This window comes from Sarcophilus harrisii, chromosome 5 (genome assembly GCF_902635505.1).
Source record: "Sarcophilus harrisii chromosome 5, mSarHar1.11, whole genome shotgun sequence".
Lineage (NCBI taxonomy): Eukaryota > Metazoa > Chordata > Mammalia > Dasyuromorphia > Dasyuridae > Sarcophilus > Sarcophilus harrisii.
Window position 1 is genome coordinate 53219372 of NC_045430.1, and position 144179 is coordinate 53363550.

General features: G+C 35.9%; 1 protein-coding gene across 1 annotated transcript; it reads left to right on the forward strand.

The window, feature by feature from the left end:
* Positions 1 to 57009: 57009 nt before the first annotated feature.
* E2F7 (E2F transcription factor 7) lies at positions 57010 to 103556 on the forward strand. Its single transcript, XM_031941021.1, has 13 exons — positions 57010 to 57300; positions 57879 to 57971; positions 62967 to 63242; positions 74627 to 74795; positions 81205 to 81492; positions 83680 to 83838; positions 86994 to 87131; positions 90810 to 90995; positions 91395 to 91467; positions 92588 to 93083; positions 94704 to 94962; positions 100488 to 100885; positions 102722 to 103556. The coding sequence occupies exons 1-13, from the start codon at positions 57199 to 57201 to the stop codon at positions 102890 to 102892; spliced, it is 2808 nt and encodes a 935-aa protein (XP_031796881.1). The 5' UTR covers positions 57010 to 57198; the 3' UTR covers positions 102893 to 103556.
* Positions 103557 to 144179: the final 40623 nt, after the last annotated feature.

Consider the following 144179-nt stretch of genomic DNA (forward strand, 5'->3'; position numbering starts at 1 on the left):
CAATAACATTTTGACCCTGAAATCACAAATATGGAATATTTTACATGTGCAGCCAGAGCTAAAGGGACCTGGGGATATGTTTCCTAATTCCATTAGAAATGTGCAATTCAGTAACAGCAGAAGGCATTATGCCAACAGTCAGTCAGTGACCCACTGTGATGGTAATTGTTTGAATTACAGAAATGGCCAAAATGCCTAGCCATTTCCCAACTTTGTTGAAAATTCCAGTGGAATTCTTCATTATAATCATCATAAGCTGTCAACTTATTTGTCAGACACAGCCACATACATACATACAACCTCTATAACTTGGTTGAGTTCATACCAAATTTTAGTCATCATTATTGCTTTAGTTTAGTTTAGTTATATTTGATTTTATTTTCAATTAGTAAACATTTCTTTTTTCTTACTCTCAATTACACCTCAAATGGAAAAAGAACATCTTTCTTTATGGCCTTTTATTTCCCCAACTAGATAGACATTTCTGCAAGAACAATCCCACTGTGCTATATATCTTCTGGTGACACACTTTGAGAGTTCCCATTCTGGAGTTTGTACCTTAAGGATTTAAAGTGTCCAAGAAATTTGCTGAGAATTATGGAAAATATTTGATAAATGACCACATTATTGCATTAAAATAATCTATTTTATTTCTTATGGGTATATCTATGGTACATTCAAGAATTAGTTTCCTTTCATATTTGATAGGAATATGGGGTTTTCTAATATGCATATGAAAAGTAAACTCTTACATTTTTTTCATTTCTAGATAATGAATATTGGAAGATTTGCTGAAGATCAAAGGGCATAAGGGCCTTTTCAGGGTAGATGACTCCTGATATAATGGATAAAACTTGAATCAGGATAACTTGGGAGTGAAATCCAGATCAGGCACATATTAGCTGTGACCCAGAGCAGAGCTTTAAAGACAAAGGAAGGATGCTGGATTTGAAGTGAAGAAAAGATGAAGTTGAATTGTGTTACAGACACTTACTGGCTGTGTCACCCTGCATACATTGTATCACCTCTCTCATCTGTGAAATCTCATTTGTATCTCACCTTCTCCATCTGTAAAATGGGAGTAATAATAGCATCTGCCTTTTAGTATTTTTATGAGAATTAAATAAAATAATCATGCTCTGTAAATTTTAAAGCACTATATAAATGCATGCTTTCAGAGTACAATTTCCAAAGTTGTAGGGATAAGACTTTCAAGAAAATGATCTCTGGGTTTGTCTACCATACGTGTCAGATTTTCCAAGATAGTTCTAATTTCAGGAAAAAACAAGTGAATTTTTACTGAGATTTTTGCCAAAGGAACATCCTCTGTCAGCATGAGTTTTCATATTTAATTCAGGGGTGGAGAGGAATCATCACAAAAAGCAAAAGATTTATTGAACAGAAGAGCTCTCCAATATAAGCAACCAAAATAAAAGTGAAGCATTTTTTTTAGAGAATTAGTCCTAGTATTTGGAAGACTATTCAATTAGCTTATTTTAATGTGCCATATATTTTAGTCCTACTTTTGTGCTATAAGACAGATCATGCCATTAGGTACAGAAGAGCATAAAACTGGAGCAATGAAAAAATGAAATGAATCAGTCAATCAAAGAGTCCTATATCTATCATATACTGGTTATATGATCATGAATAGGTCACTTAACCTAACAATAACCTGGGCAGCCTTCTAAGATTATAATATTTCAGACCAGTTGTTAAGTTGTTTTGATAGATGGATTTTCCATATTGGCAGTTCCTTATACTGAAAAATAAATGAACAAGTGAATGAGTGAATGAATAAACAAGAATTCATTAAGTACTTACATCATCCCAGCATCATGCTCAGTACTAAGAAAATAAACAAGCAAGATAATCCCTGACTTCAAAACACTTTTATTCTAATAGATAAAGATAACACGTGTAAAGGGCTAAAACTCTGAGTAGGTGCACTGGAATCAGACAACGGAGAACTTAAAGCTAATTACTTATTGGACAATACTCTATTAGCATATGCTTGGAAAATGACCCTTCCCACTATTCTGTGCTGGCTCGATCTTATGGTGTATACAGAGAATTGCAGGAGGGATTAGGTGGTAGAGTAAGACAAGCCAGCGTCACTTTGGCTGTGGACAAGGAGGAGAGAGGAAGTTGTGGAGTTTTTGTCCATTTCCTTTGCTTCTCCCCCTAAAGACCAAGGACTTTTGCTGATTCTAAGGCATTCAGGGTGCTAACCTGGACTTCACAAGCATAAAAGGAAATTGAGAGGAAAAAATGAGGAAATGGGGGTAGGGTTGTACTGAGAAGTCATAGTTATGTATTTAAAAAGAAAAAAAGTAGAGTTATGTCTCACTTGGTAGTCCACCTAAGAGAGGAATGAAAAGAGAGTTTAGCACAATACCAGAGTAAGAGCATAAATTTTGAATCATGGAACCCCAGTTTGGATCCTGACTGGCACTTGCTACCTAAATGGTATTAGCCAAGTCACTTGATTCTTCTGGGTCTCAGGGAAGTCTCATCTGCTTAAATTTATATATCCTGTGAATCTATAATCTTCATCTGATAGGTCGAGTGTCCCCTTCCCCAGAAAAGTCTGAGCTAATCTTCAGGCCTACATGAAATTATGGCTACGTTTTTCTTCCCAAAAGATATCTAATCTGAATATCTTTTAGACTAGTCCGATTCACTCCAGACAAAAAGAAAAGCCTTTGAAAATCTTTTAGAAACTAAAGGACATTTCTTAAACAAGAGTAATAATGGTTTCAAAGCTGTTTTTGACCACAAAATCATCCATGCTAAGAAGTGCTCCATTTATTTGTGAAAGAATAAAAAAATACATCACCAATTAGTGTCTTATTGATGAAAAAGCTATTAAACAGGCATTAATAAACCAATAGTTCTAATCATGGACAGATAGTGACTAATTCATTCCCTGTTAAATGTATACAGAGAAAGAATTGGAGAAAGCAGAGATCACTTCTTATAAAAGAATAAGAGATGTGTTTTATTTCCTTTCATATATCAAAACTGATTATATATAACTGTCTCATTGATCATTTTTACTTTTAAAAAATACTCTAGCTTCTTTTGTAAGGGTAAGGAAAATAGCTATTAAATGCTTCAATCATTTTGACATGCCAATAATTCTGAGATGGCATTTTTGGCATGAAATACAGAAGTCCATTAATCTTTGGCATGGAATGCATGGACTTGAGTATTAGAAACAAAATGAAAGATTTTTTTCAGTTATAAAATGTATATTCTTTTCTTTTTTCTTCATTCAACTGAAAAAAAAAAAGAATATAGAATCCTTGGATCATATTAGCATCGTTAAGTAAAATAAACTCACACATTAGCCATATCAAAAATGTGAATTAGTTCACCTCTCTGTCATAAGGTGGCATACTACTGTTCATTACCAACTCTCTGGCATTCTGATTAATCAGGATTATTGTTATTTTAAAAACATATTGCTTTGATCATTCATATAAGTCTTTCCAAGTTTTTCTGCAATTACCTCTTTCTTCATTTTTTGCAACTCAAAAAAATTACATTTGTGTACATATATTTTATTGAAGAGGAAAAGAAGGTTAAATGGCTTTCCCAAGTCACATAGATAATATGTGATAGAATCAGATTTCGTCTTATTGGTTTCCCTTTTCTTAAAGTAGGACCTTGGGAAGGGTAGTTAAGTGGTACAATAGACAATTATTGCTATGTGACCCTTGGCAAGTCATGAAACCCTAACTGCTTCACAAAGAAATAGCTAAGTAAATAAATAAATAAATGATATAGTAGCCCAGGTTTTAAACATTTACATTGGCCATTGAAAAGACACCAGACATTTTTTAGTTCTTTGGCCAGGGACCATCTTATCTAGGTAATTAAAGATGGCTCTGATCATAAATACATTTTAAGAGTATTACATCTCCATGAAAAACATGGGACAGGCATCTCAGTTATAGAGCCTTCACTTAGTTTCATTTACTTTTTTGAAAATTAATTATTAAAACCTTTAATGAAGCTATAATTCTGTTTTGTATTTACTTAGCACTTTTCATTTTGGAGGACAGAGAACACTCTATAAGTTTCTGAGATAAATTCTGCCTTTAGATACATGTATTGGGCTCTGCCTGGAGCCAGCCAGAGGCACATAGATCATGTGCTTCAGACAGAGTAAGCAACACAGAAATAAATGAGTTCCAAACTCAGGGTTCTTAAAAGGCCAAGTTTAGGAACCATTACTACATTATAGGTTAAAAAAAAATCATTGTTGATGGGAAAGAATATTAAGATTTTATTCATGTTATGAGCAAGTCAGAGTCATATATTACAGTAATTTCCATTTAGGCAGATCTAATTCTTTCCTATAGCTGACAATGATACAAGAGCCTCTGGGTCCTGAAAAGCAGTCTGTTTTGTACACATGGATTTCTGTATGCCTAGTAGCCACAGCTCTGAATTTGAATTTGGATGGGAAATGAGGCAGAAAACATTATCCCTATATAGGGAATTTAAGTAGGCAGAGTACAATTAATCTCAGTGAAGGTTGGCAAGGGTGTGGAGATGAACTTTTCTCTCATTTAAATGTCCAAAATGTTTTTGGGAAATATTTTTTTACCCAATGGCTAATGAATTCCATTAATATAGGTACAGTACAAGATTGGAAATCAGGAAATATAATCTTAATCTGCTGTTCACTTCCAGGTTGATCTTGGTGGGGGGGAAATTGCTTAATTTCCCTTGTTTATTTTTTAAGGCACAAAGAGGAAGTTAAAAAAAGTTTTAATGCAATCTTATTTTCTTATAGTATAATTACTTCTCTATATTTCTTTTATCTTCTTTCTCCCTTCTTCCCTCAAAAAAAGGTCCTTTTGTGGTAAGTCTGGATGGATAGGTGGCACCATAGTGCATAGAGTGCTACATGTCAGGAAGATTCATCTTCTTAGGGTCAAATCTGGCCCTAGACTTTCCAGCTGTGTGATTCTGGATAAATAATTTAACACTGTTTACCTCAATTTCCTTATCTGTAAGATGATCTGGGAAAGGAAATAACAAATCACTCTAATATCTCTGCAAAGAAACCTTTCATTGGGATCAGGAAGAGTCAGACATGACTGGAAATAACTGAAGAAAGAGAAATATTTAACAAAATAAATTTTAAAATACTATAAAACATAGAAAACATTACATTTTAAAATTCTGTCAATATGGAGCTACAAGCATTCTTATATATGAATTATTTGAGTTCTATACCACTGCTGTAAGTTAACTCTTTAATAGTATAAGTTATAGTGAAAGTGCTACCTATAGAGAGGGTTTTCTCATTGGAATTTCCCTGTACCAGTGAAATCACAGATCTAGGCCCAATTCCCTATCATCAGTTTTGAAAGATGGATTAACTAGATGTTTCTAATTTTACATTTCTTCAGTGTTTTGTTCATAAAGCAAAGCATATGGAAATAAAAGTAACATCCTGTTTCTGCCATATTCTTTCTATGTGACTTTGGGCAAGGTCATTTAGTTTCCTCAGCTCACCATTTTTTCATTTGTAAAGTGAAGGTCTGGGGAAATAGAAAGCATCCTGGATTTGACACTAAAGGGTTTCACTTCAAATTTTGACTCATCTGTGTGACATTTAATCTTTGGGCCTCATCTATAAAAATAAATGACCTTTTAAGGTCTCTGCCTACTCTAAATCAATGATCCTATGACTCGATTATCTCTGAGGTCCTTTTTGGATAAAAATCTATGATTCAAATACCTATAATTAAGATATTTAATGTAGCAACAATCCCTGTACAATAACAATGTTGTGGCTGTAGAATGTGGAATGAAAGTATTTAGTGACAAAAGGTTAAAATTTATTTGGTTATTTAATGAGTCCTTATAACAATGCAAATCGTTTGATAGAAACAGGCGCTATCCCAATGTCTTTTTAAAAATCTTTGATGGATAACTATACATTTGGAAAATCGAATAAATGTAAAAAAAAATCAGCAATAGAAAAGAACAGAAAGTTAATGTTTCATTGAATGCATATTCTTCATTAAGCAGAAGAGATCTGTAAGATAAATGATACTGGCTCTTTATGAAGAAATGATTGTTGCACGTAGGAAACTGTGTTGGCAAACTGCAGCTGACTTTTTAATTTAAAGATATTAAAATTTATTGTATCATTCTGACTGCTTCCCAAACTATGCCATATGCAAGAATCTGAATTAAAACTCTCACATTTTGGTGACATCATTCAACATGAAATGGTTCTTAACAGAAGCATTTGATCATTTTATATCTTCTTCCCTCTCTCCTCCCTCGCTCCCTTCCTTCCTTCCTTCCTCCCTTCTCTCCCTCCCTCCCTTATCTCCTCCCTCCCTCCATCCCTTTCTTCCCTCCCTTCTTCCCTCCCTCCCTCCCTCCTTCCTTCCCTGCCTTCATTCTTCCCTCCCTTTCTCCCTTCCTTCCTCCCTCCCTCCTTTCCTCCGTCCCTTCCTCCATCCTTTCCTCATCCCTTCCTCCCTTCCTTCCTTCCTCCCTCCTTTTCTCCCTCCGTCCTTCCCTCCCTCCCTCCTTTCCTCCATCCTTCTCTCTCTCCCTCCCTCCTTTCTCACTCCCTTCCTCCTTCCTTCCTTCCTTTTCCCTCCCTCCCTTCCTTCCTTCTTCCCTCCCTCCCTCCCTCCCTTCCTTCCTTCCTTCTTTCCTTTCTTTTTTTGTTTCATTTTCTTTCCATCAACAATGATTTTTTTAACCTATAATGTAGTAATGGTTCCTAAACTTGGCCTTTTAAGAACCCTGAGTTTGGAACTCATTTATTTCTGTGTTGCTTACTCTGTCTGAAGCACATGATCTATGTGCCTCTGGCTGGCTCCAGGCAGAGCCCAATACATGTATCTAAAGGCAGAATTTATCTCAGAAGCTTATAGAGTGTTCTCTGTTCTCCAAAATGAAAAGTGCTAAGTAAATACAAAACAGAATTATAGCTTCATTAAAGGTTTTAATAATTAATTTTCAAAAAAGTAAATGAAACTAAGTGAAGGCTCTATAACTGAGATGCCTGTCCCATGTTTTTCATGGAGATGTAATACTCTTAAAATGTATTTATGATCAGAGCCATCTTTAATTACCTAGATAAGATGGTCCCTGGCCAAAGAACTAAAAAATGTCTGGTGTCTTTTCAATGGCCAATGTAAATGTTTAAAACCTGGGCTACTATATCATTTATTTATTTATTTACTTAGCTATTTCTTTGTGAAGCAGTTAGGGTTTCATGACTTGCCAAGGGTCACATAGCCATAAGTATCTATTGTACCACTTAACTGCCCTTCCCAAGGTCCTACTTTAAGAAAAGGGAAACCAATAAGATAAAATCTGATTCTATCACATATTGTCTATGTGACTTGGGAAAGCCATTTAACCTCCTTTTCTTCTTCAATATAATATATGTACACAAATGTAATTTTTTTGAGTTACAAAAAAAATGGTAATGAACAGTAGTATGCCACCTTATGACAGAGAGGTGAACTAATTCACATTTTTGATATGGCTAATGTGTGAGTTTATTTTACTTAACGATGCTAATATGATCCACGGATTCTATATTCCTCTTTTTTTTCAGTTGGATGAAGAAAAAAATATACATTTTATAACTGAAAAAAATTCATTCAAATGAAGGCCTGAATAAGATATTTGAACAAAGGTCCCTTGCAATTTTAAAATATTGAATTTTATATTCTTTTCATAGTCATTAAAACTCAAATGGATTTTGGTCTCATTGTTAAGTAAACATGGATGCTAATGTGATGTTTTCCTATTACATAGGTCAAACATATAGCAATAGAATCAGCAATAATAACATTTGCATTATCGTTTACAGATTACAAAATACTTCCACATATAATGTCTCCTTTAAATTTTATAACTCCATGAGGTAAGTATTCACATATTCAAATGGGTCCATGATGGTCACAATGTTGTTGCTAATGATAAGGCTCAACTCATGTGAGTTATTCATCCTGTGTGAATTTTGTCCTTGTCTTCCCTGAGAACACTCCAGCGAAGATGCAACTTAGTAGAGGTTTTCTTCGCTGTCTCTCAGATTTGGAAGGATACCAGTAGAACAAAAGGGCTATCCACTTGTTATCCCTCACTCTAGCCATGCGACCAAGCTCTCCTTTTTCAATCATATTTCCATAATAACATTGTTATTCTTGTTCTTCAAAATTTCTTATTTGTGGCATGCTACAGCCTTGTTAACTCTCATCATAAGGTTCTTCATTGCCCTCTGTGGGATATTTGCTTTCATTTCATCAAAGATGACTGAACTCTATGTCTTACAACTGCATGACATCACCAGAAGAGTATTGACATTAGAAATTAATTGACTTTAGAAAATTGACATTCATTTCTGTGAGATTTTCAATTTCCTAAGGGAAATATAATACATCTTACTCCTTTTTAATTCTGGGTCCAGCTTACTATCTGTTCTTTCTAAAATTAAATTGTTGAACAAGCTTTCTAGTAAAGGTTCTTAATGTTCAGTCCATGAACTTGTTTTTGTTCTATTAATATTTTGGTAATGATATTTCAATAATGAGCAGGAAGCTCTCAGTAAAATATAGAAATATTTCCATGAACTCATGCAATGTGAAATGTACTGTGTACAAAGTAATAGCAATACTGGAAAGTGACTAGCTGTGAATTGTTGTGATACAGGACAATCTCTTCATGTGAGAGGATGATAATGATACAAGGAGACGGAGAGGCAATTGCATTGTCTGATCTCTCCACTGAGAGGCAGTTGTGTTCTCTGACCTCTCCCCTCTTCCCTCTTGTCTTCATTTTATCTAATTCCCAATCCACAAGGAACATCTGCATCAAAGGCTGCTTTGCAACTCCTTTAAGTGTTATGATTCACAGTTGTGGAGGCTCTTGGAGAATTGACCTGCCCCTTCACTTAGGCATGGTCCTTAACAGTGAATGATTTTGGTATTCTCAGCAATACAACGATCCAAGACAACCCTGAAGGACTTATAATGAAAAATGCTATCCATACCCAGAGAAAGAGCCGAAGCATACTTTTTTTAACTTTACTTTTCTTGATTTGGAACAAAATCTATGTTTTCTTTCACAACATGACTTTGTGGAAATGTTTTGCATAAATTTTCATGTCAGTGGAGGTAAGAAAGGAGGAAAGGAAAGAATCTGGAACTCAAAGTTTTAGAAACAAATGTTAAAATTTGTTTTACATGTAGCTGGGGAAAATAAAATATTAAATAATGATAATTACATTTCAATATAATTAGTTTCTTTTGGAACACTATATATTTTATTTTATGCACTTAAAAATTTTATTCTGAAAAGGGATCCATTGACTTTATTAGACTACCAAAGAAATTTACAACACAAAAAAAAAATGGTTTAGAGTTTCTGACATTCTTCATCCAGTGGATTTTTCCTGTGTAGAGAGTCAAGTGATTACCTATCTTTTCAAGAAAACTCTGCATCACTTGGACCTATGCCCAAAGGACTATCAAACTATGTATACCTTTTGATCCAGCAGTGTTTCACTGGGCCTGTACCCCAAAGAGATCAAAAAGGAGGACCCCACATGTGCAAAAATGTTTGTGGCAGCCCTTTTTGTAGTGGCAAGAAACTGGAAACTGAATAGATGCCGATTAGTTGGAGAATGGCTGAATAAGTTATAGCATATGTTATGGAAAATTATTGTTCTGTAAAAAATGATCAACAAGATGATGTCAGAGAGACCTGGAGAGACTTACATGAACTAATGCAGAGTGAAGTAAGTAGATCCAACAGAATATTGTACACAGCTACAGCAAGATTATAAGATGATAAATTCTGATAGATGTGTCTCTTTTCAACAATAAGATGAATCAGGCCATTTCCAATGGTCTTATGATGAAGAAAACTATCTGCATCCAGAAAAAGAATTATGGGGACTGTGTGGGTTACAACATAGTATTTTCACTCTTTGTTGTTTGCATTTTGTTTTCTTTCTTATTATTTTCCTTTTTGATCTGATTTTTCTTGTGTAGCATAATAATTGTGGAAATATGTATAGAAGAATTACACATGTTTAACATATATTGGATTACTTGCTATCTCAGGGAGGGGGTAAGGGGGGGAAGGAAAAATCATGAACACAAGGTTTTGCAAGGATGAATGTTGAAAATCATCTGTGCATATGTTTTGAAAATAAAAAACTTTAATAATTTAAAAAATCTTTAAAAAAAAAAAAAAAAAGAATGCTCTGCTTACAGGGATTAAAGTAAATAACCAAAAAAAAGTCATTGCAAAAGAGAAGCATCTGGAAGATGTCACCATCCATAGGGAATCTCTCTTCAAGGTGGACTTAAGTCGGTTTCCTTTATATCAGTGATATGGACTGGAAAGTAATATATATTAATCCTTATATTAGTAATATATATAATCCTTATATATTAATCCATGATAAGATGATCATTGACCACAGCTATCTCTGTCATGTTATATCTTTCAAAGAATTTCAAATGATTTTGATATATAAATTGGACTTGTATTCATCCTTTAGGGCAGCACTTTGCCCTACCAACTCAAATGCTTTTTAAGTTATGTAACTTCTCTCAGCTCAGTTTCTTCATGGATCAAATGGGACTAATTATAGCATCTCTCTCATAGAATTGCTGTGAGAGGATCAAATGAGACAATATTTGCAAAATGTTTCACAAATTTTAAAGTATTACATAAATGTAAGTTATCACCATATTTTAATATTTATTTTTGTCACATACTGAGTTCCAAGTTACCTCCCTCCTTTCCTGCCCACTAGACAAGGTCAACATGTATGAACCACAGAATACATACTTTTTATATATCTGTTTTTTCTCTGGAGATGGATATCATCTTCTTTTATAAATCCTTTATAGTTAGTATAGATTAAAATAAATGCATACAACATAAAATGCATTGGAGTATATACTTGCCAAGACAAATTCAGGAATTATAGAATAATAATTATAAAATGCTTATTATACAAAAAGTCAGAATAGGTTAGTCAATATTGCTTTTACAGTATACAATGTTCTCTTGATTATGCTCATTTCACTCTTCATTATTTGTAATGAAGGTTTTTCATGGTTTTTTAAAAATCAACTTGCTTTTCATTTGTTATTGCACAGTAGTATTCCATCATAAACATATACCACAATTTATTCAGCTATTCTCCAACTGATAAGCACCCCTCCAGTTTCAAGTTCTTTACCACCACAAAAACAACTTCCATAAGTATTTCAGAATATATAACTTCTTTTTCCCTGATAATCTTGGAAAACATCTTGGTGGTATTGATAGGTCAAAATGTATATACAATTTTATAACGCTTTGGGTTGTAATGGTAAAATCCCTTCATAATTCCACAAACAGTGGATTAGTGTTCCAATCTTTCCACATCTACTCCAATGTCTGTCATTTTCCCCTTCAATAATTTTAGCCAGACTGATAGGTATAAGAAGTCATCTCAAAGAGAACATTTGCATTTCTCTAATCAATAATTATTTTTTCATATGGTTATGTGTGGCTTGGATTTCTTCTTCAAAAAAACTGCCTGTTCCTACTTGGACCATTTAACAGTTAGGGAATGACTCACATTCTCCTAAATTTGACTCAGTTCTCTAACTATTTGAAATATGAGATCTTTATCCAAGAAATTTCCTATAAAAGTTTTTTTCCCAGTTTTCTCCTAAGCTTGGCTACATTGTTTTTATTTGTATAATTTTTTTAATTAAATGTCATCAAAATTATCCATTTTACATTCTACAATGCTCTCTATCTTTTGTTTATTCATAAATTCTTCACTTCCCCACAAATCTAATAGATAATATATTGCATGTTCTTCTAATTTATTTATGATATCTCCTTTTATATGCCAAGGCCATGTATCCATTTTAACTTTATTTGACATTAGTAAAATATAGAAGATAAAGGTTACTTCAGTCATTTATTGCTATGCATTGTATATCCTAATCAACCACTCTATTTCTTATCAAGTACCAGATAGATATGACAATTAACACTTCACAATACAGTTTAAGATCTGGTACTGATAGACCTCCTTCCTTTACTGGTTTTTTTATTAATTCCTTTGTTATTGTTGTCCTTTTGTTCTTCCAATTGATTTTTGCTATTTTTTTAGATAGAATTGTCATTATTATTATGTATTTACTTGACCCACCCATGAACAATTAATATTTTTCCAATTATTTAAATATTAATTTTGTATAATAAGTTTATATTATTAATCAATTATGTAACTTGTTTTCCTTGTATTGAAACAGCCCTGCATTTCTGTTATAAATCCTACTTGGTCACCATGTATAATCTTTGCCATGGATTATTATGGTCTCTTAGCTAGTATTTCATTTAGCATTTTTGCATCAATATTCATTAGTGAATTCATTAGTGAAATTCTTCCTCTGTTTTTCAAAACAGAGGAACTTCTTGGTTTAAGTATCAACATCATAGTTGTTTCATAAAAAGCATTTGGTAGGATTCTTTTGTCTATTATTCTAACTAACTTATTTAATATTAGAATCAAATAATCTTTAAATGTCTGATAGAATTCACTTGTAAATCCATCTCCCACTCATGCTTTTTTTTTCCTTTTTAAGTTTATTTTATGTTAAAAAGCAGAATTTTAAAAAAAGAAAAATAAAAAATAACATTGTAGTTATTAGTAGAAAAAATTATATTCGTGTGTCCATATTTTCTTTACTTTCTTGTAAACTGTTCTTTTGTTCTCTGCTGTGCACCTTTACTTTATTCTTAATTTTCCCCTTTCATTCCTCCCACCCATATCCCAGCAGGCAATAGTTAAGAAAGTATATATTTATGTATTAAAATGTAGCTATATACATATACACACACATATTCCTTCCCCACCTCCCATATATATACTCATATCTTTCGTATGCCTGCTAACTCCTTGCTTTAACTCTTTAACTTGCCTTGCTATGGATCCCTCTCTTGTCTTCTTCCCTCACCCTTTGCTTCCCTTATTTCTTTATAGATTTTGAAGGATGCTATACCCTTTGTGGCATATTTGTAGTGTTGTCTATTTTTTTCTTTTAAATTTATTGTATTAAAAAATAGAAAAATAGAAAAGGAATACAAAACAAAATAACACAAAACAGAACACTATCATGTACCACCCAGCAGAAAAGCAGGGAGGAATCAAAATATATAATAATAAATTACCAATTCAAGAAAGTATGTACATATATATATATATATATATATACACACACACATATATTAGTAGAAAAAAGTATATTCATGAATCTCCATATTTTCTTTACTTCATTATAAATTATTCTTTTGTTTTCTGCAGGCACCATTCTTACTTTCTTCTTTTTCCCCTTTTCATCTCCTCCATCACCCCCAAGCAGGCTATGGTTAAGAAAGGATATATTTATGTATACATATGTATATATACATATATATATATATATATATACATACACACACACATACAATACACATATCTTTCCTATGCCTGCTGAGTCTTTGCTTTAATTCTGCTCCTTGCCTTGCTTAATCTCATCCTACCCATAAATCCCTACATTGTCTTCTTCCCTCATCTTTTGCTTCCCCATCTGCCCATCCTTCCCTACTTATTTATTTCTTTATAGATTTTGGAGGGTGCTATATCCTTCATGGTATATATGTAATGTTGTCTATTTAACCCACTCCCAGTTTGAATGGGTTTTCAGAACTATGAGCCCTCCTCCTTCCTCTAATGTCTTTCTCTATGTCTATTCTTTCTCTGTACCTCATTTGTAAATTATCATTTTTACCTTAACTCTGCCCCAAACTCTCTTTTGAGCTACCTTATTGTTGATGTCAATCTTAAACATATGGTATACATTTCCTATGTAAAAAAAAAAAACATAAACAATTTGTCCATGTGGAGTTTCTTGAAACTGATCTTTAATATTGACTCTTATATGTTAAATTTTCTATAAAGTTTGGGTTTGATTGATAGAAAGTTCTGAAAATCTGCAAGTTCATTTAATGTCTATTTTTTCCTCATTCAATATTGTAGATAATTTTGCTGGATATGAAATTCTTGGCTTTAGGTCTAGTCAATGGATATAATTCTAGGACTTGGGGTCTTCTATTATGGCTGCTGATAAATCCTGTATAATTCTAATTATTACTCCAGCATATTTGAATTGTTTTTTTTTCTTTTTTTCTTGCAAATTTTTCTTATTGATCTGGAGTTTAGAAATTTGGCAACAATATTCCTATATGTTTTCCACAAAGGATCTTATTGAGGTGGTGATTGGTGGATTTTTTCTATTTCTACTTTCCCCTCATGTTCTATCACTTCAGGACAATTTTCTTGGATTATTTCTGGCTTTATTGTGTCAATGTTCTTTTTTTGGTTACAACTTTCAGGCAGTCCAATTATACTTATATTTTCTCTTCTTGATCTGTTCTCCAGATGTGTTGTTTTTCTTATGAGATGTTTCACATTCTGATCTATTTTTTCATTCTTTAGAATCTGTTTTGTTATTTCTTAGTCTCTCATAGTTTCACTGGCTTCCCCCTTCCCTTCGCTCAACCTAATTTTCAAAGAATTATTTTCATCTCTGAGACGCTGTATCTCCTTTTTTAGTTGATTAACTTTTTTTCATAATGTGTTTTTCTTGTTTTGTTTTTTGTTTTGTTTTTCTCAATATCTCTCATTTGATTTTTAAATTCTTTTTTGAGTTGTTCTATAAATTCTCTCTGGGAAGGTAGCCATTTCACATTACTCTTTGGAGTAAAAGAAGCTCTTTTTACTTCAGTGTCCTTTAAAGATGAACCCTAGTCTTCCCTGTTTCCATAATAATTTCTAATGGTTGGGTTCTTTCTTCTTTGCCAGCTCATTTATTTTTTTTAAATAATCTTTAAGATTAAATTATTTAGTTTCTAATTTTTATCTGTGTTTCTATGGTCCTTTATTAAATGTAATTTTTCTTGTATTATGACCTAAAAAGAATGCACTTAATATTTCTGGGTTTTTGCATTTCATATCTTTCATAATCTCTCATAATATTCTACTCATCTCATTGAGCTTTTTTCCTTTATAAATTTGGAGGGTCTAGCATTTGGTGCATACATGTTAAGAATTAATGTTACTATCTATGGTATTTTTTAATGCAATGTAATTTCCCTACTTATGTTTCTTAATTTAATCTATTTTAGTTTTAACATTGTCTAAAATTATGATTGTTACCCCTGCTTTTTTTGTACTTCAGTTAATGCCATTTATTTTTATTCTATGTATGTCTCTCATTTTTTAATGTGTTTCTTCTAACCAACATATTGTCAGGTTCTGACTTTGATCTGTTCTGCTATCCATTTCCATTTTATGGTTTGATTCATCCCATTTATATTTAAAGTTATAATTACCAATTCCTTTCTAATTTTTCCCACTGTTCATCATTCTATCTCTCTTTTTATCCTATTCTTCCTCAGTAGTCTAGTTTTTATTTCTGACCACTGCCTCCCTAATTTATACACCCTTTAAAAATCCTTCTCTTATCTCCTTGACCTTCTAGTTTTCTAGCTATTAAGGCCAATTAAATGAACATGTCATTCCCTCTTTAACCCAGTTCAGATGAGAATAATTTTCCTACACTTCCCACTTCCCACTCTACTCTTCCCTCCATGGTAAGAATTCTTCCATTCATACTTCTTCTGTAATATAAATATTGTTATTAATGAGATTCAAGCTTCATTTTCCATGTAAAGCAATGGTATAGTACATCCTGGGCTGGTAAGCAAGGGTTGCCATGGGATTGTTCTTTCCTTTCACTTGCCTCCTCTCTTGTGTGGGTTGGAATAATTTCTCACCTCCTTACCTCTTCTTTTCTGTAGAATAGTTTTCCTAACAAACTTGCCATGATGCAATGGGAAGTAATAGAAATGGGGAATGTCTGAGAACCATCCTCTTTCATATCAGTCCCTGTCTGTTATAATCAACCTGAAGCCAAAGATGATGATTCATGTACCAAGAAAACTTCTGTGTTTTAGGAAGTCATAATATTATGATTAAATAAGTCTCTTTCTATAGCAATTCCCCAAGCCAGAAAAATTTTTCAATTCCCCCAGCCAGAAAAATTTTCTGATATAATATGTACAACATTTGATAAATCTATTTCTCTCTCACTACCCACCTTAGTATACTCCCCTTTTGTCCCTCTTTATTGTATTTGTGTAATGAATACATTAGTTAGTAATGCAATGAACTGGTTCACCAAAAAGTCTTGCTAAAAAAAAAGAGAAGGAAGGAAGGAAGGAAGGAAGGAAGGAAGGAAGGAAGGAAGGAAGGAAGGAAGGAAGGAAGGAAGGAAGGAAGGAAGGAAGGAAAGAAGGAAGGAAGGAAGGAAGGAAAGAAGGAAGGAAGGAAGGAAGGAAGGAAGGAAGGAAGGAAGGAAAAAGGAAGGAAGGAAGGAAGGAAAGGAGGGAGGGAAGGAGGGAAAGGAGGGAGGGAGGGAGGGAGGAAAAAAGAAAGAAAGAAAGAAAGAAAGAAAGAAAGAAAGAAAGAAAGAAAGAAAGAAAGAAAGAAAGAAAGAAAGAAAAAATAAAAAAGAAAGAAAGAAAGAAAGAAATTTTTAAGAAATGGAAATTCAGGGAACAAGCACATCTCTTCCAGAAAAGGAAAAGGGGGGGGGGGAATGGGGGATCAGCATCTTTGGGTCTGGCAGTTGGAGTGAGCTCAGCAAAAAGCAGATATGCCTAAACATGTCTCTTTAGCCTGGAGTCTATTGTTGCTGATCTCATAGCACTGTTCCCACTTCTCATCTCCAACCTTCTATTTTCTCAGTCTCCCACTTCAGAGTTTGTTGGACCAGATCCCAAGATATTCTCTCACACAAGGTTTGTGATATACACACCTCTCCCATCTTACCCTCTCAAAATGGGCTGAATTAGCTTGCCAGTCAAAGTCTGTTTCTAATCAGTCACAGTCAGAACAGCTCCATGGGACAGACTGGGTGATTTCTGTCCTAACCAACAAGCATCCATATCTCCTTGGCAATCCAAAAGGATACTACACATGTGCATGATCATCTTCACTTCCTTCACATATCCGGTGAATTGATCCCCTGAATAACCTAACATTTGTCCCATATGCAGCACAGATAACTTCCCTGAATACTTGGTCTAATAACTTTTCTGTCTTTGTTCATTTACACATCTAAGACTCTTATGTTGGATTCCAAGTGTGATGACTCTAAATCTCTATGATAATGAAAAGTTTGTTATAAAAATTGCAGAATTTTTCCATGTATCTTCTGTTTGTTGTCCTGTTTTTATCCTTAAAAGTTTTCAAATGATTTTTCTTTGTCTCTTATGAAGATCTCTTTAGTTTTGTTTTACCCTCCAACACTTTTCTCTGCTTTATGAGGTAATACTGTTTATGATTTTCAGTCATCCTTCTTTTTACTACTTCATCAGTCAGAAGCTAAGTTCTTAAACTGGCAAATTAAGTAGTCTATATATTAAAACTCTTTTATTAAAGAGGAAGTTCAGACAGGTGAAGGACTGAACTTAGGGTCACTCATCTACCAGCTGCCAGGACAAGGACTGGTCTAAAGATCTTTTAAATCCAACTTTAAATCTCTTTCCACTATAGTGATTACCTAATCACTTCTACACTTTGTATGAGAATTTTATCTGATTTATTTTCTTTTTGCTTTTCTGAATGTAGCTTTATAGAAAGTTTTGGTGTTTGCCTTAGGGAATTTTTTTCATTTTTCAAAATGTTCATATTTATATAATGTATATAAGTGCAAATGTATTTAAAGTTTGCAAAAATATATTTCTTATTTAAGCTTCATCATAATCCTAGAAGGTAGACAACACAAATATTATTATTCCCCTTTTACAGATACAGAAACTGAAGCTAAGTGATTGGATTACCATCCTAAATTGTCTAAATGCTAGTTTTGAAGGTTCCAGGATATTTTTTCCTCTAAAAAGAGGTCCTTAATCTCAAAAACTTGAAAATTCTGTACTAAACCTAATCCCAACAAATTTGCTGTGTGACTTTAGATCTATAATATAACTTACCATTGTCTAATACTTTTTTCATTGAAAATGTTTGTTAATTGATCAGAATAGGATCCAAGCAAGTTCTTAAATCTATACCTATATACATGAAACAGAGGAAGAGGAATTACCCCTCCCTCCAAAAAAAAGTTGGTCCAAGGAGGAAGTTCATATGCCCAAAAGGTTATAAAATTGTGATCCAGTGGTCTCACAACTGGGTCTGTATGGTTGAAGACCACAAAACAGGGAAAAGGACTCAAATGTGCAAAAAAAAAAATGTTTGTAGCAACTCTTTTGTAGGTGCAAGGAACTGCCCATCAATTGGGGAATGACTGAATAAATTATTTCTTATGAATGAAATGGAATATTATTGTTCTATAAGAAATGATGATCAGGCTGATTTCAAAAAAGCCTAGAGAGATTTACATGTGCTGATTATGAGTGAAGTGAAAAGAACCAGAAGAACATTGTACACAATAACAATAAGATTATGTGATGATCAGATATGATAGATTTAGCTCTTCTGAGCAATACAATGATGTAAGACAATTCCAAAAGATTTGGGATGGAAAATGTCATGCACATATGGAGAGAGTACTATGGACACTGAATGCAGATTGAAGCATTGGATTTTTACCATTTTTGTTTATTTGTTTGGTTCTTCTTTCTATATTTTTTTCCTTTTTGCTCTCATTTTCTTGCACAACATGACAAATATGTGGAAATGTTTTTAAAAATTGTACATATATAATTTTTATCAAATTGCTTGTTGTCTTGGGGAAGAAGGGAGTAAGGGAGAGAGGGAGAAAAAATTAGAAGTCAAAATCTTACAAAAATGAATGCTGAAAACAATCTTTACATATATTTAAAAAAACAATACTATTGAGGATAAAAAGGAGGAAGTTCATTACATCATAAATAGTTTTCCTTGAAATGTTGTTTTGTAATTTTTCAGATTATTACTTAAACTATATAGACACTGATTGAAATAAATTCCTAATTATTATGATGTTGAAATAATTTCATATAGAAATAGTTAAAGACATCAAATATATTTAATGTAGAGACAAGAAGTGTTGAAGAAACAAATAGCTATCTTTTAATATTTCAAGGGCTATCTCATCAAATTAGACTTTTCTTCCTCACTACAGAGGGATGACTTAAAAACAATGGTTAGATGTTTCAGAAAGGAGTATTTTTATCTACTGTAAAGAAAAACTTCCTAACAATTAAATTTATCTAAAAATGCAGTGGAGACAGAAGCAGCTACCCCAAAGAAAGAACACTAGGAAATGAATGTAAACTGCTTGCATTTTTGTTCTTCTTCCCAGGTTATTTATACCTTCTAAATCCAATTCTCCCTGAGCAACAAGAAAACTGTTCAGTTCTGCACACATATATTGTATCCAAGATCTACTGTAATCTATTTAACATGTATAGGACTGCTTGCCATCTTGGGGAGAGGGTGGAGGGAGGGAGGGAGGGGAAAAATCGGAACAGAAGTGAGTGCAAGGGATAATGTTGTAAAAAAAATTACCCTGGCATGGGTTCTGTCAATAAAAAGTTATTTAATAAAAATAAATAAATAAAAATTAAAATAAAAATGCAGTGGAGATGACTTCCAGCCAAGATGGGGACTTCTGGCCGAGATGGCTGAGAGGATGCACACAGCTGTGTAAGCTCCACGTTTTCTCTCAGAATTCAATTCATAACAAGCCTCTGGATTAATACTTGAATGAAAAAAAAAAAAAAAAAAAACCACATATAGTTTCCAAGAGAAGAAATCCTTGCTATTCGCCAGGAAAGGTCTGTTTTTGCTCGAGGGCTGGGATGGTTTCAGATCTGGGGCAGGCTGAGGGTAGGCAGTGGCAGCAAGAGCACTGCAGGCAGCTCACAGCTGAGCAGACTGGAGGGAGGTGGGGTGTGATCTCAGCGATCTCTGTGGGGAGAGCTTAGCTATAGGATTGGATACTTTGCCCTGGAAGCAAGCCAGTAGACAAGCAGAGAAGCTAAAAACACAGTGGGGGAAGAATACAACCCGGAACAGCTGTAGTCTCTTGGGACCTGGCCACCCCTCCCCCACAGTGTCTCAGCAAACTCTCAGAGTCTCAGAGCACAGGCGCAGCACTGCCATCGCTGACCTATTAGTGCCTCGCTGCTGCCCACCCCCCCCTCCCCCCCCAGTCTGTAGAGTAAACTCAGTAATACCACCCACCCCAAAAAAGAAAGCAGATTCCTTTTGGGTTTTTTTTTCTTTTTTTCTTTGCTAGTTTGTCTTTGATTCTTCTCTGATAAAATGAGCAAAAAATGTAAATGGATCTTAACCATTGACAGCTTCTATACGGATAGATAGCAGACTCTAAACCCTGAGGAGACCAAAAAGACTGTCCCGGTGAATTTTGGAGGAGATTATCTTTCTCAGCACAGATGAATTCTTTTTTTTTTAATTTTATTTAATAGCCTTTTTATTTAAGGTTATATGTATGGGTAACTTTATAATTAATTGCCAAACTTATTGTTCCAATTTTCACCTTTACCCCCATCCCCCAGATGGCAGATGAATAATGTTAAATAAAAATATAAATTAGATAAAATTAACATGACCAAACCTTATTTTCCAAAAAAGAATGACTTGAAAATTTAAATTAGCTTGTAAGGAAATAAAATGCAGTGGATAAATATGGGGATTAAATTCAATGTAATGGTTTTTAGTCATTTACCAGAGTTCTTTCTGGGTGTAGTTTTAGTTCATTATGCTCCATTGGAAATGATTTGTTGATCCTTTATTGAGGATGGGGTCCAAGAACGGCCATCATATGTATTGTTGTGAGGTATATAATGATCTCCTGGTCCTGCTCATTTCACTCAGCATCAGTTCTTGTAAGTCTCTCCAGGCCTTTCTGAAATCATTCTGTTGGTCATCTCTTACAGAACAATAATATTTCATAATATTCATATATCACAATTTATTCAGCCATTCTCCAACTGATGGGCATCCACTCAGTTTCCAGTTTCTAGCCACTACAAAGAGGGCTACCACAAACATTCAGCACAGATGAATCTCAAGAAATTAAAAAGGCTCTCACAAGAGAGCTGGAAGATAAAATAGGAAAAGGAGAGAGAGGCTTGGCAAGAGAGTCTGGAGAAGTCATCCCACTCATTTAAAGACAGAATGGATAAAGAAATCAAATCGTTAAAAAATAGAATTAGTGAACAGAAAATAGCTCTCTAAAAATAAAATTGGTGAAATGGGAAAAAAATTACATAGAACAAAACAACTCACTTAAAAACTCAATTGGACAATTAGAAAACAACATAAAAAAGTGAGTGAAGAAAATACTTCTTTGAAAATCAGAATCGAACAAATGGAATTGAATGACTTGAGGAGACAACAAGAATCAGTCAAGCAAAACCAAAAAAAATCAAACAACGGGAAAAAATATCAAATACCTTCTTGGGAAAACAACAGACCTGGAAAATAGATCTAGGAGAGACAATCTGAGAATTATTGGACTCCCAAAAAAATATGATGAAAAAAAGAGCCTGGACACTATTTTCCAGGAAATTATCAAAAAGAACTGCCCAAAAGTCATAGAAACAGAGGGTAAAATAGACATTGAAAGAATTCATCAATCACCTACTGAAAGGGATCCTAAAATCAAAACCCCAAGAAATATAGTGACCAAATGCCAGAACCCTCAGATGAAGGAAAAAATACTGCAAGTGGCTAGAAAAAAACCAATTCAAATATAGAGGAGCCACAATAAGGATTACCCAGGATCTAGTGGCGTCCACATTAAAAGATTGAAGGGCCTGGAATATGATATTCCAAAAAGCTAAGGAACTCGGTATGCAACCAAAAATGAGCATCTTTTTCCAGGGAAGAAGATGGACATTCAATGAAATAAGCAAATTTCACCTATTTTTGATGAAAAAACCAGAACTTAAAAAGTTTGATCTCCAAATATAGAACTCAAGAGAAACCTAAAAATGTAAAAAGAAATCTTGGGAACTATATTTCTGCTATAAAGATGTATAAAGAATAAACATATACCTTGTTCTAGAAACTAGAGGTAGAAAGGACATTGTACCAGAAAAAGGGTAAAGTGAGGGTACTACATCTCACAAAGAGGCAAAGGAAACCTATTATATCTGAGAGAAAGAATGGAGGGGGATGAACATAGTGGGCATCTTACTGCCATCAGAATTGGCTTAAAGAGAAAAATTTTAGATATATACAATTTATGGTGAAACTTCTCCCACCTCATTGAAAAGTGGGAAGGGAAAAGTGAAAAGGGAAGGAATAAGTTAAGCAGAAGGAAATACAGAAACTGTGAGGAAAAGGAGTAAGATGGGGGAGGAACTCTAAGGTGAGGGGAGGGATACTAAAAAGGGAAGGGCTGTGAGAAGGCCAAGAAAGCTCAAGTTTATACTGAAGAGGTAAGGAGGAAAGAAGGGAGAAAAGCATAAACAGGGTAAAAGATGGCAAATAATACAGAATTGGTAATTTTAACCATAAATGTGAACAGGGTAAACTCCCCCATAAAAAGGAAGCAGTTAGCAGAATGGATTAAAAGCCAGAATCCCACAATATGTTGTTTACAGGAAACACACCTGAAGCTGGGAGATACATATGGAGTAAAGATAAAAGGTTGGAGCAGAATCTACCATCCTTCAGGTGAAGTCAAAAGTAGGGTAGCCCATCCTGATCTCAGATCAAGCAAAAGCAAAAATTGATCTAATTAAAAGAGATAAGGAAAGGCAATATATCTTGCTAAAGGGCAGCATAGATAATGAAGGATTATCAACATTAAACATATATGCACCAAGTGGTGTAGCATCTAAATTTAAAAGAGAAATTAAGAGAGCTGCAAGAAGAAATAGATAGCAAAACTATAATAGGGAGATCCTCAACCTTGCACCTCAGAATTAGATAACTCAAACCACAAAATAAATAAGAAAGAAGTCAAAGAGGTAAATAGGATACTAGAAAAGTTAGATATGATAGATCTCTAGAGAAAACTGAATGGAGACAGAAAGGAGAACACATTCTTTTCAGCAGTTCATGGAACTTATACAAAAATTGACCATATATTAGGACATAAAAATCTCAAACTCAAATGCAGTAAGGCAGAAATAGTAAATGCATCCTTTTCAGACCACAATGCAATGAAAATTACATTCAACAAAAAGCCAGGGAAATAAAACAAAAAATAATTAGAAACTAAAAATCTCTTACTAAAGAATGATTGGGTGGAAATAGTAAATCCAGACATAATATAATTTCACCCAAGAAATGAAATAATGAGACATCATACCAAATGTGTGGGATGCAGCAAAGCTAATAAGGGGAAATTTTAATCTCTAGAGGCCTACTTGTATAAAAGAGAAAGAGAAGGTCAATGAATTGGGCTTGCAACTAAAAATGCTAGAAAAGAAACAAATTAAAAACCCCCAATCAAACACTAAACTTGAAATTCTAAAAATAAAAGGAGAGATCAATAAAACTGAAAGTAAAAAAACTATTGAATTAATTAATAAACTAAGAGCTGGTTCTATGAAAACCAACAAATAGACAAACCTTAGTAAATCTGATTTAAAAAAGGAAAGAGGAAAATCAAATTGTTAGTCTTAAAAATGAAAAGGGAGAACTCACCACTAACAAAGAGGAAATTAGAGGAATAATTAGGAATTACCTTGCCCAACTTTATGCCAATAAATTCGACAACTTAAATGAAATGGAAGAATACCGTCAAAAATATAGCTTGCCCAGATTAACAGAGAAAGAAGTAAATATCCTAAACAGTCCCATCTTAGAAAAAGAAAGAAAAAAAAAAAAAAACAAGCTATTAACCAGCTCCCTAAGAAAAAATCTCCAGGATCAGATGATTTACATGTGAATTCCACCAAACATTTAAAGAACAATTAACTCCAATGCTGTATAAACTATTTGAAAAAAATAGAGATTGAAGGAGTCCTACCAAATTCCTTTTATGACACAAACATGGTACTGATACCTAAACCAGGTAGGCTGAAAACAGAGAAAGAAAATTATAGGCCAATCTCCCTAATAAATATTGATGCTAAAATCTTAAATAAAATATTAGCAAAAAGATTACAGAAAAATCATCCCCAGGAGAATACACTATGACCAAGTAGGATTTATACCAGAAATGCAGGGCTGGTTCAATATTAGAAAAACAATTAGCATAATTGACTATATCATTAACCAAACTAATAAAAACCATATGATCATCTCAATAGATCCATTTTGTCATGATTTAGGCATAAAGAACGAGATTATAAATAAATTAGAGGAACATAGGATAGTTTATTTCTCTTATGGAGGAGGAAGAAATTTGTGATCAAAGATGAACTAGAGACCATTATTGATCAAAAAATAGAAAATTTTGATTACATCAAATTAAAAAGCCTTTGTACAAACAAAACTAATGCAAACAAGATTAGAAGGGAAGCAATGAACTGGGAAAACATCTTCACATTTAAAGGTTGTGATAAAGGCCTCATTTCTAAAATATATAGAGAATTGACTAATTTATAAGAAATCATGCCATTCTCCAATTGATAAATGGTCAAAGGATATGAACAATTTTCATATGATGAAACTGAAACTATTTCCACTCATATGAAAGAGTGTTCCAAATCACTATTGATCAGAGAAATGCAAATTAAGACAACTCTGAGATACCACTACACACCTGTCAGATTGGCTAGAATGACAGGGAAAGATAATGCGGAATGTTGGAGGGGATGTGGGAAAACTGGGACACTGATAGATACATTGTTGATGGAGTTGTGAACAAATCCAACCATTCTGGAGAGCAATCTGGAATTATGCCAAAAAAATTATCAAAGTGTGCATACCCTTTGATCCAGCAGTGCTACTACTGGGCTTATACCCCCAAAGAGATACTAAAGAAAGGAAAGGGATCTGTATGTGCCAAATGTTTGTGGCAGCCCTATTTGTAGTGTCTAGAAACTGGAAAATGAATGTATGCCCATCAATTGGAGAATGGTTGGGTAAATTGTGGTAAATGAATGTTATGGAATATTATTGTTCTGTAAGAAATGACCAGCAAGATGAATACAGAGAGGCTTGGAGAGACTTACATGAACTAATGTGTCGTGTTCTTCTTTTTCTATAATATATGATGGTTCTCTGGGAGCAGGTTTCTTGGGGAGCTTTTCTGGAGGCAGCCTTATTTTCAGTTCAAAGTAATAATCACCTCACAACATAGCCAGCTTATAAAATCCAAATGTTTATTTTCTCCTTCCAAGTCTTGTCTCTTTCCTTGGGCCTGATTAGCTTTCTTAGAGGCCTATCTCCTTCCTTGGTTCCAAGAGCTCTTGCAGCTTTGTCCTTATCCTCCAGCTCCCTCTGAATCTTGGTTCTGAATCTTCACAACTGTTGTTTCCACTCACTCCCGGCTCTCAATCTCCCAGAATGTGGGAGATTGGCCCTGAGAGCTTCTTACTTATAGGCTATACACTGAGTACACACCAATCTTTATATCATTGAGAAATCATTACTTGTAGGATTAAATCAATTCTAAACTAGATTTAAACATTGTTTCCTCAATTCCACTTATTACCTTGTTTCAAGTTCCAGCCCATAACATCTCCTTGTAGGATCAGATTAATCATACTGAACCATGCTAACTTAGATAATTATTGTCTCTATCAATTCTAAAGACTTAACACTTTGTAAGGATTCCAATGCTGATGCTAAGTGAAATGAGCAGAACCAGGAGATCATTATATACTTCAACAACGATACCGTATGAGGATGTATTCTGATCGAAGTGGATTTCTTCGACAAAGAGAAGATCTAGCACAGTTTCAATTGATCAAGGATGGACAGAAGCAGCTACACCCAAAGAAAGAACACTGGGAAATGAATGCAAACTGCTTGCATTTTTGTTTTTCTTCCCGGGTTATTTATACCTTCTGAATCCAATTCTCCCTGAGCAACAAGAGAAATGTTCGGTTCTGCACACATATATTGTATCTAAGATATACTGTAACCTCTTTAACATGTATAGGACTGCTTGCCATCTGGGGGAGGAGGTGGAGGGAAGGAGGGGAAAAATCAGAACACTAGTGTTGTAAAAAAAAATTACCCTGGCATGGGTTCTGTCAATAAAAAGTTATTTAAAAAGAAAAAAGATATCCCAGCACACACACCATTACCATTACCACTAGCATGAGCAGCAGACAGCAATGGTTATTTGTTCACTTTCACTTAAAGGGGAAAAAAATGGACTCAGCATTTATTCCACTTTGAGTTGTTTATATAAAATATTTAAAAATCTGTAAAAATCCTTTCTCATATACATTGGTGGAAATGGGGAAAGACTCCTTTTAATCCTCCCAATTCAGGCAGAAAGGGTCTGTTTGTTCTGTTCCTTTCTTTTTTTATATATAACGTGTCAGCCATTGAACTCTCCATTCACAAATAACAATGCATACACACCAGAGCTATTATGATTAATCAAATTTTTATCTAAATTAAGTTGACATTAATAATAATTAAACAGAAATTATAAATGTAACTTTAAGGAACAGAGACAAACTTTGAAATGAGAACTAGTGAGCTCTCTGGGATGGAAAAGAAAGGACCAAGGAGACAATGTGTCATAATGATCCTTCTTGACACACTCGAGCAACCACAGTCTCTCCTCTAAGTCAACCAACTGAAGAAAATCAATGTGAAGGAAGAGTTAACACTATATGATGGAATAAGGATCTAAAGATCCAAAGAAATCTCAACAGACTTGAATTTCAGAAAGGATCTAATAAAATTAAATTTAATAGACATAAATGTAAAGTCTTATACTTGAATCTATGAATCAACTTCCCAAATAAAAATGTGATATGCCTAGACAATGGGATTTTATGAGGTTTTGTTAGGGGGGTTTTATTAGAGAAGAAGAATATCTGTAGGGGTCATTAAGTTCAATAAATCAGTCAGTGGTCTAACAGCCAAAATGCCATAGAGGATCAAAAGTTCTCCACTAAAAATTTCCATCCAAGTTAACATCAATCTCTTAATAACTATTTTGACGTTCAGCAATTCCAATAGTTCTAAATCCACCTAAATATTTCATTGTCTAGCCACCATCTTCTTAAACATGGTTCGTAGTCTCTCTCTTTTACCTTCTTGTAGCTAGACATAATCAGTATCTACTTCCTCTTGTGTGATGAGGAAGGGGGTTCAGACTGATTCACTATGAAGAGAGCAGACAGAGCTCCCCACAGAGCAAAGTCTTGTGAGCTTCTTACTATTGACTGCACCTGGAAGGGGAAGGAAGAGAAGATGAGTGGAAATTCTAGTTATTTAAGTTCTTTGATGTTATTTCATAAGGTTTTTATCTTGTGTGATGTGTTTGCCTTCTTATCTTGTGAATTCAGCTTCAATTGCACTCTAACACATCATTCATTTTTCTGAAGGCTGAAGGCTGCTGATTGTTTGCTAGATGTAACTTCTCAGACATTTTGCTAGTCACATGACTATCAGTCTCTCTATGATCTTACAGAGAACGTTAATAATGACTCAGAAATCACATAGACCTTTGGGATGCTATTCTTCTGGACTCATTGACTTGAACTCACCTAAAGAAGCTACAAGTTCTCTTACTAACTTCCTATTATCTCCCATAGGCTTCAACTGTTAGACATATTTGTTCTCTTTCCAATTCAAAGACCAAAAGACTATAAATTTAGTATAGAAGGAACCTTGGAGCAGGAGTCTCATCCCATCAATTTACAACTGATATAATTGGGAACCAGAGGGCCTAAGTGATCCTCATAGGGTCACACTGCTAGCATTTGAACCTATGCCTCCCTTACTTCAACTTTAACTCCTTGGTTCAAAAAAAAAAGGCAAAATATTTCTCTTCTTCTTTACAAGTCTTTCCATGGGTTTATTTATTAGCTCTAATTTTTCTCCATTGACAGTGATAGTTGTCCTATCCACACCAAACCCCAGTCTTATCCCTTATTTCATCTTTTTCCCTGCTCCTAATATAACTAAAAAGAAAAAAAAAAGTTTTGATGTTATTAGCTTTAGATATTAAGAAATTTTTTTACTCCAAACACTGTTCTTTCAGTACCATGATAAAATTTTGTAATCATACTTCACCTACCTTTGCTTTTATATTTGGGACATTTTTTTTTAATTTCTTCATGCAGCTTCCCTTTTTTCTTCCCATCAGAATGGTTTTCCCTTGTGCATACAGAATTTCAGTTTCAAGAGTCTCCCATCTTTCCTGGGGTTCCCATAGAATTTTAGAATATGTAATGGTACCATAAGAATTGTTTTTTGAACATTTGATAGAAATCTCTTGTACTATCTGGTTCTTTATGACTTATTCATTTATTTTTCTGATTGGATTATTTTAGTACTTTATTTCTTTTTCTATTAACATGGGAAATTTATATTTTTTTAAATATTCATCTATTTAATTTAGTTGTCAAATTTATTGGAACATAATTGGGCAAAAGAATTCTTTAAAAAAAGAATTTTAGAACATGGGATCTTATCTTTTTTTTGAAACTTTAGAAATCTTCCCTCTTGTTATCTAGGATTTATGTCAACCTGTGCCTATTTCTTCTCAACTTTATCACAAATTATAAGATGGAAAAGGCACTCCCATGAAAAATTTTCATCATTTATATCCTAGCATCTAGTTCCTCCTTGATCAAAATCTTGCTTAGAATAATGTTCTCTTTCTTAATTCTATTTTTGAATGATAAAATGATATACTGCTTTTGGCAGAATATTCCAGTATATGTCTAGATACAATGCCATATCTATGATTTGTTTTCTGAGCTCTTCCCCTATTTCATCTCTCTGTCCAGGTAAAACATAGTTGGTGAACAAGATGCTCATAATTGGAGGAGCATCTGTTATGGGCCAGAACTCTGATCCCTATTCCTATCTCTATCTTCCCCAAAGAGCTGATGTAATTGAAATGCTTTACAAATTTTAAAGGACTCTAGAAGCATGAGTTACTATTAAACCCAGAGTAATCCACAAATCCCTGTTGGCCTAAATAAAGGTTCTTATTTGGGCCTGCCTGATATTCCAATCATAAAGCTAGGTAAACAGTAATTTAGATCATATTAATGTTTGATACAAAAAGTTTGAATATATCAAGTGGATTCTCACTAAGGTCATTCCTCAGTCTGATATCGTTTAACATTTCCATTAATGATTTAGGTGGTAGAATAGACAGTAGATTCAAGTTGGATGAAGTAGCTTCTACCTTGGAGAACTGGAATGAAATTTCCAAGGGACCTTGGAAAAGAACATTTAAAAAATCAATTTATCACTGCAAAGTGCTAACCTCATAATATCATATTACCAAATTTGAATCTACCATACTAAAACATAAAGTTTAATAGTTGGAAAATTAAGACCTATATATAGTTCAAATAATATTAAAAGATTAATAATCCAAAAAGGAAATAAATTGACCTTTACTTTATTTTAGCATCATCTTGCAAAATATACTTTAGGGAAAAAATTCATGTATAGAATTAAGTGAAACCAGTGATCCTAATTCACAACATACAGAAGTCAGTGAACATAATAATATAGCATTCAATAAGTCTAAAGATCCCAGTTACTAAGTTACTGGAAAAGCTGGGAAAGCAGTCTGGTAGAAAATAGTTATAAACCAACATCTCACACCACATAGTAAGATACCCAAATGGATGCATGGTTTAGAACAAAAAAAAAAAAAAAAAAAAAAGTAACTTGAAATGAGAGGAAAAACTTGAGGAGAATAAATATGACAGATTTCAGAAAGTTGGAGTGATATTCTCTCATTATCCCAAATATAGCTAACTAGCAATTAATCTAAAATGACCTAGAACTTTTCATGACCTACAAGTTCAGGATGAGTCAACAATGGCTCTTAAAAAAAAAAAAAAAAAGCTAATGGCATTTTAGAAAAGAGCTAGAGTGTCCAGAATTAAGGAAATGATAATCCCATTTTACACTATTCTGTTAAGAGCATCAGAGTATAGCATTCAGTTCTGGGTGCCACATTTTAGAAAGGATATTGATAAACTAAAAAGTATCTGAAAGAGATGATAGATAGATAGATAGATAGACAGACAGACAGACAGACAGATGAAGGGAGGGAGGGAGGAAGAGAGAGAGAGAGAGAGAGAGAGAGAGAGAGAGAGAGAAAGAGAGAGAGAGAGACTGTAGTTGCTGTTGTAACTGTTGTTGTCCTTCATTCTTGAAGAGGACCATCTAGGTCCAATGACAAAATACAGTTCAGGATGACTAGAGATGGCCCCAGATACAGGGACACTAAGACAAGCTAGACAAGAGTCCGTTCTCAAGGCACTTACATTCTAATTCAGAAAGACAATAAATAAAGGATTGCTGGAAATATCTAGGTAAGGGACCTGAATGTGCCTATGTAGAACCATAGTTCTCCTTTATAGAATTTAACTTTCTTGAAATGTAAGAGGGAACTGCTAAGACTCTTGCAAAGCAATAGCCCCCTATTTTTCTGAAATGCAAAAACATTAACTAATGATTCCTTTCACAAAAAGAAAAAAAAATAGAAAACAAATGAACGGGTCGTTTTTCTACATTTGATCCCAGAAATTTCTGCACAACTTAAATGCTGAAAAATATAATTAGATAATGCTTTTGTGTACTTCTAGCCTTTACCTCCATCATTTTGTTGAGCAAAATGTTGTTTTGTCTTTGAAACAGGAAATCTCTACTCTCCCCCTACATCTTTATCTGCACAGTAATAAAATACAATGATTGACTGGGGGTTTGTTTTTTGGTTTTTTTTTTTGTTTTGTTTTTTTACCAATAAGTTTATTACATTTCAAAGGCTTAAAAGCAAAATTGAATTTTCAGGAAAAGAACAACACTCTGAAATTCCAGTATCCCCGGCTGCCTCCTTCTAAAATGGGTAGAAGCAAAAAGGGGAAGTAAATGAATAACCTAGACATTAGTTGGCTCCCAGAAAGAGGGGGAGGGGAGGGAACTTGATAGTTTCTAAAGTCTCTTCCAGCTTTAAATCTATGATCCTATGAGTCAGAAGACCATTTTTGCTATCTGGGATAAACCTTTGCTGTCAGATCACATGGCCTCACTCATTCATCATTCCTCTCTCTTCTTTGCCCCACCCCCACCTCCGACCCCACTAACAAAGAAAATTTTCTTCAGGGGTAGAGTCAAGGGCAGTGACTAAGGAGCAGAAATTGCTGAATGGGTGGGCTAGAGCGCAATGTCTACATTCCAAAAGTGGGGTTAAAAGATAAGAGTATTTTTCCCCCGTTTGATTTCACTCTGTCTCAAATCCACGCAGGTACAAATGCTACATGTGAAAGATCTCTGATTTTGTCAGCATGAGACTCTCACTTTCTGGAAGTTCCATCCAGCAGCCCAGAACCTAATTCATTTGTGATTTAGATGGCATATCCTAAGAGTGTTTTTTGAAATGCAGAGGTTGATTTGCCCAGAGTCATACAGCTAGTAAGTATTGAAATAAAATTTGTACTCAGGTTGTCCTGATTACGCGTCCTCATTCTCTTCAGTATTCCAGGGGTTCCTAACCTGATGTCTCTGAATTTGGGGGAAGAGGACGTTGTTTGTTTTTCTAAATATTTGGATAATTATTTCAATATTAAAGCTTACAAATATACTAGGACTTTTTAACAACTTTAACAAAAGTTTTAACAACTTTTAACAAGACTAGCAACAACTTGCTAGTCTTGGGTATTTCATACATTTAAAAACATTATTCTTTAAGGCATCCATAGGTTTAAACAGATTGCCAAGGGGGTCCATAATAAAAAATGTTCAGAATCCCTGTTAGGCCATGCTTAATAAAATAAAAATAGATCCTGACTCAACTGAGAATGCAATTCCTCTCTTCTAGAAAAGAAAAAGAGGTTTAGGGGTGGGGGGGGATTCTATTGCTATCTCCCAGAATATATAGTGAAATGAAAACGCAGCTTGTCTAACCAACAAATAAAAATTAAATCACCAAATTAAAGATCCAACTACAGATGCTTTTAAAAGTACTGAAAATAAACAACACTGACATCAGACATCCTAAATTGACCCTATCTCAAAATCAGATGGACTTTGCTATGAGGCTATTGGGTAATAGGGACCATTTATATCTTGATTAGAGTTTTCTGACAATGTCTCCTTTATACAGTCAGCTGTGTTTAAAAGAAAAAGAAAAACCTCTTGTATACAGCAAAGCTGCCTGTGTTTGCAGCTGCATGACAAAAATATCTTAGCACACAGTTTCTATTTGTCCTGGCCTGGCTGGAAGTAAACACTGCTGACCCTAGGCACAGCTAAAAGACCTGAAAAGTTTGTCTCATATAATAATACCAAAGTCTTCTGGTTGAGGACTAATTTTGCACCCTCTCCTGGGAATCTCAGAGCTCCAAATAGCAACCCACCCCACCTTTGTTGGTTCCTGAAGGTCTGGTAAGTGGTGTGGCGGGTCTATAGGACATTTCTTAATCCCAGACAAGAATCAGGATCTGCAATTTTCAGGCTTATGAGAATAATCAGCGACCCTTGGAGGTCTGGATTCAAATGACCCAAGGCTTGGCTCGTTACCTCAGAGAAATTGCTATAAACTCTGACTCACTCCTGGCCCAAAGGACTCAGGCCAGACAGTATTGATCCACCTAAAAAGATAACAAGCATCAGATTACTAGAAATTCTAAAGACCTGTTCCTCTCTAAGTTTAAAATCTCCAAGGTCAGACAAGTAAAATTAGAATGATAACAAAACAGATACTCTCAAGTTATTTGTGCACAAGTAACTACGCAGACGACCATTTTAGTGAAAGAAGTGACCTGGTCTAGTGGGGAAAATGATGTATTTTGAGTGAAAAGACTGGCTTCTGCTATTTCTTTTCAATATGGAATGGGTCACATTTTCCTCATCCATAAAATAAAGGAGTTGGACTAAATTATCTCTCAGTTTTCTTTTTAACTCTAAAACCATGTCATGTGATGATCTAAACAGACCAGTCCATTGAGACGATGGGTTGAACTGATTTTTTTATAATTGTTTTCCCACCAAATACTTTGGAAGAGGCGGTTTTGATATTTTTCTAGTTTTTTGGTTTGGTGGCTGGGGGATTTTTTTCTATTGCTACCACATGGGGGAAAAATTGAGTTAAGCAGCATTGAAAACAATGAGAAAATGTTCAAATTCTATTTTAAAGATGAAAAAACAAATCATATATCATGGACAACATAGGATCAAGGAAAATTAGGTTACAGAAAACAATGTAAAAAAGTGCCTTGGGTTGAGGGGAAATGTTAGTTAGTCTTCTTACTCTGACCCACAGAAATGGAGGAGAAATTAAACTTTTTCCAATTGTAACTCCTTTTCACCCAAGAAATTTTTATGTGACTATCAAATATGAGGCAAAGTGTTTTTGGCAACATTCATGCATGTATAATGCAAAGTATGCATGTTGTATATTCAGAACCAAATCTGCAGTGAAGTTATGCAATGAAATATGAGCAAGCACTATCAGAAACACCTTGGACTCATTTGATTTTGAATTAATTTTTGGTCATTTCAATTCTCAAATTCAGTTACATAACTCTACATAACCTCGCAACCCACAGTGTAAAAAGCTTTGGTAAAGAGAATTCTCTCTTTACCTCTCTTTACCAAGAGGAATCTCTCTCAAGCAATAGTTTGAACAAGACCAACAGTTCATGTGCAATTGATAACTATAACCTATGGCTCACTACTTCCCAAAGCTCTGGAACAGCATGGACAGGGTCTGCTCAGAAGAATACCCAAAAAGGGTCATTTATCTCAGTGTGATAATCCCCTTCAGGAGTTATTCCAGCAAATTGCCAAAATAAACTCATGTCTGGATTCTCATATTCAAGATAATAATATGAATACCAGGTTAGCCTTTATTTTACTCCATAGAAAAGATAAAAGAAATGAAGGACTCATAACTTAGTCAATAGATGTGGAAAAAGCATACTGCAATCCAAATAGGCCAAGAAGCGCTATAAAAAAGGAAGTTAACATTTATTATGCAATTACCACTGCCAAGCACTGTATTAAGTACTAAGAATGGAGAAAAATGTTGTTCTAATCCAAAAGTTTCCCAAGTTCATGAAGTTGCTTCTTAAATATTTTTGGTAATTGTTTAAGTTTCAGTTAACTATAATATGTTACTTTCTGGCTCCTTCGGATGCTATCTTCCCCCTCAGGATCTAGGAGAGTCTAGGGGATGGAATGTTTGGCATGGAGGGAACTCTCTTCTCTACTGATATTGGCCTGAATTCCTACTCACCAAGTTTCTCCTACTGTTAGGTGGCAATGACTAGTAGTCCCCACCATAAACATTAATTAATTTTTACAAAAGAAAATTTACTTTGAAGTTTTAATAAGAATAAACTTCCCTCAGGATTTTAAGTTCATTTTCTCCCTTATAGTATCTCACAGTCTCTGGGAGGGAGTAGAATCAAAACTTATCTCAATTTCTTCATGGCAATGGTCCTACTGAGTTCACAAAGATGTGGCATTGCTGACAAATCAATCTTTGTTTCAGCTACCACTGGACTGTGGCCTCAAAGGGTCTTAGAATTTGGATAGGTGGTGCAGTAGGTAGAACACTGTGCCTGGAATTAGAGAGACCTTAATTCACTTAATCTCTGTCTGCCTCAGCTTCCTCAAATGTAAAATGGGGATAATAATAGCACCTACCTTTCAGAGTTGCTGTGAAAATCCAATGAAATGATATGTATAAAGTGCCTAGGCACTTAATAAATGTTTGTTTCTTGCCTTCCTTCCTTCCTCCCAAAAGTCACTTCTAAAAATCACTCTCAGCAGCTCAGGGCATTATTGCTACATTACCCATAAATCTGAATTCTAAAATTCCAAAATGCCATTTCAACCTCTGAACTGGACAGTATCTATTGTCTTGAGTTCTACTCCCTTCTCTGTGAATAAAAGTCTCTAATTTTCCTCCAAAATCCAAGTAGTTGAAGATGACAGACAGACCTTTTTGAATGCTTCTGCTGTCAGTGCTTCTGCAAACTTCAAAGTACCTCCCTTTTACCACAAAACCAATCAGAAATACTAGAACATTCATATATGTGCACAGTCCCTTCAAGGCCCTTCTATTTCATGTCCTCATGTTTTCATAAACAATAAATAGGTTCCCCAGCTCCTCCATATAGGAACATCTAAAGACACCCTATATGTGGGCCAGAACTCTCTTATATGTATTTCAGGATAATTGGTTTTCTTTGTAATCCTATGCATTTTATTTAGTTCATTTAAAAACATCATTCTGAGGTAGCCATTGATTTTACCAAACTGCCAAAGGGATCTATGACACACAGAAAAGGTTGTAACCCCCTGTCTTCCCCTCAAATAGCTCGCATTCTAATGGAGAAAACAACATATAATAACTGGGTATATACAAGATATAAATAGAGTGAATGCAAAGTAATCTCAAAGGGAAGACATTACAAGCAGAGTTAACAGAGAAAGGAGGCCAGGGGAGATTAAAAAAAAAAAAAAGAGGTGAGGGGGGAGAACATTCTGGGAACAGAGAACTACCAAGTCCTAAATGTACCAAGTCAGGAGATGGAATGAGTAAGGAATAGCAAACAGGGCAATAAAGTTAAATAATAGAATATATTGAGGGAATAAAATGTTAAAAAAAAAAATAGAAAGATAGGAAGGGATCAGATTGTGAAGAGCTTTAAATGCCAAACAGAAATGTCAAACAGAAATTTGATACTGGAAGTAATAGCAAGACACTGGAGCTCCTTGAGTATGGAAGTGACATGTTCAGATTTCAGTCATTTCCACTCTTTGGGATTCCATTTGGGGTTTTCTTGACAAAGATAGTAGAGTGGTTTGTCACTTTCTTTCAAGCTCATTTTACAGATGAGGAAATTGAAACAAACAGGATAAAGTGACTTGTCCACAGTCACACAACTAAAAAGTATCTAAGGTCACATTTGAACTCAGAAAGATGAATCTTTCTGATTCCAGGCCCAGAGTTCTATCCACTGTGCCACTACATTTTAGGAAAATTAACTTAGCAGATAAATGAATTAGGGAAAATTGGACTAGGGAGAAACTTGAGGTAAAAAGACCAATTAGAAGGATATTTTGGTAGTCCAGATCTGAAACTAACAAGAAAATGAAGATTTTAGTGGTGGGACAATCTGGTAGAAAATATTGAAAGCTTTAAAAACAATAATGCATATAGAGAGCTTGATCTGGGCAAAGAGAAGAACCACTTCATCAGAGAAAAGAATAAAGGAGGAGTTAGTAGAGGAAGATATCTTAATAATGTAAACATAGGAATGGCTAGAAGGTGTCATATATGAAAGACTGCAAGGACAAAAATGACAAAATTGGTCTCAGATTATATATGCAAAGTAATCTCAAAGGGAAGACATTACAAGCAGAGTTAACAGAGAAAGCTAGTGAAAGATATATAGTGAAGAATATAGGATGACACTGAAGCTACAAGTCTGGGTGACTAGAGATGATGGAGGTGCCTTTGAGTGAAGTTGAGAAAAAAGAGTCTGATGTTGTAAAGATACCAAGTTCCGTTTGACAGAAATCTGCAAAAAAGATAATCATTGATCTCATGGGAGATCCTGGGAACTAATCTAATCACCAAATAAGATAATATAAAGGAAGAAGAGATGAGAAACCAAGATGGAGCCTTGGAAAACAACTACTCTTAGTGGACAGAACACAGAGATCCACCAAAGGAAACCAAGTGGTTTCCTCACCAAATGGTCAGAGAAGTTGACGATAAATGAAGAGAGAACAGTATCATTAAAACTTAAGAAGAGAAGGTATCCAGGAGAGAATGGGGGGATAGTGATTCATGTTCCCCTCTTCACACCTACTTCTTTCAGCAGTGACAAAGATATTAGATAAGTTCAGAGAATGAAGACTGAGAAAAGGTCAGTAGATTTTGCAATTAAGAAATCACTGATAACCTTGGGAGGTCATTTTCAGCAGAATGTGAAGGTGGAAGTCAAATTGCAGAAGATTTAGAAGAGTAATAAGTGCAGGCACTTTGTGTAGTCAGTTTTTACAAAGAGTTTAAACAAAAAAGGGAAGAAGATATATGATGATAGGTATAGAGAATGGTAAGACCAAATGAGGGTTTAAAAAATTGGTTTTAGGCAACAGAGAATAAAGCAGTCAATAGGGAGAGATTGAAGATTAAAAAGAAAATGAAGATTTTAGTGGTGAGACAATCTGGTTGAAAATATTGGATAGTATAAGAACAATGGTACATAAAGAGGGCTTAGTCTGGGCAAAAAGAAGAGCCACTTTTTCATCAGAGACAGGAGTGAAGGAGGAGTGAACAAAGATATCTGAATGATGTGAGATAGAGAAAAGAAGTTCTTGGTGAATGGCCTCAATTTTTTCAATAAAAAATTAGGGAACATCTTCAGCTAAGAAGGTAGGAAGAAGGGTATTATAGGAGGCTTGAGAAGAGTCCAAAAAAGTTTGAATAGAACAAAAATACATTTAGATTCCATTAGCTTCCCTCAGAAGTGAACTAAATTGGGCTTATAATCAGGAAAAGGTAAATCCTCTTTCTGATCTGATAAAAAGAAAGAGGAGGAAGAGAAGAAAGAGGAGGAGGAAGAAGAGGAGGAGGAGGAGAAAAAGAAGAAGAAGAAGACATTGAAAAAAAGAAAAAATAGAAGGAATATACACACAGAATAGGGTACAGAAATACAATCCACTCAACAGAGAATGAACAGAGGATGAATGAAGGAGAAGAAGAAAAAGAAAAGAAGAAGAAGTTGAAAAAGAGAAAAAATAGAAGGAAGCACATATACACACAGAATAGGGTACAGAAATACAATTCACTCAACAGAGAAATGAAAAGGAGAGGAGGGAGAAGTACAGAGAGGATATATTAAGTAAGGAATTAAGTTTAAATAAAACAAAATTTAAAGATACAAAAATATTTATAACTCTTTTAAAATAGCAAAGAATAGGATTCTGAGGAGTGCCCATAAATTGGGAAATGGATGACTAAGTTATAATATGTAAATATGATGATATACTAGTGTGAAGGTTTTCCTGGGGGCAGCCTTAGTATCAGTTGAAATAAATAATTATTCCAAAATCACAGCCAGCTGGTAAAAATGCAAACGTTTATTTCTCCTTCCAAATTAGCCCGGTTAGTACCCTTTGATCCAGCAGTGTTACTACTGGGATTATATCCCAAAGAGATTATAAAGAAGGGAAAGGGACCTGTATGTGCACGAATGTTTGTGGCAGCCCTTTTTGTAGTGGCTAGAAACTGGAAACTGAATGGATGTCCATCAGTTGGAGAATGGCTGAATAAATTGTGGTATATGAAAATTATGGAATATTACTGTTCTGTAAGAAATGACCAACAGGATGATTTCAGAAAGGCCTGGAGCGACTTACATGAACTGATGCTGAGTGAAATGAGCAGGACCAGGAGATCATTATATACTTCTACAACAATACTAGATGATGACCAGTTCTGATGGATCAGGCCATCCTCAGCAACGAGATCAACCAAATCATTTCTAATGGAGCAGTAATGAACTGAACTAGCTATACCCAGAAAAAGAACTCTGGGAGATGACTAAAACCATTACATTGAATTCTAATCCCTATAGTTATGCACACCTGCATTTTTGATTTCCTTCACAAGCTAATTGTACAATAACTCAGAGTCTGATTCTTTTTGTACAGCAAAATAATGTTTTGGTCATGTATACTTATTGTGTATCTAAGTTATATTTTAATATATTTTAACATCTACTGGTCATCCTGACATTTAGGGAGGGGTGGGGGTAAGAGGTGAAAATTGGAACAAGAGGTTTGGCAATTGTTAATGCTGTAAAGTTACCTATGTATATATCCTGTAAATAAAAGGCTATTAAATAAAAAAAAAAAAAAAAAAATTAGCCCGGTTAGTTGAGGCCTATCTCTCTGCCTGGCTCCAAGAGATCTTGCAGCTTTGTCCTTGGCTTCTGCCTCTGCTTTCTTCAGCCTCCAGCCAGCACCAAGTTGGAAGATGCAATGAATCTCTCTGTACCTCCAATCAGTTCCACCAGAAGAAGTAAGATCCAAGCTTCAAAAGCTCCCTATATTTATGTGATCTCCCAAAGGTTAACTCCACCTTCTGGAGGTAGAGGGATTCTGGGTTGTCTCCCAGAGTGCTCTCTGGTCCTAAGAATTTCAAGGGAGGTGTGAATTCAGACTAAGCCCTACACGTGTGAACTCCACTGAGTACTTAGATACTTATGAGCTCTCTAAAGGTGTGAACACAAGCATTGTTTCCATCAGTTGTACTTAGTACCTAGTTCAAGTTCTGGTCCAAAATAACTCTTTCTAAGATCAAATCAACTCCAATGGCTTAACACTTTGTAAAGATTCCAACATACTAGCATGCTGAACTTTCATCAGCATGATAACCAATCAAAATTCAAGAGGATTAAACGTGCTATCCATCTCCTGTTAGAGAGGTGAAGGATGCAGAATGCAGAATCAGATTAATATATATTTAGGGTATGGTCAGTTTGAACAGTTCTTATTTGCAATGAGTTTTATTCTTCTTGAAATTTCAATTGGAAAGAGGGTCTAGATAAGAATGTCTTACTTCTAAGATCCTGTATTTAAGCAAAATAAAATGAAAGTTTCGTTTTGTGTAGTGGTGCTTTCAAGTTTTTACATCTTGTGGATCTGTTCTCTGTATAATTGACAAAATGACATTATTCCTAAAGTAAAGATCAGACCAGGCCACCCCCTGCACAAAAATCTTCAATGCCTTTCTATTGCCTCTAGGCTAAAAAAAAAAAAAAAAGTAAACTTCAACTATCATTTAAACCCTCTTACATTCTGTCTTGCATACATACTATGGTACTCCAACACACATATCCATATGCACTCAAATTAGCTCATTTCCCATGACCTAATTCTCTACTATCCACCTTTCCAGAGCCACACAAAGAGGTGGTCACACTCTTGATCTTGGTTTACCCACAAGTCCTATACTTGTTCATGAATGCTGAAATTCTTTTATCTGACCACATAATCTGTTGTCATTCTCCTCTCCTTATGCCTTGCAATTCTGAATCTTGTTCTGTGGCCTCACTACAACCTCCAGTCCCTCAACCGCTCAGTTCTTTACCTGGCCATCACCCTTGTACTGGCTATGCTCTCCTCCTTTCTCCCACCTTGACTTCTTGATGAACCAGTTCAACTCGCTCTAAGGGTCCTTACCCCTTTATCCTATTGGAGATCTTGCCTCACCAATTCCTCAGATAATTTCCACTATTCACTCTCTTTGATTCTACTTCATTTACTTGCTACTGAACAAAACTAGAGACAAATCACAAAACCATGCTGAATGGGGCCATCATAAATTTATGTTACTTAATTTGAACTGAGCCCTCACTTCAAAAAAGCAACATTTTATACCTCCCTAATCAATTCACTACCCCACTTCACAGTGGTTTTTCCAAATATTTCTTTGATCCTCAGATCTCCACCTTACTCTTCAAAGAGAGCTCCCTCTTCTCTACTTCTCTTCTCACAGGTCATTTCCCTCCATATATTCTACTTTCCAGTAACACTAGCCCCCTTGCTGTTCCTCACACAAAACACTCTATTACCTGACTAGCTATTTTCACTGGCTATCCCCCATATCTGGAACTTTCTCCCTCCTCATCTTCATTTTCCTTGGCTTCTTTTAAGTCTCATTAGACCTTCTCTAAGTCTATCTTAATTATAATGCCTTCTCTCTGTGACTATCTCCATTTTATCCTATCTATAATTTATTTGTATATATGAATTTGCATTTTGTCTCTACATTAGACTGTCTTCTTAAGAGTAGGACTGTCTTTTGCCTTTGTTCTCCCCACCAATTTAGCACATATGCTTGGCACAAAATAAGCACTTATTCAGCTAGTTGATTTAACTTGCTTTCCCTTCTTTGTTATGCTGTATTCGGTTCACACACTTATACATATAGAGTTACAAGAAAACTTAAAGGTGAAAGATTATAGGATCACAGCTCTAGAACTCAAAGGGACTTAATCTCTTTATTTTAGAGATGAGGGCACTGATAGCTAGAGATGTTTAGTGGCTTTCCTAAGATTTCACAGAGAACTTTTATTGTGGTTGTTCAGTCATTTTAATCATGTCTGACTTTGAATGATTTGCCATTTTCTTTTCTAGCAAATTTTATAGATGAGGAAACTGAGGCAAACAGAGTTAAGAGACTTGCCCAGTCACATAAGTAGTAAGTGTCTGAGGCTGGACTTTACCTCATGTCTTCCTCACTCCAGGCCAATGTTCTATTTACTGTATCACATAGTAAATGGCTTAGCCATTTATATATGTGTATGTTATATATCGCAGTAGTAACTAAACTTCTTGGGCAAATTTTGTCTGTATGGTACCTAGCATAAAGCTTTAGGATATGAAATATGTTGGTTGAATTAAATTGAATTGAATATAGGGTCCATCTTTCTGAGTCCTTCCCCTCCCCCAAAAAATTACAAACTATTAGGCACTGAGGGTTGTTAGATGACAATGGAGTTTGAACTAGGTATAAATTCTAGCTTCCACATTTACTAATTCTGAATCTCAAAAATGCCATTTATCTTTTCTAAGATTAATCAATTGATTAATTAATTAGCAATGCTCATGATAGCTATTACAAATCTTTTGATCTCTCTTCCAGCCTCCTGTACTACTTACTCTCACAATTTTTATCAAAAGGTCTCATGTCCTAAGTAAAAAGAAAATTTTGCCTTCTCTCTCTCATGTCCAATCTCTCCTTATCTGCTAGTTCTTCCACCATTTCTAACAGGCTTCCTTTATCCTTTTTTTTTTTTTTTTTAATTAAAGCTATTTATTTTCAAAACATGGATAATTTTCAGCATTAACCCTTGCAAACCCTTGTTTTCCATCCCCCTTCTTCCCACCTCCTCTGCTAAATGGCAAGTAATCCAATATATGTTAAACATGGTAAAAACATGTTAAATATAACATATGCATACATATTCATACAATTAATTATCAGGCTGCACAAGATCAAATCAGATCAAAATCAGATCAGAAAATCAGAAATCAGATCAAAAAAGAAAAAAATGAGAAAAAATAAAATACAAGCAAACAACAACAAAAAGAGTGAGAATGCTATGTTGTGAACCACACTCAGTTCCCACAGTCTTCTCTCTGGGTATAGATGGCTCTCTTCAACACAAGATTATTGGAATTGGCCTGAATCATCACATTGTTGAAAAGAGCTATATCCATCAGAACTGATCATTGTATAATCTTCTTATTGCTGTGTACAGTGATTTCCTGGTTCTGTTCATTTCACTTAGCATCAGTTCATATAAGTTTCTCCAGGACTCTCTGAATTCATCCTGCTGAGTGGTTTTTATAGAACAAAACTATTCCATTGTAAAGAGCTGAAACTCTTAAAAGGTATGCTTGAATCAGACAACCGAGCACTTAAGGCTAATTATCTGTTGGACAATGATTCTATTAGCATATGTGTGGAAAAATTGCCCTTTTCACTGTTCCATGCTGGCTCTATGTTTGGTCTATACAGATAATCATAGGAAGGATTAAAGGGGGCATGAGACAAGTCAGAGTCACTTTTTTGATAGGATGAGAAGGAGAAAGGTTGGTGGCAAGCCTGTGGCAATTTGTCTGTCTACTTCACTTCTCCCCTTAAAGACCAAGGACTTTTACTTATCCTGACTTTGGCTGTTCTTGAGGCCTCCAGGGAGCTAGCCCATTTTGGTGCCCAACATGTGAACCAAGGACTCTAATTTCACTGAAGAAGTCCCAGGTGACCAGGAAATAGGATAAGTATTTTAATAGACAAACAGGGAATTTACTTTGTTAAGAGCTAAACTTGTAACTAATTTTCTAGCTGAAATGGGGAAGATATTAGGAAAAGATTCTCCCCCACCCCAAAGGAGATCTACAGGAAGCATACTCAGACTGATAAAGAGACAGGGTTTGATTGTAACTTGGGAGCAGACTGATGGACTGGTGGATACATTAGAATGTACATCCTCTTGGTTCTTCAAGGAAGAAGAAATAGAGGCAGATAATTGGAAAATAGTAGGAGATCGACTATGTGAATATTATAATGATAATTGTCCTGATTCAGTTTTCAAGGAAACATTCTATATGTACAGCTTAATACAATTGGCCTTAAAGAATCCCACAAGTTATAGAAAAAAGAAAAATTTTATGAACAGCCAGATGAGGAAGTGTGAGGGAAAAGAAAACAAAGGACAGATTAATGGCAATATCGCCAGAGGGCATGAGGACTTAAGTGAACTTGAAGGGTGTGGTGATTCTTACTCTTACAGCCCACATACATCAGAGCAGGCTCTTGACACCCTCCTCCCCCACCCCCCATCAACTTTACCTTCCTGGGTGGAGGGAGGAGGAGCAGTGGGAGGGGCAGTGATATCACCAGTATTTCCTCCCCAGCAACCATTCCCTCCTATGACTAGATTGCAAAAGGCACTACTTAAAGCTACAGAGGAAGGGCAAAATACAGCTGATATGAGAATAGAAATGTATCCTGTAACTCAACCATTTAACTCTTCAGGTGAAGAAAGTAGAAGATACATTTCTTTTGATCTAGAAATCATCAAAGACCTGAAAATGGCTTGCACTCTTTATGGGGCTACATCAGATTATGTTAAGATGCTATTACAGAATTTGGCTTATGAAATCTTAACCCCTAGTGACTGGAAATCTATAGCAAGGACATGCTTAGAACCTAGGCAAAACTTGTTGTGGCTTTCTGAATATAGTGAGCTCTATAGGATACAAGTCTAATGAAATAGTCAAAGTGGAGTCAATACTTCAATCACCTATGACCAACTAACAGGTGTAGGTTCTTGTGCAGACACTTCAATACAGATTAATTACCCCATAGCAGCTATGAGCAAATTGCTTTTGCTGCGATCAAAGCATGGGTTTTTATCCCAGGTAAACAGGACAAAGGAGAGGCCTTCACAAAAATAGCACAAGGGCCAAAAGAACCCTTTGCTGATTTGGCTGGGATGTTTGCAGACAGCTGTCATATGAACTATTGGTGAAAATGCAGCAACAAAAATTATGATGAGGCAACTTGCTAAAGAAGATGCTTACGAGGTTTGTAGAAAAATTATACTAGGACTACACAAGGATGCTTCTTTAGAGGAGATCATAAGACATTGTGTCACAGTAGGCACAAATACCTTTTATAGCCAGGCTATAATGCAGACTTCCCAAAATCCAAACATGGGAAGACAGGGTCCCTTTTGGCAAGGGACTTCCAGAGAGACTTGTCAATGCTTTCAATGTGGTAAAGTAGGGCAACTGAAAGCTGAATGTTGGCATAGAGACAGAGTGAGAAAATAGGGTGAGAGAACAAGACCCAAAACCCCGTGTCCAAAATGCAATAGAGGCTTCCATTGGGCATCAGAATGTAGACTGATTCAAGGAAATGAGATGAAGGGCCCAGCCCCAGGGCCCAAAACAAAAAATATTTGGGGCATGATGGCAACCAATATTACACCCAGAGAGAATTTAGAACATGACCAATCAGCCAGGAAGCAACCTGATGGGAGAAAGGGATTACAACTGGGGAGAATAAAGTTGTATGCCGCTGGGACTACTGAGATAATCCCTGGAGAAGTGAAATCTGTTCCTCCCCAGCCTATGGATCACTTGCCTCCAGGCACAGTAGTCTTGACCAGTTCACCTCCTGAGAATACTTATAAAACAGTGTTGAATGAATATGTATGGATATACACTGATGTGGAAAACTGGAGAATGTGGAGATAATATCCCAGTCACTAATACAGGTAGACAATGTGTGACTTATCAACCAGAAGAAGTGGTAGCATCAGGTTTACTAATACAGACTCCTAATAGGCAATCTGGTGATAGTTGCCCAGATTCTGACTCCAATCAACACAATACAGGAATATTCTGGACAGCAGCAGTTACAGCTGACCAACCTATACTTACTATCTATATAAATGGCATATCATTAGAAGGATTGGTAAACACAGGTGCAGATGATATAGTCACTAGAAGTGCCAACTGGCCCAGTCACTGACCAAAGATTAAGGCAGACACGTAAATGTGTGGCGTAGGAGGATCAATAGTAGCTGAAGTTAGTGCTACTCCTATGAGATGGACTTTTGAAGGCAAAACAGGAGTTCTTACTCCTTTTATAGTTGAAAAATCCCCATCAACCTATGGGGAAGAGACATTTTACAACAATTAGGATTAAAAATGAGTACTTCAGTTTTTTAGGCAAGGCTGCTGTTGAAGGCCTGCCAACATTCTCACCTGTTCCTATTCAATGAAAAACTGATACACCAGTGTGGATAGAACAGTGACCCTTAGCCAAAGATAAAATTCAGGCCTTATTAAACATAGTATAGGAGCAACTTGAGCAAGGATATTTATAACTTTCTCTAAGTCCTTGGAATTCCCCAGTATTTGTTATAAGAAAGAAATCTGGAAAATGGAGGATATTGATTGACTTAAGAAAAGTAAATGAATAGATGAAAACTATGGGAACTCTTCAGCCTGGACTTCCATCTCCTACTCAGTTGCCCAGAAAATGGCCTCTTTGGGTTATAAGGATTGTTTCTATTCTATCCCTCTAGATAAGGAGGATATGAAAAGATTTGCCTTTTTAGTGCCCAGCATTAACTTAGCTGAGCCTTATAAAAGATATGAAAGGACAGTTTTGCCACAGGGAATGAAAAACAGCCCTAGTATGTGTCAAATGTATGATGCTGTTGCTCTTAACCCAGTAAGAAAAGCATTTCCAAAAGTTATGTTATTACATTACATGGATGATATATTGGGATATGCACCTGAGGGACAAATGTTAAAAGCATGTCTACAAAAGGCCATGGAAACACTAAGGAACTACAAATTGCATATAGCGCCAGAAAAAAATTCAAAAAAATGCTCCTGTTCAATATTTAGGATATGAAGTATACCCTAAGGTGCTTACAGTACAAAAACTGCCCTTAAGAAAGAGAAGCTAAACACCTTAAATGACTTTCAGAAAATAATAGGAGATATCCAATGGATGCGTCCAGTATTAGACTTCACTACCTATCAATTGCAACAGTTATATGACATTTTAAGGGGAGACAGTGCTTTAAAATCACCATGCCAGCTTATAAAAGAAGTTCAAGAGGCTTTGAGAGAAGTTGAACTGGCTTTATCCAATGTGGTTGAAAGAGTCACTCAAAAACCCTTGGAAATATCAGTTTTTGCTACAAAAGAGGTACCCACAGCAGTCCTTTGTTTCTAGTAAGACTCTTCAGCCCAGAAACCCGCTAACAATATCTAGTTTGACTCCCCACTTCCCTTTGGTTGTTTTTCATCTCCCTTCCTGAGAAGTCAGGGTGGGGTGTGATCACCTCCTTTTTTGTGTTTTCACCTCCTTTCCTGAGAAGTCAGGAAGGGTGTGATCACATCCTTTTTTGAGGTTCTCACCTCCCTGAGAAGTCAGGGATGGCATGACCACCTGTGTTCCAAAACAAAAGAAAGTGGGAGATGTAAAGGGCTGAAATTCTTAAAAGGTGTGCTTGAATCAGACAACCGAGCACTTAAGCCTAATTACCTATTGACCAATAATTCTATTAGCATATGTTTGGAAAAATGGCCCTTCTCACTGTTCCTTGCTGGCTCGATATTTGTTGTATACAGATAATCATAAGAAGGATTAGAGGGTGGGGTGAGACAAGCCAGACTCACTTTTTGGCAGGACGAGGAGGAGAAAGATTGGTGGCAAGTCTGTGGCAGTTTGTCTCCTTCACTTCTCCCCCTAAAGACCAAGGACTTTTACTTATCCTAACTCTGGCTGTTCTTGAGGCTTCCAGGGAGCTAGCCTGGACTTTACATTCCATAACATTCAAATACCATAACTTATTCAGCCATTCTCCAATTCATGGGTATCCACTCAGTTTCCAATTTCTAGCCACTACAAAAAGGACTGCCACAGATATTGTTGCACATGTGGATCCTTTCCCTCCTTTAAGATCTCTTTGGGAAGATACCAAAGAAGGGAAAGGGACTTGTATGTGCCAAAATGTCTGTGGCAGCCCTGTTTGTAGTGGCTAGAAACTGGAAAATGAATGGATGCCCATCAATTGGAGAATGGTTGGGTAAATTGTGGTATATGAATGTTATGGAATATTATTGTTCTGTAAGAAATGATCAGCAGGATGAATACAGAGAGGCTTGGAGAGACTTACATGAACTGATGCTAAGTGAAATGAGCAGAACCAGATCATTATATACTTCAACAACAATACTGTTTGAAGATGTATTCTGATGGAAGTGAATTTCTTTGACAAAGAAAAGAGCTAACTCAGTTTCAGTTCATCAATGATGGACAGAAGCAACTACACCTAAACAAAAAACACTGGGAAATGAATGAAAAAAAAACTGTTTGCATTTTTGTTTTTCTTCCCAAGTTATTTTTATCTTCTAAATCCAATTCACCCTGTACAACAACAGAACTGTTTGGTTCTGCACACATATATTGTATCTAGGATATACTATGACATACTTAACATATATAGGACAGCTTGCCATCTAGGGGAGAGGATGGAGGGAGAGTGGGGAAAAATAGGAACAGAAGTGAGTGCAAGGGATAATATTGTAAAAAATTACGCTGGCATGGGTTCTGTCAATAAAGTTATTATAATAAATTTAAAAAAAGAATATCTCTTTGGGAGATAAGCCCAGTAGAAACACTGCTGGATCAAAGGATAATCCTTTAGGCATAGTTTCAAATTGCTCTCCAGAATAATTGGATCAGTTCACAATTCCACCAACAATATATTAGTATCCCAGTTTTTCCATATCCCTTCTAACATTCATCATTATCTTTTCCTGTCAATTTGAGAGATATGTAGTGGTACCTCAAGTTGTCTTAATTTGCGTTTCTTTGAGTAATAGTGATTTAGAGCACTTTTTCATTTACTAGAAAAGGTTTCAATTTCTTCATCTGAAAATTATCTGTTCATATCCTTTGGCCATTTATCAATTGGAGAATGGCTTGAATTTTTATAAATTTGAGTCAATTAGGCCTCCTTTATTCTTTTCTTTTTAATAATTATAACTTTTTATTGACAGAACCCATGCCAGGAAGAACCCAAGAAGAAAAACAAAATTGTAAACAGTTTACATTCATTTCCCAGTCTTCTTTCTTTGGGTGTAGCTGCTTCTGTCCATCATTGATCAATTGGAACTGAGTTAGATCTTCTCTTTGTTGAAGAAATCCACTTCCATCAGAATCCATCCTCATACAGTATTGTTGTTGAAGTATATAATGATCTCCTGGTTCTGCTCATTTCACTTAGTATCAGTGTTGGAATCCTTACAAAGTGTTAAGTCTTTAGAATTGATAGAGACAATAATTATCTAATTTAGGATGGTTCAGTATGATTAATCTGATCCTACAAGGAGATGTTATGGGCTGGAACTTGAAACAAGGTAATAAGTGGAATTGAGGAAACAATGTTTAAATCTAGTTTAGAATTGATTTAATCCTACAACTAATGATTTCTCAATGATATAAAGATTGGTGTGTACTCAGTGTATAGCCTATAAGTAAGAAGCTCTCAGGGCCAATCTCCCACATTCTGGGAGATTGAGAGCTGGGAGTGAGTGGAAACAACAGTTGTGAAGATTCAGAACCAAGATTCAGAGGGAGCTGGAGGACAAGGACAAAGCTGCAAGAGCTCTTGGTATCAAGGAAGGAGATAGGCCTCTAAGAAAGCTAATCAGGCCCAAGGAAAGAGGCAAGACTTGGAAGGAGAAAATAAACGTTTGGATTTTATAAGCTGGCTGTATTATGAGGTGATTATTACTTTGAACTGAAACTAAGGCTGCCTCCAGAAAAGCTCCCCAAGAAACCTGCTCCCAGAGAACCATCATATATTATAGAAAAAGAAGAACACCACACATAAGTTCATGTAGGTCTCTCCAAGCCTCTCTGTATTCATCCTGCTGGTCATTTCTTACAGAACAATAATATTCCATAACATTCATATACCACAATTTACCCAACCATTCTCCAATTGATGGGCATCCATTCATTTTCCAGTTTCTAGCCACTACAAACAGGGCTGCCACAAACATTTTGGCACATACAGGTCCCTTTCCCTTCTTTAGTATCTCTTTGGGGTATAAGCCCAGTAGTAGCACTGCTGGATCAAAGGGTATGCACACTTTGATAATTTTTTGGACATAATTCCAGATTGCTCTCCAGAATGGTTGGATTTGTTCACAACTCCATCAACAATGTATCAGTGTCTCAGTTTTCCTGCATCCCCTCCAATATTCATCATTATTTTTTCCTGTCATCTTAGCCAATCTGACAGGTGTGTAGTGGTATCTCAGAGTTGTCTTAATTTGCATTTCTCTGATCAATAGTGATTTGGAACACTCTTTCATATGAGTGGAAATAGTTTCAATTTCATCATCTGAAAATTGTTCATATCCTTTGACCATTTATCAATTGGAGAATGGCTTGATTTCTTATAAATTAGAGTCAATTCTCTATATATTTTGGAAATAAGGCCTTTATCAGAACCTTTAACTGTGAAGATGTTTTCCCAGTTTGTTGCTTCCCTTCTAATCTTGTTTGCATTAGTTTTGTTTGTACAAAGGCTTTTTAATTTGATGTAATCAAAATTTTCTATTTTGTGATCAATAATGGTCTCTAGTTCATCTTTGGTCACAAATTTCTTCCTCCTCCATAAGAGAGATAAATTATCCTATGTTCCTCTAATTTATTTATAATCTCCTTCTTTATGCCTAAATCATGGACCCATTTTGATCTAATCTTGGTATACGGTGTTAAATGTGGGTCCATGCCTAATTTCTGCTATACTAATTTCCAGTTATCCCAGCAGTTTTTGTCAAATAATGAATTCTTATCTCAAAATTTAGCATCTTTGGGTTTGTTAAACATTAGACTGCTATAGTTGACTATTTTGTCTTGTGAACCTAACCTATTCCACTGATCAACTAATCTATTTCTTAGCCAATACCAAATGGTTTTGGTGACTGCTGCTTTATAATATAGTTTTAGATCAGGTACAGCTAGGCCACCTTCATTTGATTTTTTTTTTTCACTAATTCCCTTGAGATTCTGGATCTTTTGTTCTTCCATATGAACTTTGTTGTTATTTTTTCTAGACCATTAAAATATTTTCTTGGAAGTCTGATTGGTATAGCAGGCCTCCTTTATTCTTAAAAAAAAATAATTCCTTGACCATGAAGTCTTCTCAAGCACAGTATAACCACCTTTTACAACCAGATTCCAAGAAAAAAGAAAGTTTCCTACAAATTAGATCTAAAGTCACTAGACTGGGAATATCCCTTATTCAGTTAGGCGCTGTTACTTGTCATATTCTTTCAAAGAGGTCAAAGACAGAGAAGAATGACCCATATACATAACAATATTTAAAGCATCGCTTCTTGTTGTCGTAAAGAACTGGAACCTAAAGTGATGCTAGTGATTTGGGGAATAGCCATGCAAATTATAGTTCAGGAAGGTAAGGGAATATTGTACCTTTAGAAATGATGACAGTGATACATTCAAAGAAAGCTGTAAACACTTATATGATTTACATAGTGATAATATTAATAGGAAGCATTTATGGAGTACTTTAAGGGACAGTTAGGTGGCCCACGGAATAAAGCACTACACCTGAGTTCAAATCTGACCTTAGACACTTATTAGCTCTGTGACAAGTCATTTAAACCTGTTTACCTTAGTTTCCCTATCTATAAAATAATTTAGAAAAAGAAATGGCAAACCACTCCTATTATCCTTACCAGAAAACTACAAATGGGGCCACAAAGAGTTAGATAGAACTTGCCAGGCATTTTACTATCCATTATCTCATTTGATCATTTCAACAACCCTGTAAGAAAGATGATATTATTAATTCTTTTACAGATTTGAAAAAAAACAAAACCTTGAGATACAATAGTTTAATAATTTGCCCAGGCTTATAGGGCTAGTAAGTTTCTGAGATTGGATTTGAATTCATGTCTTTCTAACTCCAAGTGGTGCTCCAGCTATTATTATAACCAGCTACCTACAACAATTGAGATCACATAAAGGAAAATTGAAAGACTTCAGAAATCTGCCAATGAATATAGTGGCCAACCATGAGTTCAGAAGAGGTCTCAGACTCCACATTCTTGGGCTTTGAACAAATCAGTACAAATCAGACATAACCAGTGTGGAAAAAATGATTTTGCTTATCTATTCATATTTGTTACAAGAGAAGGCTTTTATTTGGGGGCAGGGTAGGGAGGTAAAGGAAGGAAAGAAGGAAGGAAAGAAGGAAGGAAGGAAGGAAGGAAGGAAGGAAGGAAGGAAGGAAGGAAGGAAGGAAGGAAGGAAGGAAGGAAGGAAGCGTCCATGAAACTTTCTTTTAATACACAGAAGAAAGCAGAAGAAAGTTCAGAAGGGGAAACAGACAAGAAGGAGGCAGCTTTGTTGCTATTTTGTTAAATTTAATATATACTTTTTTTAAAACTATGTAACAGAAGTTGAAAGCATAATATATAATCCTCTTCTTGTTTCTTTTTGTATGTTGAATAGTTATTGTTTGCTGTTTCTTAAATGCATTAGACATAAGAGATATTGATGGATATGGACAAAAATATAAAGATAAAAAAATATAAAAAGTGAGTTGCATTTGTAATCTGGCCTCAGACTTCATCACATGACTAAAATAGCTTTCTTCAGGTTACTACTGACCTCACAACTTCTAAATCTAATACTTAGTTCTCAAACTTCTTGATCTCCTGACAGTTTTCACCATTAAAGATTCCTCTTCCTAAGTACTTTCTCTTACCTACTGTAGTGACACATTATTCCATCTGTGTCACTGTGTGACTCAGTATCCCTTTCCAGACTTCATAGCTAGAACTCTCAAGCAACAAAGAAATGGATTCAAATCCTGCCTCATACAAATATTAGCTATGCCACTAGACAAGTCATTTAGCCCCTCTAAGACTGTCCACTCATCTGTGAAATGATATTAACAAAACCATTTAAGCTCACAGAATTGAGAGAAAGTTTCTACCAAAACAAGCTACCTCTAAGCCCAAAGGGCTATCAAACTGTGCATACCCTTTAATCTAGCAATGTCTCTATTGGTCTGTATCCCAAAAAGATCATAAAAAAGGAAAAAGGACCCGCATGTACAAAAAATTTTGTAGCATCCCTTTTTGTAGTAGCAAGAAATTGGAAACTGAGTGGATGCCCAGCAATTGGAGAATGGCTGACTAAGTTATGGTATATGAATGTTATGGAATAGTATGTTCTATAAGAAACAGCAGGATGATTTCACAAAGGCCTGGAGATGCTTACATGAACTGATGCTAAGTGAAGTCAGTAGAACCAAGAGAACATTGTACACAGCAACAACAAGATAATACAATGATCAATTCTGATGGATGTGTCTCTATAAACAAAATTCGCGCCAAAGATGTTGAAGACCTCCTACAGATAATGAAGTCCTCTAGATAATACTGTTTGTGAATGATGATATTCTAATAACACTAAGTCACAGGATATGGTAGAGTCTCCTAAAATGAGGCCTATGCTTACTCAAAAAAAAAGGATTTAGTCTAACTCTATATTCAGGGAAACCAAGGAGATAAAAAATACCTATTGTCAAAAATAATTTTCACTAAAATGACAATTAGAAAAATAATAGAGAAGCCCAGCTCTCCCTAGGAATACCCCAACAAGGTTCTGGAAGGATTATAAGAGTCTAAAACTTAGCGAAAATCTAGAAACACAATATAGGCCCTTCTATTAGGAAATGGCTGACTAAACTACAATATTCAAATGTAATGAAATATCATTATACTATTAAAAAATGACTAGAGGGATAAAGACAGAAAAACCTGGAGAGATTTATATGAGCTAAGGCAGAATGGAATGCGCAAAATCAGGAAAGCAATTTAGCATGAGTACAACATTGCAAAGGAAAACACACTTTTGAAAGATTTAAGAACTCTGATCAATGCTGTGAACAATCATGACTTTGCAAGGGGGGTAGTGAATCATGTTTCCCATCTATTTATAGAGAAGAGATGGACTGAATAAGTACAAAATGAAACATTCATTTTCAGATACTACCAATAGCCCTGAAGTATCAGAAGTATCTTCCATGTATATGCTTCTGCCAGTGATGTGCTAGAACCAGCTCATAGCAATTTAGGTGAGCTAATTATTAAATCTTCATTGTGAGCATCACAGAAATTGGCAAATATTAGAAATCAGGGTTTGATTTATTGTTACATTGTTTTCTAAACTTAAGAATGTTATATTGAAAATGTTAATAATGCAGATAAAAATTATGTGTGTTATGGTTACTTTTTTAGAGAGCTAGTTGTTAAAACATGTACCAATGTATCTCTGGTTCTATACAAACATTCTGACCACATTCTCTTTTCATATATCCATTCTTATGTGTATCCCAGCTGCATGTTTCCTATATCATAATCTTCCATATGTTCCCTGGCCACATGTTTTCTATATTAGTGTTCCTCCTTATATATGTTCCCTACATATATGTCCATTCTAGAGTTTCCACTGATAACATGCATATATTTATGGGATAATATGCCATGGTCTTATAGTAAAAAATATTTTATTGATAATTTTCTTATTATGTTATTTCATTAAGAGCTTTTGTATTGAATTAATCGAAGCAGATAGTTAGCACAGCAGAAAGAATACCAAACTTGTTTTAAAAAAAAAACAAACCTGAGTTTAAATCTTCCTCATCTACTAGTTGGGTGGTCCTAGCTAAGTCACTTAACCTCTGTTTGCCTCAGTTGTGCTCCAAAGTCCCTTTTAGTTCTAAATCCGTGATCCTCAATTAGGCAACGTGGAATACTGGATAGAGAGTTGATTGAAGCCAAGAGAGCTTTTCTAGAAGACCCAATCACCAATCTCTGAAACATAAGAACTGTTTTTCCTATGAGGCAACTCTTTTCTCTGTGTAAGGTCTGGTGACCTTAGTAGTTTCCATGGATTTAACTATCACCTCTATTCAGATACCTTCCCTTGAGTCCCAGGCCTACATTACCAAGTGACTTAAACCTTTTCTGATAGAGTCTGATTCTTTTTGTACAGCAAAATAATGTTTTGGTCATGTATACTTATTGTGTATCTAAGTTATATTTTAATATATTTAACATCTACTGGTCATCCTGCCATTTAGGGGAGGGGGTGGGGGTGGGGTAAGAGGTGAAAAATTGGAACAAGAGGTTTGGCAATTGTTAATGCTGTAAAGTTACCCATGTATATATCCTGTAAATTAAAGGCTATTAAATAAAAAAAATTAAAAAAAAAAAAAAAAAAAAAAACCTTTTCTGATAGATATGCTATAGGTTTCTCAAATTCAACACATCAATACAGAACTCATTTTCTTCACCCTCTTATAAACTTGTCTTTTTCCCTTGAGGTCAACAGCATACTTCCAGTTAACCAGGTTCATTACCTCTCAGGTTCAATTCTACTCTCCCTCATAGTCTATTGCCATATTATCTATTCTACTTCCACGATATCTCTTGCATCAGTTCCCTTTCCTGAACTCACACCAAAGTCATCCTACTATAGGTACTCATCAGCTCTTCTATGATAATATCTTCCTAATAGCTTCCTCTTCTTTGCACTTCTCTTTTCTCTAACACATCCCCCAAAATAATGTTCCTAAAACTGGCGCAAAACTCCTGTATTGGATCCTTCACAATCTGGCTTTTCTACTTTTCCAGATATATCATTCTCTATCTACCTTCTTACTGTTCTTCACACTGGACTCAGTCATGCCTAGAATGAAAAGTCTTCACACCTCTGTATCTTAGCATTCCTACCATCCTTCAAAGCTCAGCACAATTGGTCTATGTCTTTCTATAAAGACTTTCCTGATCACTTCCCCTATCCTCACAATCACTGGAATGGAGTACTTATTAATTTATTAATCATTTAATAAGTACCAAGCACTGTGCAGAGAGTTGGAGATAAATATAAAATAGCAAGATGGGTCTTGCTCTTAAGTTCATGTTTTGATTAGGGTAGAAAATATATATAGAAGGTTTCATATTTGTGTAGCAATCCTGTAGGACCTGAACCAGATTAAAATGTGATTGGAAAATGTTTAACAAAAAAAAAAAAAAAATACAATATAATGTTCATTTGTGTTTTGCTAAGTCAATAAGCTGTCCACGGGGATCAGTTTCTACTTAACCGGCTAAGGACTCTGGCAAAGCAGTAGAGAGAAAAGGGGAGAGGGAGGAGGTTAAGTATACACGCAGACAACATAGAGCCATAGTCGGAAACTGGGAAAGAGTATAGGGAATGAAAGAGAAAGTCCTCTGTGAAGGAAGCCTGCTTTTTTAGCTCCTTAAGACTAGGGTCTTTTGGCCCCAAGGTTGGTCTGGGATTAGAATGAGGGAAGGGATGATTTCCCCCAGTCATCTTTTATTTACTTCATCTACTTTTATATCTCCCTCTTTTCGAGTATGTTGTTTTCCAATAGAATGTAAGCATGATGAAGGCAAGGATTTTCTAACACCACAGTTCCTGTTACATTGTAGGTTCTTAATTAATACTTATTATTATTTATATATTTATTATTAAAAATAATTAAGTATTAATTGACTTGTTTATTGTTATTAATTATATATAATCATATATTATATATAATTATTAAACAATTAATTGTTTACTTTTCAAGTAGGTTACATGGTTTGTATCTTTTTTAAGCTTTCTTTTCCTTTGAATCTTATTAACCTAACAGAGGAGGATCATATATCCCTTCAGTGGAAATACAGTACTAAGTCAGGAACCCTCTTCTATCCGCCAGGCTGCGCACCCCCATCCCTCTCTCATGAAATAGTGGCAGGCCCTAATGTGAACCAACTCCTCAGTGATGTTGCAGAAAAAAAACGACTCGCACGTCCATGTTTTGGAAGAGAAATGAGGATTTGGGAACGTAAGCATCTCAGAAAACATACCAGGAGCGTCTTTTTTAATTGTGGCCAGCCATGCGAGTTTTACAAAACTCGTTTCACAGGTACAGGGGCTGGGGGCGGCGCTTAGAAGCGCAGAAACTAAACACGTCCCGCGAGTGGGGCGGCGCAGCAGGACCGCCCTCCCGCCCCGCAACTTCTCCGCGGGTATCCCCCTAACCGCCTCGCCATCTGCTCCCAGCGCAAGGCGGAAGCCTGGGGTTCGCGTCATCGCCAGCCGGCCCGGGCCGTGCCCGAACAAGCCCGAAAGCCTCGGCTTCCAAGCAGGTGGTTGTTCGCTGGGAGGAGACCCGCCCTTAGCATCCCGGGGACAGCGGATCGTTTTTCGCGACTCCATCTGCTCCGCCGCCCACTAATTGGCCGGCCCAGAGCCGCCTTTTATGCGCGACAAAGAGGCCCCCGGCCGCGGCTCGCCCTCCCGCCCCTCCCCGCCTCCCGCCCCTCGGGCGCTACGCGCCGCGGCCGGGCCGGGCTCCGGCTGAAATAGCCTCCTCAGTCCCCGCCTCCTCCCGCCGCGGCGGCCTGACGTCCCGCAGGTACCCGGGGGGGAGGGGAGCGCTTTGCAACAATTGGGCGGGTCCGAAGCCGGGACGCGCGGAGCGAAGCGCCAACATGCCGAGGGGGCGGCGCACCGGGAGGCTCGGGATTGGCGGGCTCTCCCGCGGGGCTCCCCCTCCGGCCGCCGCCCATTGGCTGGAACCTCACATTCCGTCTCAAGGCGCCAGAACCCGGGGCTTTAGCGGGGCAGGGGCAGGTCCGCGCTCCAGTCGGGACCGGGACATCCAGGCCGCCGGGCGCTTCCTGAGGGCAGAGGCCGGCGCGAGCTGCCCGGGGGCTTCGCCGAGATAAGCAGAGCCCGCGTCTGGGGGAGGGGGAGCAGGAAGGGGAAAGGCTCCTGCGCTCGCGCCCCTCCGCCCATGGTCAAGTTCGATGCGCGTCCCCAGACCGCCGCGCCGCTGAGCAGCCCCGCTTCCCGCGCCCCGGCGTTGGCGGAGGAAGCCTCTTTCGGAGGGAGGGCGGTAAGGAAGGTCGGGGGCGTTGCTGGGGTCCCCGGGGCTGGGGGGCGCAGAGCAGCCTCCCCCACGCCGGAACTCCCTGATTGAGGGGACTTGGTCACTGCTGGCCCTGCGCTCCCCGTGATTCGGGGAGGGGACCCCCAGATCTCATCTTGGATCTCATCTTTGGAAAGGCTCGTCTCCAGAACCCCGAAAGACATCGAGGTCCGAGAGGAAGGCGCTCGGCAGTTTTGTGATACGCGGCAGTACTTTGCGCCAAAATTAACTGACCTGGGAGACCCTGGGACTTTCTGACACATTTGCCACCCCTTTTCTCCCCCATCCCCACCCCTGGCCGGGGTCTGCTACCGCTTTTTCCTTCCAGTGGCTCCAATTTGTTTCCCTCGAGCGTTTTCCAAGATTTTGAGCGCTCAAAATTAAGACGTTTGCACAAGCAGACCGGAGGGGGAGGTGGGTTAATGAGGGGAGGAAGGGGGGGGGGAGGTCATGGAAATGCCGGAAAGGGAAGAATGCTTGCAAAAAGAATATAATTCTTTCCTCAAATTTTAAAATCTCTTTTCTTGCACAATTGCAACTTACAGATGGAGGTCAACTGTTTAACACTGCAAGACCTAATCAGCCCCAGGCAGCCTAGGCTAGAATTTGTGATTGAAGATGGGGAAAATGCACAAAAGGTAAGTGCAAAAATATTTGAAGCTTAATAATAACTGCCTTTAACACCGCCTGGTTTCAGCAAATCTAGGCTGAGCCGATTAACTCACTTCCTAAGTAACTTTGGACAAGTCACTTTACATTTCTGAAACCCGGGTTTCCATGTCTTTTAAAATGAGGAGACTAGACTCGATTAACCTGTAAGGTTCTTTCTAGCTCTTTTTATCATTCTGTGGTGTGACTTGTGTTTCAGGTAAATCCAACTTGATTTTAGTATTTTTCAGAAGGTCAACATCAGTAAATTCCTGACAAATGAGGAAGCCCACGTGCTATAGAATACAATGTCAGTGTTCTCTGAAATTTATAGTCGGTTTTTAAAGCAAAGGCTATCAATCACTACTTTTTCCACCATCATTGAATATTTAAGAACATGTATTATCGAGCTAGACTGATCCAAGGAGCAAATACAGGTCATTGCATTTCTAATAAGGGAGCCAAAGTATACTTTAGCCCAGCCAATTCATTTTATAGATGAGGAAACTGAGACACCATGAGGTTAAGTGTCATGATGATTATATTAATTATATTAATAATATTATTAAGTCACATACATAATAATCATCAGAGGTGACATTTGAACTTAGATAACTGTATTGTATTATGCTGAAATGCTGTTTCAGTTGCAACCAAGTAAATTAAATCTCACTGGTGTTTGAATAATTGAAATGTAAACTACTTTGATAACAATCAGGAAGTACATCTCAAACAAACATTTTTCACACTTTTTTTACATTTCTTACCTGTGGTGATATGGGTACTGTCAATAAAAGAATATAAGATAATATAAGATAAGGAATTTTTACAGTTGTGATAATAGATTTGCACTGAACCAGCTGTATACATGTATTTAGGAAGACCCAGGTTCAAATATCACCTCAGGCATAAACTCTATTACTCTGGATAACAGCTTTTTTCAGAGCCTCAGTTTCCTGAACTCTTAATGCTGGATAAGATGTTTTATATGTGTAAGATGCTTTGCAAACTTTAAATATCTATATAAATGTGAACTATTGCTATTTTTTATTATGTAACCGGCTGGACCTAATGGTGCTTTGTATATCTATGCAGCAAGATAATAATGCTGATTGCTCCTTAGGGTTAATAGAATCCATGATATTGGTCTAAAATAGCACTGATCTCTGGCCAGTAACTGCCCTAATAGCTAGCAATTATAAAGCATTGTAAAGCTTGCAGAACACTTTACAAATAGCATCTCCTTGGAACTTCATAACAACTATGAAAAGTAGGTGTTTTTATTATCCCCATTTTACAGATGAAGAAACTGAGGCAGGCTTAAATGAGTTGCCCAGGGTCATACAGCTAAATAACTGAGAAAGAATTTGAACTCAAGTGTTCTGACACCAAGTTCAGTCCTCTTTTCACTGTCTCTGATCAACCATAGATGCTATAAGCCATGAATTATAATATCTTGATAATTTGCTGTACATTTTAGGCAGAGACAAGCAAACAGTCTTAGTTCATAGGATTTTTATAATAAGAAGCAGCTTAGAAGTCATCTTAAAAGGCATCTAAACTTTGTTGGCACTTAATCATATTTTAAAAACTGAATTTTAATATAGGCCCACTTCTTTAACTGTGATTAAGTTCACTTAGCTTCTCCTGGTTTATTTGATCTTATATTTAGATTCAGCAATAATAATGAAACTGACTTGATAGGTTTTTAAGTGGAATTGCTCATAAGCACTTTCTCCTTCAATTGACAGGTATGGTGCCCATGCCCATGTAAGAGAAGCATGGAATTAGGAGTAGAATGCTGGTCTTTGACTCAGGAAAACTTTGGTTTGGACCTTCTTTCAACACTTCCTCACTGTATATCTATGAGCTAGTCACTTAACCTGAGTCTCAGTTTCTTCATATGTAAAATGAGAAAACTGGACTTTGGCTTCTAAAGTCTCTTCCAGATTGAAACATGCTCTTGGAAAGACTTGAATTTGAATCAGTTGGGTCCAATTAGCTTTCAGTTTTCTTATTTGTAAAATCAGGGAATTAAACCAGATTTCTTGTTAAGGTCCTTTCCAATGACTGATCTTGTGACTAAAATAGGGTTTTAGGGGTTTTTAAGAGTAGCACATGATATTCTGCTATTATTTTGAAGTTTATAAGATGATAATTTTTTTTTTTTTTTTGCCTGTCATACTACTTGTCTAATTTTTGTAAAGAAAAAAGATAATTAGAATACACTATATTTACATAAGGCTTTAAAGTTGACTGCCTTTTCACATTTATTATCTCATATTCTCTTCCAAACATCTCTGGGAAGGAGAACAAGTATTCTCATTAAACTGTATTCTCATAAAAGAGCAGGCTTAAAAAAGAGGCTTAGTCATACCACAAATCTGGCACTTGACCAAGTCTATTGTTTTTTTAAGGGCATATTCTTTTTTCAAAAAAAGAAAATATCTCAAAATTTTATTCCTTAAGAGAGCATTATTTCTTATAACCTAAGCTATATGTGGAAGAAATGAAATAGAAGAAAATGTTACAAGTCCTTACTTTAAAGATAGCTAAGTAAGATATTGATAACCAGTCTCTTCTCCAAGCTTTACACAACTGCCAAAATATACTCCTAAAAAGTATCTGATCATTCTGCACCCCCTGCTCAAAAAATTTCAATAGCTTTCAGGCATCTCTAAATTAAAATATAAATTTCAGTGTTTTAGAAGGAAGGATATGATCATTAAGTGCCAACTAAGAGCTTAGCACTTTATAATTACTGTCTCATTGATCCTCCCAACCACTCTGGAAAGTTGGTGCTACTGTCCCCATTTGACAGATGAGGAAAATTGAGGCAGACAGTGAGTTGTCTAAGCTCACACAGCTAGTATCTGAAGTTACATTTAGATTCTAGTTTTTCACCAGAACGTCAAAGCACAGTCTGACTCTAATCTATTTTTCTAGATTCATTCACAAACTACATTCAGCCAAAGCAGCTGGTTGCTTATATTCCATGTCCCACCCTTTGCTGTTGCCCTCCAAGTTCTTTGTCCTGCCTGGAATCCTTCCTCCCCTCATCTCTAACTCTCAAAATCTGTAGCTCCTTTCCAAGGTCAGTTCAAATGTATCCTCCTCTAGGAGATCTTTACTTATTCTAGTTATTAGTACTCTACCTTCCACTGAAATTACTTTGTATATATTTTTCTATCCACTTAACTTCGTAATTGTTCTATCCTCCCCCAACACAATAAGTCAACTCTGAGATCAGAGGTCGTTTAGGTTTCTGTCTTTGTATCCTACTTCTGGACAAGGCCCAACTTTGTTTAATTAAACAATAAAACAATAAAAAAACAGATTTCCAAAAACTGGAAAGGATCTGTTATCTCCTATAAGTCTCAGTACTCAGGAGTTTTGTTTTCTTTCTTAGGGTCAGTGGTTTTGGTTTTTTGGGTTTTTTGGTCAAATAATTAGGGAAAAAATATTTCTCACTATATCCAGCCTTGATAAAGATTTCTCCTCACTAGTGCCATGTCAAATTGAACATGCATATTTTAACCAGCCAATCAGTAAGCATTTTGTTAAGTGTCTATCATGTGCCAGATACTGTGCTAAATGGTAAGCATGCAAAGAGGTAAAAGACAGCCCGAGCCCTCAAGGAAGTCACAATTTAATGTAGGAAATAATGTGTGAAAATGCCAGAAAATAGAATGCATGAGTTGGGATTATTTACCCTCAAGAAGAAAGGAATGAGGGATGAGTTAATAATTAGATTTAAGCCAAAATATCATGAAGAGAGAAAATAATCAGGTTAAAATTAGGCTAAGAAAAGCAGCATGGAGTAGTGGTTAGAGCATCATATAAAGTAAGAAAGACCTGGGTTCAAATTCTAATGCATTTCGACTGTGTAATTTTAGAAAAGTCACTTGACTCTCAGTACTCCAAACAACCCTTGAGGCTTCTAAGTTGCAGAACAAATATCGATGTGTAATGGAAGATGTTTTTTCCCCTTGAATTTCGCAATCTCAGTATTTTGGTTTGGGGCTTTAAAGAAAAAAAAAAAATGACAAAACATTTGTTTAATGGATGCCTGCAAAGCACATGCTAGGTGCCTTGGACATCAGTAAAAAAACAAAACCCAAGATGATGCCTGCTCACAAGGAACTCACCTTCTAGTAGAGTAGAGATTTTTAATCTGGAATTCAGGGCCCCCTTGATAGATTTCAGGGAGTCTGTGAACTGGGATTAGAAAAAAATTTCATCGTTATTTTTACAAATCTGTAGTTAAAATTAAGCATTTCTTTTCACTTTTGAATATTTTAAATGTTATTCGTCAATACAAGGGAAGCTCCAAGATGTATGATTTTATATTCCAAGTATTCACGAGTGCTAATGGAATCACTGCTGAGTGAACAGACCCAAACCCAAGGATTTGAAAACCCAAATTTCAAGTTTTCTGGACAACAGAATATTATTCTAAAAATGCATCTAGGATTTATTAGACTGCCAGAGGCCCATGACATTTAAAAAAAAAAAGATGAAGAACCCCCATAATAAAAGGTGACAAAATATATAAAGTGGTTTCAGCTACAGGTTTGATGGAAAGACTAAGCGGGCCTTAGGATACAGCAGCAAAACAGACACATGATTCAAAGGAGTCATCCACAATGACTTTATTTCCATGTCCTTCTGCCTCCTGTCCTATTATAATCATCTGACAGTATCAAATACAGTGAAGGGTTCCTTCATACATTGAAATCCCATGAAAATCAAATTAAGTAAGAATCAGAAGAAGCCTCTGGTTGGGCAGAATTTTTCACCTGATCTAATGTTTAAGTCCCATTAACCTCTCTCACTAAATTTTTGTTTAATTTGTTTGACCTGTGGGATGGTTTTTTTTCTTCAGGCCTATGTTAATGATGGAAATCTTAAATGACCTGTTTATGATTTCAGCTGATGAACTGTTCTCATTTGGCCCATCATTAAACAATCTTTCTCTTTAATAGGAAAATATATTTGTTGATCGATCGAGGATGACTCCAAAGACACCAATGAGAAGTGAGCCAATTGATTTATCAAAGCAAAAAACCTGCACACCCGAAAGAAATCCAATTACACCAGTTAAGCTTGCCGACAGACCTCAGTCAGAACCCTGGACTCCTACAGCTAATCTGAAGATGCTCATTAGTGCTGCTAGTCCTGACATGAGAGACAGAGAAAAGAAGAAGGAGCTGTTCAGACCAATTGAAAACAAGAATGATGCATTCTCAGACTCACTACAGGTAATAACAGCTGCTATTTACTCAGTGCTTTAAGGTTTGCAAAGTACTTTACCAATTATTTCATCCTCACAGCAACCCTGGGAAGTAAATGCTATTTTATCCCCATTTTTATATATAGGGAAATTGAGTCAGATAGTGGTTAAGTGATTTGCCCAGGATCACATAGATAGTAAGTGGGTTTAAAAGAGATTGCGAAAAAGTTAGGATAAAGCATTTATCCTAAATTTAAAAGGTAATCATAAACAATAAGCTGCTACTATGTGCCTCAATGACTTAGAGATCACTTGGTTACAGGCTTAAAGATCTAGAGTCCACTCCTCATTTTATTGGTGTGCAGTCAATTTCAGTTGTGTCCAACTCTTCATAACTTCATTTGAGGTTTTCTTGGCAAAGATACTTTATCATTTTGTCATTTCCTTCTCCAGCTCATTTGATAGATGAGCTGAGTGACTTGCCCAAGGTCACACAGCAAGGTCTAAGGCTGGGTTTGAACTCAAGAAGATGAGTCTTCCTGAGAGCCTGGTGCTCCCTTTATCGTGCCACCTAACTAAGGATGGGGGGGGCGGGAGGGGCCTTCCCTCAGAGGTAAAATGACTTGTCTGTGGTCCCCCAGGTGACATAGATGGGAGTTGGGCTTAGGTCCTTAGACTTGAGAAGATTTAATCAATCCCCTGTACCACCTGGCTGCCTTAGGTAAGCAGGCAGAGGTGTGTCAACTTAGAGAGTAGAAAGTTGTCATCCTCTTTAACAATTGGCTCCTTTAAAAAATTCAAAAGGCAGACATTCCTGAGTGAGTAGAGTTGGCCTCACCACCTTGCGGATTTGGATTCAAATCTCACCTTTGTTATAGATTGGCTTTGTGACCTAGTCAAGTCCCTTAACATTTTAGTGCCCTGGAGTTTTGGCATATAGTAAGCTCTTCATAAATGTTTTAGCTCTCTACTACAATTTGCATGATCATGGTTGATTTGTATCTGATGGAGGAGCTCTTTACACCAATGAAATCAAGAGATAGAAAAATAAATGAACAAATAAATAAATTTAAATGAAGAATGTTTCATTACCAGTATCTTTCAGTCCATCAATAGAGGTATACTGCATAATATTCTTTAGGAGATAGGCACTGATTTCATTGGAATAGGTAACTCCTCCTGGGTAAGGAAGCCTCCTATATCAAGGCAGATCAGTATCTTCTCTGCAACATACAGCTCTTGCCTAGAGCCTTGAAATATTAAGTGACTTGGCAGATGGAGACAGAGCAAAAAAAATAAGAGTCTTCATTCTGAAAATGATTTTTCATTATAAATTTCTTTTTTTAAAACTGATGCTAACTTAAATAACCCAAATAGAACCAACTTTTTAAGATTTAAGATTTTTTTATCCTGTTTTGTGAAGAAATTCTTGTAATCTATAAAATCCATTTGCGTTTCAATTCAACAAAGGCTCTATTTTCAGTTGGTCTTGACCTGAAAATTTTTCTTTCTTACAAATTAATAACCTTTATTTATTCTAATCATTACAGATTATTTATGGTTCATTGATTTTGTTCTTTGTTGAAATATAGCCACTCTCTTAGTTGCTTGTGGTCATTTGACCTGTCAGTACCCTCATGCAATTCTAGAACTGTTAGTTGCAGAGCAAATGAAGAAATATTTTAATAGAGGAAATTAGCTCACTGGGAGTTCTGTCTATGAATGAAATCAGAATTCCTATCAAAAATAGATATTATCTTTAACAAGATCCAACAAAAATGTCCAGTGATTTTTTTTTTAATCCCCTTCTGAAGCTTGTTTGTATTTAGTCATATTTTGTGTTGTTCTTTGCTACTGTTTACATACTTGTATTTATTAGAGCATAGATCTTAGGCTGGAAGAAATCTCTTGAGTCTATCTTTTCTAGCTCCCTCATTTTACAGGCCAGAAGTAGTCAAGTGATTTCCTTGTAATTACCATCATGCAAACATTAAGCATCAAAGCCAGCATTTGAACTCAGGTCCTCTGATTTCGACACATAGTAAGCACTTAGTAAATAGTTCTTGATAGAGGTTTTTAATGGCTTTTTCCATACTGTTCTAATATTTATCAGCATTTTTTTTCCTTGCATTGATAGATGCAAATAATTAGTTCTGTCATTGAATAATTAAAAATTAAATAGATATATAGCAAATTGAGATCACTGATTTATCTATTTGGGAGTGTCACAGGCTACAGATTTTCAGAAAGAATAAAGATATGTGTATTACACAATACTGAAAATAATTGCCTCTTTGCCTAAAGCCAGAACAAGTTTTACAACTCCCTTCATACATTTATTCTCTTCCTCTACACATACCTTGTCTTTTGTCATTCTCTTTGTCATTTTTCCTTTGGAAAGACATTTTCAAAGCAAGTGATAGCTAGTTCAAAGTGAAACCAAATTGTGAAACATTTAGGATAAGAACATTTATGAAAAATTTAGAACATAATCATAGTCACTAAGTACCTGCCATATGCCTCTATGACATAGAGGTCATGTAGTCATAGACTCATAGATCAGTTTATCATTTTTAGTTGCATCTGATCCTTCATGATCTCATTTGGGGTTTTCTTTGCAAAAATATTAGAGAGATTTGCCTTTGCCTTTTCCAGCTCAAACAGAAGTGTAAACTGAAACAAATAGAATGAAGTGACATTCCCAGCATCTCACAACTAGTAAATGTCTGATCTAGACTTGAACTCAGGAAGACTTATCTTTCTGACTCTGGGCCAGTTGCTTTATGCACTATAGTACTTCCTAGTTGAAGAAACTGAATCTCAGGGAAGGTAAAGTATAGTTACATAGCTAACATAAGTGAGGGTTGAACCCATTTGCTCAGACTTAAGAGTCCTTACTTTTCTCACTGTCCCACACTTCCACTTCCTCTGAGACCCTCAAAGATCTTTGATTTCCTCAATGAAAAGAACACCACTCATCCAGTTACTGATACCATCTCTGTGCTTTAGTAGACTTAATGTAACAAAGAAAAATTGATCACCTAGCCTCTATATGCTGAGGAACTCTCCCAAACTCAGCTAGGCCAACTTTGATTAAGAGTGTCAGAAGTACCTAGATTCAGGCCCTGCCTTATGCTGGCTGTATGATCTTGGTCAAATCGGTTATCCTTTCAATAACCCAGGCTACTCTAAGTCTATAAACTGTGAAAGAGCAGCAAGATCTGCCTTAGCTCCCTTGGATCTGTTGTCATCTCTGTGGTTATGATTCTCAGCTTTCCTTCTCCAATGTCCTGTCTCCAACTACCCATGGGACATCGCATAGACATCTTAAACTCAACATGTCGCCCCCCAAAAGAACTTATTTTTTCCCTCCTTGTTCTCTCTTCTTATTAACTTGCCTATTACTATCAAGCTTTGCACTATACTCCTGGTTACTCAGGTTCACAGCCTAGGTGTAATTCTCAATTTTTCATCTTTCCTTCATCTCTTTCTCCCCTTTCCCCTTCCCCCACCAATCCAATCTATTTCCAGATTCTATTGATTCTGCTTTCATAAGATCTCTTGAATATGCCTCCTCTTCTCTCACACTGCCACTATTCTGGTACATGCTTTCATCAGCCCATAACTGACTGCTGTAGTAGCTTTCTGGTTGATCTTCCCTCCACAAGCCCCTCCTCACTCTAGTCCATTCTGCTCTTGGCTGTCAGGTTGATCTTCCTAAAGTAAAGGTCTGAGTGTGGTACCACCATCCCTTCCTTCTAATCCATAAGCTCAGGTGAGTCCTATTACTGCTGGCAGCTGGCAGCTGGCAAATATAAAATGCCTTTTTTTTTGGCATTCAAAGCCCTTTGTAACCTGGCCACTTTTTACACCTCACTCCTTACCATATATCCTGTGATCTAGTAATACTGACCTCATTACTGTTTTTCATACAAGTCATTCCATCTTCCAGCTTACACTGGCTGACCTTGTCTCCCTTTTGATTTCCATCTGCTGGATTCCTTCATGTCCAGTTAAAAATTCCATCTTCTACAAGGAACTTTCCCTCTATTATTTATCTGCAGTGTATTTGATCTTTCTTAATATCCCCAGCCTTAGCACAGTGCTTGGCATATAGTAGTCATTTAATATATGCTTGACATAAGAGAGTTTTCATACCAATGAAATCTCAGGTCTAGACCAAAGAACATTTATTTTCTCCTATCTACCTATTCCATATAAATGGCACCACAATTATTATTGCCATCATTTTATAGGCAAGAAATGTAATCTCAGAGGTTTTAAGTGACCTGCCTAACTTAGCTGAGTAATAAAGAACAAAGCAATAATTTGAACAAAGGGCTGCCAGTCTCTAAAGTTGATACTCCAGCCAGTCAATCCACAAGCATTTATTAATGGTGCTAAGTGCTGTGAGTACAAAGAAAGGCAAAAAAAAAAAAAAAAAAAAAAAAAAAGCCTCTGCCATTAAAGAAAATTATGTTTTAATAGGGTAAACAAAAGGTAAGTCAATTTATACCAACAAACTATATACATAATAACTGGGGATGCTATAGCACTGAAGAGACCCAGAAAGGCTCCTGTAAAAGGCAACATTTGCGCTGAGTCTCAAAGGAAGTCAAGATTCCTGAGAGTATAGGACCCGAGGTAGAGTATTGTAGGGCAAAGCACAGGGAGAGAGAGGATGGAATAGGATGTGTGAGGAACAGAAAGTTAGGTCAGAATGGCTGGATCATAGATTGCATGGAGTGTAAGACAATGCAGAAAGGTTGGGTCATAAAAAGTCAACAAGCCTTTATTAAGTACTTACAATGTACAAATACTGTGTTAGCACTAAGGGTACAAATACATGCAAAAAGAAAGATGACTTCTCCCCTTAAGGAGCTTGCATGCTAATGGGAGAATACATCATATACAAAGGAGTTAAAAAGTGGGGGTGTCAACCCAGGAACTTCATATTTGGTCCTGGAGTTTATTATTGTGGCGAGGAGAATGACATGGGCAGATCCAGCTTAAGAAAATTGTTTTGGTGGTTGATGTGGTGAAAGGCTTAAGACAGAGAGACCAATTAGAAGGCTATTGCAATAACCCAGACCATATATGAAGAGAATCTGAACATAAGTGGCAGCTGTGTAAGTAAAGGAAAATTATATATATGTAAGTTATAAGAATAAAAAGTAGAAATGACAAGATTGGGCAACTAACTAGATATATGGGCTGAGCAAATGATGCCAAGATTGCCAATCTGGTTTAGGAGTATTATGGAACCTCTGATACTAATAAGTGTAGAAAGCAGGGTAGGTTTAGGGAAAAGATAAAAAGTTCTGTTTTAGATATGTTGAGGTTGTGATAACTAGGGGATATTCATTTCAAAATATCTAGTAGACACAGGAAGTAAATAAGGGATGGATCTATAGAGATCTGGCGGTCAGATAATAATGCACATAAGAGCTGATAAGATTACCAAGTGACATAGTAGAAGGGAAAAAAAGAGGGAATTCCTATAGTTAATGGGCATGACGTGGATGAAGATCTGGGAAAGGAGACTGAGAAGAAACAGAACAGTAGAAGGAGAATCAAGAGAATATTATCACAAAAATCCAGAGAGAATATTCTCAAGGAGAGCTTGATCATCAGCAGTGTTAAAAACAAAAAAAAAAGAATGAGATTTAAGAAAAGGCCATTGGATTTGTCCTTCAAGAGCTTGATTTGAAGAGAGTAGTTTCAGTTAAAAAAAGGGATCAGAAATCAGATTGCGTACAGCAACCATTGAATTTAGATTTTTTCCCCCAAGGACTTTAGCTGGAAGGGGGAGGGAAAATGTAGAACAACATATAATATAAATAATGAGATCAAATAAAGCTTTTAAAAAAATTTTTTAAAATATTGAAATTTGTGGATATGTTTGTTAACAGCAGGGAATGAACCAATTGCCAGGGAGAGATTGAAGATTACAAGGAGTGAGGGAAGAAGAGAGAGAATAATAAAAAAGCATTTTTCTAGAGAATATTGGAAGAGATGGAATTAGAGAGATGTTAAGAAGTTTACTTTGACAAAGACACTCCATCAGAACCTGGAGTGAAAGTGATTATAGTAGGGAATTATGTCAGAAGCTTGAGAAAAGAAGTAGTAGACCATGTTTTTAGCAAAGAGGACAGTTATGTAGAGGAGATCTTTGGAGATCTGAGGAGAGAGAAAGGTTTGGAGCAGCTTCTGTGGGAAGTGAAAGAAGAAATTAATTAGGGAGAAGTAGGAGAGCCCAGTTGAGATTGGATCATATAAATTTGTAGTGGACCCAGTGAATCCCACTTCGTAACTTCCCCCAGCTCTATTTAACATCATATATATGACTAGGAACCAAGGAAGAAAATTCTGGGAAGCAATCCAGAGTTGGGCTTTGACCAGGTGTACCATAGGAAAAGGGGGCAAGAAATTTGAGATAAGAATGGGAAAAGTGACAGAAAAGGGGGAAGAGTGTAGCCAGTGCATGGATGAGGCCTGGAGAAAAATTGAGGGGTGGAAGATTTGGAGATCGTGGTAAAGACAGAAGAGGTGAAGGAAGAATGAAGCATGAGAGAAATGGAAAGATAAAAGATTAGGATCAGAAAGGAATTTCAGAGTTCATGAATAAGTTATTGGAACACAAAAATCAAGATATACTCCAGGGATACAAGACATTTTTCTACATATAAAATTAATGAAATCTAGTTATGATCATCCAGCATCATTCCGAGTCAAAAGAACTGCATTATTCCAAACAATTACAAAAGATGCTGCTTAGTCTAATCCTAGTAAATGAAATAAGCTCTCCCTTTTGGGGGGGGGGGGCAGGGGGGCAGGGATCCAGGCATGTGATTTCATCATTGAAAGGCTCAAATTCTCTCCACCACAGCAGCTGTTCTGCCATTTATAGTCATTGCAAATTATCTACAAATTTGCCCCACATTGAAGTTCCCTGAGACTGCTAGTGAGAATATATGTTAGTCTCACCGTTATTTCCTTGATCCTTAAATAAAATACTCTATATAATATTAAGAAAGAGGGAATGGACTGATTATACAAATACAGGGAACTCTCAGAAGGAGAAACTCCCTCTAATAATATAAATCTATGCCTTGTCTAGATTTTAGTCTACTTTAAAAATAAATTTTTATTCTTGTTTTTTATACCACCTAACTTTTTTCTAATAGTCCCCCTTTTCTCCTCATAAAGAATCGATCCCATATAATATTTTTTAATTAATAAAAAGAAGAAATAAACATACATAACTGAAAAACATATCAAAAAAAAAATCTGAAAATATGTACAATGTGTTGTACTTGTAGATCTCCCATCTCTGCAAAGGACTCAGAAGGGAATGTCTTCTTAAACTCTTTTTTTTTTTTTTTCCTTTCTGAGTCAGTTGGGGTTAAATGACTTGCCTAGAGTCACGAAGCTTAAGTGTCTGAGACCAGATTTGAACTCAGTTCCTTCTAACTTCAGGGCTGGTGCTCTAACCACTGTGTCAACTAGCTGCCCCTTATTAAACTCTAAAGCCATACTTTTTTTATAATTTTGCAATATTCATTGTGTATGTGTGTTGAGGGCAGGGAGTTCTTTTCATTTACATTGTTGTGGTCATTATGAATATTGTTTTCTTAGTCTGCTTACTTCGGTCAATATCAATTCATGTAAATCTTTCCATGCTTCTCTGTAGTCATCACATCCATCATTTCTACAGCATGTTAACATTCTATTGCATTCATGTGCCACAGTTTATTTAGCCATTCTCCAGTTAATGGCATATACTTTGCTTCCAAATCTTTGTAATCAGAAAAAAGTCCTACAGATACTTTGGTGTCCACGAGCATTTTGTCTTCTTATTGTAATGGAATTGGTGGGTCAAAGTATCTGAACGTTTTAGTCACTTTATTTGTCTAATCAAATTGCTTTCCAAAAAATTCACAGCTGTGCCAACAGTACATCAGAGTGCCTATCTCTTCCCATAACTTTTCTAGATACTCTTATCGTGTTTTGTCTTCCTTGCCAGTTTGTAGGATGTGAGGCAAAACCTTACAGATATTTTAATGTTCACTTCTAATTATTAGTGACTTAAGAACCTTTTTTCATGTGATTATTAATAGTTTGCAATTTCTGAGAACTATTTGTTTATATTCTTTGACCCTTTATCCATTGAAAAATGACTTCAAGGGTATGGGGAGGGTGTTTATATAGCTATTACTTGGAAACTAAACCCTTCTGGAAAAAAATTGACTTGAAGATTGTTTTTTTCCCATTTAATTGCTTCCCACATTTTTCTAGGTACATTAATTTTGTCTGCACAGAAGCTTTTCAATTTCATGTAATTAAATTATGTAACATGAGAGGTATATTGTAGTATGTGTATAAAATGTTGATCTAAGCCTGATTTCTGCCAAACTGCTTTCCAGTTTTCCCTTCCAGGGAATATATCAGAGGCAAGACTTGGCTCCAAGGTCAGACACAAGTTTGTGTCTGTCTCTTCTGTTGTTACAATAATAATAACTTTTTTATGCAACCTCTTTTGGTGCATTAACTATATTGTCTAATTATGAGCATTCTAAAGTTGTTAGCTTTCCAATAAACTGGGAAAACATTTTTACATTCATAGGTTCTGATAAAGGCTTCATTTCTAAAATATATAGAGAATTGACTCAAATTTATAAGAAATCAAGCCATTTTCCAACGGATAAGTGGTCAGAGAATATGAACAGACAATTTTCAGACAAAGAAATTGAAACTATTTCTAGTCATATGAAAAGGTGCCCCAAATCACTATTGATCAGAGAAATACAAATTAAAACAACTCTGAAATAGCACTACATACCTCTCATATTGGCTAAGATGACAAGAAAAGATAATAACAAATGTTAGAAGGGATGTTGAAAAACTGGGTCATTGATACATTGTTAAAACTGTGAATGGATCCAACCATTCTGGAGAGCAGTTTGGAACTCTGCTGAAAAAGTTATCAAACTGTGCATACCCTTTGACCCAGCAGTGTTACTACTGCCCCAAATCACTATTGATCAGAGAAATACAAATTAAAACAACTCTGAAATAGCACTACATACCTCTCATATTGGCTAAGATGACAGGAAAAGATAATAACAAATGTTAGAAGGGATGTTGAAAAACTGGGTCATTGATACATTGTTAAAACTGTGAATGGATCCAACCATTCTGGAGAGCAGTTTGGAACTCTGCTGAAAAAGTTATCAAACTGTGCATACCCTTTGACCCAGCAGTGTTACTACTGGGCTTATATCCCAAAAAGATCTTAAAAGAGGAAAAGGGACCCATATGTGCAAAACTATTTGTGGCAGCCCTTTTTGTAGTGACTAGAAACTGGAAACTGAATGGATACCCATCAGTTGGAGGATGACTGAGTAAATTGTGGTATATGAATGTTATCTGTAAGAAATGACCAGCAGGATGATTTCAGAGAGGCCTGGAAAGACTTATGTGAATTGATGCTAAGTGAAATGTGCAAAACCAGGAGCTCATTATACACTTCAACATCAATACTATATGAGGACCAATTCTGATGGACGTGGCTCTCTTCAACAATGAGATGATTCAAACCAGTTCCAACTATTCAGTAATGAAGAGAGCCATCTACACCCAGAGAGAGGACTATGAGTGTGGACCACAACAGGTTTTTTTTTCTTTCTAGATCCAGTTTTTCTTGTGCAGCAAGATAACTGTATAATAATGTATGCATATATTGGATTTAACATATATTGGAAGTACCTGCCATCTAGGGGAGGGTCTGGGGGGAAGGAGGGGAAAATTTGGAACAGAAGGTTTTGCAAGAGTCAGTGTTGAAAAATTACTCATGCATGTGTTTTATAAATAAGAAACTATAATAAAATAAATTTTTAAAAAATAAAATAAAGTTATTAGCTTTCTAAGGACAGTATTAAAAACAAGCATTTGTATGGCACTTTTAGGTTTGCAAAGTGTTATATGAATGTTATCTCATTTGAAGCTCACAACCCAACAAGACAGGTTTATTTCTTACAGCTTTGTCTTCTTTAACACAGGCAAAATGGGGAAGAGGTAGGTAAACATGAAGAGTACATTTTGATAAAGGCAAAAGGTTATATTAATATCTGTAGATTTGTTCCTCCAAGAGAAAAAAACCTAAGCATTTCATTCAAATCTCAGCTAAAACCCTTCTATAAGTAGGTTTTCTCAATTTCCCCTTCATTCTAGTGCCTTCCTGCCCTTTTTTTTTCAGTTTGGCCTATCTCCAGCACATTTATATAGGGTTGTTTTCATGTTGTCTGACCATTAGACTGATGCCTAACCCAGAGTAGATTTTTGTGACTGGCTGACTGATAAAAAAGTTGAGCTGCTTCTTCTGTTCTATGTCCCAGCCATTGCAAGGCTGTGTAAGGCAGAAAAGATAAGTCTAGAGGAAGAAGAAGCACACTCAGGACTCTTGGGCATTCATAGTTAGGTTGTTTGACTGAGCTGACTTACCAGACATTTGGGTCATAGGGAGGGAAGAGGCCTGGGTTTGGAAAGCAAGCATCACACAGTTCCATCACCTAATAGTTGATCGAAGTTGTTCTTTTTTTAAGGCAATTTTTTCCCCTTTAGCAAGACAATTGGGGTTAAGTAATTTGCCCAGGGACAGTTGATAAATGTTAAGGTCTGAGGTCAGATTTGAACTCAGGGCCTTCTGATTCCAGGGCCTGGACTCTAGCCACTGTCCCATCTAGCTGCCCTGTTGTTGTTTTTAAAAAAAACAAAAACAAAAATAGCTGTTAGTTCACTCAGCCTCATGATACAAAGGAGCATCATTCTAATTTACTTAAAAGATAAGGGTCGAGGATCAGTGTGTCCTAATGGAATGTGAGCTGGCATGAGTCAGGGACATCTGAGGTGAAGTCCTGCTTCAGACACATACCACCTATATGATCCTACACAAGACATCAAACTTCTGTTTCACAGTTATGCTGTTTGATTCATAACAGCACCAATTTTCCAGGATTGTTTTGGAGATCAAATGAGGCCCACAGTAGGCATCATATATAAGCTACATAATAGTAGATAAATAATAGCATATAGAATTATATATGCATTTGCATATTCCCTTCCTCTCTCACACTCGCTGGCTATGTGACCCTAGGCAAGTCACTTAACATTCATATCTTGGGTTCCTAAATTTCCAAGTTTCAGGCCTGTTGGTAGACAGAATTTTCTCATCAGAAATTATATTAATGAAATCACAAGTCCAGTACAGAAAAGATAATGAATAGAAGTCAAGAAAAGTTAGAGAAGTAAAATTTAATGGTTTAGTTTTTTCCTCGTATCTTACCAATTCTTATACATTAATGGATTGTTTTATTTTCCTCTTCATTCCTTCCTCCCCTCCACTTCCTCAAGCTTGATGCTGTTGGGGATGGCCCCGTAGATGAATTTGAAAAGCAGCGGCCAAGTAGGAAGCAGAAGAGCTTAGGACTCCTGTGCCAAAAGTTCCTGGCTCGATATCCAAGTTACCCCTTGTCCACTGAGAAAACAACAATATCCCTGGATGAAGTAGCAGCCAGTCTGGGTATGTATGCTCTGGATTAAAGTCTTTGGGAAGCTGGTCAGAAAAAGGGGGTCCATTTAAACTGAGATCTCTTCAAAGACTGAAGACATGATTTTTGTCTGCCTCTAAGTTTTGTGTTGCATCTCTTTAATTGTGTAAAGAGTGAGTACTTCAAGGGGAATGCTGTCTTATAAGAACTCCTACTACAGTGCTTGGCATGTGTATATTTTATAAATATTTATTGATTATTGAGGTGAAAGGAGCTAACATGACCATGCCATTTTTAACTACAATTCTTTGTACATATGTGATTTTCACGTCTTTGAAATCTGAAGGTCAGTTTTTCCTTTTTTTAATTTTGATAACATATTGTGATTACAGTGTTGCAAATAGAAAGTTTACATTAAACATATATAAAATATAAATAAAAATTTAATATATAGTCCCTGCCTGCCTTCAAGGAGCTTCATTTTTGGGGAAGACAACAAGTAAAATTAAGGGAAAAGGTAAGGAAGTATCTATGTAAGGGTACCTTTGGTGTAAAAGTCTGGAACATAGGAGCTGAGCTGGGCTAGAGGTAAGCACATCGGGTCTGAGCTTCAAGTCAGAGAAAGTATGCCAAGGCCTGTCCTTGTCATTTACTATATGTACAGCCTTGAACCTCTCAGAGCTTGTTTTCTCATCTGAAAAATGAGTTGTGAACTCTGATCCTAAAAACTTAGAGATAAAGTTCTGGCTTTCAGTTAGGTATCTGGCCATGAATAAGTTGGTTTTACCTCTCTGTGACTTAGGTTCCCCATAGGGATGCCATAGTACCTGCTTACAGACTTATTTGACAGGGGCTTTAGAAATATTATTAGGGTTTAGACCTAGAAAGGAACTTTAGAGATCAGCTACTCCTACCTCCTCATTTCACAGGTAACAAAACTTAGCCCAGAGAGGTTAAAAAAAAAAATCATGGGCTGGAAGAGATTTCAGGCCATCTAGTCCAATCATCCCCTTACTTAACAGATGAAAACTGAGTTACAGTGATTTATTCAGAGTCACTTAGTATGCAAGGCAGGCTTTGAACTCAGGATCTCTAACTTCAAGAGCCAGAGTTCTTTCCATTGCATTTCAGCTAAGCAACATACCCAAAGTTACACAAGTGGCAAAAGAGCCACTAGGATTTGAATCCAGGTCCTCCTGCTTCAAAAACCTGTGCTCTTCCTATTGCATCACTGAAAATGTAAGGCTCACATTTCAGAAACACCTTTTAAAAAAAAAAAAAAAAAAAACTTTGAGGAGAAAGTGATTCAGGAGCTCTCTTTTATCTATTGTTTTTCTTCTCTCCCCTCCCCCAAATGTCACAAAAATTGGGTTTTATTTTCTTTTTAAGGCATGCAACAAGCATTTATTAAGCACTTAATATATGCCAGGTACTGTGCTGGGAATAAAAACACAAGTTAAAAGAAAAGAATTCCTGCCCTTGAGGTGTTTATGAAAAAGTAGCACATAAAAGAGACCTGAAAGGGAAAGGAAGGTGTTTGGAAAGTGAAGATGCCATGTCTGAAATACATCCCATAATTACTAAAGTAAGCATAACAAACTAGAAGTAGGAGAGAGGGAATCAGATTCAAAAAAGGAAAAACTAATGACATTATTCATTCTGTGGGACCTGTATGCATAATGTAAGCACAATATTTGTCGGTCTTGCAGCTTTAAAATAGAGACCCCTGGTGGACATGTGCTGTCATGGGATTTTCATAGCACCAACATATTACAGACATGTAATAAACATTAAAATATAGCAGCAGTAGCAAAAAGATGAGTTTGTATGTACTATAGCAGTAATCACTGTTAACTTACAGACTCGTGAAGAAAAGCATTCTTTAACCATAAGCCATACAAACCTTTCAGATTGGATTAGTGATGCTCTAAACCTTGGTGACCTGTTGACCAGCCTTTTCAAAATTTAGCAGACTGAATCAATTCTCATTCTATGAATTGTATTTTCAATTGAATTCAATTCAACAAGCATTAATTAGGCATCTGCCCTGTGCTTGGCAAAGACAAAAAATGAATTGTCCCTTCACTCAAATAGGTTATTGTGAATAAATATGAAATAAAGAAGTTTCAAGTTAGGGAATAGGTAGACTGCTAACAACTAAAAATTAAGAAAGGTTTCTGATAGTACTTGATCATTCAGATCAGCTTTGAAAGTCTTCTCATCTTTTCCTGGTTTTTGTTGTTTAAGCTGATTCAATTTTTCTAGGGTAATCTATTCCATATAGAGACTTTTTGGATTGCAGAAACTATTAGGTAATGACAATATGGGACAATTAATTTTAAGTTCTATTGGTGGCATTTCCCAGAACTAGAACTAGTAGGAGAAAGCAGCATGCACCAATAACTGGATTTAAGAATGGACCACTGTCAAAACTGAAAACATCCTGTTGGGAGCAAGAATTGAGAAAAGAAGTTTCTTGGATTTATAAAGCTAAAGGGAACTTTAGCCATTTAGGTTATATAGGACCAGAAGTAAAATGCTTATATATTCTACTGAGAAAATGGAGCCACTTTAGGGCCAGTGGGATCCATTGTAGTTTCCTGTCATTGCCTGTCTCAGTCAGAGCTCCCACTTAGATCTGGCTCCAGAGATGCTGGTGTAATTGAAACTGATGCTTGAGAACAGATGACATATCTCTCCAGCTCAGCAAGGTTGTCATGGTTTATAAAAGAGCCTCAGAGATGGGGAAGCCAGGTAGGTCTGTAAGTCCCAGTCTGCTAGAGCACTGTGCCCAAAGTACAAGTAGTAGGTGGTATATTGTGACTGTTCTAGTAGCCCCTTCAACATTACTCAAACTTTTGGCAGCAGGACCAAATAATTAGCCATGCTTTACTCTTTACAAAAAAAGCCCTTCACTTCATAGTAACCCTATGAGTACAAATATCTGCATTTTACAGACCTAGACACTGAAGAAGTTAAGTATCTAAATCATTCATAATATATCAGAATCTGGTTTTAAGTCCAAATCCCCTGACTCCATCTCATTCCAGTTGAGGGCTTTTAGGATTAATTAGGATGTGTACAATGGAGGGTATAAATGGAGACCCCAATTTTTAACTAGATTTAGGTTCAGACCCTAGCTCTGCTATTCAATACTTGTTTAACTCTGAACAAATCACTTAAAACTTTTAGAATTTAATTTTTTATCAGTAAAATCTGAATTAATGATAGCATAAACCAAATCAGTGGAATAAGCATCATTTTCCTGAAATTTTAATGTAACAGATTTGAGATGAAACTGATGGGTGAGAAAATGAAAGAATAAGATTTTTCTTTGACTAACATTAAAACAGAGAGAGAGAGAGAGAGAGAGAGTGCATGCAAAAGAAATATAATCAATCTGTTGGGGTGAGGGAGGTTCTTAAAAAGCTTAATCAGTGACCTAATGAGAGTTTGAGGAGGGTAATGATGTATAAATCCTCAATGGTGGAACTAATGTCATAACCAGGATTAGAAGGATTACTTGGATCCAAAAGAAAATGCAGGCTGGCTACCAGGAGCTGGCTACTTTCTGACTGCAGACTCCTCTAAAGTGGACAGAAACAGAAGGATGGGTAGCTAGTTGATCTTTGAAATTGAACTTTTCATAAAATAGCAAGCAGATATTTAAAATTATTCCTGCTTGGTAAGGTTGCTGGATATAGACAGAATATTTCAGGGCTTCCTTTCACACAGTAATCCAGCAGTTACCAGTTTTCAGCCTTATATTATTTTCCAGATTAAGATATTTATCCTTTTGTGACCTGGACCCTTTGGACAGTCTGAAGCCTATGGAGACCCCTTCCCAAAATAATGTTTTTAACTGCTTAAAATAAATTACATGAAATTACAAAGGAAACCAATCCTATTTTAATGAAATTATCAGAATATTAAGAAAACAAGTTCACAGACCCAAATTAGGAACTGATGGAGTTCTTTGTCATAACTAAAAGTGATTGTGAAAGTCATCTCCAAATCCCCTGTTTTCCAGGTGAAGAAACTGAGGCCCACAGAGACTTTCCCATAGGTGCAGCTAATTAGTAACAGAGTTAGACTCAAAAGCTAAGTCTCCTAAATCTCTATCTGGTGTTTGATCTTTAGAGATATAAACGACCAGTTACTGGATTTGGAATCAGGAAAAACTGAGTTGAAATACCAATTTATACACTTACTAGTTTTCTGATTCTGGGTAAATTACTTAATCTCTCTGCCTCAGTTTCCTCATTTGTGAAATGAGGAAGATTTAACTAGATGGTTCCTTCCAGTTCTAAAAACTTTTTATCTAGACCAGTTTCCCACCTAATACAGGATTTTTTTCTGTAACAGCCCAGATTTTTGTTTTCATTTTTCAGCTTACTGAAAACTTAGGAATTTAATTGAATGTATAACAAATGTGTGACAATGGAATTTTCTCTGTGTACCATCACTGACTTTGCCAGTGGAGATCATTTCTGTTCTCTGGTACCCTCTGAGCAAAGTATGCAATCTAATCTAAATCAACAAGAATTTATTAAGTTCTTACTAATGGGCCAAGCACTAGGGATATAAAGAAAGGGGAAAACACAGTCTCTGCCCTCCAGAAAGCAAGAAGACCTACCCTGTGGTTGGCTGTTACTATTACAATAATCTAGGCATGAGGTGATAACGTTTTGCACTAAGGTGGCAGCTATCTAAATCTTATTTTCAAAGTAAATATATGAAAACATTGGAAATGGCTTGTCGTAGACATATGGTCTGATCAACCTCATACCAGGGATATTCCATTGTGGACTATGACAATTTTTGGAAAGAAAAATCTCCCATTAGGTTCATCAACCAGAACCTTAGAATTGAACTCTCAGTTCTTTTGAGTGCATGTGACCAGAAAAATAACCTTGTAGCAACTAACGTTTTTGTTGCACAGTTTGTTTGATTAAAAGTGCATCTCCCATGATAGAGTTTTGAAGGGCAACAGTTTTCTATTAATTTTAGTCCATACTAGTTACACAAACTAGGCAGACAGCCAACCAGGCAGAAGGAGACACTTTATAATTGCTATGGTTTTCTGAGAGATGTCAGAATTCTTTTGTCAGGGATACTTACATCAGAACAGATGGGGCAAATTAATTCCAAAAAGGTAGAGTGCTTGTTGCTAAATCAAACAATTCACATATGGTGAAGAATTCTTTCTGGATCCATTTCTACATTGGTCTCTCACCTAACCAGGTAGATTCAGTGACCATTTATTGAGATGAGATCTCCTCTGTGTATTAGGGAATCCTCTGTATCTATGAGATGGAATGATAAGCCAGAATTATCCCCAATACTCTACTCTTTCCTCCCCACATGTTAATTATTTTCCCAATAGCCATAGAAACTGTCCCAAGATTTGATTGGCTTCAAATGCTGAAAATAGACTCTTGGCAGTTTCCTAGTAGGCTCAGGCCATGATAACATGTCTTTCTATTCACTTAAAATATACAAAGGCCAACCAATGGTAATTCAAGGGGCTCTTCAGATTTGTTAGATTTCCCAGTGCCTTCAGAATTCCGATACCCATCCTTATGACTAGATAATATTTTCTTAAGGAGGCAAGATCCCAATGGGAGTATTGTATCTTGTAGAATCTCCTTCTATATTGTGGCTAGGTAAACCTTTTGTTAACTGTTAGATGACTTACATATGTTTTACTTAATTCAAATATCTAACCTAAACTTCCCAGGAACCAGCCTTAGTCTGGCCTAGACTTCATAAATGGTAATTGAAGTGAAGCATTTTTTTTAAATCAATCGATTCATTTCATTAAAATGGCTTGTCTTTTCTTGATCAAGTCAACAGAAAGGTTGGAGAATGTTAATTAACCAACATTTATACATCAGAGATAAAATAATCAGCCTGTCTTTATTGAAGTTCTGCTCTTTGTCAAACACTTTGCTGGATGACAAAGACAAGCATGAAATAGACCTTGCCCTCAAAGAGTTGACAGTTTAGCCAGGGAAGGTACCATGTATATACCCACACACAATGTATGTATATGTGTTTATATATAAAGTACAAGATATTATATCTTTATATACACACACTTGTGCATATTATACATATGTACATAAGAGATATGAGATGATTGGGGGAGAGAAAAGATTTCATGGAGAAAGTAGCACAGAAGCTAGCATTGTCTAGATTTTATCCATAACATCTCTAAATCTTTCTAGTAAGGCTCATCCCAAGAAATAAGAAAAATAATTCATTTCCATCAAACAGTGATTTAGCCACCCCATTTGCAGGATTCTGCTCTAGAAACTTTTTAAAACCTGATGTAGGTTGGATCTGTCATCCAGACGTTTGAACTCTGAAGTGTGTTTTTGACGTCATGGCAGCTTTGGTGCTGTTTTTTTGTTTTTTGTTTTTTGTTTCTTCCAATAGGGGTAGAACGGAGGCGTATCTATGACATTGTGAATGTTTTGGAGTCCCTGCATATGGTTAGTCGAGTAGCCAAAAATCAGTATGGCTGGCATGGACGGCATGGCCTCCAGAAAACCTTGAAGAACCTTCAGAGACTAGGAGAGGAACAGAAATATGAAGAACAGATGGCTTATTTTCATCAAAAGGAACTTGACCTCATGGAGTATAAATTTGGAGAGCGTAAAAGGGAGGGTTTCCTAGAGCAAGACCAACAGTTACTGGATTTCTCTGAGCCAGATTGTATCTCTGGTGAGTTTGCTGACCAAGTAGGTAACAGAGAGGGCTGTGTTTCTCCTAAGACTTTCAGTGCTAGGGTGAAAGATGCCAAATCTGCAGCTTTCGCGATTTCTTCTAATTCCCTGTCTTTTGTCCCAAAATTCTATCCAATAAAATCCAACAGGCATTTATCACATATGAAATAATAGGGGTAGAGGTATTGATATAGGAATTTATCAGATGAGGAAACTCTTCCCACCAATACAAGTTGGTATCTTCTTTTTAACCTAAAAAGTTCCCTAGATCCCTGAAAGGCTGGGTGATTTATCCAGGAGATTGTACTTTAAGGTTTGTAGACCTTACATTCTAACAAGCTACTTTACTTGTTACAATTATTTCTTATTGGGTCCTCACAATTTTCAGTTTGATTCAGTACACATTTATTAAGCATCTACTATGTGCCAGGCACTATTCCTTTGGGCAAGTATTGCTGTTAATCCCTTTTTACAGATGAAACTGAGACAGACAAGTTAAGTGACTTGCCCAGGATCACACAGCTATTGTGTATCCAAGGTATGTTTGAACTCTGGTCTTTCTAACTCTGAGTCTAGTACTCTGTCCAGGTACTGGGCAATTCAAAGACAAAAAGAGAAATGATCTGTGACTAGCACAGTGCTTTGCTTATAATAGATAATTAATGTATTTCCCTTAAGCTTTCACAGAGACTTCTAAACTTTAGTGGTTTGTTTCTGATGTTAAACCAGTACACCTTCTTATTAATTTTGGTCTTTTTTTGTTATTTTTTTGTTTAGTTGTTTTTTTGTCCAGAGCCATGGCAAATAATTTAAATTGGCAACATTCTTAGAGAGTTTGCCTGAGGTTTTTTGCCTGAGGTTGTTTTTGTTTAGTTGATCTGAGAGATCTGCCCAGGGTCACAATTAGTAAGTATCCGAGATGGGATTTGAATTCAGGTCTTCCTAACCCTAAGCTCAGCACTTTCATACATTCTCCATATGCAACACTTGGCTTTGCCATCTTTGGTTTATTCTTTTTTAAAAATCAGTACCACACACATACAAAACCACCTTGTTACTTTTGAGTTTGTTTTTTAAAAATGGCCTTCCTTTGTTGGCTACTTGAAAGTACATTTCAGGAACGTTTTCCAATGCTTAAGTATTTTGATGCCACCTTCAGTTTACAGGAGTTGATAAAAACTTAAATCAACAGAAACAAGAGGACACTGTAACTAACACAGTAGCCACAGTAATGGAAATACAAACTGTTAAAGACTTTGGCATTCGGGGCCAATTCAATAATACTTGCAGTTAAGAAAACTGAGATTCACATCATCCCCATAAGAGACCTACCTGGCTGTGTAACCGTGGATAAGTCACTGAAGCATACTCTATCTCTCAGCTACTCATCTGTAAAATGGGGGCTCCAGAGAAGGGAGGATCAAATGGCTTCAACGTCCTTTCTAGCAAAAGAGGTGGAGTGGACCACAGGTGCACAATGAGACATATATGATCAGACTTGGTCAGTATGTTGGTTTCTTTTCTATAACTGTACTTCTATGTCACATGAAAGGACATTGAACAGGATGGGAGTTAATGATAAATGAGTTTTGTTTAAACCAAAAAAAAAAAACCATGTCTGTAAAACATTGCCTGTAAGCTCTTTGAAGGCAGTGACTATCTTTGTCTTAGTTATATCCTTAGGATCTAGCACAGTGCCTGGCACCAAATAGGTGCTTAATAAATACTTATTGAATTGAAAATTCAAAATAATTGCCCCTGGAGCCAGTTTTAAGCTGCCCAGGAAAATAATTGTTTTGTAATTACCGTCATACCTCATACTATGGATCAAATTGTATTCCTACCCTGATGCGATGGATAGAAAGGCAAACTTGAAGTCAAAAGCTGTGATCCTGGCTTTCAACATAATCCCATTCCTATTTAAATGGGAAATTGTCAGGAAAGATCCTACTAGTGTCAGGTGATAGAATATTTCTAAGCCTCCTCAGTGATGCCCCTTTTAGGATTATAAATTGCAGAACAGGTGCTTGTCCACAAAAGTAGAGCGAATTCCCTACTTTAACGAAATTGCAGAAAGTCTTAAAGGCACAGTCCTTATTCCCCAAGCTCATCTTCAATACTGCCCTTCGAATGGCTTTGCTCTGATGAAGGGTGCTTTTTGACTTGTATTCTCTTCTCTTTGTAGCATCTGCAAACAGCAGGAAAGACAAATCTTTGCGAATTATGAGCCAGAAGTTTGTCATGCTGTTCCTTGTCTCCAAGACTAAGATAGTCACCCTAGATGTCGCTGCCAAGATACTGATAGAAGAGAGCCAGGATGTGGCTGATCATAGCAAGTTTAAAAGTAAGAATCTGACCAGACAACGTCTGGTGCCAGGTGAACAACTTGATGTGGTTTTCTCCTAATTGATTTCTTAGAACAGGTGATTGTAATTTTAGACAATCGAATGGAAAAATTCTTTAGTCCCACCCACTTCCTTGTTCTACTTTTGACAAAGCAAGCCCAGAAAAATAGAAGGGCAGAGTGATAAGAAATAGCAGAGCCAGGAACAGAGCTCACATCCACTTTTCTTCTCTATCAGATCAGATGAAGTCACTGAAATAGCTAAGTGGTATGGTGGATAGAGAAGGATCTTGGAATCATAAAGTTCTAAGACATGTCCTGGCTATATAACTGTGGACATCCTTTCCTATCAAAGGGGAATCATAATCCCGCTAATCTTACACAGTTGTTTCAAGGATCCAGGGATCTTACACATGCAGAGCTCTCTGCACTTTAAAACACTCTATAGAGCCCTTGTTTGGGATTATAAAGTTTCCCAATCTATGTGGCAGCCTAATTGATCACTAATGTATTCCTTTCTCCCTGGCCACAAGAAGGGCCTAGCAAGTGAACCACACAACTGAAATACAAGTATTCTCCTTGCAGGGGCCAGTGGAAAGGGGAGGACAATTCTGGTCCTGCAAATGCCAATCTATAAAGATGAGTGTTCTGCTTATGTGGTTTCATCTGAAATTAAGTGTTTGGGTTCTCTTCTTTTTCTCCTACCTTCTGCATATTCTTGTGAAAGATAGGTATATAAGACATTGGCAGTAATGTTTTGACTAATGAGGATTTGAGCAAATAATTTTAATTGTTATATTGTAAAGATGATGATGATGATAGTAATATCTTATATAGCACTTTTCTTGTTATAAATTTTATTATAATCATGGTGATAGTGCCAATGATGATATCATTTATATAGCACTTTATATTTTATAATTATCATAATGATGATGACAATATCATTTCTGTAACACTTTACATGTGTTATGATAATTATGATAATGACAGTGATAATGTTGATGTACTTTACATGTTAGAATAATTATAATGGTGATAAGGACAATTATATCATTAATGTTGCACTTACATATGTTGTGATAATCATGATGATGATAATGATATAGTTTATATAGCACTTCATATATTAGAATAATAGTGGTGATGATAATGACAGTAGAAATAGCATTTTTGTAGCACTTTAAATGTCATAATAATTATGATGATGGCAGTGATAATCCTTTATGTAGCATTTTACGTATGTTACAATAATTATGATGATGACAGTAATGTCCTTTTTGTAGCACTTTACATATGTTATAATAATTATGATAATGATGACAGTAATGTCATTTATGTAGCACTTTACATATGTTATTTCATTTGATCCTCACAAAACCCCTGGGAAGTATCTGTTCTCACAATTTCCCTTTCTCACAATTTTATAGATAACCTCAGAAACTGACACTGAGAGGTTAAATAACTTGCCCAGTATTCCATGGCCAGGAAATGTCTAAGTGTTTGAACTCAGGTTTTCATAACTTAGAGACCAGTACTCTTTCCATTATACCTATAATGTTACATTACTGCCACATATTACCTACTTAGGACTTGGCATCTTGACAAGGAAATTTTCAGGGTATTCCTTATTTAGACTTGAAGGCAGGGGAAGGCTTTTGTTTCTTCTCTGTATCCTAGGTATCAGTACCTATCACTTAGCAAGCATTTAATAAATACTTGTTTAATCATATGAAATAGGTTGAAGGTTATAGGTTTGGAACTGAAAGGTTTACTTAAAGGCCCTTTGTTCCAAACCCATTGTTTAACAGGTGAAAAAAAAGGCCCAGAAGTAGGACCTCTTGTTCATGGTTACCCAAGTATTAAGTGGCTCAGCTTGCATTCAAATCCAAGTCTTCTGACTCTATGCTTAGCACTTCCCAGTACATTAGTCTGATCCTGTAAGTAAAGATGGTAGCAGTGACCACTTTCCTTTGATATAGCATCTAGTTTTTAGAGCACCTTTGCAACTACCTTTTGTAAGGGAAGAAAACACCTAACGCTCATGGTTGATGCTTTCAGACAATGATAGAAAAATTCCTTTCACTCTATCTTGGGATAGAGTAATTGGAAGTAAGTGACTTGCCCAGGGTCACACAGTTAGGAAGTGTTAAGTGTCTGAAACCAGGTTTGAACTCAGGTCCTCCCGACTTCAGGGCTGGTGCTCTATCCACTGCCACCTAACTTCCTCTACCTTCTGTCTTGAAGGAGAATGGAATAACTGTGTGTAATCACTTTCTCATTTAGATGGAGCTTTTCCTTAGAAATCAACAACTGCCTAAGAAGACCCTATCACAGCCTTATTTATCCTCCCAATTTTTGTGTTTTCTGCTCTGAGTTGAATATAACTTCCTGAAATTTTCTCTGGCAATTAAGTTTTTTATTCTCTTTCTGGAAACATGGGAGATTTGAGGAAATACTTTGTCTTACTGAGTAGTGTCAGGCCCTAGAAATCTATGATCTTGTGACTTGAGTTCTAACCCTGGTTTTGTCACTTCCTCAGTTGAATGGATTGGATTAAATAGTCTCCAAGGTCCCATTCAACTGCAGGTCTATACACCTCTGATACAAATTCCAGGCATTTTATATGAAGAAGCCCCTATCCAAGTCTAATTGCAAATCCTAGCAGTTCCTCAGTGACCATAATTCTTGAAGGCTTTCTGTAGGTCCTTGGGGATCTCTGCCATCCCCACACAATAGGGGCTGCTCAGAAATTCCCTTCCTCCCTGTTAAAGCAAGCATGGGAGGCTATAGCTATCTCCTTCAGAGATTATCTGGCCCCCTTTTGACAGAGCCATAAATTAGGATTTCCAGTTTACCAGCACTTTCCTTTAAAATTAATTTTCCTAGTTGGTATTTTTGCTTCCTGTTGTGCCCCTCTCAACTACTCACATGCATTGTATTAAAACTAGGAAGGTATTTAAATAAAAGACATTGTAAATATCATTCACTGAGTCTCATGCAATTTAATGCAAAGAAAGCTGGTGACAGAATACTCAAATCCTACTTTTCACTGTTCATATTTATATAGTGCTATAAGAAGGCCCTGAATCCAGTAGTCCTGAGGGCCCCCCAGGCCACTAGCCATATAAATATCGTTGGGTTTTATCTCTCAGCAAAGGTACGGAGGCTGTATGACATCGCCAACGTTCTGACAAGCCTGGTGCTAATTAAGAAAGTCCATGTGACAGAAGAGCGAGGTCGGAAGCCAGCATTCAAGTGGATTGGTCCTGTGGATTTCAGCACAGAAAATGGTAGGTTGGGAGCATACCTAGAGGCTTATTATATTTGTTAAATAATATTAAATTAAATTAAACAGTCTTCTTGTATTTTATAACTTGTATTTGTATTTTTCTCCCTTTACATCCAGTCATATGCAATCACTGTTAAGTTTTAGGAAAACTTGAGAACTAGATTTAAAGAAACAGTGTTTTATTGATGTTTTTTCTTTTGAAATAAACTAATTCATTGTCCATGTCTGACAGTAAATACCTAATTCTATACCTGTAAATCATTACTCCTCTTCCAGGAGAAGGACTGTATTTCATCATCTACACTCTAGATCAAGGATTCTTAACCTATATTTGACTGGACTGAACTCCTATGTCCAATCAATAAAGCCTGATAAATTCCTTTTCACAATAATGTTTTAAGTGCATTAAATTAAATACATAGGACTACAAAGAAAACAAATTGTGTTGAAATGTAATTATCAAATAAAAAAAATATATATATATATATATATATATATATATATATATATATAATTTTTTTTTTTTTTAAGTTCACAGACCCAAAATTAAGAATGAATGCTCTGGAGTCAAGATTAGTCAATTAAGTTGGTTTATTTATATCACTGTCATTTCCTACTCAATGACTCCCTTCTCCATCTCCTCCCACCCCCATACATACACATTCCATTAAACCCTCTCTTACAGCAAAAAAAGTAGAGTTAGGAGAACTATCTGATGTACTGACTAGATCCACCATTTCTATACCATGAGAAAAGAGGTATTTCATCATCTGCTTTCTGGTGTCAAAATTGGTCATTGAGCTGAGTCCTGATGCCTTTTAATGGTTTTTTTTTTTTTTTTTCCTTTATATTATAGTGGGTTTTGTGTCTTACTGTTCTTTCCAAATATATAGCGTAAAAGGTCTCAATAATGGCTTCAGACACTTACTAGCTGGGTGACTCTGGGTAGTCAACCGCAACTGCCTTCCCCACCTCTACCCCACCCCCCAAATATAGGCTCAACAAATGAGGAAGAAATAAAAATCTCAGATCCCAGTATTTTTATGTTTCTGGCATTGTCAGTCAGCAAAATCTTAAATTTCAGTTCCAAGTTCTTGTCAGATGTTTGGACTATTAGCAATTACAAAAGAAATATTGTTTTCAAATCGGATTCCAAATCCTACAAAAACAGAATAAAGCATTTCTTTTGTATTAAAGAGAAATAGAGGCTTCTAGATAAGGTGAAAATTGCATTAACTGCTATATTGTAACTGAAAATGGAAAAGATTGACATATAGGAACTACTACCTTTGAAAATCAATTTTAAAGGATAGTGTGTGTTATTAATCTTGCCACAGTATAAAATGTAACAACACAATCTTGAACTTAAGTTGTTATGTAAGATTTCAAGGCCTGACTCCCATTACAATTGATACTATAGATAATGACTTTCCTGCTCAGAAAAATGCACATTGTTTGCAGATTTGGATTGTTTTCTTTCTTTTTAGTAGCTCAGCTAATTTTGATGCTAACATGTAACCGCAACCAAGTTTGTTTTTTTTTTTTTTTTTTTTTAATTGTGCTTGTTTACTCATCTGTCTAAAGCAGGGATTCTTACCTTTTTGTGTATCCTGGATTCCTTGAACAGGCCAGTGAAGCTATAGCACCCTTTTTCTGAATAAGCTTCTTTAAATGCATAAATAAAAATATGGAGGATTACAAAAGAAGCCAGTTACATTAAAAATACATCTATCAAACTATTTTTTAAATTAAAAAAAAAATCCTAGGTAAGGGAAGAGGAAGGGCAAAAGAGCACATATGTGGAGAAAAAATTAAAAATAAGATTAGATGAATAGAATAGAGCCAGGTTATGAGAGGCCTTGAAAAAGCAGCCAAGAAGTTTGAAATGAAAGTGGTAGGCAGTAGGGAGCCATAATAGGTTCAAGTAGAAAGTTGTATAAAGTCAGTTTTTTAAAAAATTTGTCTTAATGATGGAATTTTCAAGTGGAAGAAGATTGAAGTAAGAAGACCAGCAAAGAAATTATTCTTTAAGGCCTTCTGAAGCAGAAATATTTGAGTGAACTTTAAAGGATAAGATGGAGTTAGACTGATAGAAAAGGGAAGATGGGATGAAGTGACAGAAAAAAGAAAGGGGAGAAAAAATCATATCGATATACTTTTAAGCTACCCATTTTTTCTTAAATCTAGTCTGTATAAACCTAAGAATGACATAGTTTATTTTGTTTTTAGTGATTAGCTATTTGTTCTTTTTTTGTTTCAAAAAGATGTTATTTTATCATTATTAATATATAGCATTTTAAGGCTTGCAAAGCACTTTATAAATATTATCTCGTTTTATCCTCACAACAACTCTGAGAAGTAGGAACTTTTCTTGTACTCATTTTACAGATGAGGAATCTAAGGCTTAAGAACTTCAGTTACTTGCCCAAGATCACAAGAGGAATTAATTGTCTGAGTCTGGATTTGAACTCAGATCTTTCCAGCTTAAGATCCAATACTTTATTCATTGTTTCCTCTGTTTAGACCAAGATAATGTATATATGTATATATGCATGCATATACATCTGGATGTGTATTTCATTTAAAGCTAAGACAATTAATTTAGCAAAAATAGTCTAACTATAAGAAAACCAATCATTCTTTTTTAAGGGGCTGGGGGGCAAATCAGTTGGGCAAGGCACAATAAATAACTTAGCCAGGGTCACACAGCTAGGAAGTGTTAAGTGTCTGAGGCCATATTTGAACTCAGGGCCTCCTGACTCCAGGCTGGTGCTCTATGTATGCACTGTACCATCTAGCTGCCCCAGGAAACCAATCATTGCAATATTTTGTGAATCCCTCATCAAGTGTCTTCTCTGATTTTTAAGTTTTTTACAAAAGGATAAACTAAAATTCTCTAACGAGAACAATTAAATTCTTTATCACATTTACATTTTACAAGGCACAAATCACATTTTCTTTGTATTTTGTATATGTGAACTTTAACTAAAGTGCTATCATAGTCATGTTATAACTGTGTAGGGAAATGCAGTATTTTACAAACACTGTAATTTGGGACACCAAAGTTTTAGCAAAGGTAATTATATTTTCCTAGACATCATCTATAGCTAAATTGAAGAGTCAGAATTATATGGCTATAGTTAAATTGAGAGTATATGCTGCTTCTTCTTTTTTTTTTTTTTTAAGCGAGCCAATCATACTTCCTTTCTTGTGAAAGATCATTTAGACTTGTGCTGCCTCAAGCACCATATAAGGAAACTGAGACTCAGAGAAATTTAGCCATTGGCCGCACACAAGTAGTGAGCCTCAGGGATGGAACACAAACGACCTATCTGCTGATTGCAGAGCTTATACTGAGAGGTCATATTCTGTCTTAGGAAGCTCCTCATCAGTCTAAGTTGCTAAGCAGAGATTAGGTAGCTATTCAGAGTCATGATAAGGATGAGAGTTAATATATGTCCATGTGTACATATATATACACACAAGTTTATATATATGCATACATACAATATTTTTACACTTGTATGTTTGTGAGCATACTCAGGTTTGTGTGCATGTTTAGCAAATTCCTATATTTGTTCTGTTTTTTGATACCTGGTTTTGTTTGATTTAAGCTTTGTTGCTCTAATTGCAATATGCCATCATTATAACAATGTTCTAAATTCATTCCTTTATGTAGGTGAACAACTAGTAGATGTTTCAACATCTGCTCTACCAGAATTGAAAACAAAACCACACTCCCCTTTTCAGCCCTGTGTGAAGCAGAGACTTGCCCGTCATAGTTCTTTCAATGTGATTCCCTCTTCAGATGGGATTAAAAGGAAAGTGAGCTCGGAACCTAATAGCCCTCATCGAGGAGAACAAGGTAAGTCATCTGGGAAGACCACACTAATTACAGTGTCTGACACATAGTAAATGCTTAATAATGTTTATTGATATACAGTCTGGTAAATAACAATAATAGCCATTTTCCTTTCCTGCTAAAGTCTTTCTCTGCTGCTTTATCGTGGCTTGAAAGTGATAGCAGGTTCTTAATAGTTGTACCAGTAGTGGGGAAATATTCAGCCACCTACCATCAAGATGGGGGTGGACTCAATGGCCTCTGAGGCCCCTATCCCTTCCAGCTCTAGAGAACACAGTGCTCCTATGACATAATTTGAGACTATCATCATTAAATGAATGTGGATTTTTGTTGTGAGTCATCAACATTGTATAAGAAACCTTTTTCCATTCTTAATAATAAGCCTTCTACTTTGCTTTGCAGGTTCAGATGAATATTGCCCAAAAATAGTTGGCCTGACAGCTGCTTTGAGGGAGAAGATAGATGAAAATTCACAGTAAGTGGCTTTGAAAATGTGTTTTCCACTATAGCTTTTTTTTTTTTTTTTTTGAATCAGGTAGACCTGAGTTCAAATTCTGCCTCTGGCACTTAATAGCTCTCTGGCCATTAAACGTTTTAGATTCTCAATGTCCTGATGTGTAAAATGGGAGTAGTAATACCTAAAGTTGTGAGGTTCCAGTAAGGTCATATTTTCAAAACACTATGAAAACTTCAAATCAAAACTTCAAATGCCAGTTATTATTTTGGTGTGGACTTGGGATGTCCTTACAGAGAGAGTCTTCTGAACCCAGCTTGTAAGATCATATATTTGGAGGTCACCATTTTACATGTGAAGAGACAAACCCAGAGACATTAAGACACAGTCACACAATGGTAAAAGCCTGAATTCAAACAGAGAACCCCAGTTGCCAAATCTAGTTTCTATCTTATCATGTCCACTCAATTCTGGGCCATTTTCCCTGCCCTTGTGTCTCCAATCCAAAAGGCAAGCAAAATTAAGTGACTTGCTCAGGGTCATATATCTACTAGGCGTCTGAGGTCAAATTTGAACTCAGAAAGTTGAGTCTTCTGACGTTAGGCCCAGCACTATCCGCTGTTCCACCTGGCTGCCTACTTTTATTTTAACATTAGCCTGAACAAAACTTCAAGATACATCATTAAAGACACTTCTCTTCAAATATAAGGCATTGTGTGTGGAATATTGAAGATAAAATCAGTGTTTAGTTTTGTTGGTTAGTTTTATAAAGCTTTTTCTTCATTTTAGATTATTTTTCTTTATTTTATGAAGTTCTTAATGTAGGTCTTATACCTCTTTATCAATCCAGTGAAGCTTAAGGACCCCTTCCTTGAATCATGTTTTTTAAATGCACAAAATAAAATACAGTCAATCAATTATATTGAAACATAGTTATCAAAAATGTTAATAAAATTTATTTTCAAAAATGATAAATTATCATTCCCCCAAAAAGTTGTCATCCAAAATTTAATTTCTTTTTGGAATTTTCATGCACTGGGGGCGTGTCATAGCTAGGTCATTATACTCTATAAGAGCAAGAACTCTCCATTTAACTTTACCTGTATGTACATTAAAATAATCATTTTCCTCTCTATTTCAGGAATCAGGGATGTATCAATAAAAAGATGATACACTCATCAGACAAGCTTGACCCTGTTCCTCCTTTCCCAGTTCATCCTCAGGACTCAGAGTATTGCTTTCACCCATTATCCCACCAAGTATTTTCTGTTACCCCAGCAGACCTGACATCAATTCATCTGCAGAATGGTCTCGATGGACACATGACTTTCACACCCACTCCCACAGCCTCCAAAACAGAGAGCTTGAAGTCCACTGTGCTTCCCAATCAACCTTTGATCTATGTTCCCTCTGCTTCTTTCTTTATGCTATATGGAAACTTCCAGGAAGGCCACTCCAAACCTGAAAAGGGCCATGAAATGCTTGAAGTGGCACAAGCTGCCTCCTGCTCCACAGAACTGTCAGCTCTGCCCCTTGCGAGCTCTTACAAGCGCAGGCCTCAGGAAGCTCATGAGCCAGTTGCCAAGAAACAGAGCATGGAGATTGAGGATGGCCCACTCTCCTTGGTCTTGCCCAAGGTAAAGTGGGGGGTTGGGGAGGGACGTGGTATCTGTCTGCATCTGTTTAACCCAGAAGATTTTTTTTTTAGCAGCCAAAGAAATCAGTAAATTACTGCTTTACTTTGGAAAAGGAATGAGGAGACACAGAAAGGAGGAAAGGAATCATTAGTCATATCACCCTTTAAGTTGTTACATATCTCTGTTATAATTGAAGCTTTAAAATACTTCCTTAAAATCCAGTTTTTAAAAAACTCCTTTCCTAAAAACTAGTTTGGTCCTATGTGACCGTCTATTTAAAAAGCTACCACAGTGTTCTTCTTAAGAAATAGTTTTAAAGAAATCTTGAGAGCTGACTTTATGTATTTGTAAAAGGGATTCAGTTTATTCTGCTGGTACTTACGAGGCAGAGCCTTCAGCAGAAAGTTACAAAGTAGCCAATTTAGGCTTGAGATGGGGAGGAACTCCCCAATACTGAGAGCAGCCTCAGGAAGAGATGGGCTCCCCTTCCTGGAAGGAGCTTCAAGAAACTACACGATACCTGGCCATTTTCAGGAGTGGTTTAATATAAGCATCCATTGATGCTTGTCTGTGATTCTGTGAAATTGGATTTTGAATATTTGAAAAGAGAACTCTTGATTCATCTTTTTTAATCTATCAAGAATAAGAATTGAAAGATTTTGGAAATTGCAAAGTGATATTCAAGGATTAGATATCAGTCACTCAGGAGGCATTTATTAAGTACTTACTGTGTGCTAAGCACTCAAGCACTGCTAATAATAAGTGCTGGGGATAATAAAGGCAAAAAATAGTCTCTGCTCTTAAGGAGCTCACAATATAAACTATATATACATGTGAATGTATAGTTAGTGAATAATATATATGCATACATACATATATGTATATGTATACACACTTTATGTGGACATACAGTCATACATATATGTATATGCATGTATTATTAATATTTTTGAAAAAAATCAAGATTTATGACAATATAACCATAGTTATATGATAATATTAGCATAAAAGATTATATCTGTTGTTAGGATTATTTTATTGTTGTCTAAAAGCAGTAACCATGGCCTAGTGGATAAAGAATTGGCCTCAGAACTAGAATGATTGGGATTCAAGGCTCTCCTCTTAAACATACTGGCTGGGTGACTCTGGGCTTATCTTCTCTGATTTCTAGGCAACTCTTAAAAAAAAAAACTCTTAAAATCTATAAATGTAAGAGACGGTGCTGACTTACCTTAAAGTTCCACATACCAAAAAAATTACCAGTTTGGTCCCTATGTAAAAAATATACTATATCATAAAAAAACAGCCAATATAGATATTATTGTTAATAAGAGTAGAGCTGGAGTGGAGATTTGAACTAGTGTCTTTATGGATCCAAAGCCAGCTTTCTGTTCACCGCACCATGCTGATTGTCATTTTTGCTACATTTTTGGTGAATGGTCTCATCAAACTACTGAGTTGACCCATAGCTGAGTTAGCACAGGGTGCAAATGATTGGAACTATGTTTTAACTTTAAATGCTGTGTTTTGGGAAGGCTAGGGCTGATAAGGGACTTAGACTGGCTGTTTTTTGGGTGTTTTTTAACTTTCATATTTGTTCTTCAAATTGGTTTTGCTTAGAAATTTACAGACCCCAGCGATGTTGCCTCTCCCAGGAATATTGGCAGTATAGATACCATGCCCTTTGAAGCTTTTCAGAGGTTCTCAGAAATTCCCCTTGCTGAGGATTCACCAAGAAAAACTACAATCCAGTGCCTGGTTACCCCTGAGAGGAGGAAACATTTGAGAAATGCAGATATTGAAAAACCCTCAAAAGACAGAGAAAATCTCTCTGAAGAAAACACCAAGCCACAGTATCTTTATGTGCAGTCTGCACCTGGTAAGAAATAAAAGAAATTCTAAAAACTTTCATCTCTCCTAAACTGGTGGGTTAGGTTTTTGTTATTTTTTTCATTTATGTCACATAAGGAGTGTCATTCTATTGGTTCATTTGTGGCCTGAAATTCAAATCATCTCTTGACTTCCTTCCAACTCCAAATCATGTGTGACAACCTCATGAGACCTCTACCTATAAATTTAAGATAATGGCAGATTATACTTCAAAGATACTGAACAGATAGATGAGATGAGATGTGAAAAGTCAGTTGGCTAATACACATTTATTAAGCACTAATTATGTGCCAGGTACTGTGCCCTTTTCTGTAGGGAGCTTAATTGGATCATTAGCATTCTAATGAATGATGCAGACTAATCTTTAGTATTTCTAGTAGACCCTCTCGGCCCTGGGCAAATTCTTGAAACAATTTGGTGAGAAAGTTTAGCTCTGCTCTGTGTTAACTTAAAGCCCAAACTTGCTAGAAATCCATTACTGAAAGAAGAACAAATAGTGAGTATGAAACTCTTCCACTAGCCAAGATGTTTCACTGTCTGTGACTTAGGTATTTATTATTTTTCATGATTTTAAAAAAGTCTGAGGTTGGCCTGACTTTGACATTTCTTCTACCAAGCCAGATTGCAATCCCTCTTAGCCTTGCTGCATGATTCTTTAATTTTTTTTTAATTTCTCATTTAATATTAGCATTCTTTTGTTTTTAGATTTGAATTTCCAAATTTTCTTATCTCTACCCCCATTCATAAAGAAGGCAAGCAATATGATATCAACTATACATGTGAAGCCATGCAAAAATTTCCATTTTAGCCATATTTGCAAAAAAACCAAGAATAAAGTGAGAAATTTATGCTTCAGATTGCATTCGCAGTTCAATTTTTCTCTGGTGTTATTTTTTTCATTATTAGTTCTCTGGAATTGTCTTTGATCATTGTATTGATTGGTGTAGTCGAGTTTTTCTCATTAGATCATTTCTTTTGCTGTGCACAGTGATCTCCCACTTCTCATTTTAGTTTATACCAGTTCTTCTGGTTCTTGTCATATTTCTGAAACTATCACTAACATCGTTTCTCATAATAGAGTGGCACTCTCATCATAATCATATGCCACAATTTGTTCAGCCATTCCCCAACTGAAAAGCATCCCCTTGATTTCCAAATCTTTGTTCTTATTATTCAGTCATGTGTGACTTCATGATCCCATTTTCTTGGCAGAGATACTAGAGTAGTTTGCTGTATCTTTCTCCAGCTCATTTTACAAAAGAGGAAACTGAGGCAAGCAAGGTTAAGTGACTTGCTCTAGGATCTCTGTTCCCAATTCCAATTCCTTGCCACCACAAAAAAGAGTTGTTATAAATATTTTTGTACATAAAGGTCTTTTCCTTTTGAATACACAGACCTAAAAGTAATGTTGCTGGGCCAAAGGGCCCATGAATACCAAAAGATATTCATAATTTTATAATCTATTGAACCTAATTCCAGCTTACTCTCTAGAATAGTGGGACCAATTTATTACTCCATCAGCATTTCATTATAGTGTACCTATTTTTCCCTCAACCCTTCCAGCATTTGTCATTTTCTGATAGGGGTGAGATGGTACTTCAGAGTTGTTTTAATTTGCTTTTATCTATGATTTAGAGCATTTTTTTTAATATGCCTATAAGTAGTTTTGATTTCTTCTGAAAACTATATTTTTTTGACCATTTATCTTTTTTTCCCCCCTTAGGCAATTGGGGTTAAGTGACTTGCCTAGGGTCACACAGCTAGGAAGTGTTAAGTATCTGAAATCAAATTTGAACTCGGATCCTCCTGACTTCAGGGCTGGTGCTCTATCCACTGCGCCACCTAGCTGCCCCTTTTTGACCATTATCAACTGTGGAATGACTTATTTTTTATAAATTTGATTCAGTTCTCTTCTCATTGTACAGTTAAGAAATGAGATCTTTATCAGAGAAACCATAAAAATTGTTTTACATTACTTCATTATCTGTGAATCTCTTAGCACAGTGTGCTTTCCCTGACTATCCATTTTAATTAGGTCCATTTTTGTTTTGTCTGAAATTACCTTTTTTATTTCCATTGAAGCATAATAGATTCTGCTCTAGTCTTTTATTTTAAGAAGTGTAAAATTAAGAGTGTGTTTCTGTTTCAAGTGTGTCTCCTGTAAACAGCATAATGTTGGATTCTGGTTTCTAATATATTCTGCTGTCTACTTCCATTTAATGGGTGGCCTCACATTTAGTTATGATTACTGTGTTTTTCCCTCTATTCCTTTTTTTTCTGTTTCTTCTCTCTTTTTACCTAGTCCCTTCTCAAAAGTCTTTATTTTCTTGTAACTACTATCTCCCTTTATCTGTTCTCCCTTTTATCATTCTGCCTTTTCTCTTATCCCTTTTCCCTCCTATTTCCTATTGGGTAAGTTAAATTACCATACACAACCGAGACTGTATCTGTGTATATTCTTACTTCTTTGAATTGATTCCATTGAGAGTTAGGTTCAAGTATTACCCACCATCTCTTCCTTCCTATTTTCTCCTCTACTGTAAAAGCTCTTTCCTGTACACCCCTTTTATGTGAGAAAAATTTCCCTGTTCTTTCTCTCCCTTCCCCTTTCTCCCAGCACATCACTTTTTCTTATCCCTTCATTTTTTGTAGATCCTTACAACATAAATCAATTTATATCTGTGCCCTTTAAATAACTCCTTCTGATTGTTCCTAACAACAATAAAGTTCTTAGGAGTTACATGTCTCATCTTCTCATACAGGAATGTAAACAGTTTTACTTTATTGAGTCTCTTATGATTACTTCATCATTACTTTATCTTTTTATGCTTTTCTTGAGCTTGTGTTTAATATTGATGATAGCTCTGGTCTTTTCATCAGGAATGCTTTTTGAAATTCCTCTATTTCATTAAATGTCCATTTGAGTCCATTTTTTCCCTTGCAGGCTTATCTCAGTTTAGCTGGATTGGTGATTTTTGGTTTTAATCCCAGTTGAATATCTTGTTCTAAATCCTTTATTCTTTTAACATGAAGTTGGTGAATCTTGTCATCCTGACTATGGCTTCATGATACTTGAATTGTTTGTTTCTGGATGCTTGAAGTATTTTCTTTTTGACCGCAATGCTCTGAAATTTGACTATAATATACCTGGGAGTTTTCATTTGGAGATCAATGGGTTCTTTTAATTATCTCTCCTTGATCTGTTTTTCACATCTGCTGTTTTTGTTTTGTTTTGTTTTAATATAAGATTTTTCACATTTTCTTCTATTCTTTTAACTTTGGTTTTTTTTCTTGATGACTCAATGAATCATTAGTTCCCACAGTTATTGATTCTTTTTTCATAATTTTCTTGCACCATTCTCATTTCTTTTCCTAATTTTCCTCTATTACTCTTATTTCTTTAATTAATTCTTCCAAGAATTTTTATTGGGCTAGGATCCAATTTGCATTTTACTTTTTAAGATTTTTTTAGTAGTTGTTTTCATATTATCTTCTTTTGAGTTTATGTCTGTCTTAGTATTCCCTGACACTATTGCAGCTTTTAATGGACTTGTTCTTTTTTGTTGTTATTTGCTCATTTTTAAAACGTGTTTCTTGACTTAGGACTTTATTTTAAAATTGGGCTGTTTGTTTTTGTTTTTTGTTTTTTTCGGGTGGGAAGGCACTGTCCCAAGTTTTAGACTTCTTCATGCTGCTATTTTCAGAGCTAAATTCTAGGTATCTGCAAGTTTCCTATTCTCCAAGGTATGATACCTGAAGCGTGGTCACTGGTCTTATGATCTGCACTCTGGTCTTTACCCAGAACCAGGACCCCTTATCTCTTGTGACTATATATATATTTCAGTGCCAGTTGTATCCACTGTCAGCAAAGGGTCCCCCAACAAGTTGCCTGAAGTTGCTATTGCTGCTACCACATATATGGCCTCCAGACAGCCTTTACCCTGGTGCCACACAAAAAAGGCTCCCCTTGACCTTTTTTTGGCTCTGAAACTCCAAAATTTGATTTGAGACTTTTTTAAAGTTCCTTAAAGGAAAATATTGGAAGACTTCAGCTGAGTTGTCTCTAATCCCCCATCTTGGCTCCACTCCTGTGCATGCTTTATCAGTGTACAGAAAATTCACCTTCAATTCTGGGATGACTGTCTTCAAATTTATCTGTTCCTTTGAATGTCAGTCACATATTCTTGCCAAATTCTATTTAAAGTCTACTAGGTAGACCAGTGGATAAAGTACTGGACCTGGTGTCAGAAAGACATGAGTTCACCTGGTCTCACAAGCTGTATGATAAGGAAGATAATAATAGTACCTACCTCTCTGGGGTTGTTGTGAGCATCAAATCACATTTGTGCAGTGCTTTGTAAGAAAATTGTCATATAAATGCTAGCTGCTGTTGTTGCTTTTCATAATAGTTGTACCACTTCACAGCTACACCAACAATATATCAGTGTGCCTTTCCTCTCAGAGCCCCTCTAACAATTGTCCATTTTCTTTTATTAGCCATCTGAGTCTACTGAGCATAAGCAGATGATCCTTGTTGAGCCTATTCTTTTAGCCTTTCCAGCTTGATAAGATCTTTTATTTCACTGACCCAAGAACTGAGATTCACCTCTATGCTTTTATAATCTTATCAAAGTAAGATTTTAGACAAGATCTGCATTATTTACTAATATTTTTACTTAGAAATTCTTCACTGATTCCTTTATATTGAACATCCCATCTCTAAGGGCTAAAAGGGAAATGAGTTTAGGATTATAGCTGTAGATCAAGAAGGAGTCTTAGAAACCATAAGTCTTTTTGGGGGTTTTAGGGGTTTTTTTATTTCTTTAGAAATAAGAAAACTAAATCTTAAAATGTAAAGAGACAACTTATATCACACTACTAGTATACTAGTAAAGAATTGGAATCCAAGTGTATTTTCATATGGGATACTCAGATCGGAGGAAGGTTAAGAAAGAAGGAAGCATTTATTGAGCAGCAACTCTGTGTCAGATACCGTGTTAAAGGCCTGACTATATTATGTCATTTAATTCTCACAATAGCCCTGGTGCTACATTTTGTAGTCGAGGAAACTGAGGCATATAGAGATTAAGTGACTTGCCTAGATCCACACAGTTAGTAGTTCTTTGAGGCTAGATTGGAACTCAAATCTTCCTGACTAGGTGCAGCCTCTCTCCATTGAGCTACCTAATGGATAGATCTGTGACGTTACCTACTCAGGACTTCATGTCAACAAGGCAGATTTCTGCCCATCTAATGCAGATCTTATCTAAGAACTCCTGTAAGGGAACAAAGGATACACCCAAAGGGCTGAAAGCCTTCCTCGATTTTCCTGGTATCACAAAGAGGAGTTGAATATCCCAGTTGCCTATTTGTCCTTGCCCTTGATGTCTGATCAGCCCATCTTCCTTTCCCATGTCATCTTTCCTAGATGGAATCGTTCCCACTGTCCTCCTTGGAAGTATTTTTTATTGTGTCTCTCTGAATACTAATAATACTTTTCCTGTGTTGTTTTAGGATTAAATGGTTTTAATTTCCTGCTGCCTGACCATCAGGCTGCCAATGCTGCTGGACCATCTCCAAGTCAATTGACTTCTCTCCACGTTCCATGCATGATTGTGCCATCTACAGCACTGGCCCCAATGCCTTTTTTTTATTCTCCGGCAATCAACAGTCCAGTGTCTTCTCCTGGCCCAGTGAATTTTGGCTTGCCCGGCCTCAGATCATCAACTCAGCTTCTCATTGACACCAACATACTTAGTCCAAAGACATCAAAAGCCCTTTCCATGGACCCACAACATCCAGGCCAGTCACCAGTTCACCTCAGCCCTGGAGTGTCCAGGTCTCATAATACAATCACACCAGATTCCCCTGTTTGTATGGGTCACCCAGTAACAATTATGAAATTACCCCAGGTAAGTGCTAATAACACTTTTACTTTAATTACAGCAAAGCTATTTTTTTTTTTTCTGAGATTCAAAGATGAGGGGAAACAGTGTTGTCTTCCCATAGACTTTCTGGAGAGAGATTGTCCAGACTTGGGACTTGGATCAGCCATGCTAACAAATGTTGTTCATAGAATCATGGCCATCAAGGCCATCAAGACCAACACTCTTATTTCAACTGAAGCCTAAAGAAGTTAAATTATTTATAATCTTATAACAAATGAGTCTCTTGAGAATAAGATTTGAAGCTGGGTCTTCCTAAATCTAGTACAGCGACACTTCACCCCCACCTCCATGTAACTTACTTCTCTGGCTTTCATCTATTTAGGATCATCTTCTCCATCCCTTCATCTTAAAGATGAGGGAACTGAGGCCCAAAGAGATGAGGTAATTTATTTAAAGTCATACAGGTAGTAAATGACAAAGCCTGAATTAGAACATTTCATTTTCTGAGTCAAAAGTCCCAACACCTTTGTGCTTCCATTACCTCTCAAACCTAGATCTCAAATCTTTCGCACTTTATCTCCCCATATAATTCTTATGCATCTCTCTCTGAGCCATTCACAACAGAGTCACTTTGTGAGCAAGAGACCTTCTGGTGGGTTGTTTTGAATATTTCAGACTTGAGCTGAACGTTTGTCATTCTTGATATGACATCACTGAACTGTGGTAATATTAATAATGACTGAAATTTATATAGCACTTACTATGTGTCAGGCACTAAGCTAATAAACTCTTTATAATAAAATTATCTCATTTGGTCCTCAAAACAACCCTGGTTCTATTATATATAAACTTGGATTTAAATTCAGATTTTCAGGATTCCTTCAATAGTACATCAGTATATTGCTGCATATTGATTTGCAACAGACCCAGTATTTTTAGAGTGTTTCTTCCTATTCTAGCCAGTAAAGTGCCAGCCCCCCTCTTCAGTCATCATATCAGCCATAGAAATATTCAGATATGAACTAATATAGTTGAAAAATGAAGAAGAGTTGCCCCAGGGATTTTATGATCTATACACACGTAAAAGTTAGGGTTGAAGAGTAGGCGATGTGTTTATGTGTAAGAAATAAAAATGGAAGCAAACTTACATTCTAGCTCTCTCTTTATTCTGATTTGTTCTTATTCTAGTGATGGGTTAGAGGTTTTCTTTTCTAGACAAGGGAGTTACTGGGACCAAAACCTTTGGGTCTGAAGTGCCCAAACGAGAGAAAATATAAGACAGTCAAAATAATAAAAATTTAAGAGCATTTATTGTCACTGGTCAGGACTGAGCCTCATCAGGACTGGGAGGGGTCACTATCAAGCAGTTTCAGAAATACATATTTATAGGAAAATTCTACAAAGGAGTTCTTTGAAGCATTCATTATAATAATAGGGTTCCTTTCCCAGACAGGAGGCAAAGGTTATCACATTTAAGAATTACGTTCCCAGACATGCAGTAAGGCAATATTTCTTTAAGTTTTATATTTGTCAAGTTATCAAGGTCTTAAGGTGGTATATCTAGGGGCTGTGTGTGTCTGCAATTGGAAATACCAAATAACAAGAAAATACAACCTATGTTAGGGAGTGAAGAGCTGGCAACATATTTCTGACTCAGAGCTGAAACCTAACTAATGTTCTCACAGTCTCAGGAGCGCATAAGCAGGTTAGGAACAGCGTCCATTTCAGGTCATTCAGAGGCTTTGAAGGCTTTATATTAAGAAAAAAAGTTTATTTTTTATAATAGAGACTGATTTAACATTCTGATTTATAGATCATATTGCATCATGTTGGTTACGATCTCCTTTTTCTCATTTCCAGTCACCAGGCCCAGTGACACCCAAGAGCATCCGGCCGCCATACTGTGAGACCTTCTTCAAAACTCCTGGCAGCCTTGGAGAACCTATGACTTGGAGAAAAATCGAAGGGGGTCAAAGAAATTTAAGCACTGCACAGAGGAGACTGCAGATATCCAGTGGCAGCACTGATTAACTGTAGCTTGGCCAAGTGGAATAGGGAAATCCACCAAGGATTTTAACACTTGTTATAAGGGGCATGCTAGTCCCTAATGGGCTGTTTATACTACAAAGCTAAAGAGTCTCATTTCCCATTCTCTTCCACTAGTCCTGTTAACTCTCTTTCCTTTCAAGTCATTCACATTCCTGAAAGTAATTTTTTATTAATTGCTCATTTAAGAGCCAAGAGGTTTCAAACATTATGCAGCAGTGAAAGCATTGACTCAGTTGTGGTTTCAACATCATCTTACTCTCAAGTTGATTGAAAAAACTATCAGAGGTTTGTGGTTTGGGAACAGGTGAGCTCTCTAGCACTTAACTAGGGTAATCATTCCTTACTTTACATAGACTCGACTTACCCTGAGTAAATCTGTGGTAAAACCAATTACTTTTCTGCAATTAAAAATGCAATTGCTCTCTGAATTTCTGTCAGTCAAAGACAGCATCACCTACACATTTTATTTTCTTATTTATTTTGTTCCTGAAATGGAACTTAGTGGGAAGAAGAAAAAAAGTTTACAACTACAGAAAAACAGGTTTTTCTCAGGGCATGACTACTTGAATGTTAATACTAGTTCCTCTGTAATTTGCCTTGTACTTAAAAATCTTAATCACCTATACATGAATGTACACATATGGGGGAAAAAATGTTAAGACCAGAATAACTGTGAAGAGCAACATGTTATGGTATATATAGTATAAGTGAATTGTACTAAATTATTTATGCAGGTAAGAAATGAGATGAATGATATGAGGGCAATAGTGCCCATGTATCAAAGTGAAAAATTGGGTTTTGGTGCTATGTTTTTAAATCCCATACATCCAGTTTCCTTCCCTTCTGCCAATCCCATCCCACCCACACCCATAACCACTATCATTCTTTTTTCACAGTGTGAAATTTAGGGAAATTATTGGAGGCAAATTCTTTCTAGCACTTTCTGCTTGGGTCAAATGAAAAAAGATAGAGATTGTCCTTCTAGAGTAGGTCTTAGGGGAGGAAACTTGGGATATTTTACTAGGTATCTGAATTAGGAAATTTAGGAAAAAATCTTAGGTCATCTAAGATGGATAAATCTGTATAGGAAAAACCAGCACTCTTCTTTTTGACTCATTTTTTTCAGTCTTGCAAGGGGTAAAGAAGAAAATAGATACATTGTACTAAGTGTTCTCAAAGAAGTATTTTGATACTCTGAAGAAATAAGAATGGTTAATTTACAAGTATTGAATATATTGTGGCAAACAGTAGCCAGAGTGCCTTTCTACTGTATCCCTGGATCAATCTCATGATTGAAACAAGTACAAAGATACCCAAAATGGTGCTGCTTACTCCTAAATGTGCTGGTATTTATCTCATTTCCTCTTTAGAATAGATTTATCCTTTTTTCCTCTGTTGTCTTACATTTAGAATTCCCTAACTCTAAATTGGGACTAGTCCCAATAAAATGTCATCAAAAAAAAAAAAAAAATAGTAACTTAAGTGACTCTGGGAGTCTGATTAGCTTTTTATTAACCAATCCAATTCAATAAACATTTATTAAGCTCCTGCCCTGTGCCAGGCACTATGCTTAGGTGCTGGAGATATAGTGAAAAAAATCAAATAGTCTCTCCTCAAAAACTTATATTCTATTGAATGAAACAGAAAAGTAACAATAATCTTAAAAAGCCTGTGAGGTAGGTGGCTAAAAGTGCTAGTTTTTTTTTTTTTTTTTAATTTAAAGTTTTATAGACACTACACTTAAAAGTTTACATGATTTTTAAAATTCCTTCTGAATATTTCTTAAAAGTTAAATAGAAAGCAACAATTTTGTTGCTTTTTGAAAAAAGAAATGAACTATTAGAGGCTAACAGTTAGTGCTCAAGTGATTGAGAGAACAATGTCGTGTAGTGGCCATAGGGCCAACTTTGGAGCCAGGGTGTGTGACACCTGAGCAAGTCACTTCATTTCTCCATGCTCTAGACAACACTAAAATGACAAGTTATAGAGGTGTCAACTCACTTTGGGAATTTTCTCCTCTGGGAGAGCTCCCTCTCATTGAAATCACAGGTTCAATCCCCATCCTATCAATGATTGAGGTGAGAGATGAACCTGAGCTAATAATAATGATTGGAAGGTAATGTGATATACAGGTTATAAATCTGTACAAGATGCAAGTTTGTTTTTATTATAGACCAAGTATAAAATTTTCTCCCTTACATTTTCACTGAAATGGCCTATTAGATGGCTTAGATTAAAACTGTTTCCTTCTCTCTATTCCCCCTAATCTTCTCACTCTACTTAAAAATTCACTACTTAATGTCTTTTCTTGATTCTTTTCCTATCTCACATTGTACTCTTTCCTGCATGGTATGCCTCTAAGTCACAAGGTATACAACACTGAAGAAGGATGCCTGGACTTTGGGAGATCCTAAGAATCTTCTATATTGCAAGCCTGTCACTTCTGCAGGACTGGTGATGGGATAGCTATATTTAGAAACCTAAGACCAGAATGTGTTCCTAAAGTATCCAACATCCACTTCTAAATGTGTGGCCTTGATAAAAGAGACCATGAAGGTTGTTCTTTTGTGGGAACAGAATACTTTTTGGTACTTGAGTTGTTGGACTATATTTGGGGGAGATTTTTTTTAGTAGTGAAAAAGCAATGGCAATCTAGACTCAAAGTGTATAATGTAAAAGGGGAAAAAATGGCAGCAATGCTGCTAGGACAATGCAGTCTTTGTATTTGCACTGAGGAAGGTGCACACATGGCCCAGGGTTTGTGAAACCCTTCCATTCTGGTACAAATGTTGGGGACGTAACTTAAATACTTGAATCTAGCGACCAAGTTTACATTTCTCAACTTCTTTTTTTAAAAGGTGCTATTTCTATATTTAAAAGAGCTGTATTTTTTTTCCCTCCATGTAAAGCTGCTTGCTGTTTATATTATTGCACTGCTAGTTTTTTTGTAGTTATTAATATTATTGCTGCTTGTAGCTTTCTTCATATAATTTCTCCCTTTCCTTCTCTTTTGCTATGTTCTCTATAACTGTCTGCATATAATTTTATTTACAACAAGCACACTGATTTTTAAAAAATTCTTCTAGAAAAACATTCAACTTTGTGAAATAGTAATAAAAAAGTTTGAAATAAATAGTTAGTGGGTCTTTATTTTTGTTGTATGTTTTGTTCTGTTTTTCATAATATGATGGAAAATTGGTTTTCATTCCCTTTCATGTATTCAGATCTTATTGTAGTATAGTAAAATGAGACAGGATTTTGAGTAATATTAGTTCCCCAAGTTAGAATCCCTACTTTAGCTTGGTTTCTTCATTTGTAAAATAAGGGAAGGTTGAGTGAGATTAGTAATTCTTCAAAAGCATACTAATAAGTTTTCTATAAATGTATTTTTTGGATTTTTTTTTTTTTTTTTTTTTGGTGTCTCTTTAGCATTTAGAGGAATTCTTGTTGGGCTTGTGTCCAATCTGCATTTTTCTTCAAGGCTTTGCTTGGATTTATTTTCATGTCTTCTGAGTTTGCGTTTTGATCTTAGCAGTCACCATTGTAATTTTCAATAATCAGATTCTTTTTTTGTTTGCCCATTTTTCCAATCTTTTGTTTAACTTTGAACTTTAAGTTAAAGTTAATTTATGCTCACTAAAGAGGTGGGAAGGCATTGTCCCAAGCTTCAAGCTTTTTCTTGCTGCTACTTTCAGAGTAGCTCTAGAGGTCTTCAAGTTTTGGGTACTTCTGAAGAAGGGACCCCAAAACTCAAAAACTCCTTGAAGGAGAAAATCTTCAACTCTGCCTCAGTGAGGGACCCGCCCAAGGGAAACAAGACAAACAGTTTCATTCTGTTATCTTAGATGGGGTTGTTTCAGTCCTGAGTGAAAGAATTCCAACCTTATTGAATTAAAGAAACTCATTCAATTCTATTCAAATTCCTCAAGCTGAAACCAAGCTTGTAAATGAGTCAACTTGGGCTGTCCCAGCCCCCACCGAGTCTGACCTGCTTGGGCTGTTCCAGTTCCCACTAAGACCTTCAATGAAGGTGTTTTGCAGATGGACCTCGGTAGCTCACTCAGTTGCCAGGACTTTCTGTCCACTGAGAACTGCATTCTCAGTGCAAAACTCCTTTTTCCAATAGATCTGTCACTATAGAAGTCAGTCTCTTGGTAAACTGATTTCTCTCTAACAAGAAACATTCATTTACAACTAATAAATCAGGAATGAGTGAATTCTTTCATTCCTAAAACCTGTGGCCGATTTAAAGGGGATTCTTAACAACTCTCTTATAGTCACTAATCTAGACGGCTCAAACAGCATCACTTCCAAAGTGGTGCAATCAGAAGAAATGTGTGGTCACTTCACTTTTGTGAGGTCTGGGCTTTGGTTCTTACCCAGGAAAGGTCTCTTCTCCCAACTCCAACCATTCCTCTGAAACCTGGAACTAGGTAATAAACAGTGGACTTGCCAAATGGAGCCCATTGCGGTGCCTAGTGCTAGCCCACCAGTCTCTTTGTCTCTGCTCAGGTGTTCAATCCAGCTCCCAGTACAGGTGCTGCCACCATAACTTCCATCAAAGCCTAGAGCTGGTCTTACTTCATGTGCACTCCCACGCCAGCCCCCAGCTCACTGTCACCAACCTCTCCCTCTGATTTTATAAGTTTTCCTGGGCAGGAAAAACATCTTAACCCAACCTTTTATTGGTTTGCTGCTTTAGAATTCAATTTGTTACATTGTAAAGTTGTTTGAAGGAGAATAGTGGGAGATTTCAGCTTGAATGATCCCTTTATCTTGGCTCAAATGTTACAAAAAAAAAAAAAAGCTACGATTTTATAACTGCACCTCCACAGTCACTTTTGTTAGTCATGAGTCCTAATGACTTTTTTTTTCCCCTTTGGGTTGAATCTGTAATTTCATTAGGAGGGAGACACCTCTATCAATGCAGTGAACACCCACCTGCTCAGCAATTTATAGAGTTAATGCCTGAGAAATAGGACTTGAATTCAGGTCTTGAATCACGACATCTCAGAAGTTGGCTAGAACACCTAGTCTGCCAAAGCAGAAAACCTCATAGTTGGCCATTCGGCAACCTTTTTGATCAATACAACCCCTCTCTATTCTTAGAAGAATGAAAAAAATCTTTAAAATTCTTCCAACTATGTCTTAAAAAACACCTTATTGTTCCCTTGTTAAATTGTTCTAGAGTGCAATTATCTGAAAGAAAAAACAACTGAAATTAAGCTACCCACAAGGCTTATTCTATACAGGAAATGGTTCACAAACCATACTTTTACTTTCTTATTGGAATTTTTATGAGGTTTATTTTTTTTTCCCTTTGCATTGAGTTAAAGCCCATAACAGTTGCTCAATAAATATTCAATTGAGCAGCAAAGAATAAGGAAAGAAAAAGAAAAGAACCAGAAAGAAGCATCCAAGAAATGTAATTAAGCAATAAGTGTCTGCCTTTACATCAAGTAAGGAGCTCACCTTAGAGACCAATGGTGGAAAGGGTCTTCTTCAAGACAATCTAAATCTGGCCCATCAGAAAGGATGGAGCTCCAGGAAGGAACCTGAGGGCCTATCTGGTCCAATTCTTTCATTTTGTAGATGAGAAAACTAAGGACCAAGAAGTTTACTTAAAAATGACTTATCCAAAATCACACTGATGGTGATCAACAAAGGTGAGATTTAAACCCTGGTTCACTGATTGAAGAACCAAAATGTTTCCTCACCCAACTTAACCCTCCAAAAAATTTAATGAGCTGCCATAGCCAGAAGATGAGAGGGGAAGTGAATAAAGCCTTGCACCCACTGAATGAGCCCTCTTTGGTAAATTTCCCTGCACAGACATGGATGGGTTTATCTGCAACACTAGAGGGAATCACATTGATTAAACCTATTTGAATTTTTGATTATGAAGGGACAGCTAGGTCTTACAGTGGATAGAATGTCAGACTTGGAATTAGGAAAACTGATCTTCCTAAATTCACATCTGGCCTCAGATACCTGTGTGACCCTGGTAAAGCCAATTAACACTGTCTGCCTCAGTTTCTTCATCTGTAAAATGAGCTGGAGAAGGAAATAGTAATCCACTCCATTATCTTTGGCAAGAAAACCTCAGATGGGATCACAGAGTTGAACAGGATAGAAAACAACTGAACAACAGCAATGGCCAGAAGAATTTGTCGATCATTGGCCAATGCTCTGCACTTTGCAAGATGCACAGAGACACACAGTCAATTACTGAACCCAAACTAGAAACTTTAATAACTAAAGGCAGGCTGCAGCAGGGTGAATTTCAATAAAATTAGAGGAAAAAATGTATAAAGAAAAATAACTTGTTCTTTTTGGTAGGGAATTCGTAACTAAACTGAACTTTTATCCTTTGACGCAGTTATATTCGGAGCATCAAAGTAGCTCAATAAATATTGTTCATCTTAAGTCAGGAAGAACTGAGTTCAAATCTGGCCTCAGACACTTAGAAACTATGTTAATCAGGGCAAGTCACTTAACCTCTACCTCAATTTCTTGAATTGTGAAATGAGGATAATAACAACATCCATCTGCTGGGGTTGTTATGAAGACAAAATAAGGTCATATTTATAAATTTCTTAGCACAGTACCTAAAATATAGTAGGTTTGCTTCCCTTTTTTCTTCCTATAACACTTAAACTTAGGTCACTAAAGAGATCAAACATCCATATGTACATAAATATTTATAGCAGTTTTTTATAATAGATAAAAACTGAAAACTAAAGGATTGCTCATCTATTTAGGAATAAAGAAATTATTATATATTAATGGAATGGAAAATTATTCTGCCATAAGAAATTATGAAAATTTCAAAAAAAAATGGTACTTCTGAGATCATGCAGAGCAAAATGAACAGAACTATGAGAACATTTTATAAAATGGTAATTTTTTTTTTAAACTTAGAATCCTGATTGATATAATAAATCACAAGTCCAAAGGACCGAAGATGGATCACACTGTTTACTTCCTGCCAGAGACTTCAAATGGAGAACAATATATACATTTTGGATAAAGTGCGGGACCTGGAGTCAGGATAATTTGTTTTCCTAGGCAAGTCATTCAATCTTGTTTGCCATCTGTAAAATGAGCTGGAGAAGGAAATGTCAAAACAAAAGGTTTTCTTTGCCAAGAAAACTCCAAATAGAGTCACACATTGAGAGTTGGAAAAGAAAAGAGCTCAACAAAATTAGAAAAGATATATATGGATGTCTATTCACTCTTGAATTTCATGTATTTTCCCAATCATAAAACAAACTGAGAGGCTGCTTGGTATAATGGACTCAAGAAGAGTCCCTAAGCCAGAATCCATGAAGACCTACATTCAATAAAGACCAATTTTACATGTGATTTTGAACCATCGACAGAGGTCAAATTCTCTTAGCATTTCAGAGCGACTTACATATACTATCTCTGTGAGGTATATGCTATTTATTATCCCTACTTTACATACAGGTAAAGAAGCTAAGGTTGAGAGTTTTAGCTACCTACCAAAAATTATATAGCTTGGAAATGTCCTAAGCAAGATTTGAACTGTCAGTCAGCATTTATTAAGCACCTACTATATGCTAGGCACTGTCCTAAGTATGGGGCATACAAAAAAAAACAAAAGACAGTCTCTGCATAAATATTCCTGACTCCAAGTTCTATAACTACTTTTCATGAGGAAAGCATCAAATTTAGAATTAGAGCCTGGACTTACATTTCAGCCTGACTACTCTACAAGTGACAGATACTAGGTTAATTTAAAAGTCTCCTGGTTCCAATTTCTTCATCTATAAAATAGGAGCAGAAAGAGGTACATTGGATGGTCTTTGGGCCATTTTAGCTCTAAATCTTTGGTTTCATGATCATCAGATGATGTATATTAGTAAAATACTAACTCCTAGAAGATTCTCAATGCATGATGACAGAAGACCCTATATACCATTTTCACACACGTGTCCTACTCTTCTAGCTGTAGATTCCAGCATTAGCCACATGATGGCAGCAATGTCTAACAACAGCATGTCATTAAAGCTGCAGTTTTATTTCAAATTCTAAATTTCAGTAGTAATCAATGTGTTAAATGGGAAGATTTCATTTCCATTACATTAGAAAATATAAATGTGGGTATCTATTCATAATTATATCATTTCCTTTATTTTCCAAATCTTAAAGCAAACTGAGAGACAGCATCATGTAGTGGGCAGAGAACCAGGAAGGGTCCCTTATCCAGAACCCATGAAGACCTGGGCTGAAGTCTTGTCTCTAATAAAATCTGATTTTGTGGCTCTAGGCAAAATAAATCTCGCAGTTTTCTAGGCCAAAAGTGTCAAGCACATGAGAGCACCTAACATCCTTGAATACCCAAAATAGACTAAAATGAAATTGGTAAATATTTAACAAAATAAATAAAAATACAATAAAACATAGATTATATTAATATGTGATTTTCTAAGTCAATTTATGTCTGTCCCTGCAGGCATCCTTATATATGGTTTTATGCCTTTCCCTACTTCTATTTTAATTTATTTCTTCTCTAGGCAACTTTTTTGATTATAAATTGCAAGGAGTTTCCTCACCTTGAGTTCTTTACATAAATGAAATCAAAGGTCTAGTCTCTATCCCTAAGAAACATTATAAATATGCTTGTTATATGACTCTAGGAGTTATTTAAATTCCTTCTACCCACCTAACAGAGTTAGTCATTGAGTCATGCATCATCACTATTCCCACGCACATACAGCTCTGGCTCTGCTTTGGTTGCTAAGCAACTAAAATAACAATGTTGGGTATGAATATTAGCTGCCATTATTTTCTTTAATGAGATCATGGCTGTAGCCCTAATTATCTTTTTTTCACCTTGATAGCTGAAGAGATTGAACAAGACTTATCTCCTTAACAAAATGAATCACATTTTTGATTTATTAATAAAAATAAAGGAAGCCTGAGTTGAACTAAAAAACAATGAACTATTTCTCAAGCATTTTAATTAAGTAGTAACTACTTATATTGTTTAAAATTCATCTGTTGGAATCACCATTTTTCCTTTACACTTTAAAAAAAAAAAAAAAGATTTATCTGAGATGTGTGAAGGGTACACTCTCTATGAATCCTGTGATGTTAAAGAAAATAACACAGGCTTTAAGTTATAAACCTTGAAACTGGAAATAATATGATATGCTGGAAAGAATGCTGATTTTGGAGTTAGAGGCTCTTGATGTAGCAAATAAACTTTAAAGCTTCCTACTGGAGTGACTCTGGATTCATCACTTTCTAAGCCTTGGGTCCCAGTCTCCTCATGTATGAAATAAGGGAACTAACTGAGTTGACTTCTTCAGTTTCTTCCAACTTAGCAATCTTTGTATTTATGTGTGTGCATGTATAATCTGCACAGGAGGGATTTAGTCAGTCAGTAAAGTTATGTTAACTATGTGCCAGGCACTGTGTTAAACTAAGTTCCAAATCTCAGTTGAAATTAGCATTCTACAGGGATGTCATAGATTTTCTGCATGACAGTTAGATTATCCTAACAATCAATTTTCAAAGTAAGCTCTCAGGGCTTCTGAAGGTTCCCAAGACTCTTAGGGGTTCTGTGAGGTCAAAACTATTTTCATAATAATTCTAAAATGGTGAATATTAAAGTATATAACCTACATAAACAAAGGCTGGGGTGGAAGGTGTTCTTATTTATGTTCTTATTTCTTACAAAGTTACAATTTGTAAGACTATAAATGGTTCCTGAGACCAAAAAGTTTGAGAAACTAACTTCTCACAACCTGGTCCCTATCTTTCTACTCTTGTTATATTATTACTCCTCTTCCCTCATTTTACAATCTGAACAAACCATCCTCTCTTCTTCATCTATTATCTTCTATCTCTCGGCATTTGAAATTACCTTTCCCCATTCCTAGTATGCCATCCCTTCTCACCACCACCTCAAGAATCCTTCTCTTCCTTCAAGATGCAGTTCAAATACAAACTTCTGCATAAGGTCCTATCCCCACCTCTCCCCACCATCCATTAGTACCTTCCATCCCTAAATATTTTGTATTATTTTGTATTTATTCTCTTCTTATGTCTCTCCTGAAAGAATATAAGCTTCTTGGGGATGGGGTTTGTTTCAATCTGCTTATTTGTATGCTTAGCACCTGGCATGATAACATAGAATTAGGTATTTTCATTGAGTCATGCATCATCATCACTATTCCCATGCATATACCTCATTATCAGCTCTGACTCTGCTTTGGTTGCTAAGCAACTAAAATAGCATTGTTGGGTATGAATATTAGCTGCTTAAAGAATAGGTTGGTGATTGATGGATGGATTGACTGATTGATATCCACTATGCCACACTACCTCCCCAATTTACAGATGAGAAAACAGAGAAGCAGAGAAGTTAAAGGACTGCCTAGAGGACCCCCAGCTTATATTTCAGTTTGCCTAATTCCTACTTTCAGCTTCAGTACTAGCTACAGAGTGACCGATTAAAAACATCACAGAATAGGCTAGGAAGGAAAAATGGGAACTGGACATACCTTCCTTAATTTGCCAGTCATACCTAATTTAAACTTCTTCTGATATGTCTATAGGAGGTATGACAAATATCACAAGTCAAGGGAGTAAATTTTAACCCCAAAAAGAAACTAAAGAAAGAGAAAAGGTCATATTATATATACACATACTTGCATACAAGTATGTAGAAAAATGTTTCTAATTACTCTCTTTGTGGTGGCAAAGAACTAGCAACAAAGAGAAGACATCAATTTAGAAATGGCTGAACAGACTGTAATATACTAATATAATAGAGTATTATTGTATGATAAGAAATTAAAAAGGGAATGGTTTCATTCAAGAAAACTTGTATGAACTGGTGGAGTGAAGTGAATAGAACTAGTAGATCAATTTATAGAAACATTTCCAAAGTGTGCAATTTTGAAAGATTTAAGAACTATGATCATCATGGTAGTCATGATTTCAAAAGATAGAGGTTATGCACCTCCGAACAGAGAAATGATGGACCAAATATGTAGACTAAGACACCTTTTTTGATATGATTGATGTAGGAATTTGTTTTGCATATACATATACATATATATACACATACATATATACATAATATACATACATGTGTGTGTATTACTTAGATCAAGATATATATGGAGACAGACATATTTGTACATATATAGATAAATTATATATGTGTGTACATTTGTTTTTCTTTTTCCCCCATAGGAATTGGGAAGGGAGAGGGAAAGAAAGTAAATGTTTATTAATTGAAAAATAAAATAAAAATTTAGTTTGAAAAAAATCACTGTAGAAGGAAGTTCTGGAAGGACATAGACTTCTTCCTGCATTCTTTTCTCTTGTTCGATTCACTTCAAAGACAGTCATACAGTCAAGAACACAAAAAGGACAGTGTTAAAAGATATCAAGGACCTCCCAAATTAATTATGTTATGATGGGCATAATTGGATCAATTTCTTTAAATTTTTATTTCATATTAGTTTCTGTTACTTAGATTTAGACTATGGCTTGGATGGAATCAGTGTCCTTTCTTCATAGAATTTAGTAGCATGGCAAAGGGTATTATATTTGAGGTGTTGGGGCAACAGCACCAGCTGTGGGTCTAACAGTGGCCAGATGCCCCATTAGAAAGTAGTACAGCATTTACTCATTGGTTTGTGGGTTATACAAGCTGACACCAGCAGAAAGCGAGATCTGCAATAACTTTTTCATTTCCAGTTTAAGGTTCCATTTTAAAATACTTCCTCTCTTTGGAAAGTTACCACAATATAAGTTTGTGCTTTAAAAATCACCTAGTTTAAACTGAGAAAAGAGCTTTTATTTTGGGGGTTGTTTGTTTTTGTTTTGTTTTTTTAAGATAGAAACCATATGGAATTTCCCCCAATACAGAGTGTACAAATCACTTTGCCTGATTTTCTTGAAACTTTACCCTCTGCATTCCAAGCTGAACAAAGGCTGAAGATGACTGGGGAGTTGGCACTGACATTCTACCACCAAACATGTTTTATTGGGAAAATTGCCCCAGATGGAAAAGGGGGCAATGATGATGGAAGCCAAAGCTTGAACCATGAAGCTCTGACCTAAGCTTTCTCAATAGGCACAAAGATTATATAAATCTCATGCATTGTGAGTTCAGATATATATCTCTCAAGAAACATAAACACTGCCTTTTCTTAATCCAACAATTATTCCTTCTTGTCCTTAAATGAGTTGATTAAGGAAGGAACCCTGATTTCATGGGCATGGAGGGAACTCCCAGAATGGAAAATCTCTCCTTAATATTTCAAAGTTGAAGGTCCCTCTAAAGCCAGCTAGTATGAACTCAAAAAGAAAATTAGCTAAGCAATTCATTTCACTTCTAGGCAGCTCTAAATATTAAATATTAATATTAAAATATTAAAAAGTTGTTGCTGTTTTCCCTTCCAAATATTAATCCTAAAATTTGGCTGAGTAACTTCTACTCATAGCTTCTATCTCTGCCCTTTGGGGCTAAATAGAACTTTCCCACAAGACAATCTTTCAAGAACTTGAATATAAGACCTACGGAATTGAATGGGGCATCTAGAAATTAAACAGTATGTGTCACAGACAGGATGTGAATCTAGGTTTTCCTGCCTCCAAATCTAGCCCTTTAGATTCTATCTCCAAGCTGCCTCTAATGATATGATATTTTAAATGTCTATATTCTACCTTAATGGGATCGTGTGTAGGCAACAGTATAAAATAGTCAAAGTTGGTTTTGAGTGCTCCATCTTTTCCCAGATACCTTTGTGCTGGTTCTACTGTGGTTCTTCACATACACCTAGTCTTTCCAACTGCACCCCAAACTCTGGACTTTCATCTGTATCTCCCAAATAAAATCAGTGTTTTGTTAGCAAACAAGTTAATTTGAAGAACCAATTCAAGCTAACTATCCCTGAAGAAAATATGTATTTAAACCTCTGGGTAGGAGAGTAAGACTATAAAGGAAAAGACGAAAGAAGAGTCCCACTCTCCCAAGTCAATTCAGCAAACATTTATTAAGCAATTCCTATGTGTCAGGCACTCTCATACATACTCTTAACAAATGTCTAAAAAGGATACTAGATAATAAAGACCAAAACAGAACAGAAATAAGTTATTCCATCTAATCCAGACCTACAACCAAAAGTCAACAGAGACTAGATAGGGTTCCCACCAGAGAATTCATGTAAGTTAAGAAGTCTATAAGTAAGTAAGAAATCATTGTAAGCTAAAACTGAGAGGGCTGGAAGAGGAGTCCATCAGGGAAACCAGAGCCAGTTCCAGTAAATGAGTCTGATGTCAGAGCCCAATTCCATAGGTCACTATGGAAGGAGACAATTCCAGGCTGAGAACTCTTCAGAGAACTGGAAGATCCACCAAGAGACAAAGCCAACTTAGTAACTAGGTGCCTATGTTGGGAGTACTTGCAGAGGACCTAAAACTAATGAGCATCTAGTATCTGACTGAGATGTGTCAGGACTACAGCAAGGGACAGAACCAGCTCCTAAGTGGGAGTACAGCAATGATAAAATCACTAAGTAAATGCTTATTTGTTTAGTACTTACTATATGCCAAATAGAGATGGACTAAAATCAATATACACATTGTACTGTCATGAAATTTAGAAAGGAGCCAGGGTGTGAGACAGAAGATGAATCTTCTCTTGTTTTACCCCCTCCAATTATTTTGTATTTATTCTGTGTATATTTGGTATTGACTGATCTATTTACATAGTGTTTCGTTTCAGTGGACCATTTGGGGTTTTGTCTTTGTATCCAAAGCACTTAAAATAATACCTAGCACAGAGTAGTCATTTAATAAATGTGGATTAAATTAAATTGAACTGAGTTGAAATTTTAGGCACCACCATCTGCAGAATAAAGTAAAAATGGAAAGTTGTTTTTTTTTTTAAAGTAGTCTTTGTACCCTAAAATGTTGTCTCAAGAGGTTTCTCCTTTCATTCTCTTCTACAACCAACAGGAATCCTATTCAGTCCCCTTTACTCCATATCTAGAGAACTGGCAAATATTTCTTCTCTTAATTGAATCAGATGAGCAAAATTGATTTTTTAAAAGCCTCACTAAAATTTTAAAAGTAAAAGGAGTTATTATTCAGTTATCCAGTTGTGTACAACTCTTTGTGACCCTCTGGACTATATTATCCCTATACTGTCTTTAGGTTTTCTTGGCAAAGATACTAGAGTGATTTGCCATTTTCTTTTTCAGTGGATTAAGGCAATGGGAATGGTAAGGTAAGAGTAACACATAAAGAAATATGGGGTCTAGTAGACTCCACAGTTTTCCTGTTTTCTACCTCTATCATCTACCTGCTTTGTGTTGATTAGGATTAGAATTGTTAATCCTAGATTAAAAATACCCCTCCTTCCAAATGCCTTTCATGAAGTTATTTTAACATTAGGGGTAGAAGAGATTTTTTGTTTTTTTAAAAATCATTATGCCTATTTGGAACTATGCTCAAAAAGTTATCAAACTGTGCATACCCTTTGACCCAGCAATGTTTCTACTGGGCTTATACCTCAAAGAGATACTAAAGAAGGTAAAGGGACTTGTATGTGCCAAAATGTTTATGGCAGCCCTCTTTGTAGTGGCTAGAAGAATGAATGGATGCCCATCAATTGGAAAATGGTTGAGTAAATTGTGGTATATGAATGTTATAGAATATTATTGTTCTGTAAGAAATGACCAGCAGGATGAATACAGAGAGGATTGGCAAGACTTACATGAACTGAAGCTAAGTGAAATGAGCAGAACCAGGAGATTATTATATACCTCAACAACGATACTGTATGAGGATGTATTCTGATGGAAGTGGATTTCTTTGACAAAGAGAAGATCTAACTCAATTTCAATTGATCAAGGATGGACAGAAGCAGCTACACCCAAAGAAAGAACACTGGGAATTAAATGTAAACTGCTTGCATTTTTCTTTTTCTTCCCGGGTTATTTATACTTTCTGAATCCAATTCTCCCTGTGCAACAAGAGAACTGTTCGGTTCTGCACACGTATACTGTATCTTAGATATATTGTAACCTATTTAACATGTATAAAACTGCTTGCCATCTGGGGGAGGGGGTGGAGGGAGGGAGGGGAAAAACTGGAACAGAAGTGAGTGCAAGGGATAATGTAAAAAAATTACCCTGGCATGGGTTCTGTCAATAAAAAGTTATTTTAAAAAATCATTATGCCTAAGAAGATATTATTATTACAAGTATCTATTTGCCAACAATCTTGTACTTTCCCCCAATGTTAAAATAACTACAATCACTTTTTTTAATCCCATTACCTAGTTTCAGAAGTCAAATTAGTGGTCCAATTTCATGAAAAGCTTGTGTAATATATTAAGCTATTCTCCAGTTAGCCTTAACTATTTCAATGTTTCCAGGAGTAATTTCAACATTTGTTTTGTTACTAAACATCAAAATCTACATTCTTTTAACAGTAGCAATTAACAGTTTAACCCCATCTCTTCGGGAGTATTTCACTTATGCATATTTTCTCCATTTGTTTCCTTTCTGATTTTTATTTAAAGACAAGAGTTAAAAGAAGGATTAAGTCTGGACTTTGATACACCCTTGTTTGGCTCATGTACCCATGTAATTCTCACCCCTACCTAGGAATGAACAATGACCCAGCTTGAGTTTGTCATTAATCAGGAGCAAAGTTAAAAGGAATTTAATATGTCTCTTCTTTCCTTTAGCAATTCTAAAAAGCTTAAGAGGAAAGATTTCTATAAATGGGTGACTATTTTTATGAAAGACAAACATAGAAAGGAAGATGATTTGTAAGCAATTGAAATGTGTTTACTTTTCAGCATTTCCTTTACTTTCAAATTTCAGATCTGAAGCTTTAAGCACATTTGTTCAGGAAGAAATGGGAACAGGCTGAGTCCTATTATCTCAGTCCCTTGATAATGTCTTCTCCACAATTTGTTTATACTATATATGGGCCTTGAAGATACTAGAGGCAGCAAGCAGAATTGAGATGAATTATGTCTAAGATTTCTCCCTAATAATTTTTATGTCCTACGGGAGAACAAAACATTTACTTCTGTCATTATTCTTAAATTATCCCATAAAAACCATTTTATGATATAATAAAACTTATTTACTCAAATGGTTCAATTGAGAAAAGAGGAATTGAGAAAAGAATAATTACAAAGTAGTCAGCACAGAACTTAGTGTTGGAAGAAATAAGCTTACAACATATTCTTTAACAAAATTTGAGATCATGATTCATATGATGATTACAAAGATGTTAAAATTTTCCAATTAATAAATTTACACTACATTTGAAAACATTACTATCTTGGATGCAAGATTTGAGAAAATGGAAAATTTCATTATAATAATAATTATCATCATATAGGATCTTAATTTTTTTTCTATTTCTTCCCAAAAACCTGGACAGATAGATAGTAAAAGAATTATTAGTTTCCATTTTACAACTTGAGGAAACTGGGACTAAGTGACTTAACTTTCCTGTGATCACATGGCTAATTTCTCCTGCCTCTTAATCAAATTCTTTTTGTACAACACTAGGCTGCTTGTCCTATGTTTGTTTATTGTTTTTAATCCCTTAAATATAGGGAGGCTGTTTGACAGAGTGAATAGAGGAAGACTTGGATTCAAGTTCTCTTTAGTGCATGAAAATCATTTAATGTAAATGCCTCAAGCAGCTTTCCAAGACTTTGGTGCATGTACATCATGGCATTGACAAAGGGAGTTTGAAGACTTCCCTATATTAATAAAGTCACAAAAGGAGATGTTAGCTGGGACTCTAGTGCAAAGGTAAAGACAGCAAGATGTATTAGGAACAGTCCTGGAATAAAGGCAGCTAAGTGGCTTTATAGATAGAGCACCTGGACTAGTCAGGAAGATCTGAATTCAAACTTTACCTCAGGCACACTTAGTAGCTGTGGGACCCTGAGCCAGTCATTTAAACTCTGTCTGCCTCAGTTTCCTCAACTACAAAATGGGGGAAATAATAGTACCTATTTCCTAGGATCATTAGGAAGATCAAAGATAATATTTTGTAAATATTACTAAAGTACTTGGTGGTAGTGGTGGTGATATTGAATTGTTTCAGTCATGTCTAACTCTTTATAACTATTTGAAGTTTTCTTGGTAAGGATACTGGAATGATTTGTCATGTCCTTCTCAAGCTCATTTTATAGTTGAGGAAAATGAGGGAAAACATGGTTAAATAACTTGCCTAAGGTCACATATCTATTAAGCCTCTGAGGGCAGATTTGAACTCAGGCCCTCTTGCCTCCAGGATCAGTGAGTGCTCTACTGACTATATCCCATTGTGGTAGTGGTAGCAGCAGCAACAGTAGTGGTGGTAAGAAACACTATATAAAAGCTAGTTAATTGTTATTATTTAAGCCAAAAGGCTCAAAGTCCTATTTTCTATCACTTACTTCAAGTGTGAGCATCAGGGGTCTACAATATGACAGAATCGGCCTAGATGATGTCCAAGGTCCCTAGCTAGTACTAGTACCTCTAATCATGGTTCTGACTTGCTTCTCGTTTTTTTTTACATTTCCCTTCTCATACTCTATAGTCCAGCCTACTGGTCTCCTATCTATTCCTCATACCCCACAAATACTTCCTTTCCCTCAAGACTTCAACTAGCTTCTCACCTTTAGCTTAATTTCTTGGCATGGCTTTGGACTCTTCCTTTTAAATGCCTCTGTCTGTCTGTCTGACTCTGTCTGTCTCTCTCTGTCTCTTGGCTCTCTTTCTGATTTTTTTTTTTTCTCTCTCTGTTTCTGTCTGTCTCTCTGTGTCTGTCTTCCCTTCTCCTGCTCCTCTTTCTCCTTTCTTCCTTTCCTTCTGGCTCTTTCTGTTTTTCTAGCTTTCAGTCTCTCACTATCCAACTTTCACAATTGATTATTTCATGTTATCTGAAGTCATAGTTTATTCCCCTCAACACACACACACACACACACACACACACAAAACCTAAAGGCCATCATTTCATGTCCCATGCCAAAAATGCTCTTCTTTCTGATTACTACCATGTTGACACCCTGAGGATTCTGCTCCTACAAAGGGCCTTCCTCAGTCTCCCAGCTCATCAATGCTTTCCTTTTTTAAGGCTATATTTTGTCTATTCTGTATTTGTCTTGTGTGTATATCAGTTGTCTCCCCCCATTAGAAAGTGAACTCCTTGAGGGTAAAGATTATTTTTGCCTTTTCTCTGCAATCTCAGTGTATAATACCTAGCAAACAGACTTTGATAAATGCTTGTTGACTAGCTGATTGAGGAGTTTCTGTTTTATCTTAGGGGCAATGAATACTGAATACTTCTAAGTACAACATTTAATAAATACATAATTTGTAGATTCATAGATATCCTGATCAATGTCAACTAATTTTTTTGCTACCTTTAGCAAAGGATGTCATTGGGATATCTGTTCATTAACAAAGATATTTATATTCCTAGAAAGACAATTCGATTTTTCTCCAAATCACAGAATAATTTCACCTTTCTTCACTTCATTTACATATAATATCTTTACTTACATCTTACATCAATTTCATTTTCATCATTTACTTCAACACTTTGAAAAACTGTAATTGTACAGGTATGGACACACCTTCTGCAGATTCGGATGGCATCTCCTCTATAACTGAGAATTTCCAAAATCAAAAAATTTAATAACTCAATAACCATTCTGGTAATCAGAGCTTCCTTGAACTTGGGCTGGTCCTTGGACAATAGACACAGTTCATCAATAGACTAATACTTGAAGTCTTAACAACTTTGTAGGAACTGCCCTGTTTGAGAAGCAGCACTATCTCCACATAACAATGAGGCCATGGGGTGAAGGGAGAAGGGGAGAAGGACTTCCTTTTGGGATAGAAGGTAATAAGTGTTACCATCAGAAATAAGGATAGTCCTTATCCTTTTCTCCTTATAAAAGTCCTCCCAACATAGAACAAGGAATCCTTTTTTCCTGGTGGTGTACACATTTTTCTTAATTGTATTTACTAGCACACTCTCTGTAGTCCACACTTCTTAAACTAAGACTAGAGAGAGTGCACTGGGGCTCCAATAAAGGACATTTAAAGTTAAATTTTAATCTGAGTAAGACTTTCTTCCAGCATCCAAAGCCTTCTGATTTATCCATAGGCAATTTCCCTTGCCATTTGCAAGACCAGATTTCACTATGGATACCAACCAGAATGATTTTTTGCAACTTGTCCATAATTACTAAGGGCCAAATAGACAGGAGTGTGCCAACAAACCAGTTGGTCAATCACCCAGCCATTTGACTGGAAGGCCATCTGCCCTTCCACACCAACTTGTTTTGTTAATTCCTGCTGTGCCTGATTTTAAAATGAGTTCAGCAAACAGACAAGTTTTCTAACTAGTTGATATTAACCCAATGAATGAATAACTTAACTGGTTTACCCAGGTCGGTCATGCTATGTGGCCAGGATCTGGCTGAGATCTTCTAGTTATTAGACCTCAGAATCTTCCCATAGGGAGTAAATTAGACTACTTGACCTAAATGACAAGAACTTCTGTGGAACTTCAGCTGGCTTTTCCAGTTCACCCTCAAGTCAGGGGTGGGAGAGGGAACTCAGACATAGGAAGCCTTGACCCTCATCTGGCCCATAAAAGTGTATTATTTGCCAAAACAGGAAAATACTAATAAGGCCAAGTCAATTCACTTTTGGCAGGAGGTAGAACTATTCTTGGCAGTTCAAAAAGCCTTAATTAACAACTTTCTGCTGCTCAGTTGGTGCCACTTGCAAACACAGCTCTATCCCTCAGTTGCCAGAAACCCACTGACTTCCATCTTGTTTTTTTTTTTTCCCCCATCTAGTCTTGAGACTCCTAGAGTCATTTTCTATTGTATACCCTCTGATGAATCCATCTGCTCCCCATTTGGTCTACTCTTTCCTCTGCCTATCATCTCCAAGTTGATGTCAAAGTATGATTCTTAGTTCTACTTATGATTGGTTATAATTCACTGATTCTTAAATGTAAGAAAGTGTTGCCTTTCCCCTAATCCATGATTCTCAGCTCCAAAGCTGCATCTTCTGGCTGATTTTTGTAGATGTACAACATGCTCCCTATCTTAACTCTATCTTGTCTTTTGCTTATGGGGTGAGTTAGTATATCAAGGATTCAACTGAATGATGTAACAGTAGAGTCCTAGTATCACAGGACCATTATGGGTTAAGAGAAAGAAGGGACTTTAGAAGTCACCAAGCCCAATCCTCTCACTGTATAATGACATAAAGGTTGTCACTTGCTTAGAGTCATATATGTGACTGAGGCAGGATTTAAATAGAGATCTTCCTAACTCAAAATTTAGCACCCTATCCACTGTGTCACACTTGCTCAGGCAAAGGACAAAAAAAAAGATTGATGAGTTTGAAGGGATCATAGTTTTGGAGACAGAAGGAAGTTCAGAAGCCATTCCTCTCCCATTTTACAAATGGTGCAAAGGGGATCTTGGAAAAAGAAGGGACTTCTCCAAGATCACATAGATAGCAAATATTAGAAGGACTATTCAAACTCTGATCCCAACTCCAGAATAAATCCCCCTTACCTCAATAATCTAGGGGATTTCTATGCATTTTCTGCTAGTCTTCATGGGAAATTAAATTATTCTGCACCCTATTATATCCTGCCAAGCTGATGCAAATCACATATAATACGGTTTGACAGACTTAGAATTTGAACAGCATGAGACAAAAGGTAAACTGGAGCAACTATTTGGAAAACTAAGAAAAAGCTAACATTCTTGTGGAGTTGTGAACTAATTCAACCATTCAGAAGAGTAATTTGGAAATATGCTCCAAGGGCTATTTTTCTTTGATCCATAAATAACACTACTAGGTCTGTATCCCAAAGACATAATAAAAAATGGGAAAGAACCCACACATACAAAAATACTGTAGCAGATCTTTTTGTGGTGGTAAACAATTGGAAAGTGAAGGGATACCCATCAATTGGGAAATGGCTGAACAAGCTGTGTTATATGGATGAAATGGAATACTATTGTGCTATAAGAAATAATAAGCAGAAAGATTTCAGAAAAATCTGAACAGACTTACATGAACTAATGCAGAGTGAAATGAGCAGAACCAGAATAACATTATACATAGTAATAGCAACATTGTATGATAACCAACTATGAAAAATTTAGCTTTTCTCAGCAATGATTCAAGACAACTCTAAAAGACTTGTGATGGAAAATGCCATCCACATTCAGAGAAAGACTTATGGAATTTGAATGCAGATAAAAAGCATACTATTTTCACTTTTTTTTAAAATGCTTTTTGTTTTTTCTTTCTGGTAATTTTTCCCTTTCACTCTGATTCTTCTTTTAGAATAACTAATATGAAAAACAGGAAAATATATATGATTGTATATGTATAACATGATGTATATGTATATGTATATGTATAATTCAATATGTATATTAAATTGCTTACTGTCTTGGGGAGAGAGAACAGAAGAGAAGGAGGGAGAAAAAAATTGGAACTCAAAATCTTATAAAAATGAACGTGGAAGACTATCCTAGAAAAAGATAAAATACTATTTAGTACAAAAAAAGAAAAGAAAGAAAAAGCCAGCATTATTCTCAATCTCATGGGCTAAATTAAAGGCCACCTTTTCATTCTGATTATTCTTCTTGTTTCCTACTTTGTACAAAAAGTAGTAGTTTGTACTTGTACAAAAAGTAATGTAGTTAGCCATTCTATATTGAGCTGCATGATTTATTATACACTATGTCACAGTGCTTTTCCCATTATGACCTAGGTTTTTATTGCTATGGTCTCTCTTACAAATGTACAGACACAATCAACACAAAGAGCTATGGGCATGTCACCTTTTTCTAGGGTCAATTGCAGTGGCTTTGAAAATATCTATGTCCTTCCTACAATTACACTGAAACATTTCATCAATCCATATATCTATGGGTTTATCTCTTTCTTCTAATTTGCTCACTTCTAAAGTTCCTTGCTAACTTTAGCCATTTCATTGCTTGAATGAAAGAAGCATCAAGAAATAATACCCTGGAAGAACAATAAGTAAAGAATGTTAGCATAAACCTCTACATGTCTAATAACTAAGTTTTATTCCTAAAAGAAGTCCAGCTGAGTTTGTGCCTCCATCTTCTCCAAGTGTTTAGCATTTTTCTCAGTTCTTCCTACAGTCTTATCTTACCTTTTTCCCCTTTACTTCCTCCCTTGTACTTAGCTTTGTATGTGCCATATGCTGACCTAGTAGAATGCAAACTCTTTGAGAACAGAGACTGCTTCTTTGTTTTTTTCTTTTTGTCTCTGAAGCCTTGTATACAGTCTGTTTAATGTTTGTTGAATCAAATTATTGAATAACAAAAAAGTACTCAGACAAAAAAGCAGCAAAGGGCAAAGATAAAGGGCCAGAAAAGGAGTTAGGAAAACCTGGGTTAAAATCCTGTATCTGATATATTCTAGTTCTTTGACATAGTGAGTCATCACTCAATCTTTTAGCTTTCCAAGCAACTCTCTAAGCCCCTGATTAATGAGGCAAAACTCAGGAAAAAGAGAATTAAAAGGAATTTATTAAAACACTTCAAGGTAGCAACATGTTGATGGATTGATGATTAGAGATCAGCAAGATTGTCAAACTCGAGTCAGCTTTTACTGATAATTTTCCTAATGAGATAAAAACAATATTCACATCAATCAAAGAGCAATTGATACCCAGACCTGATCCGTTTATATGGGCCATCAGTTTATGTGTGCTCAAAAAATGCAAACTAACCTTAGTATTAGCCTAGTAAAAACATAATTGAAACATAAACATAATTATAAGTTAAATATTATAACACATTTTAAAGTCAAAACAGAAATTTCTTTTTTTTTCCTATGCATTATTTTGGAAGTCCTGTGCATGGATTCTCTGCATCAATATGATTAATCAAGTATTGCTTGGATTGAGATTATCAAGGATATTAAATGAGGCATGATAAATGACTAAAAACAATGTGGAAAAAATATCCACTTGTCAAAAATTGTTTTTGCACTGATGGGCTCTGGATCTGTTCTAAAACATAAATGTAAAGTAAGTCTTAAGTATTTGCTTTATTGAAAAGAAGACAATTTAAGAGAGAGGCAAGAATCAGGACGACTAAAACATTTTTCTGAGAAAAAGGCCAGTCTTCACTTGTCTGCTAAAGGAGTCCATAGAACAAAAACAAATTCATAACCCTTGACCAATGAATACTGAGTTGGTGTTTTAACCATTTGAAGAAAAAAAATTATTGAGGCATGTGACATGGCGATTAATGGAGGTATTGTTCTTAGTTTAATTTTAAAACCCCCTTGGAAAGTATGTGTGGAGGGGAATTTGTTCGTAGCATTTATCAAAGCCCCTTTATAAATTGGTTGCAAATCATTGTTCTTCTGCTACTTCATTATAAAAAGGCTATTCAGAAATAGCCCTGGGATGGTATTCATGTGGATGATATAAAATCCCACAAAACATTTTAAATTGTAAATTAAAAAAAAGAAGATATTTGCGTGGAAAGGAGAAATAAATTAGGGCCAGTCTTATTTTGCACAATTCTGGTGTTCTTCAGCACCATTCATGTCCTTTTCACTGATGGATCCTGGGTAATATGTTGTAAGTGGGACTCCTTCAAACATGATAAAAATTTTCATGTGATAATTTCATGCTGAATTTTGATTCTTCATTTCTAGAGCTTTGGTAGTAATTATCTATCATTTTATTCTCTTGTAAATTAAATGAAAAATGGGAAAGAATCAAATTTTCATTCAAGTGCTAATGGATATGTAATATAGGGATTTCCCTTGCAATGAATACTGAATCAACAATTAATGAATGATCTGAATAATGAAAAACATGAAATTATAATCATACATTTTTCATCTTCAAGTAAATATAATATAAATATATTATAAAAGTCCTTTCCATTAACAAATAAAGTAGAGGGAAAGGATAGTAGTTCTCCCTGAGCGGCATGGAAGATAGAGTGCCAGACTTGGAGTTAGAAAGACCTAAGTTCAAATCTTGCTTCAGACACATATTAGTTGTGTGATTCTGGGAAAGTGACAGAAAAAAAATCTATATGGTAGAGAAAGTTTCTCCATCTGGGAGTTCCCTATTGTGTGGGACTGATGTTACATGCCTTTTCCCAAATTAACTAATCAGAGACATCTTTAGGTACAAAGAGAAAGCATTTATTTAATCACTGCAGGGAGAGGTCCAAACACACCCGGGAGCCATCCCAACTCCTGCTCTTGAACCTGGCCAGCTTCAGGCTTGTCCAGGGTTTAAAAGCAAAAGAGCTGAGCCTTTTCATTGGATAGACTAAGACCAAGGCCCATCCAGAAATCCTCAAGAAAGCTAACCTGGACATTACAGTGACCATCCTTGACCAATGGTCACCAATGTGTCTACCTCCCACAGCTTATGTCATTTCTTGCAAATTCACTAACATTCGGCATTCCAGAGTTCAAGATTCATCCCTCCAGAGATCCTGTGACCCCCCCAGGGCCTCCTAGAGCCAGAGTCCAAAACTCAATTCCCAGCTCTGGGAACAGAAATCATGTGACTCAGTACTGAGAAATATTTCATCCAATCAGTCCCATTCACTATGCTAATGAAATCAGGTCCAGTTTCTATTCTTACATACATTTTCTTGAATATGGGTCATCATCATTAAATACTATACATGGCAATAATATATTAATATTTAACATGTGTTGATAAATATAGCATAATTGTACAGTGCCTGGTATAAAATAGATGCTTAATAAATATTTATTAATTGATATATCATATGGTCACATATATCATATACATGTTATTATATACATGGTGTGGAGAACATACATATTCTTTATGCATATAAATATCTTGTAGCATATATGCTTTAATATTGATATATATGACATCTAATGATTATATTCAAGAAATGTGTGTGTGTGTGTGTGTGTGTGTGTGTATAATCTTTCTGTGAGTTTTTATTTTATTGGGGGTGGAAGGAGGTCTGGACATATATTTTCTTTGGTATAATCCCTATGGAGAAGCTCCCTTTACCAATACACATTGGAAACCATTACATAACTAAATCGTAGAGATTTGGCTGCTACAGTGAAAAGCACAGGGCAACTATATTTTACATTCTTAATATAGTGAAATATAGAAAAGAAGTTTATTATGAATTTTAGCATACAAATAAAATTTAACATAATAGTTACATTTTTTTTTCCCTATAAGACATAGGCATTGTATCTACTGGACCTCTTAGATAATATGGTTCTGGTGTGAGGTTTAAAAAATCACATCTCCTTGGCCCTCATCAATATAGAATGAGAAAAATGGATTAGTTGATATCTAAGATCCCTCCCAACTCTAATTCTTAAGAGCTTTTGATATGAAGCATTCTGCCAGAGCTAGTTTCTAACCTTCTAGAAGGACCCTAAAGAGGAGAGGAATGTCTGATAGTTATTTTCATATTCTAGAAAAAATTATCCTGCAATTATAGCTACTTATGGTTTGTACTTTTTTATTAGCATCTCTTAAATATGTATGAAACAATACTCAAGAACTCAAGTTTATTAGTAGAAAATAATTTTTGCAATTAAATTTTCTCTTTGGGCAAGCCAATGACTACAACAGGGAGAAAACAAGCCTTATCAAGAAAGAAACACCTTGCTTATTCTGTACTATCTTTCTGAATCGTAAAGGGCTACTCTAATGGATTCTTTAAGGCCATTTTGTTTAGATTCAGGAAAGATACCATATGTAAGCTTTCAGATAGAATTATAAAAAGAGAGCTATCTCAAAATTTAATCAAATAAGCATCCAATAAGATTCCTTCTCCCTAACTCTCTTCAAAAAAGAAGGTAATGGGTGCAACTTGGTGGTGCAGTGGATAGAGCACCAGTCAGGAGGACCTGAGTTTAAATCTGGTCTCAGACACTTAATACTTCCTAGCTGTGTGACCCTGGGCAAGTCACTTAACCCCATTTGACTCAACAACAATAGCAACAACAAAAAAGGCAACAATTAGGGGTTTAGAAACTTAACAATCCTTCAGGATTTGTCATTTTCCCTTTTGTTGAATTAAGTTATCTGTTGTGTCAAAGCAATCCCAAGACATTTTAACTTGATTTCTGTAGCAAAAGACCCTTGATTTCCCTGAGTGAGAAAAAAATTCAAAACAATTTAAAAATTCATCAATATGTTTCTATGATAAACAATAACAAATTTAATAGAATTTATTTTCTAAAATTATATTATGCTTACTTCTGCCTTTAGGAAATGTCTATAATTTGATTAATATAGAACCTCCTAAAGAAACAAGCTTAGAAGTCTTGGTCATTCATCACTGCTTTTCTAAAGTGAATGATTGCTAATTATTTATTAGCAATTATTGTTAGAACAAAATGAGTTCCTGTAGAAAATGGATAAAATTAGATGGGAAATTATTATATTATGGAAATTAAATAAATTTTTCCCAGTATATTTACCCAAGCAAATAATCCCACCAACAAGGATAGTCAATAATGGACCTCATTACTTTCCCAATATGTGATAGTACATTTTATTTTCAAATCTAAGGAAAATTACAAATCCTTAACCATAGTAAAACAGTATTGTATTTCTCATTATCAACTCAGCAAGTATTGTCTATCACATGACTGGACCATCTGTCTTTTACTTTTCTATAAAAGTCCTCTGTGATAATAGAAAATAAATGGATTTGATTCAATAAAATTAAAGTTATTCAGTAACAACAACAAAAAAATCCAGAATGAAAAGGGAAGAAGCAGATAAGAGGAAGGGAATAATTTCTGATAATTTAAAAAAAACTGTCAAAACTCTATATTGATATACATTTATAAGTATGTATATATTTAAATGTATATAAATATACATTTATAAGAGTAAGATTCATCCCCAGTTGATAACTAGTCACAGAATCCAAACAAGTAATCTCAAAAAGGGAAACTTACATTATCAGTAAAAAAAGATTCAAATGATCTAATAATCATACAAATAATGATTAAAATAAATCTGAAATACCACACTATACCCATTAAATTGGCAAAAATAGTTAAAAAGATAAAATTCAGTGTTGATGGGGATTATAATAATGATAATAATTAGAATTTATATATCATTTTAAAGTTTGCAAAGCACTTTACACATTATCTTATTTGACTCTTAAAACAATCCTGGGGGGTAGGACCTATTTTAATATACATTTAATAGATGAGGAAACTGAGGCAAACAGAGGTTAAGTGACTTGTATGATCACACAGCTAGTAAGTGTCTGATGCAGGATTTAAACTCAGATCTTTCTGGCTCCAAGGTCAGGAAATAAATCTATTTTATGATTGGTGGAATTGTGCATTGCTATAAACTTTGGGGTAAATTATGTGATACTATACAATAAGAATTAATGATTGGCTTATATTCAGTATGATGAATGGATTTAATTGTAATAAAGTATTTAAGAGGTCAGAGTCAAGAGGACTTGGAGAAACTTCAAGAGAGAAACCCTTGTGGCTGGCCTGTCCTCATTCATTTCTCCATTGAGACCAAGGCCTGTCTGAAGGTGCCTCAGAAAGCTAACCCGGCCCAAAGGTCAAGGAGACAGACTGTAAGGAGATAATAAAGATTTGGGCTTTGTTCCTGACTATTCTTGTGGTCATTATTCTTCTAAAACCAAGCCCCATTCTGAGGAACTCCAGAAAACTAACCAGAACATTACAGGCCTAGTTTATCATTACAAAAGTATCAATTTATTACATAGTTGGTGTACTTGTGCATTAGTATAATCTTTTGGGTAGATGATTTGATATCATACAACAAAAGTTATAAAACTGGTCATACATCTTTGTCCAATAAGTCTATGACCTTACAGGGATCCCTCTGATTGGGAAAAATACATACAGAGATAGATAAATAGATATGTATGTATGTATGTATGTATGTGAAAATATTCATGGCAGTAGTCTACTAACACAACACCAGAAACAGCTCATATGTTTTACAAATGGTTGGACTGTTGTGCCACAGTTCCCTTTTGATGTCCTGACCTAGTTTCCCTAATTGTCCTATTTAGTTATTCGGCCTCAGGTTATAATCTTTCCCTCTTAAGGTCTACCTCAGTTGATCTGCCCCCAAACCCCAGGCTATAATCATTCCCTCTTAAATGGTTGATGAGATAAAGGTTTTATGTCTTTAAGTTATAATCATTCCTTCTTAATGTTTGATAGGATAAAAGTTTATCCATTTTAGATGTCATTAAAATATCAGTAACCTCTACAATACCTCCCCTCCATTGTGTCATCCTAAGTGCCTCCCCCCATTAGATTACCCCCATCCAGATACCTCCCCCATTATGTCATTGTTCTTGTTATCCTATAAAAGAGTCTTGCTGTCTAATGCTTAGTGCTGGATTCTTTGAGATGATAGTCTTGTCCAGTCCTGGGACCAAACATGGATCAATTGGTCCCAGTATCTCTCTCCATTTAATAAGCTATTGAATTGGTCTTTAATCTCTGTCTTGCTCAGTTTCTTTGGCATTACAAAATATGAAGAACACAAAGAAATAAGGAAACATATGTAATATGATACTGAGTGAGGAAAGAGAAAGAAACCAAAACCAAAACTGGTTATAACTATTTAAATAATAATGATGTAAATAATGAAATAATAATGACATTTAAAAAATCTAAGAAAAGTATGCAAAAGAAGAAAAAGTTTCTTCAGGAGACCCAGAAACAAAGAGTATAATTTTGTTATGATCTTGTTAAAGTTAATATGCCCTTTTATGGGTTTACTTCTTTAAACAAATAGAAATTTATGGCCTCTGAGACAATCAAGTATCTTGCTGGTATGTTTGAACAGTGGTCTTTGTTTATGGCTTCCAATATGCTAGTGGATTTATGGTCTTATCATTGTGAGTCCTCTTTCTTTTTTTCCTGTGATTCTTACCCATTTTCTTCCTCAGATTCACCACAGAGCATCCACCTAGCAATCTTCTTCTAGAATAATCCTTTTTAATTTTCCATCTTGTGGGACCATTAGACCTGTGGGTTGTCTAGTTATCTGTCTTTTTTATCATGTTACTGGTCTACATTGTTCTTTGATCCTCTATGCAATTGGTATATGTAAAGAGTACCTGAGATGCTTCTAAGAGGCTGAGGGATCTATTTTGAGGAGGCTGGTGATTATATGTCATGGAAATTGCCTTTGAGAGACTTTTAGCACCTTTGGATATTCTCTAACTGGTTCCAGTTATAGACTATATGGTTAGGTAAAATCTTTTTGACTGGTTGAAGGACAGAACTGGGAATACCTTAAAAAGAAACTAACCCAGCAGAACCTGGACCAATATTTTTAAGCTGATCTTCATAATGGATTTCTGCTCTTGGTTTGACTACTTAGCAGATAGTGTATGATGAAAGACAGTTCTATAAAGTGAAAATCTTTGGTGTTCTCCCCTCAAAATTGAAATATGACCCCATGAAAATAATCTTTGGTCCATTGTCTCACTATTTGTTTTAAGGTTAAAGAGAAATAATCTGGAGGTTGTTGCCTTTAAAATTTCAAAAAGTCAAGGGAGCAGGTAGATCCCTAGGAATCTGGAAGTCTGGGAATTCAAGAATCAAGAGTCTATGCCAGATTTTATAGCTAGTCTAGCATCAATGAGCTGAAGAAAAGGACCTTACGGACCTAGCCTAGTTATGGTTTAGATAAGGACTCATTATTATTTGATGAACTCATCAAATAATGATGTCTCACTGCATTTGAATAGGAATTTGTTAGACAAAGGTATGTAGAAACTACACAGATAGTTATAACTATTAAATATCAAAAGCTAAATGGTTATTGGGTTAAATGGAACTGAGGTAATAGTCCCTAACACCTAATAGTTGGGAAGACAACCAGTTTGGGGCTCAACATGATAGCATAAAAGAGGTATCTTAGCTCCCCTAGAATCCTAAGGGAATGATAAAGAAACCTAGTTCTGGAATGTTAAGTTCAGAGTACTTTCTATCTGTTTATATTTATATAATTATCTAAAAATGAAAAATTTATATGATGGAAAAAAATCTCTAGAATTAATTTTTAAAAGTTTTATTTACCTCACTTCCCTCTTCTTTTTAGGGAAATGAAACTATGAGTATAGAGAATTACATAAAAAATCAAATTGATTAATAACTAATTAAATAAGTCATACATAAAACAAATTATATATATATATATATGCTACTTACTTTTTCTGATTTTTTTTTAATACTCTCCTATAAGGCATAGCTTTATGGAAGATTTGGAATGGGGGTTGAGAGGGAAGAAGGATATTCTGGGAAATAGATATTATAAAAATCAAAGATCAATAATTTTTAAAGCTTTGTTGTAAATCATCCCTATTTTTCTTGGGATGATGATATAGGATATATGATGCTGTAAATTTTAAAAAGATTTTTAATTACATTATTTCTTCTAAGCCTCACAACAACCCATTGAGGTGGTTACTACAAATATTTTTTCTCATTTTACCAACATGGAAATTTCCTTCAGCTCTGCTTTTCCTAATCCTGCCCATCATTTACGATCCAATTTGTATGTCATCTCCTTTTCACAATCCCACAGTCAGAGTGATTTCTCTTTCCTCTGAGCTATCAGAGAACTTTAATCAGTTTTCACATTAATCAAATGTGATAAAATTGTAAAGTGCTTAGCATGTTTCTGACACATAATAGGCTCTTAAATGTGTGTTCCCTTCCCACTTTTTTGTACTTCTGTTATTGGACTTTGAACCTGGTTTCGGTTGATGAAAAGTAGTTTTGAAAGCTCTCTCTCCTCCAACAAGGTATCTCTTACACTTAGGTCAAAATCATGGGAGAGTATTATTATAAGAAGAACCATGAGAGAAATTTGTTTTAAGTTTGGCTAAACATTGGCATGGTTTTTGAAACTCAATTAGGGTCCAATCTTTGCTTCTTTTTCTATATATTCCCATCTACCTCTCCTACATTCTCAAACCCTGCTTCCACATTCTCTGCACCCCAAAAGGCTCTTTTGTCCTCCATGATGAAGCTTCCCAGGAGCCTCTTTCCCAATGTTAAAAGTCCTGTGGCCCTTGCCAAGTACTAGCTGTGTAGCACTTGGGAGAATTTATTGAATTGTCTTTGTTCTTACCCTAGTACAGAATCTGGACTTTCCAGACAAGGCTGGGAATGAATATAAAAGATACTTGTTGATGAACCTATGGAAAACAATGACACTATTGTGTGTTGTTCTGTTACAAGACTGGCTTACCTACAAGATTATTCTGAAATATTAACAGAGGAAACATAAACAAGAATCCAAGAGGTCATTGAAAAGTATAAAGGAAGAAAATTTTCATATGAAAAAAAAGTTTGTTCATAGATTTAAAGTTGAAATAGATATTGGAGGTTATTGAGTCCAACACCCTCATTCTGAAGATGAGGAAACTGAAAGTCAGAATTTAAGTGACTTGCCCAACATCACAAAACTAGTAAATATCTAAGGTAAGATCCAAACCCAGAATTTCTGACTCTGAGTCTAGTGTTTCATCCAATAATGTAATATGTATTATTTAAAATTTTGTTCTTTAGTTTCTTGAATCTAAGCAATTAACAAAACAACAAATCAAGCCCTGACTGATTGGTGTAAATGCTCACACTAAAAATCAGTTCTCCCAGTATGAGCAGGCTGTGGCATATAACTGGCTTTATCAGACTTGTTTAAAAAGCAAATTATTCTGACAAATAAGCAACTTTTGGTGGACAATTTTTGGAACAGAATTAAATTATTCTAAACCACTTAGCTATTTGTAAATGCAATTTAGAAATCAAATGTTAGATTTTTTTTTCTAATAGTATTTTATTTTTCCAATACATGTAATGATAGTTTTCAACATTCATTTTTGTAAAACTTTGTGTTCTAAATTTTTCTTCCTGCCAGACTCCCTCCCCAAGATAGCAAGCAATCTGATATAGGTTAAATATATGCAATCCTTTTAACATATTTCCATATTTGTCTTGTTGTGCAAGAAAAATGACCAAAAGGGGAAAAACACACAAGAAAAAAACAAACAGGTGGAAATACTGTATTTTAATCTACATTCAGTCTCCATAGTTCTTTCTCAGGATGCAATTGGCATTTTCCATCCCAAGTCTATTGGAACCACCTTGAATCACTGCATTGTTGAGAAAAGTCAAATCCATTACAATTGATCTTGTTATAATGTACCCTGGTTCTGCTTGATGAGGTGCAAATGATAAGGTTAGTGGTAGTTGTGATAAGATGCAAGAATTGGGGTGGGAAATCCCTTCTGATTGGAAGCATGGATCCAATGCAAAAGAATTCACAGACCTTAAATCTGTGTGGCAAAAGGGATTAATTGGCACTGAGAATAGAATACCTTCACCAGTGGGCAAAAGTCCTGGCAGAGCAGTTTGCCAAGAAAATAGCTTCCTTAAAAAGCATAATCCTGTTTAGGACTTCTGCAAAGATATCTGGACATGCAGCCCTAGATATATTGAGGCTTGCTTTTACCTTTGGCCCAGAGATGGGGGTCAACTCCTGAGAGACTGATTTTCAATTCAATTTAAAATTGAATGAGATTACTTAACTGGAATTTGAGCCACTGAGACTTATTTGTGGCAATTCAATAGAGGGTGATTGTTCAAGATCTCTAATTGAATGAAACCACTTAACTGGGAGTTTGCAGGCTTTTCCCAGGGTCTGGGAGCTCCCTGAAGGAAATACACATCCGGTCCCCTCAAAAGATCTCAGTTTATATCATTTCCCCTTTGGGCCTCTTCCAGAGGAGAGTTTGGACAGTTTCAGAATTCACCCCCATCATGCTCATTTCACATAGCATCAGTTCATGTAGTTCTTTCCTAGTTTTTTTTTGAAATTCATCCTGCTCTGATTTCAGAAAGGCCTGGAGAGACTTACACGAACTGATGCTAAGTGAAATGAGCAGGACCAGGAGATCATTATATACTTCAACAACAATACTAGATGATGACTAGTCCTGATGGATCAGGCCATCCTCAGCAACAAGATCAACCAAATCATTTCTAATGGAGCAGTAATGAACTGAACTAACTATACCCAGAAAAAGAACTCTGGGAGATGACTAAAAACCATTACATTGAATTCCCAGTCCCTATATTTATGCACACCTGCATCTTTGATTTCCTTCACAAGCTAATTGTACAATAATTCAGAGTCTGATTCTTTTTGTACAGCAAAATAATGTTTTGGTCATGTATACTTATTGTGTATCTAAGTTATATTTTAATATATTTAACATCTACTGGTCATCCTGCCATTTAGGGGAGGGGGTGGGGGGGTAAGAGGTGAAAAATTGGAACAAGAGGTTTGGCAATTGTTAATGCTGTAAAGTTACCCATGTATATATCCTGTAAATTAAAGGCTATTAAATAAAAAAAAAAAAAAAAAAAAGAAATTCATCCTGCTCATCATTAGAAATCGAATGATACTTCATCTCCCTTAGCAGCCAATTAAGTTCTAGTTACCATCTATAATTTCAAGTTTAATCAAGGAGTACAAGCCACTTAACCCTCTTTGCTTCATTTTCTCAAATGTAAAATGAGCTGAAGAAAAAAATGGCAAAGCACTCCAAGATATTGACCAAGAAAATCCCAAATGGCATCATAGAATATCAAACACAACAGAAAACAACCACCACAACAAAATTTAACAAATTCAAAGGAGCACTAAAATGACTAGATCCTAGCTGGTTTCTGGTCATCTAACTTCTAGAGGCTCATAGAAGGATAAATTGTTGCTTGAGTCTTTCGAGTAGTCTCTAAAGTCATACTGAGCCTGACGACACCCAATCTCCCCTCCCACCCCTTCCCTGCCCCTGCAGTCAACATTATTTCTGAAGTGTAGTCTTCCCCCATTCAATTGTAAGCTCCTTGAGGGCAGGAACTCTCATTATTTGTGTGTGTGTGTGTGTGTGTGTGTGTAGCCCCAGAACTTACTCGGTTCAGTGCCTGACACACAACAGATGCTAAATAAATATGTATTGACTATTGGCAATAGGACTTAGACTTGTAAATAAGACTAAAATAACAGAATTGTAGGTGAAGAAATACAATGGTTTGCTCAATTAGTCACATCTTTGATTCCTCTTCGGTGTCAAAGTTTCCTATTTATTGTTCCACTTCAGAGGCTGTACACTCCTCATCTTTGGCATCATCACCAGCCATGACATCTTCTCCATCAACCAGTCAAAAAATATTGCCTACTATGTGCCAAGCACCATACGAAGTGCTAAGAACACAAACATGAAAAAGGATAGTCCCTGCTCTCAAGGAGTTTATAGCCTAAAATGGGAAGTCAACAACAAAGGAAGCTGAAAGCTATCAGGGCAAGAGTCCAGAAGAGTAGAACCTGGTAGGAAATGAAGAGATGGCAAGCCAAAACAACAGCAGGCAGCCCTAAACTCTATAAGCTCCTGATGTCTTGATAATTTTCTCTTGGGCTTATATATAAAAGGATCCACAGCCTCCCTGTGTCTCAGGAATCATTGGATTCTCTGAGACATAGGATGATTCCCTAACACATAAAAAGACTTTTTCAGGACTTCAAAAACTCAGGGGGATCATTGGATTCCCTGACATGTGAAACAATGGACAATAGATTGGTTTTGGACTATCTCTTGGCTGCTGAAGAAGGTGTATGTGTGACTGTTGTTTACATACCCACCTTCTAGGACTTCTGGTGATCTTTTCCAACACCATGTTGATTTATATTGTTTGCTATTCTGCTACTTGTGTGTACAATTCATGTTTGTTACACCACATCGAGCCTGCACTGACTGAGGGGAGGGTCATCCCTAATAGCCTCTGCGTTATTGCTATGTGCTTGTGTAATACCTCCCATGCTGATGGGTTTGTGCATAATAAGACCCTTCAGCCCAGAAACCCGCTAGCAACCCCCATTTCCCTTTGGTGCTTTTCATCTCCCTTCCTGAGATGTCAGGGAGGGCGTGATCATCTCCTTTTTAGTGCTTTCACCGCCTTTTCTGAGAAGTCAGGGAGGCTGTGATCACCTCCTTTTCGGTGCTTTCACCTCCTTCCCTGAGAAGTTAGGGAGGCTGTGATCACCTCCCCTTGGGGGCTCTGACCTCCCTGAGGAGTCAGGGATGGCATGACCACCTGTGTTCTAAAATAAAAGAAAGCGGGAGATGTAATGGGCTGAGGTTTGAGTTGATGCACTGAGGTCCCAAGTATGTGAGGCTAAATAGTAATTGGGCTATACTCTATTAATTGGGCTGAGTTCAAGACTCCGAGCTGCTGGTTGTGTGGCTGCTGGTCGAGCTAGCTTCTTGACTCAGCTGCACACATTGCTATCGCCGATTCTCTTCCGCCTCCGATCCTTCTTCACTGAGAATAAAGACTGACAATTTTCCCCTAACCTGAATTCCTGTCTCGTGCTGATCTTAAAATACACGATCATAACATCCCTGATTGCAGATGGTTTTGTCAGAAACTCAGCTAGACCAGTACATACTATAAGACAAGATTCTTATTGATGTCTCCAAACAGATTCATCACAGGGATACCCAGTGCCTTCTTTATCTTCTTCTGACAGTTGCAAAGATTTCAGCTGCCCATCAGTCATAACTTACTCTCATTACTTCTAGAAAATGTTAGAGCTTCTTTAATAGGCTTCAATTTCTGCAAGAAACAAAGGCTCATCTTTTTTAATCTACTGGCATTTTTTTTTTTTTTTTTTTTTTGTATTATAAGGTAGTAAATCTCTAGGATCATGAATTTAGAGCAGGAAGGGTCCTTGGAGGCTACTAAATCCAACCTCCTCATTTCTTCAAATGGAAAAACTGAGGCACAGAAAGCTCAAAGTGACTTGCCCACGGTCACACAGGTAATAACTGTTTGAAGTAGGACTTGAACTCAGGTCTTCTTGCCTCCAAGTCCAAGGCTCTGTCCATGACCCCATACTGAACTTCAAATATGCTTAGATTAGAATCTGTGTCATAGTCATCCTATTAGATATCTGATTTTATTTAACAAATATTTGTCAAATTTAAATGAATTAAATTGGAGAGAATTAATAACTTCCACCTAGGTTTGACCAGAACTTTGGGGTTCACACATAGGTCATAAAATCAGAGGATCATGGATCTAGAATTAGAAAGGCCATCTAGTCTAATACCTTTTTTTTTCAGATAAGAAAAAGGCTCACCCAAAGCATAACATACATACATAACATACAAAAGCAGTGATGTAGAATGCCACCAGAAAGCCAGTCAGTATCTCAAATTCATTGTACCATTATGGAAGTCTAACTTAACACTAAAAATTGCTTTCATAAAGCCTTGTTGTTTGGCTGTCCACTCAGCCTATATTCTCATTCCAGGATGCTAATTTTTGTAGCTATGACTTCAAAATAATTCATTTTTCATAGTATCTCCAGTCATGCTTAGGAAATCTGTAAACCTATCAGTCCTACAGTATTAGTACTTTGGAAATCAAATAGATTGAGGGCAAAATGAATTTTTGACAACTGAACTTTTGTATCCTTTTCCAAGTACACTGAGCGATTTTCCTGCCTTCTTCTAGAGTGCTCTGTAGAGCAAGTTTCATGAGTCATTAGTCAGTTCAAGCATGAAGAAGCTTTAGTTCTCTGAGAAAAGACTTTTAGCTCACTGGGACATATTTCACCACCATCTAGATCAAAGTTTGAGGAAGAGGAATAAGAGAGCCAAGGTGATTTCTCATTCTTCCACTTCTAATCTTGGCCTTTTAACTTGGCCCACACAACCATATACCACCATCATACACATATACACATATACATACACATACATACACAGCTAGCTATTTGGTAGGCTTTATCCTCCTTTGTATTTCTCCATTTGGTGATCTTTTAAGGTAAAAGGGGTGGGGTGAGGAGAGAAAGGACAAAGAACCATTTTATCCTCATTTTCAGTTATGTTCCTCCTCTGATCATACATAAAATTATAAAGTTGAAAGAGAATGCCCACACCATCTAATCTCTCATTAAGGTCAATTCACAAGTCCTTAATTTCTCACTTATTATGACAGCAGATTAAGATAAAAATGAAATAGCACCATCCTCAAAGAACTTAATTTATATCAGGGACAGGAAGGAAAATGAGTAGACAGGAAATTAAATATAAACTAGACACAAGATTATGAAAGGGGGGAGCCCTGATAAGGAGAGGGAGCTGAGAATGAGGAGAGTTTTGCTATAAGTGGTGATCGGGCTAAGTTTTGAAAACAGAAGCGAAGAGACACAGATGACAAGAGAGTGCATTCCAGAAATGGGCAAGGGCCTGGCAAAGGAATGGAGATGTCATGTCATATACAGGCTAGTTTGGCTGGAAAAGGAGAATAAGCTTTGATAATCCTAGAAAGATAGGCTGAAACCAGATTATGTAGGGTTTTGAAGTCAAGCAAAGAATTCCTTGTTTTATCCTAGAGTAAAGAGAGAGCCACTAGTTGATTCTTGAGCCAGGGAATGGCATAATCAGAACTTCAACATAATATAATACAATATAACATAATATAATATTACATATGACATGACATATATGACATGATGACATGATATGATACGGTATGATATAATATCGATTCCAATGGGTTTTTTCCATTCATTATTTTTCCCAATTTCTTTGTAGCTCTATTGACCATGCCTCTTAGATATCCCCTCTTTCCTAAGTTTTTATGGTACAGTTCTTTTCTGGTTTTCTTCTTAACTGTATAACATAATTATATATGTGTGTATATAAATGCTCTATAGTATACATATGGGTATATGTCTATATATATGTACATGCATACATACATATAATTTCTGGCTAGAGGTTGTGACAAGACCAATAGTCTTGTGAGTGAAGAGAAAGGGATGTAAGATATAAGGCACATTATGGAGATAGGATCAAAAAGACTTGGCAACAGATTTGATGTGAGGAAGAGTTCAGAAGGCTTCTGTTTTTGCAAACCAGAAGAACTAAAAGAATGGTGTTTCAATAGAAATAGTAAAGTTAGGAAGAAGGAAAGATTTGAGGGGACAATAACAAGTTATGTTTTGGACATGTTGAGTTTGAGATGAGCCCAAGGAATATCCAATTAGAGATATCCAATAGGCAGCTGGTGATTTAGGACTGGAGCTCAACAAAGAGACTGGGATTGGATGTATAAATCTGGCGGTTATCAGCAGCGAGGTGATTTTGGAACACATGAGAACTATAGGATCATCAAGAGAGATGTTAGATACTTTGGATACACTCATGCTTTGGGTGTGTGACTTATGACTGGGGTTAGATCAGGATGGTGGTAAGAAAAACAACAGAAAAGACCTGTGTCATGAAAACCCAGGAAAGAGATGTTATTTAGGAGGAAGAGAAGTAGAAACAATGCTTCAAAGAAATGAGGAAAAATAATGACTGAGGGGGAAAAAACCTATTGAATTTTATCATTATTATATATATATATATATATATACACATATACATACATGATATAATTATAACTATTATAATTAGATTTTTAATCATAATGATTATAATTAAATCATTGGTATTGATTGATTGGTATCAATTTCATACAAAAAAAAGTTTAAAGATAAGATAAAGATTTTAAAAAATTTTAAAAATTATTTTCTCCAAGGAGCTACATGCCTGAAGAATATTTTCTTTTACAGTATCCCCAAAAAGTTTCTCTTTGAAGATTTTAAGTGATGGAGAATTACTCTGAAGAGCTCTACTTATTATGAATTTTTTTTAGTTATGCCTGCTAGGGAAGCAAAGAAATATCCTAATTCTTCTTCAGAGGTTGAAGACTCTTTAATAAATGATTATTAAAAAACAATAATTATATCATTCTCATTCCCTCACGTCTTTCTTTCAGCATCAAAATCCCCAGATTCTTCAATGGATCTTCATATATTATTGGTTCAAAGCCAATTGTCAACCTGATTTTCCAGGCTGTATTTTCTCCAGTTTATCAATGATCTTCTTAAAATGTAATGTCTAGTAGAGAATACAAAACTCCAAACATGGTTTAACCATAGCATTCAATGTCTTCCTTATTCTTTTAAAAAATATTTTTAATTATCTCTACTCTTATAATAGTTTTTTATTTTTAAAAATATAGGTACATAGCCAAAATGTTTGTGGCAGCCCTGTTTGTAGTGGCCAGAAGCTGGAAAATGAATGGATGCCCATCAATTGGAAAATGGTTGAGTAAACTGTGGTATATGAATGTTATGGAATATTATTGTTCTGTAAGAAATGACCAGCAGAAAAAAAAAAAAAAAGAACTCTGATTGCTGGAATCTTGGAGACGATAGTCTCATTCAGCCCTGGGATCAAACCATGGATCCATTTGATCCCAGTATATCTCTCCAATTAATAAATTATTAAATACTCTCAAAAAAAAAAAAAAAAAAAAAAAGAAATGACCAGCAGGACAAATACAGAGAGGATTGGCGAGACTTACATGAACTGATGCTGAGTGAAATGAGCAGAACCAGGAGATCATTATATACCTCAACAACGATACTGTATGAGGATGTATTCTGATGGAAGTGAATTTCTTCAACAAAGAGAAAATCTAACTCAGTTTCAATTGATCAAGGATGGACAGAAGCAGCTACACCCAAAGAAAGAACACTAGGAAACGAATGTAAACTGCTTGCATTTTTGTTCTTCTTCCCGGGTTATTTATACCTTCTAAATCCTATTATCCCTGAGCAACAAGAGAACTGTTCAGTTCTGCACACATATATTGTATCCAAGATCTACTGTAACCTATTTAACATGTATAGGACTGCTTGCCATCTTGGGGAGAGGGTGGAGGGAGGGAGGGGAAAAATCGGAACAGAAGTGAGTGCAAGGGATAATGCTGTAAAAAATTACCCTGGCATGGGTTCTGTCAATAAAAAGTTATTTAAATAAATAAATATATATAGGCACATAGCTTTCTTTTTTTTTTTTTTTTAATTTAATAGCCTTTTATTTACAGGATATATGCATGGGTAACTTTACAGCATTAACAATTGCCAAACCTCTTGTTCCAATTTTTCACCTCTTACCCCCCACCCCCTCCCCCAGATGGCAGGATGACCAGTAGTACATTAGTACATTAGTGTAGTTAAGTACATTAAAATATAAATTAGAAACACAATAAGTATACATGACCAAAACGTTATTTTGCTGTACAAAAAGAATCAGACTCTGAAATATTGTACAATTAGCTTGTGAAGGAAATCAAAAATGCAGGTGGGCATAAATATAGGGATTGGGAATTCAATGTAATGGTTTTTAGTCATCTCCCAGAGTTCTTTCTCTGGGCGTAGCTGGTTCAGTTCATTACTGCTCCATTGGAAATGATTTGGTTGATCTCGTTGCTGAGGATGGCCAGGTCCATCAGAACTGGTCATCATATAGTATTGTTGTTGAAGTATATAATGATCTCCTGGTCCTGCTCATTTCACTCAGCATCAGTTCGAGCCACATAGCTTTCAACATTCACCCTTGAAAAACCTTGTGTTCCATATTTTACTCCCTCCCTTCCTACCTCTCACCTCCCTCAGACAACAAGTAGTACAATCTAGATTAATTAAATAGGTGCAATTCTTCTAAACATATTTCCACATTAATCATGCTGCACAAAATTCAGATCAAAAAGTGTGGGGGGGGGGAGGATGAAAGAAAAAAACAAGCAAGCAAACAACAAAAGGTGAAAATACTATGCTGTGAATCCACATTCAGTCTCCATAGTCCTCCTTTTGGAGGCAGATCACTAGTCTATTGGAATTAGCCTGAATCACTTCACTGAAAAGAGCTGAAAAGAGTTGAAAAGAGCTATTTCCAAGACAACTGATAATCACATAATTTTATTGTTGCTACGTACAATGTTCTCCTGGTTCTACTCACTTCACTTGCATCGATTCATGTAAGTCTCTCCAGACTTTCTGAAATTATCCTGATAATTGTTTCTTATAGAACAATTATATTCCATTACATTCATATACCATAACTAATTCATCCATTCCCCAACTAATGGGTGTCCACTCAGTTTCCAATTCCTTGCCACTACAAAAAGGGCTGTTTGTCTTCTTTATTCTTGAAGACTAACTTTTTTGGTTATCTAAAAGTAGT

Bases quoted from the DNA above. Each gene is read 5' to 3' on its own strand.
- E2F7 (XM_031941021.1), top strand. From the start codon at position 57,199: ATGGTCAAGTTCGATGCGCGTCCCCAGACCGCCGCGCCGCTGAGCAGC. The intron at 57,301-57,878 runs GTAAGGAAGGTC...TGCAACTTACAG, and splicing joins CCTCTTTCGGAGGGAGGGCG to ATGGAGGTCAACTGTTTAAC. The intron at 93,084-94,703 runs GTAAAGTGGGGG...GGTTTTGCTTAG, and splicing joins TCTCCTTGGTCTTGCCCAAG to AAATTTACAGACCCCAGCGA.